General features: G+C 62.9%; 5 protein-coding genes and 1 pseudogene across 7 annotated transcripts; 2 read left to right on the plus strand and 4 right to left on the minus strand.

Annotated features, from left to right (window-relative positions):
- Nucleotides 1-10370: 10370 nt before the first annotated feature.
- Nucleotides 10371-13368, plus strand: PIM3 (Pim-3 proto-oncogene, serine/threonine kinase). Its single transcript, XM_070408037.1, has 6 exons — nucleotides 10371-10650; nucleotides 10775-10884; nucleotides 10974-11024; nucleotides 11115-11481; nucleotides 12189-12365; nucleotides 12444-13368. The coding sequence occupies exons 1-6, from the start codon at nucleotides 10566-10568 to the stop codon at nucleotides 12629-12631; spliced, it is 978 nt and encodes a 325-aa protein (XP_070264138.1). The 5' UTR covers nucleotides 10371-10565; the 3' UTR covers nucleotides 12632-13368.
- A 12736-nt stretch (nucleotides 13369-26104) lies between these two features.
- Nucleotides 26105-37658, minus strand: IL17REL (interleukin 17 receptor E like). The gene is given in 17 exon segments (XM_070408038.1): nucleotides 26105-27282; nucleotides 27540-27597; nucleotides 27788-27862; nucleotides 28067-28230; nucleotides 28346-28403; nucleotides 28705-28749; nucleotides 28926-29098; nucleotides 29304-29358; nucleotides 29435-29506; nucleotides 29793-29932; nucleotides 30133-30177; nucleotides 30372-30417; nucleotides 30419-30487; nucleotides 31158-31267; nucleotides 31407-31556; nucleotides 35159-35186; nucleotides 37557-37658. Coding segments are annotated over 17 exon segments (1473 nt in total). The 3' UTR covers nucleotides 26105-27199.
- Nucleotides 33220-33864, minus strand: LOC139005532 (cytochrome c oxidase subunit 6A1, mitochondrial pseudogene; annotated as a pseudogene).
- A 7830-nt stretch (nucleotides 37659-45488) lies between the features above and the next one.
- Nucleotides 45489-71332, minus strand: TTLL8 (tubulin tyrosine ligase like 8). 3 transcript variants are annotated; one of them, XM_070411327.1, is made up of 14 exons: nucleotides 70616-71332; nucleotides 69239-69352; nucleotides 64086-64168; nucleotides 61551-61689; nucleotides 61099-61172; nucleotides 60216-60344; nucleotides 58553-58667; nucleotides 57240-57365; nucleotides 54296-54479; nucleotides 53082-53230; nucleotides 50901-51141; nucleotides 49399-49834; nucleotides 48733-48951; nucleotides 45489-45777 (listed from the first exon to the last, which is right to left on the minus strand). In XM_070411327.1, the coding sequence occupies exons 2-14, from the start codon at nucleotides 69306-69308 to the stop codon at nucleotides 45772-45774; spliced, it is 1971 nt and encodes a 656-aa protein (XP_070267428.1). In that variant the 5' UTR covers nucleotides 69309-69352; nucleotides 70616-71332; the 3' UTR covers nucleotides 45489-45771. The 3 variants fall into 3 exon arrangements, with proteins under 3 accessions (XP_070267428.1, XP_070267429.1, XP_070267430.1); XM_070411328.1 differs by lacking the exon at nucleotides 70616-71332 and adding an exon at nucleotides 69708-69738; XM_070411329.1 differs by lacking the exon at nucleotides 69239-69352.
- Nucleotides 71333-72716: 1384 nt separating this feature from the next.
- Nucleotides 72717-86515, minus strand: MLC1 (modulator of VRAC current 1). The gene is made up of 12 exons (XM_070408039.1): nucleotides 86409-86515; nucleotides 85844-86024; nucleotides 84832-84921; nucleotides 83653-83706; nucleotides 83240-83341; nucleotides 81213-81308; nucleotides 80757-80828; nucleotides 79526-79642; nucleotides 79312-79368; nucleotides 78863-78985; nucleotides 74234-74359; nucleotides 72717-72879 (listed from the first exon to the last, which is right to left on the minus strand). Exons 1-12 carry the CDS (start codon nucleotides 86459-86461, stop codon nucleotides 72805-72807), a joined length of 1146 nt encoding a protein of 381 aa, XP_070264140.1. The 5' UTR covers nucleotides 86462-86515; the 3' UTR covers nucleotides 72717-72804.
- Nucleotides 86516-88498: 1983 nt separating this feature from the next.
- MOV10L1 (Mov10 like RNA helicase 1) lies at nucleotides 88499-121452 on the plus strand. The gene is made up of 26 exons (XM_070408041.1): nucleotides 88499-88595; nucleotides 89397-89581; nucleotides 92160-92322; nucleotides 94109-94221; nucleotides 94507-94694; nucleotides 96603-96743; nucleotides 96970-97175; nucleotides 97460-97592; nucleotides 98376-98570; nucleotides 99331-99445; nucleotides 101504-101681; nucleotides 101876-101946; nucleotides 103845-103936; nucleotides 108695-108753; nucleotides 109405-109502; nucleotides 110911-111019; nucleotides 111362-111540; nucleotides 111987-112133; nucleotides 112526-112647; nucleotides 113695-113794; nucleotides 114219-114383; nucleotides 115029-115202; nucleotides 117548-117697; nucleotides 120154-120261; nucleotides 121041-121178; nucleotides 121282-121452. Exons 1-26 carry the CDS (start codon nucleotides 88499-88501, stop codon nucleotides 121375-121377), a joined length of 3522 nt encoding a protein of 1173 aa, XP_070264142.1. The 3' UTR covers nucleotides 121378-121452.
- The last annotated feature ends 1999 nt before the right edge of the window (nucleotides 121453-123451 follow it).

The raw sequence follows: 123451 nt of genomic DNA on the forward strand, positions 1-123451 counted from the left end.
CCACCTGGGCTTCCTGCTCCATTTGCCGGAGCAGATGTCCCTCCAGGGAGGACAAGAGGGGTCTGGAGAGAAGAGCCCCCTGGCCACAGGGGCAGGCTTCCCATGGGAGGGGAGCTGGGAGGCGCCCCGAATGGTGTGAGTGGGTCGAGCGTCCTGGGGGCAGGTGCAGGCCCTGGGCACTGCTCACTGCGCGGCTCTGCTGTCCAGTGGGGGTGGCCTAGCCACACTGACCAGGGGACCAGGCCTGCGGGGGAGGTCGGTCACAGGCCCTGGGAGCAGCCACTGGCTGGGTGTCCTGGCTCCTGGACTTCCCAGCGGAGACCTGGGCACGGGCTGGCCGCACGCATCCTGCTGGGAGCCCGGCGCGCAGGCTTGCTGGTCAAGCAGGACAGGCCACTGGCCAAGGTCCACGGCCCTCCATGGGCCTCCCATCATGACTCAGCACCCTGGTGCCCACAGGGCCCTCACTCACCATCCTCACCGGGCACACGTGGGCACACCCGTCCCGTGTCACACAGATGCCTACAGCGTCCAGCCTGGAGCACAGGGCCCGCCCGGTGCCCTGGGACAGGGACAGCCCAACGGGCGGGTGTCCCCATCCACCAGAGGGACGCGGGGAGCAGGGCGAAACGCGGGCGCTGGGCTGGGCTGGGCTGTTGGTGGGTGAGTCATCGGACCAGCTAAGTTACCGAGGCATCGGTTCTGCCTGCACCTGGCTGTGTGGGTACCTGGCTGCCAGGGTCTTCGGAAGCCCCTTTGGGGACCTTTGGGCTGAGGGACAAGGATGAAGGGCCCACGTGCAGGGGAGGGAGGCGGCGGCTGCATTTGAGGGTGTCTAGTCCAGTGGTTCTCAACCTTCCTCATGCCACGACCCTTTAATACAGCTCCTCATGTGGTGGTGACCCCCAATTTCATGGTTACAAATTGAACATCATGAAAGCATAGTGATTCATCACAAAAACAATATGTAGTGATATATGTGTTTTCCGATGGTCTTAGGCGACCCCTGTGAAAGGGTCGTTCGACCCCCAAAGGGGCCGCGACCCACAGGTTGAGAACCGCTGTTCTAGGCTCTTCCTGCTCCTCCCCCCACAGCTCTGAGGCTCCCCCGGGCCCAGCCCCGAAAGGGCCTCAGGTGGGGAGACTGAGGCTGGGCCCTGGGGAGGGGCCGTACACAGGCCTGGAGCCTGCGGAGTAGAACCGGTCCAACCAGGTTCGTGTGTGCGTGTGTGTGCGTGTGTGTGTGTGTGTGTGTGCGTGTGTGTGTGTACACGTGTGCATGTGGCCTGGGACCTCGCCAGGAGGCAGGCGCGTCAGAGGTCACAGTCTGCGTCATGGGCAGCACCCTGGGGCGCCGGCCCGGAGCGGGTGGCAGAGCAGGAACTGTGGCCAAGCCCGGGAGGCTGGGTCACGGGGTGGGGGCTGGCAGACCTGCGGGCCTCACGGTCCTCTTCCCAGGCCGAGGCCCAGCTCCGAGGTCCTGCCCGGCTCTGCCCACCTACCCTCAGCCCAGGCAGCAGGGTGGGCCCTGCTGCTCCCACCTCCCAGGGCCACACACACTAAGGCTCCAGGCCAGGCAGACAGCTGTCACCTCTGCTGAGAGCCCCGGGGTCCCGGCAGCTGGGGCTCCAGGAGGCAGACCCCTCGCCCTGTGCAGCCCCTGCTCCCGCCCCCTCAGCGGGCTCCTTCCTGCCCACTCGGTGCCGCCCCAGCAGGCCCACCTCTGCCGAGACCACCTGCTCCAGGCACCCTTGGCCTGGCCGGCCGGCCATCTAGCCCAGCCTTCACTCCCCACTCTCCTGACCCCCAATCCTCCCAAGGAGACACCCCTACTTCCGTCCTGATGGTGCCTTACTGGGGAACGGGCACAGGGCCGGTTCATGGGGGCGCCCCAGCCTTCCTGCCCAGCTTCCTGGCCTTGGGCTCTGGGCCGCCCCCCGCCCCCCATCTCCGCCTCAGCCCCCGTTAGCAAACCCCAGCCCCGGTTCCTGCCTGTGTGCTGGCAGCACTGCCCAAGCTGGGCCGGCAGCTGGGGCCTGGCGGCCACTGTGCGTTCCTAAGCCTCAGTTTCCCCATCTCTGCCCTCAGAACCCCGCGTGGGAGCAGGGGTGGTGGGCAGGGCCTTAGCGTGACCGGCAGATGCCTTAGGAGGGGTGCCAGTGGCTAGGACCCAGGACGGGGAAGGGTACCCCCAGGCCTGACCCCGAGGCCAGTCCAGGCCACTCCACACCCCGCGCCTGCCCAGCCAGCCCTGCCCCGGCCCCGGCCCCGTGTGTGTGAGCATCTGGAGGCGAAGAGGCTGGCAGAGGGCTTCTGGCGCTGGGATGGGGCGGGAGAGGCAGGAGCAGGTCCCCTCAGGTGCCCACCACCTGCCCAGCACGCAGGCACCTCCCCGCCACCCACACCTTCCCCCAGAAGTCCTAGTGCTCCCCGAGGTCCTAGTGCTCCCCGAAGTCCTAGTGCTCCCCGAGGTCCGAGTGCTCCCCGAGGTCCTAGTGCTCCCCGAGGTCCTAGTGCTCCCCGAGGACCTAGTGCTCCCCGAGGTCCTAGTGCTCCCCAAGGTCCTAGTGCTCCCCGAGGACCCATTTTGCAATTGAGAAAACTGAGGCCCACAGCGCTATCTTTCCTCCCCAGGTGAGAGGGACCCAGGGCGGGTTCTGAGCAGGGGCTGTTCAGAGCTGCTCCAGACTCTAGAGGAGGGAACAGAGGACGAGGGTGGGGGTGGGGGGCTGGAAGTGCCTGAGGCTGGGGGCTGGGGCTGAGGCTGGGGCTGGGGGACGGATTCCAGGGTCAGTGTGATGGGCGGGTGGCAACCTCAGTCCCAGGTCACAGAGGAGCTGACTCCGGGCCAGGGAGGGAGGGACTCCAGGGCCAGGTCGAAACCCCGACGCTGCGTCCCAGAAACCACGAGTCAGCGCTCCCTCCTGCCCAGGCCGCCAGCCCGGGAGCCTCTGGGAACCCAGGCCGGGTGGGGCCAGACCCAGCGACGGTGGGGGGGGGGGGGGGGGGTGCGGGCAGAGGGCCTGCGTGCGCATCGCCGCCAGCGGTGCTGGGAGTGACTGCAGACAGACCTGGCGTAATGGGAGGACGCTCAGCGCTCCGCGTGGATCCCAAGGCCCCGCACTGCTCTGCGGCTGATCCGGGGACACAGGGGCATCGGAGCCCTGACGTCCCAGCACGGCTCCCCGGGGCCCCTGCCCTGAGCCGGCCAGGCCCCAGAGAGGGCCGCTCTGCACCAGGTTGTCCCAGCAGCTGGGCACCCCCGCCCAGGCTGTGGGGCCAGTGCCGGGGCTGTGGGGACGCTGCCCCTGGGGACCGGGGCTCAGTGGACAGGAGGGTGGCCTCCAGCACAGGGCCTGGCCTGCAGGACCCTGACACTCTCCACCTCCAGGCAGGCTCCTCCCGGGGCAGGAAGCAGGGGGGTCTGGGCAGGGAAGGTGCTGGGGGTGGGGAGCCTTGAGATGCCAGAGGCAAAATTCTGAAAATTCTGAGTTCCTGCCATAGTTCCCATTCCTCCCGTGACTCAGCGGCTCTGCCCCAGCGGCAGCACCACCCACAGTCCCACCAGGAATGCACGGCCGTGTGCGTGTGCGTGTGCGTGTGCGTGTGCGTGTGCGTGTGCGCGTGCGCGTGCGCGTGCGTGTGCGTGTGTGTGTGTGTGTGCGTGTGTGCGTGTGCGTGTGTGTGCGTGTGTGCGTGTGCGTGTGTGTGCGTGTGTGTGCGTGTGTGCGTGTGTGTGTGTGTGTGTGTGTGTGTGTGTCGCAGGTGTGGCCCACACCAGCCCAGCCTGCTCTCCCAGCTCCTCTGGGGAGCTGGCCCCGGCTGCCCTGAAGGGGTCTGTCCCTGGGTCCTGGGTGCCCCTTGGACCTGCCCCCAACCCCACTGGGGGCCGGGCCTCAGCTCCCCATCTGGACGGTGGGCAGGTTGGCCAGGCCCCATCTCCTGCCCTTGGCCACACCCAGGGGCAGCCACTGGTCCCCTTCTCCCAGAGGGGCTGGGAGGACGTCCCCCTTGCCCTTGGGGGAGGGGGAGCCAGGGCTGCGAGCCAGGAGGCCTGACCTGGCGGGAGGAGCGGGCAGGAGGGACCAGAGAGGGCTGGTGCCCACTGTGTGAGCGCACCACCTGCCAGTCCTCGTGGGTCAGCTGGCTGCCTCTGTGCACCTGAGTGCTCACCTGCTCCAAGGTGAGTGCGCAGGTGCCGCTGCCTGGGCCCTGGCCGGCCAGCCCCCGGGGGGTTCTGGGATGCCCTCCCAGCTCCTGGCACCCGGAACACCCACACCACTGCCACCTGCTGCCGGAAGCCCTCAGCATCAGGGTCCTGCTTGTGGGGACGGGGCGCGAGCAGGGAGCACTTGGCCATGAGCTGGGGTACCTCCTGGTTAGAGGTCCATGTGGCCTCTGGACTGGCCGGGGACCGCCCCTCCCTGCTCAGGATGGGAGTAGCCCCGAGGCTGGGAACTAGCCCGGCCACTTCTGGGCAGGTGCTCTTTCCTGGTCACCTCACACCTGGGTCAGGGCACCTGAGGAAAGCCAGCAGGCACAGCGAGAGGGCAGAGCCGTCCCAGGTCTCAGGGGGCCCTCGAGACTGCCCGGTCCCTGTTCAAGCCTAAACCCCGGGTGGTGGGGGCTGGCCAGCACCCCCAGCTTCTCCCCCTTCAGAGGCTCCCCTATGACAATGGGCTGAGGCGGGAAAGGCCTGCAGCCGGGCTGTGGTCGGGGTCCCCAGCCTCCCCCTCTCCCACACAGGCCGGGCCAGTAGCCGAGGAACACGGGCATCCCGGTGGTCACTGCTGCCTGGGCTGGCGGCCCCCAGCCGGCTCTGCCCTGCTGCATCCTGGGATCTCAATGCCCACGTGGGCGCTGGGGACCCTCCCAGGAGCCGGATCTGTTCCTTCTGCCCAAAGCCGCAGCGAGGGGCGTGGAAGGTGGAGCAACTGGGGGCAGCTCGGCCTCCCAGGGCTGGGCGGGGGGGACTTGCCCCCACCCTGGCTGGGCTCCACGTCCAGGCCTGGCTGCCAGGATCTGTCGCTGCCCCCAGGCTGCTGGCTCCCAGGAGACAGGGCAGGGCCCAGGGAGCCTCAGGTGCCAGTGCTGCCTCCAGGCTGCTGGGTGCCTCACTCCCTTGCCCGGGAGTGAGTGGGCCTCTCCCCGGCCGGTTTCTGAACCATCAAAGGAGGGACCCTCGAGGGCTTGTGGGCTCTGAGCTCTGTGGGTGCTGCCTGGGGCTGTGGGGCGGGGACAGATGGAGCCTGACCTGAAGCCGGCTTCCATCTGCCCCGCTTCTCTCCTCCGCGGCCAGTCCTGAGTGGGGCTCACGCCTGGCCATGACCCTCTCCTGTCCACCTGGCTGGGCCAGGGGCCACCACAGCTGGTCCTTTCCCCAAGGCTGTGCCCCCGGCACCCCACCGCTCCCCTAAGGAATGGGCAGGGCGCCCAGGGAGCAGAGCACCGGCCCGGATGCAGTGCTCACTGAATGCGCCTCTTGCCTCCCGAGGCCATCGGTGCGTCTTCTGGGGGCCCGTCCGTAAGGGGGGGCTCCTCCATGGCCGTGTGTCCTGGGCGCGGCGAGGTGCCCCGTGCCAGGTGCCGCGCGCCGGCTGGCGGTACAGAGCGGCCCTTCCTGCTATTTTTTTAATTTTAAAAAATATATTTGTATTGATTTCAGAGAGGAAGGGGGAGGGAGAGAGAAACATCGATGATGTTTCTGTTCGTGGCGGAGGAGCAGGCCCGGCACGGGCCCAGGCATGTGCCCTGACCAGAACCGAACCCGGGACCCTTCAGTCCATAGGCTGATGCTGTATCCACTGAGACAAACCAACTGGGGCTTTCAAATATTTTTTTATTAACTTCAGAGAGGGAGGGAGAGGGAGATAGAAGCATCAATGATGAGAGAGAATCATGATTGGCTGCCTCCTGCGCGCCCCCCACTGGGGATGGAGCCCACAACCCGGGCCTGTGCCCTGACCGGGAATCGAACCGTGACCTCCTGGTTCATAGGTCAAAGCTCAACCACGAGCCACACGGCCGGGCCAGAGCGGCCCTAACCCCTTCGGAGAGGAGACCTCCTGGCTCCGGCTGCACAGCTCGGACCCCACACCCTGCCCCTGGCAGCCCAGGTGCCGAGTGCCCCCATGGCCTCCAGGTTCTGCTGAGCTGGACCCACTGCCCCCCCATGCAAGTCAGAGGCAAACACAGGCCCTGCCCGGCTCCCAGCTCCGCAGGGTCCCTTCCACGGCCCCCGTGTCCTCACTGCACGTGGGGAGCCAGAGCAGAGGGGCGGGCACAGCCTGGCACCTCGTCCTCCCTGCCAGGGTCCGAGAGGCATCCCCACTCCCGGGTGCAGTGTGTGCGGCTCCTGCAAGGCCAGCGGTCACCCCAGCCCCGTGGGCCGGGCCCCAAGTCCACAGGAGGGCACCGTGGGCATCCTTCCCCCAGGCCACCCGAGGGGGGCGCTCCTCCACCTTGAGGGCCTCATCCTCACCCCTCACCCCTGGACCCTGTGCCCGAAACAGCCAGAGCCCCCATGGCTGCATCTGATAGGCGCCTACTGTGTGCTGGGAGAAGCACCTCAGACGCCTCACTGGCCCCTCCTCCGGGCCCTGCACAGGGGTGACCAGAGGGTCCCCACGGACGGGGAGACCCAGGCCGGGAGTAGCCGATGTGCCACGGCTCTGGCACGGGTCAGTCAGTTCGAGGGGGGTCGGGGGGACCAGGCTGGTACCGAGGCTGGGTCGGGGTGGTCCCGGGGAGGGATGGGGAGGGAGAGACCCAGGTCTGAGGCCCCAGCAACGTTGCCGAGGAGCAGGCCGGGGCAGACGCGGTGCCCCGGTGTGGCCTGGCCGCGTCCCAGGGCAGAGTTCACGCAGACTCTGTCCACCAGCTCCCACGGACTCACCCCCACCCAGCCCAGGCCCTGCCCGGTCGCCTGTGGGGAACATTGCAAAACCCTGGCCTGGCCCTGCTGGCTCCCCTCCCGGTGGGCGAGAGGCTGCGATGCGGGTGCGGAGGCCAGTGGAGGCCCGGGGGGCGGCCCCAGGCGGACCAGGGCTTCCTGCAATGGGAGTGGAGGCCAGAGGGGGTGCAGGGCGGCACCCACGTGTACACACTCACACCCGCGCGCACACACACACACACACACACACACAGCATCGCACACACTCACACACACACACAGAGCATCGCACACACACACACACAGAGCATCACACACACACACACAGAGCATCGCACACACTCACACCCGCGCACACACACACACACAGAGCATCACACACACTCACACACTCACATGCGGCAGATGTACACACAGACCATCACACGCATGCACACACACAGCATCACACACACACAACCCTGCATGCACACACAGGCCAACACACACAGACGCGTGCCTGGAGCTGGGCGTTGTGACCTGGGAGTGGGGGAGTACATACTGGGGTCCTGCTCCCCAGGCCCCTCGGTTTCCTGGGGTCCTGCCTGCCCCGCGCGGCCCTCCTCAGGCCTGTCCTATGCCGGTCCCCGTGCCTCCACCGGCCTCTTCCCCGCTGTGCCTGACGTCCCAAAGGTACCCACTCTGCCCTGGCCAGATGCCCCTCAACCCAGGCCAGGCCTGGGGGACCCCCAGCTGCCCCATCATGGCCACGGCCTATGGCTGGAGAGCCGCCCATCGTCCCCAGGCACCCCTCCCTGCTCCCCCCTCTCAGCCCTCTCTGCTCCCTCAGCCACCGTGTGTGTGTGTGTGTGTGTGTGTGTGTGTGTGTGACTGTGGGAGACGGCGTGAGTGGCCTGGCTCTTTTGTCCACTCTCCTCTTCCTCCCTAATCCAGGGAGGCCAGCCCAGCCCGTCACCATGGGGACAGTGCTGCTTCCCCCCCCCCACAGGACAGGGTGACCTGGGGGGCTGGCTGTGCAGGGTAGAGGCAGGCCGTTTCTGGGGTCCCCTTCCACGGCCTCTCCACGGCCCCTCCTCACCCGCACGGGCGATGGGGTGCAGCTTCCGGTGGGATCCAGCCTCCCCCCTCCTTGGGAAGCATCTCCGTCGAGAGGAGGGGAACCTGAAGAGGTCCACCCCCGGTCAGGACTGCGACCCTGGGGTGGGTAGGTCCTGGGGCGCTGCCACTGTGGGGGCACCTGGGGGGGTGGAGGCCAAGGGACGGAGCCCAGCCCTCTGGTCAGTGGGGCAGCAGGGTTGGGACTGCTGCCAGGGAGGTGCTGCCGGTGCCAGGCCTTCCGGAGCTATTTTTAAGGCCCACCGGACGGGCCTTCCAGGAACCAGGAAAAAACAGATGACAGGCGTCCTGTGTGTGTGGCTCAGGCCTGCAGGGCAGGGGTGGCCGCTGGTCACTCCCCAAGGGCCATGCCCAGGGCAGAGGAGCAAGAGGCTCTTGGGTCTCAGAGTTGGCTTCGCCCCCAGCTGGGCTCCGCAGCGGGGTGAACCCCTCCGGGCCTCAGTCATGGCCCCTGCAAGGTAGGGGTAGGGTTGTCTGGGGCACCAGGGCCCCCGATATCATGGACATGAGGCCCCTGTGGCTGCGCGAGCAGAGATGCCAGGCCCCCTGCCCACTCCTTGGGCCAGAGGAGCCTCAAGGGAGAGCCCCTGGAGGGCACAGGCCGGCTCTGACCCGTCATGGAACTCACAGCTGGTGCAGGATGCTCATGCTCACACACGCTCACACACGCACACACGCGCGCACACACACGTGCACAGCCTCAGACAACAGCGCGTCTACAGCACACACCTGTGTCTGGGAGGGAGGAAGGCTCTACGGAAATTCACCCCAGGAGAGAGGCTGCTCCTGCTGTCCTGCACCCCAGGCCAGGCCAGGGCCCTTCCCACTCAGAAGCCACCCCCCCCCCCCTCGCCGAGCTGGGGGGGGGGGAGGGCAGAGGAGCAGGGCACACCTTCTGCCCCTCCCAGCAGCTGTGTGTACCCACGGCTGAGCTGCGGGAGACTCGAGGTCTTCAGACCAAGCTGGTGGGGTTCATGGGGGTGCTGGCTTCCAAAGGTGGACTCCACGGCCAGGGGCCAGTTGGGCTGGGGCCACTGGGGAGGCGGCGGGGCCCTCAGCCCCTCCAGCTAGCCACACTCTGCAGCGCTCCCTTAGGCCTGGGCACCCCCAGGGCAGGCGGCTGCTGGACAGGCGTTGCTCCAGGAAGACAAGCACCTCAGAGCTGGGCCGGCGGAGGGTGCACACGGGGAGGCTGGAGTGCGGGGGAGCCTGCAGGCCGGCCCTGTGCATACTGGGGGTTCTCCCAGGGGCCGCCGGGAGCACTGCGAGGCCAAAAGGACCGTCCCTTGGCTCCCCCAACCCTCAGGCCTCTGGGACCGGCGGGGAGGCCGTGGTCGTGCGGCCCGACACCAGGGTTGGCACTGGGCTGCCCACACCCGAGTCCTGAGCTGCTCAGGACAGCGACCTGGGCGGGCACCGTGGGGTGAGGTCGCACCACTGCCCAGGCGAGTCTGTGTCCTGCAGGAAGGTGAGCGTGGACCTGGCTGGCTCGGGCGCTGACCGCAGTGGTCAGGGTGGGAGCCATGGCCAGCAAAGCCCCTGGGCCTGGGGGGCAGCAGGGCTGAGGTCCCCGGAAGACGAGGGAAGGGCCTCCGGGCTTGAGGTCTGTCCGGGGTCAGAATGCGCCCCCGGGGTGGGCAGGGTCCTGGGGCGCTGCCACGGAGCCGGGTGCCCGCGGGCGCGACGCCGCCTCCCCGCGCGGACTGCGGGCGACGCGCACGCACGGGCCTGGGGCAGCGCGGGCGGCGCCTCCCGGACCCGAGTCCGTCTCGGGACCCCCGTCCGCGGGAAGCAACGGACGACCCTGCCTCCCGGGCGGGAAGGCGCGCGTGTCGCCGGTGACCTTCCCGGCGCCGCCTGGGCGGACCCACGCGAGGGCCCGCCCCTCCCGCGCGCCACTATTGGCCGGGGCCGCGGTGCCCTTTGAAAACACAGGCTCCCATTGGCTCCCGCGGCCCCTCCCTACGCGCTGGGCACCGCCCGCGCGGCAGCTGCGCGTGCGCGGATCCTGTGTGTGAGCGCGAGGCCGGGAGCGCCACGCCGTGCGCCTCCGCGACTCCACTACGGCGAGTTAGTCCCGGGGCTCGCCGCCCCCCCCCCCCCCCCGCGCCGCGCCGGCCCCGGGAGGTGTCGCCCGGCCTCGGCCCGCCGGCCCCGCAGCGGCTCCCGCGGGCTCTCGGGGGCGGCCCGCCGCGCGGTCCCCGGCGGAGGAGGGCGGTGTCTCGCTCGCCCCGCCCCCGCGGAGGGATACGCGCGTCCGCGGCCCAAAAGCCCGGGGCGAGGCGGCCGGGGCGTGTGAGCCGCTGGGTCTGCTGCGCGCCCACGAGGTCCACGCAGCTCGCCGAGCCGGTGCGCCGCGTGACGGCCTCGCCCGCGAGCGTCTCGGCCGCTGCTCCAAGGACCGGTGCTCCCGCGACGCCCGCCCACCCGCGCCCGCCCGCCGCCTGGGGCTCGGGGTCCGCGCGGCCGGGGGAGGCCGCCCTCCCGCGTCCGTAGCCGCGCGGGGAGCCGAGCCCAGCGGGAGGCGGCGCAGAGCCCGCGCCCCCCGCCGCCCGCGATGCTGCTCTCCAAGTTCGGGTCGCTGGCGCACCTCTGCGGGCCGGGCGGCGCGGACCACCTCCCGGCGAAGATCCTGCAGCCGGGTACGCCGGGGCCGGGGCCGGGGGGCCCGATCGGGGCGCTGGCGGCCGGAGGGGCCGGGGGCTGGGGGCCCGGGGCTCGGGGGCGCGTCGGGTCGCACCAACCCCGCCCTCGCGGTCCCCACAGCCAAGGCGGACAAGGAGAGTTTCGAGAAAGTGTACCAGGTGGGCGCCGTGCTGGGCAGCGGCGGATTCGGCACGGTCTACGCGGGCACCCGCATCGCCGACGGGCTCCCGGTGAGTCGGGCCGCCGGGCGGGCCCGGGTTCTCGGCGCAGCGCGCGCGGCGTCGCCGCTGGCCCGGCCTGACCCTCTGCCTCCCCCCAGGTGGCCGTGAAGCACGTGGTGAAGGAGCGGGTGACCGAGTGGGGCAGCATCGTGAGTATGGGGCCCGGGCGGGCCGTCGGCGGGGTCGGGGCCGCGGGCGGGGCGCGCCGACCAACGTGTCCCCCCTTCCCCCCCAAACAGGGCGGCGTGCCCGTGCCCCTCGAGGTGGTTTTGCTTCGCAAGGTGGGCGCGGCGGGCGCGCGCGGGGTCATCCGCCTGCTGGACTGGTGCGAGCGGCCCGACGGCTTCCTGCTGGTGCTGGAGCGGCCCGAGCCGGCGCAGGACCTGTTCGACTTCATCACGGAGCGCGGCGCCCTGGACGAGCCGCTGGCGCGCCGCTTCTTCGCGCAGGTGCTGGCGGCCGTGCGCCACTGCCACGCGTGCGGGGTGGTGCACCGCGACATCAAGGACGAGAACCTGCTGGTGGACCTGCGCTCCGGGGAGCTCAAGCTCATCGACTTCGGCTCGGGCGCGCTGCTCAAGGACACGGTCTACACGGACTTCGACGGTGAGCGGAGCTCGCGGGGCGGCGCGGGCGTTCCAACGGCTGGTAACGTCCGCGGGGAGGTGGGGGCGGGTGAACGCTGGGCCCGCGCCGCCGCCTCGGACTCATTTAGACTAGAGACGCAGGCACCCGGCAGGGATCCCGAGCCGGTTTGGTTCGGTTTGGTTCGGTTCGTGGGGGGCGGGGGGTGAGAGGTGGGCTCTAGACCGCTCCCTCTGGCCGGGTTGGGGCGCACGGGTGGGGGCTGTGGGGGTCGTGCTGTCTGCGTGTGTGTCTGCGTGGGGAGAGCCGGGCCCCGAGGCGATTGCAGCCGGCGCTGCGTGGGCTCCCCCTTCCTGCGTGCGTGCGTGCGTGCCCGGGGAGGGGGGTGCCGGCAGAAATCCCCGCATTGCGGTGCGCGGGGAAGCCGGGGCTCCCCGCCCGCCCACGCTTCCTCCCTCCTCCCGTCGCCGCTCCCGCAGTCCCCAGCCCTGCCTCCCTCCTCCCTCCTCCCCTCACATCTGTTTGTTGTGAAACCCGAGCCGGCGCCCATGTGACCGGCTCCTCCCCCACCGCCAGCCCGGGCGCCCCGCCTGCCTGCGGGGTTTTTCCAGGGCGAGGACTGACTCCAGGATCTGGGCGCCGGCTCCCTCTCCCGGCGCAGAGCGGAGCGCGGGAGCCTGGTGCCTGCGGCGCCTGGGGTGGGCGCCCTAACCCCGCGTGTTCCCCAGGCACCCGCGTGTACAGCCCTCCGGAGTGGATCCGCTACCACCGCTACCACGGGCGCTCGGCCACCGTCTGGTCCCTGGGCGTGCTGCTCTACGACATGGTGTGCGGGGACATCCCCTTCGAGCAGGACGAGGAGATCCTGCGGGGCCGCCTCTTCTTCCGCAGGAGGGTCTCCCCAGGTGTGTGGGGGGCCTTGGGGGGGCGGCGGGGGCGACAGACCGGAGCTGGCCCCTGGCTGACCCCCCTCCTCCCCACAGAGTGCCAGCAGCTCATCCAGTGGTGCCTGTCCCTGCGGCCCTCGGAGCGGCCCTCGCTGGACCAGATCTCCGCGCACCCCTGGATGCTGATGGCCGACGGGGGCGCCCCCGAGAGCTGTGACCTCCGGCTCTGTGCCCTGGACCCGGACGACGCAGCCAGCACCACCTCCAGCAGCGAGAGCTTGTGAGGAGGGACTGCGCCCGGCCTGTGGGGGCAAAGGGACCACCGCCCCGCCCCGCCCTGTAGGGCTTGTCCTCCTCGGGCTGTCTGCTGGAGACAGCAGTGACCTCTGACCCCTGGTGACCTTGACCTTTGGCACTGGGCTGTTTCCTTTGCTTTGAGTGCCTTTTCGAACGCTGCTCTCCCGGGGCTGGTTTCTGAGCTGTCTGTCCAAAGACTCTGGTGGAGGCGGCCGTCTCCCTGCCCTGTGCTTCCGGGAGGGCCCGCCCCGCACCTCCCACTGGACCACCTGACCACCTGGGCCGGGAGCGCTCGTGTCCGTGGCTTCGTCTCACCCGGCACAGGGTCCTCGTGCCCACCTCCCGCCCCCGCCCCCGCCCCCGCCCCCTCGGTGTTCCTGCGGGCACGTCTGTGCACAAGCAATGCAATGTGCAGGCCTCTGCCGCCCACACGGCGCCCCCTGTCTGTGGCTGGCAAGCCTGCGAACGTCTATTTATGGTGACCCCGGGAGGGCTATTTATTGTTTAACTTATTTGTTGGGGTCCTCCTCAGCCCCCCCACTCTGCTGGGCCCCTGGGGCGCGGTGGCTGTGTGTGGACCCAGCCGGACCCACCTGCCTCTGTCGAGGATGGGCTTGTACAGCGGCTATTTAAGGGGAGGGGTGGCCCGCCACTTGGGGCTCTGCACCCCTGGGAGTGGGTTTTAAATTATTGACCTTGTACAGTCTGCTTGTTGGCTCTGGAAGCTGGGGGGGGGGGGGGGGGGGGGGGAGACAGAGTCTCAAGCCTTTAATTTATTTTAGTAGCCGTTTCTGTGGTCCTGGTGCACCTGCATCAGGACGGGGTTCTTTCAGTTGAAAAGCAAGATGTCTGGAAATGATATTTTTTATACAAGCGTTTCAATTACATCGTTTTGTATATGACGGTGTCCTGTGTTTGCTGGGAAAGTAGCCCCCTCCCAGACCAGGAGACCCCATTCCTGCCCCGGGGGCACCTGAGCGGGGGGCATTGCTAGGCGGAGCTGTCAGGCCTGTGGGAGGGCAGGGGGCCAGGCAGGCCGGGGCGGGGGGTGACGTAACCACTGGTCAGAGGCCATGGTAGGGGTTGGCCCGAGAACCTCTGGGCCCTCTGCAGGAGGTCCAGTCTGGTGGGAAGAGGGAAGGCCCTCGCCCAGGCCACGTAGGCAGAGCGTGGGAAGGGGATCATCCTGCCCCCGGGCCACTGGAAGGGCTCTGAAGGACGAACAGAAGTCTGCCAGGTGGATGGGCGGCAAGGCCTAAGTGCAGAGAGCCGGTGAGCGGTCCGAGTGATGGTGGGTTGGGCCCTGGCTCGCAGGTGTAGGTGTGGGAGCCACGCCGGGTCCAGGAGTGGAAGCGGCCAGGCCTAGCGTGAAGAGCTGGCTGGGTAGAGGGTCTGGGTGTGCCCTGCCCCCCGCCGCCCCCAGGAGATCCCCATGCCAGGGCTGCCCCTGTGTTTGCTCCCGAAGTCGGACTGGACGGAGGAGTGTCCGGAGGCTGCACGCGAGAGCAGGGCAGGGAGTTTGGAGAAGTAAATCAGGCAGGCAAGGCCGGGGTGTGGCTCCTGGCATGGTCTTGGGGAGCCTGGTGCGCCCCCGTGAGGAGCCACTGCTGGGCCCAGGAATTCCCGGCAGATGCTGGGGAGCTGAGTGGATGGAGGGGAGACTGTGCGCCTGTTCCCACGGCCCAGCCTGGCCAGTCTGCTGCTGGGTGTGCACCCAGGACGCTGGGCTCCTCTCCTGTTTCACCCGCTGCTCCCAGGAGTGGGGGTGCAGCCTGTGGGCCCCACCACATGGTGACAGCCACCCACACGTCACCAGGATCCTGGTTCCCCACTTGCCAGCCGAGGGTGCTGGGCTGGTCCCGGGCACCCACCATGCACCCACCTCCCTGTCCTCCACAGTCCACGATCCATCTGTCCATCCATCCGTCCGCCCACTGCACATCCAATAACCAACCACTCGCTGAGCTCGACTTGGGGGGGATCCTGAGTCAGGCCCTGGGACGGCCAAGCACCCCCCTCTTAGTCATCAAGAGCCTGGTGGGAGGCTGGCCTGGCATCCCGGAGGTGCTCAGGCGGGCACAGCCCAGTGCAAAGCCCTGAGCCCTGGCTGGCCGAGGGCTCTGTCCTGAGTGTTTCCCGCATCTGTCAGGGGAAGCCCACCCAAGAGCCGCCCCTCACACGGGCACGGAGGCCGAGCGGCTTGCCCGAGGCCAGCAGCTCTCACCACAGGCCTCAGGGGCCGGAGGTCAGCATGTGCCTGTCTGACCCAAAGCAGGGGGCTCTGCCAGGGAGCTTGGGAGTCACTGGCCCCTGGGCTCTGCCAGGCTGCCCCAGGCTCCTTGGCCCGGGGACCCCGCAGTGCACCTGTGAGGGGGGCCGGCACTGGCTGCTCTGGCTGTGGATGGACAGGCCTGGGGTGACCACTGACGGGTCTGAGAGATGCAGAAGCTGAGGCCATGGCTGACACCTCCTCTCCGGCCTGGGGTTGCAAGCCCCCTGGTTCTGATGGGAGTGACAGGTGAGCAGGGAGGGGGTTCGCTGGAGGTGGGAGGAGGCCAGGCCTGGGTGTGTCAGAGCCGGAGGGTGGGCCCAGGTCCAGCAGGGGCTCTGGGAGGCCAGTACCTACTCCCCGTGGGGATTCTGCTGGACAGAGCCAGCCCCCCCACCCCCCAGGCAGAGGGAGGAGATGGAGGGGGGACGCTGGGGGAGTAGCTTTCTCCACCGGGCCCGCACCCGCCTCCACTGACTGCCCCAGCCTGGGCCCCACTGCACCGCCGCCCCCCCCCCGGCCCCCGGGCACTGCTGCCGGCCTGGCCCCAGCTCCTGCCCAGGATGCCCTTGGGGAAACTGCGGCCAGGGAGGCAGAGAACGACTCGGTCCCCATGGCTGTGCCCACATATTGGGAAGTGGGAGGGCCAGGCTGCGGACTCGGGGGGCTGAGGCCTACGGGGTGTGGCCGGCTGCATCCAGGACCGCGGGTGCGGGCGCAGGTCGCAGGTCACAGGCCACAGGCCACAGGTCACAGGCCACAGACAGGCCACAGGCCACAGACAGCCGGGGATGCCGTGCACTGAGGGAGCCATCCCTGCCCCTCTGGTGAGCTTTCACAGGGTCTCGTGGGCACAGTCCCGGGTCCCAGAGGCAGGCTGACTGCCTGGCACCGCGGGGCCACTCGGCTCGGGGTTCTGAGGGGACGAGGGAGGCAGGGCTCCCCCACCTCTTGCCTTGGGACACAGACCTGGAGCCCTGTCAGGGTCTGAGTGATGGACCTGCCTCCCAAGGCCCCTTCCCCTGGACCCCAAAATCCCCCCATCCCCGGGGCAGGAAGGCTGCCCACTTCAGCTCCGGAGGCCCTGGGTCCCTCCAGGGGCCTCTCGGGCTTCTGGGCGGCATTCAGCCCCACCCCCACCCACCTGGCCCCTCTGGGCACCTGCAGGACTGCATACCTCCTCCTCGGGCAGGCGGGGCTGTGGGCCGGGGTGGGCGGCCTCCAATCGCCCGGCTGCCCCCTCTCAGTGCCCAAGCTCTGCAGGGGTGAGGGGCTGGGAGCTGCCTTGGGCCCCTCACCCCCAAGCCGTGGCGGCACCAAGGGCTGTGCCCCTCGTGCTGAGCGTTGGGGTCCCCAGAACCCCCTCAGCTGGATCCGTTCTTGCCAGAACCAGCCCCGTCTGCCAAGCCTGGGGTCTGGGGCTGCGAGAGGGGCACCTCTACCAGGGACTCGGGCCAGGATGGGGCTGTGCCCGTGGGCAGGAGCCCCGCGGCCCGTGGGCTGCGCTGCTGGTGGACAGCGTGGGGCTGCAGCACCGGGGACAGGCCGCCTGGACACTGCGTGAGGGCATGACCCCAAGAGCCTGGCCTGCCCTCGGCCAGGCTGCTCCGGGACAGGCGGCACCGCCCCCTCCCCTCTGCCCACGCCCTGGGCTGGCCCCATCTCCACTCGTCTTTCTGTATCTCAGGCGGTTTCTTATCAAAGCTGCTTTATTTATTTTAAAAAATATTTTTATTGATTTTAGAGAGGAAGGGAGAGGGAGAGAGAGAGAAACATCAGTGATGAGAGAGAATCATAGATTGGCCGCCTCCTGCATGCCCCCTGCTGGCGATCGAGCCCACCACCCAGGCATGTGCCCTTGACCGAAATCGAACCCGGGACCCTTCAGTCCCCAGGCTGACGCTCTATCCACTGAGCCACACCAGCCAGGGCTCAAGGCTCCTTTAGAACCACTGGCTCGGGTTCTGCACAGCATCTGTGGCTGCGGGACTTTCCCGGGGGCTGCACAGAACCCCGAAACCATGGCGGAGAGAACCGAATTCTGCGTGGCCCACAGCCTCGGCTCTAAGGCCCAGCGGCCTGCCAGCTTGCGTCTCCTTGGCTCCGGCTCCTGCCCTGCCGGCAGCGTCGCGGCATCACCTGCGGGGCCTGACCTCCGAGTGGCTGGCTCCCAGCTGGCCCCCTCCCGCCTCCTCACCCAGAGGCCAGGGGCCGCCAGCTTCCAGGAAGAGAGAGGCCGGGCCGGATCGGAATCTGACCGGCAGTCGGCCCGCTCACCTCCTTCGCTCCGACGCAGGCCCTGAAACGAAACCTTGGCAACTTTTGGGGCCAAAGCTTCTCGGAAAGGGGAGGTGACCCTGCGGGAACCTGGGCGCCCCACCCCCGCCTCCAGGCACGCAGACCCCAGAGGGCCCGGCACCCAAAGGAGACAGAGCGGCAGGCTGGGCCCCGAGGGGGCAGTGGAGGCAGGACAGCAGGGGCTGAGGGTCATCGCCTGCCCTTGTGAGCCGAAGCCACGGGCATGTGGCGGGAAGATGGCAGCCAAGCCGGGCACCTGCCCACAGAGCCCTGTCCATCCCCCACCCCGGCTGGGGCTGGGGGTGAGGCTCAGCAGGTGCTGGCTCCGGGTACCTCGTGGGCCTCTGACGGGGCGCCTGCCTGAGCCCCAGCACGTGACTTGCAGCCGTGGCTTTCCAGGCAGACTTGGCCAAGCCTGAGCGTCCAGCTGAGATGACACAACTGACCCCTCTCAGGGCAGGGCCTGCCTCTCAGCACTGACCACTGCCCTCCTTCCGGCCGGGTCCCCGTAGGAGCCGTTCCTGGGGACCAGGCCCAGGTGCTGGCCAGGCGGGTGGGTGGGAGGGGATCTGTGCTGGGGAAGGAGTGAGGGCCTCGTTGTGTGTGTGTGTGGGGGGGGGGGGCCTGTCCCCAGCACAGACTGAGCCTGGTGGGTGTGGGAACGGAGGCTCAGGGGGATCGGTGCCCACCGGGGGGGCCAGGTCATCAGTAGCCGAGGGGCCACCCACCCGGGGGGGATCCCATCTCCCTGACGTGAGGCTCAAGGGGTAAGCTGCCTGCCCTGACCCCAAATGCAGACCCTCAGTGGGCAGGGCACCCCACTGTCACTGGCCCCGCCCACTCATAGGGGAGGCTGGCACCTGCCCCGCCCCCACGCTCCATGGCCCCCGCCCCCAGGCTTCCTGGCCCCGCCCCCAGGTGCTGCTGCTGAGCAGGTGCCTGGGGCTCCTCAGCCAGGACCCTGTGCTTAGTGACCCACTGGTCCCTCCAGCCTGGGGGTTGGGGGTGGAGAGGAGAGGCGCAGCCCATTCCTGGTACCCAGGGGAGGCCCCAGCTAGGCCTGTGGGGGGGGGGGGGGGCTGGACCGGGAGGCCGAGAAGGCGCCGCCATGTCCCTCCGCGAGGCCCTGTGGTGCAGATGCCCTGGGGCGGGGAGGTCAGGGAGCCTGGGTCACGGAGCTGCCCGAGGCCGTGTGATCCTGGAAACACCCCTCCACCCTTCCCCTCTCGCGGGTGGGGGGCAGTGTGGGGGGCCGTGTGGGGGGCAGTGTGGGGGGCTGTGTGGGGGGCCAGGACTTGGAGATACCTCCCTGGGTGGGGCTCCTACCACAGCAGACCTGCCGACAGGTCCCCACAGAGGCCCTCCCTGGGGGGGGGGCCACCCGGCGGAGCACCCCAGGGGCCACCTCAGGCTCGGTCCCTCCCCAGGTCCGTCCAAAGGTCAGAGAGCCCCCTGGGCCAGCCCTGCCACTGGGCAGTGACCAGACACATCGGCCGACGGGACCCCGACTGCCCGTGGCCCGTGGGTGGGAACCTCCTGCAGCTCCGAGGGGCTGAGGGGCTTCGCTGGGTCTCACGGGGCCAAGGTCAGGGGTCAGGAAGCCACAGGAGGGCTCTCGTCACGGAAGGGGGGGGCTCCCAGAGGGCTGAGATCTGAGGGGTCAGAGGCCACGGGCGGGCGCAGGGGAGGTGGGCGTGTCTGGAGTGAGGAGGGTCCTGGGGGCCGTGGACGGGCCAGAGGCCGCCCCAGAAAGGGGGAGGGAGATGGGGGGCCAGAGACAGGCCAACCTGGGCCAGTGGCTGGCAGGGGGGCCAGGGCCCAGGAGGGGGTCTGGGTGGTTTGGGAGGTCAAAGGTCATTAGGATGCAGGGGGCTGGAGAGGAGGGGTGCACGTGTACAGAAAGCCCCAGCGGGCATAGTGAGCCCCCCAAGATGAGAACGTGAGAGCAGGCCCGGCATGCGGACCCCCTGGGCCTGAGGAGCCTCCTGCCGGTGGCGAGTGGGGAGCCCGGGGCCTGGGCCGCCTGAGGACTCTGCGCTGAGCCCACGGCCTCCCTGCCCCACACCCGGCCCAGCTTCTGGGACGTCCTGTCCTTGTCCGCACACACACGAGTGACCAGCCACCCAGACTGCTCGGCTCCGACTCCCATGCCTGGGGACTGCCCACCGGTGGCCGCTGTGCCCTACGGTCAGACTAGCTGTGGGCGCCCTGAGCCAGCCCGCAGGGCACTGGCCCCAGGCCCACAGGTCCCAGATCCCATGCCCACAGCACAACCAATCTTGGGGGGCCCCTGGACAACCACAGAGCTGACCAGCTCTCCAGCTCCCTGACCCTGGGGAGCCCAGGCTGGGCTTTCTATCTCGGGGCCTCCATTCCCTCACTGGACTCCCTCCCGGGCAAAAGGAGCTGAGATGGGTGGTCCCAGGGCCAGGGGTGGGGGCTGTCCGGTGGTAGGAAGGCAAGGGCTGAGCGGGGCCTGGCGCGCAGTAGGTGCGCCCTACTGGACGAGTGCCCCTTGCACCCGTGGCCTCTCCTATGAGCCATGGGAGCGCCATGGAGGAGCAGAGCCTGGGCCGGGGGGGCGGGGGGGTGCCTTGGGGGAGCCGGCCCCTCAGTGCCCAGACGCATCTCCGCTGGGCTGCCCACCGCACCTCCCTGCAGTCCTCCCGTCCTGCCTGCTAGGCAGGGGGCACCCACCTCCTGGTCCTGCTCACCCTCCCCTCAGGCCCTCAGCTCTGCACCCCACACCCCCGCCAGGTGCTCCCGTCCAGGTGGGCATCCACAGAGCCTGGTGCAGATGCCAGGCCTTTCTCTGTGTGGCCACCAGCAAGACCCAGTCAAATGCCCCCATCTCCACGCCCCCCTGAGCGCCTGTGCCCGGCCTGGGACCCCACCCCCATCTCCCCGGGCCAGCCCCAGCCTCCCTCTGGCCCTTTCTGGTCCCTAAGGGTGCTCCTGGCACCTCCACATCTTGAGGGGCCTCGCTGTCCAGGACTGTGTGGCCTGATGGTGACAGGGTACAGCCTCGGGGCAGGGGTGGCGGTGGAGGCAGGGGGGGCTGCCGGGGTCTTTCTCAGCATCTGCTAGGGTTCAAGAAACCTGGAAAAGGGGCTGTGCGTAAATTAATAAAGAGGCTAGAGGAGAAATATGAGTTGGGAAGGCATTCTGGGGGAGCCAGAGGAGGCTCAGTTCTAGTAACCAAGTTCCCTGAATCGGGCCCAAGGCTTTCATGCCGGTATTTTGCCCTACAGCAAAGCAGATATACACATCAAAGGTGCGGCTTGGTGAACAGTAAGATTACCAGGACATGGTGCAACTCCCTCAGCCGTCTGGCACAGGCAGTAACGTGCAGATCTTCAGCCCTGCTGACGCCCACCAACCTTCTGATGAGCTGCTGGCATGTGTGTCCTGCGGGAATTAGCCTGCAGCAGCGGGGAGGCCCGCCCTGTCAGAACTCGCTTAAACTAATCCCTCCAGCCGCTTTAAACATCTCAGAGAGTGAAATGGAGGTCTAATGGGGTTCATGAAAAGTGTTTTTAAAAAATACTTAAAAAAAAAATTTCAGAGAGGAAGGGAGAGGGAGAGAGAGATACAAACATCAATGATGAGAATCAATGATGAGAATCACTGATCGGCTGCCTCCTGCACGCCCCACACTGGGGATCGAGCCCGCCACCCGGGCCTGTGCCCTTGACCTGAATCAAACCGTGACCTCCTGTTTCATAGGTCAACGCTCAACCACGGAGCCACGCAGGCCGGGCATGAAAAGTATTTTTAAAACAGCTTTATGGAGACGCAATTTATAAACCATAAAATTCGCCCACTTTCAACGATTTCAATGAACCGCCCACAATTCAATGATTGAGTAAAGCTTCCGGGTTGGGCAGCCGCCCCCACAGTCTAACTTTAGAACGTTTCCGAGGCTCAGAGCCCTGGTGTTCCCATTAGCGGCTCCCCCCGCCCACCCAGCCCCAGGCTGCTCCCACCCTCCGGCCGGCCGTCCTCACAGACTTGCCTTTGTGGGCGTTTCATGGACACGGCCTCAGGGCACGTGGAGTCCGGTGTTGGGGTCGGGCTGCTTTCACTGGGATTCATTTTGGGGTTCGTCCATGTGGCAACACGTGTCGGCCGTTGGCTCCCATAAAGTTCACTGTGAGGATACTCTCGCTTACCCATCACGCGCATGGCGGCCACTGTGGATAAGGCTGCCGTGGACACGCGTGAACATCCTGTGTGTATGCGTGTTACCGTTCTCTTGGGTGGATGCTAGGAAGGGAATTGCGGTCGTTGGTAAATTTATGTTTAATTTTTGAAGAAATGGGCTCTCCGTTTCGCATGCCCACCCGTCACGGGTGAGGCCCAGTGGCTACACGTCCGTGCCCACTTGTCGTGTCTGTCTCTGTGACCACAGTCGCCGGGGGGGGGGGGGGGTGTGAGGGGCTGCGTGTGGTTGCTATTGGAATTTTCCTGGTAACTAAGGGGCTGAGATCTTCTCAAATTTGATTAGACATTTCACCCAAGAAGATACCAGCTCCCTCTCCTCCTTTGGTTAAATGTCTAATAAAATGTTTTGCCTACTTTTCTTTACTTGGATTGTTTGTAGTGTTATTGTTATTTTAAAATTCATATTTATTATTCTTTGCCCGGCCAGTGTGGCCCAGTGGCTGAGCGTCGACCTATGAACCAGGAGGTCACGGTTCAATTCCCGTCAAGGGCACATGCCCGGGTGGCGGGCTCGATCCCCAGTGTGGAGCGTGTGGGAGGCAGCCGATCCATGGTTCTCTCTCATCATTGATGTTTCTATCTCTCTCTCCCCGTCTCCCTTCCTTTCTGAAATTAATAAAAATATATTTTAAAGAAATACAAAAATAAAATAAAATATGCACAACAATTTTAAGTGGCTGTTTTTCTTACTTTTGGGTTTCAAATGTGCTTCACATAGTCTAGATACAACCCTCCCTCACGTACATGATTTGCGAATATTTACCACAATTTCACTTTCTTGCTGTTGTTCCAAGCACAAGACTTCTCCTTCTGCTCAAGTGCCGTCTCCCTGTGTGTCCTTCCCCTGGGTCCTGCACTGAGAACACTGCCTACCTCCGGGTCACAAAGGTTGTCTTGTATGTGTCCTTTTCAAAGTCCTGTGGTCTCGGCTCTTACATTTAGGCTGAGTTTTGGTGGGTGGTGGGTGGTGGGAGGCAAGGGCCCGGCTCCTCTCTGCACATGCGGGAGCCACTGGCCACACTGGAGCCGTGGCACCTCTGTCAACAACCCCAGCGGCCCCGAGTCCGCCGTTCACTTTGGACCCTGAGTTCAGCCCCACGGCTACGAGTCAGCTCTTCTGTCAGCACGTGTCTTCACTGCGCAGCTTCACAGGAAGACTTTACCTTCCAAACTGGAAATTCTCCAACGTCCTTCCTTTCCAAATTGTCGTGGCTCTTCTGTGTCCTTTGCATTTCCGGACACATTTTGTGGCCGGATAGATCGCTAATGCCTCCTGCACGCCCCCTACGGGGGATCCAGCCCTTGACGGGAGTCGAACCTGGGACCCTTCAGTCCGCAGGCTGAAGCTCTATCCACTGAGCCACGCCGGCCACAGGCCGAAGCTCTATCCACTGAGCCACGCTGGCCAGGGCTGTTCACATGTTGATAGGGATTGCATCCAATCTACTATTGAACTTGGTGAGTGTCTGAGAATTGCCACCTTAACAATATTGACTTCCAGTCCCCGGACATCGAGTGTCTCTCCATTTACTCAGGTCCCTTTAGTAGCGTCCAGAAGTGCCACGCAGCCCGAGTGTACGGTCCTGCGCCCTCGCGTGACGCGTGTTGAGGTGGTCTGTTCTTTCCACGCTGTGGGTGGCACTTGCTCAGTGTCACGTGTGGGTGGTTCCTCGCTAACACACAGACGTGCAGTTACTTTTTGCACATCGATCGTGGATCCTGGAACCCTGCTGAGCTCGCTCATTAGCAGCCCTTGTTCCTTCACGGTCTCCTGCCCTTTGGCCCCGAATACGTCACAAATGCAGACGTGGATGGTTTCTGGTGGAGAAGAAGGGAAACCGAGGCACCTGGAAAGTTCCAGGATATGACGGAGAGGAAGGCGCTCAGAGAACGACCCCAGAAGATGTAAAGTTTTGGATTTCCGGGCTCCCCCCCACCCCTACCCCCCACCCCCTGTGGGTATTGTGTGGCTCTGATCCTAGTCAGGATGTCAAATATTTGGAAAAATAGCCCTGGCTGGTTTGGCTCAGTGGATAGAGCATTAGCCTGTGGACTGAAGGGTCCCGGGTTCGATCCCGGTCAAGGGCATGTACCTCGGTTGCAGGCTCCTCCCAGGCCCCCTGGTCTGGGCACATGCAGGAGAGGCAACCAATCGATGTGTCTCTCTCACATTGATTTTTCTCTCTGTCTTTCCCTTTCCCACTCTCTCCAAATCAATGGAAAAATATCCTTCGGTGAGGAAAGAAGAAGGAGGAGGAGGGGAAAGACATAAAGGAGAACCCAATGGAAATGTTGGAATTGGAAAAATACAATAACTAAAGACCCCACAGAGACCCTAACCAATGGATTCAATCGCAGAATGGGGATGACAGAGGGAAAAACCGATGAGCTTGAAGCTGTATCCACAGAAGTTAATGTGAGCAATAGAGTAAGAAGAGCCTCCCCCTGCGGGAGGACGGAAGGGCTGGCGCTGGTCACTGGAGGCCGGAGGGGAGGAGAAACACGGGGAACACTCGCTGGAAACTCCCCACCAAGACCTCCAGAGTCAAACTGCTGAAAACAAGGGGGGCAGGGGCGAAATCTTAAAGAAAATCCAGGAAAAAAGATGCATTACCTGTAGGAATACCTGGACATCTCATCAGAAACCTAGAGCCGGAAGGAAGTACGTCGTCCAACAAAAAATTTTTAAAATATATTTTTATTGATTTCAGAGAGGAAGAGAGAGGTAGAAACGTCAGTGATGAGAGGGAACCAGTGATCGGCCTCCTGCACGTTGGACGGAGCCCGCAACCCAGACATGTGCCCTTGACCGGAATCGAACCCGGGACCCTCCCGGCCGCAGGCCGACGCTCTACCCACTGAGCCACACCGGCCGGGGCTCACCAAAGTGCTGTGTGTGTTTGTTTGTTAATCCTCGCCAGAGGGTGTTGTTGATTTTCCATTAAATTTTTTAGAGAGAATGGGAGGGAGGGGAGCGACCGAAAGAGAGAAACACGGAGGGGGAGACGGACCAGCGGCCTCCACACGCCCCGCCGGGGAGGAGCCTGAGCCGAGCCCGTGCCCGGGGGGCCTCGAACCCACGGCGCTTCCGGGGCGTCGCCCGCGCGTGGAAAAGTCAACGTCCATGTTTATGTCCGCAAACCTCCCAAACCGGGAAAAGGCATCCGTTAACCGGGATTCGCCGGGGGCCGCGCGGACCAAGCTCCGGGAGGCAGGGCGGGTGCCGGGCCGCGCCGAGGGGGGCGCCTCCCAGACCTTCGGGCAGCGGCCAGGCCGAGCCCCGCCCCCCGGACACTTGTCAGTCCTTCTGCAAACTGGGTCCCCCCAAACCCCCCGCCCCCCCGCCCCCCCCGGACACTTGTCAGTCCTTCTGCAAACTGGGTCCCCCCAAACCCCCCGCCCCCCGCCCCCCCAGGCCTCTCCGTCGCCCGGCCTTTGTCCTTCGCCGCTGAACTCAGGCGTCCGCGCCCCCCGCCCTCCCGCCGCCCTCGGTCCGGCCGCCCCAGAGCGCGGCTGGGGAGGGGGTGCCGCCTCCTCCTCCCGCCCGGGGCTCCCGGCACCTGCCGATCAGCGCCCGCCTCCTGCACACTCGCCGCTCCTCCTCCCTGAGCCCCGCCCCCTCCCCCTCCCTCCCTCCCGCCACTCCCCACCCCCTCCCCCTCCCTCCCCCTCCCCCGTCCTCCCTGAGCCCCGCCCCGCCCCCTCCCCGTCCTCCCTCCCCCCCCCCCCCCCCCCTCTCCAGCCTCTGCTGGTGCCCGCGGTGCCCAGCGGGGTCTCACGCCGCAGGCAGCTCGGCGGCCTCTCCGTTCGGTGTTGGGTTCGGTTCGGTGTTGGGTTCGGTTCGGTGTCGGAGGAAAAGGCCGCAGCCCGGCGCCGCCCTCGGTCCCTCCCCCCTCCCCCTTCTCCGCGGCGCAGGCCCGGCTCCCAGGTGCTCGGATCGCACGGCGCAGCCGCCCGGCTCCTCCCCCCGCCCCCCCCCCCCAATCCTGTTCTCTCTCTCTCTCTCTCTCTCTCTCTCTCTCCCCCCTCTCTCCCCCCCCCCCTATTGTAGCGCCTTCCCCGTGCTCTGCTCTCCCTGTGCACCGTGCACCCTCCACCTGCACCCTAGTCTCACCCGCTGGGGGTCATGTGACTCCTCCAAGCAGCCTGCTGCGCTGGCGGTTGAAGCCCCTTGTTTTCGTGTATTTTGACGTCAGAGAGGGAGGGAGAGGGAGAGAGAAACATCAAGGATGAGAGAGTCATGGATTGGCCGCCTCCTGCACGCCCACTGGTTATGTGCCCTTGACCAGAATCGAACCCGGGACCCTTCAGCCCGCAGGCCAGTGCTCTACCCACTGAGCCACACGGGCGAGGGCTCTCCGCTCATCTCCCGATGGACACCAGCATCAGGGCCCAGCGTCATTCTTCCGCCCGTGGCTGCGCCGTTTGTTGAAGCGACCGCCCTTTCTTCATAGAACGGCCTTTCCTCCGCGTGGAATCAATGGGCCATGCAGACGAGGGTTATTTCTGCCTCTCACCCTCTCCCAGGCCTCCGGGTCTGTCCTCACGCCGGGCCACCTCCGTCCATCACTGTAGCTTGGTAGTGAGTTTTGAACTCAGGTGTGAGTCCAACTTGGTTCTTTCATTTTTTTTTTAAAATATATTTTATTGATTTTTTACAGAGGAAGGGAGAGAGATAGAGAGTTAGAAACATCGATGAGAGAGAAACATCGATCAGCTGCCTCCTGCACATCTCCTACTGGGGATGTGCCCGCAACCAAGGTACATGCCCTTGACCGGAATCGAACCTGGGACCCTTCAGTCCACAGGCCGACGCTCTATCCACTGAGCCAAACCGGTTATGGCGGTTCTTTCATTTTTAAAAGTATTTGTATTGATGTCAGAGAGGAAGGGAGAGGGAGAGAGAGCCATCGATGATGAGAGTCACGGACCGGCCGCCTCCCACCCCACCCACCCGGGGACCGAGCCCGCAGCCCCCGCATGTGCCCTGATGGGAATGGAGCTGTGACCTCCTGCTTCGTAGGTCGAAGCTCAACCCGCTGGGGGTCACGCCAGCCGGGCCCAACTTTGCTCTTTTCCGGGATTATTTTGTCTCTTCAGGTCCTTGCGATTCCCTCTGAACCTCAGGAGGGGATTCTCTGTTCCTGGATTTCTGATGGATGTGGGGATAAACTGTCTTCCAATCCCTGCGCACGAACCCTCGTCCTTCCTTGCGATGGTCCTCCACGCCCGCCAGCCGAGCGCCTCGTGTTCCGTGTACGCGCCCCCCGCCTCCCGGGGTAAGTCTATTTCTAAGCACCTTGTCCTCTCTGGTGCTTCTGCAAACGACAGTTTCCTCCGCTGCCCCAGGCACTGCTCACTGTGGACAGAGACGCCCCGACTGGCTGGCTTTGCAGCCACCCGGCAGCTGAGCTTGCCTGTGGGCTGAGGCTTTTGTGGGATTCTTTAACGTTTCCTACACATAAGGTCACGGCGTCTACAAATACAGGCACTTCAGTTCTTGTCCGGTTTTGGTGAAGGGCGGGCAGAGGCCTCCAGGGGACGCGTGGTGAGTGTGAGCTGCAGCCCCCGGGGGGGGGGGGGGGCGCCTGGGGCCCCACATGCCACCTCCACCTCCCACCCCTCCAGCCCTGGCCCCTTGACAGGGACGTGGGGTGTAGGGCCTCCAGAGGGGGCCAGGGGCCACTCTCCCTCCCCCACACGGGGGGGGGGGGGCGGGCGGTGGAGGCTGAGGGAGTGTTGGCATCCCCAGCCTGTCGCGTCCTCAGGCATAGCTTGGGGTCTCATAGGAGGTGGGGGGCCGGCCCGAGGTCCTGGGAGTCTGGGCCTGAGGGACACCCTCAGCTCCTGGACAGGAGGAAGCAGAGCCGGGTCAGGTGCTGGACACTCGGAAGAGGAGGCAGGGACACTCCCTTCTGAGCTCAGAGCCTAGCCTGACGGGGTGGGAGACCCCTGGGTGGGTGACCCGCTGCCCCCTCTCCTGTGTGGTGCACCCCACACCCATCCCAACTGGGAGACAGGGGCCAGGCTCCCACAGAGGCCGGTGCAGCCCTCGGCCTCCTGTGCCCCCAGGGCTCCCCCTCCCTCCCGCCCGTACCCCTCACCGCACGGGAGGCCACACAGCTGCTGGGGGGCTGAGAAGTGCACGTCGGCTCTCCAGCCCTGCAGACGAGGGTAGGGGGGGTGGACAGCTGGGTCAGTGTGGCCCGCAGCCCTGCTCTGCCCCCCCCCCCCCCCCCCCCCCCCCCCGTGCCCGAGGGGCGGCCTGGAGAGGCTGCTGGGCTGAAGGGGCCCTGGGGCAGCCAGGGGGAAACTGGGGCCTGGAGTGGGGGGTTGGGCAGGGCACCCCCACCTGGATGCAAGTGTCCGGCCCACAGGCCTCGTCCCTGGGAATGTCCACGAAGGCAGGGTCCACTGTGCCGTCAGCCTGGGGGGGAGGGGGGCGGTCACAGGCAGTGGGGACAGTCCAGGTGCTCCCTGTCCCTGTCCCGCACGCACACGTGTGTGTGTGTGTGTGTGTGTGTGTGTGTGTGTGTGTGGAGCATGCATCGCCCCTGCTCTCCCCGCAGGCGGCCCCTGGCCTGGAGGGCGTGGGGGGTAGAAGGGACTGTGAGGTCAGGGCTCAGCTCACCGAGGCTGCGGAGCCGGTGGTGGCCTGCAGGGCGCGGTGGCAGGCGGGGGGCCAGGTCCTCCTCCCGCGGCTCAGGCACACCTGGAAGCGGGCGGGGCTGGGCGAGGAGAAGGCGACCCGGAGGTGGGTGCCCGATGGCGCTGGCCCGACGGTCATCTTCCAGGCTGTGGGTGGAGGGGTGAGGCCCAGCCCCCACCGTCCCTCCCTCCCCCGGCCAGTCAGGCCCGCCTGCCTCCCCCTGGACGTGCAGGGCAGAGGCCACGGCTGGAGACCGCTCACCTGGGAAGCTCGGCTGCAGGAAAGGGCACCTCACGTGGAAGCCCAGGCTGGTGGAGAACTGCGGAGAGGCGGGCGCTGGGGGTGCCGCTGGGGGAGGGCGGGCTGGGGGTGCTGCTGGGGGAGGGCGGGCTGGGGGTGTCGCTGGGGCGAGGGCGGGCTGGGGGGGGGGGGCGGGCCTGGCGGTGTGCTGCTGGGGGTCTGTCCGCACAGCCCTGGGGCCTGGCTCCCCAGCCCTGAGCTCCACCACCGTCCGACGGGAGGGGGCAGAGGGGTTGGGGGGAGTGGCCAGGCTGAGCCAGGCTCTCGGGTTGTAGGGCTGCCGCCCTCCCTGCGCTGGACCCTGCGGCCCAACCACTCACCTTGAGGCAGAGCTGGGGCTGCGTGTCCACCAGAGAGAACTGCACCTGCGGGGCGCAGTCAGGGGTCCGTGGGCACTCCCCCCCTCCCCCCCGTGGGCACTGCCCCTCCCCCCGCCCCCTCCCCCCCGTGGGCACTCCCCCTCCCCCACCCCCCGTGGGCACCCCCCCCCTCCCCCCCGTGGGCACTGCCCCTCCCCTGCCCCCCTCCCCCCCCCACTCACCCTGCCGTGGGCAGGCCGCCGGGAGTGCTGCAGCTCGCGGCAGGGGTGCCCTGGCTCCGGGCACCAGCACAGGCTCACGAGGCCGCTCAGGGGACAGGCGGGCTCCCAGCTCAGCGCCTGGCTGGCCGGGTGGTAGCGGACGGCCTCCCACAGCGCCTCCGCCGCCGCCGCGTCTGCAGGGCCCGCCGCCCAGGTCAGCGGCGGCGGCCACGGGACCTACCCCGGCGGACAGGGCCCCGGGGCCGGACCTGCAGGCGCGGGTCTCCCGTGGGTCCGCCCGGCGGTGCCTGGACGGGCGGCCCCCCCGCTGGACACTCCCGCCCGCCCCTCTCCCGCCACCTCCCGCCCATCTGCCCCCCGCCCCCCCAGGGCACTCGCCATCTTCGAAGGGGCAGGCCTGGGTCCGCACGGCATCGGGGGTCGCGGCCCAGCTCTGTGGGAGAGGCGGAGTCAGCGCAGGGCCGGCCGGTCCCTGGTCCCCCCCGGCAGCCCAGGCCGCCCGCACTGACCTCCAGGCACAGGCACGGCAGCTCCCGGCTGTAGGGCAGGGAGACCGTCCCGGGGACGCTGTTGGCCGCCACCTGCAGGGGACCCCGCCCAGCCCAGCGCTGAGCAGCCGGGCCGGTGGGCGGGGCCTGGGTGGGCGGGGCCTGGGTGGGCGGACCTCTATGGGCGGGGCCTCCGTGGGCGGGGCCTGGGTGGGGCGGGGCTGTGGGCGGGACAGCGACTGGGCGTGGGGCGGGGTCTGGGGTGGGCGGGGTCTACCGTGGGCGGCCCAGGGGGCTGTGAGCAGGATAAGGGGCGGGGCTTGGGCTGAGTGGGCGTGGTCCGGGCTGGGCTGTGTGCGAGGCTTGGGCCTGGGCTCACCTGCACCAGGGCGCCCACGTCCTCGCAGGTGAACCACTTGCGGCAGAGCCGCACGTAGGAGTCGGTGCCCCCAGGGGCCTCGGGCAGCTGCACCTGAACGACCTTGCGACTGCGATCCACCCAGTAGGACAGCTTCCCGGCTGCGGGGGTGAAGGGGGGTCACGCTGGGACCAGAGCACCAGACACAGGCTTCCTCCTGTCCTGGGAGCTCGGGGTGGGGCCCCCCCAGGACCCATCTTGATTTCGGAAGTGGGAGGAAGAAGGCCCCGGCGGAGGGTGGTGGCGCGGCCACCTGAGGGGCTCCTCACGGGGCTGTGGTCCCCCCGAGGAGGGGGCTCACCAAGGCAGCCGGGCAGGTTGCTCCCCACGTCCTCGTCTCCACAGCCTGCAGGTGACAGAGGCAAAGGGGGCTCAGCCTGCTCTGCCCAGGCCACCCCGCCCCCCCCCCCCCCCCCCCCGGGCCTCTCCAGACAGGCCGTGCCCCAAATCAGCCAGATGACCGGGCCGGATGGGCCTGCCCGCCCTGGGTGAGTCTCCCCCTCCATCGGTCCCCAGAGGCCCGGCCCCCTGGGCTCCCACCTTCCACGTGGTACTGCTGTTCCAGCTGCACCCCACAGAAGTGGGGGGACAGTCCTCAGGGTGACGTGGACGCTCTGGGCTGCGCTGACCTCGAAGCAGCCGAAGTGCACCTGGAACTGGGCAGATAGAGGTGTGACCTGGGCCTCTGCCCTCCCCCCCCCCCCGGCCTCTGCCCACACCCCCCCCAGCCTCTGCCCACCCCCCTGGCCTCTGCCCTCCCACCCCGGCCTCTGCCCACCCCCCCCCTGGCCTCTGCCCTCCCACCCCGGCCTCTGCCCACCCCCCCCTGGCCTCTGCCCTCCCCCCCCGGCCTCTGCCCACCCCCCTGGCCTCTGCCCTCCCTCCCTGGCCTCTGCCCTCCCCCCCTGGCCTCTGCCCTCCCTCCCTGGCCTCTGCCCTCCTTCCCTGGCCTCTGCCCTCCCCCCCTGGCCTCTGCCCTCCCTCCCTGGCCTCTGCCCTCCCCCCCCTGGCCTCTGCCCTCCCTCCCTGGCCTCTGCCCTCCCCCCCCTGGCCTCTTCCCTCCCCCCCCCCCGCCTCTGCCCTCCCCCCCTGGCCTCTGCCCTCCCCCCCTGGCCAGGCCAGCTCCACTGGACACAGCCGGAAGCAGGATCTGGAAGCAGAGCGGGAGCGGTGCTTGTCCCTGGGCGTCGGTGGCAGGGCCCTGGGACAGGCCGTGGCCAGGAGGCCGGGAGGGGCGGGCAGCCAGGAGCAGGCAGAGGACAGGGACTGTTACTTGGCAAAGGCTTGGGGCTGGGCGGGCAGGCCCAGGAAAGACCCCGGCCTCACCTGCTGCCCCACGTGCAGCCGGCGCGAGGCCCTGGCGACGCGCACGCTCTGACAGTGTGTCTCCTGCGTGTCCATGCTCAGGGCGCAGGCCTCCAGGCCCCGCAGGCTCTCTGTGCAGGGAGGGCCCGGCGGTGTCAGCCCTCCTCCCTCCTCTCCGGGGTGTGCAGTTATGGGGCTTCCTGCCAGCTCCCAGGGCTGTGGGGTTAGAGGAGCCCTGCGCCCCCCCTCCCCCCCCGTGTCCCCTCTCACCGTGCAGCCTGAGAGAAGTGTTCACGCGCAGCAGCAGGGAGCAGCCGTCGTGGGGGTCACACTTCATGGCGGTGGAGAGGGTCAGGGCCCCCAGGACTGACCGGGGCAGGGACGCGGAGGGCTGGTGGCAGAAGCTGTTCAGGATGTTCCCTGGGGAGGGAGAAGGGGGTGCGTGCCACAGGCTCCCTGGCGCCCAGGGAAGCTTCTGGGTCAGGCTGTGGGGGAGGCTCTGGGGTGCACAGCCAGGAGGGGCCTCAGGACCTTGCCCAGGGCAGCCAGGGCCCGTCCCCTGTCCCCTGGGGAGTGAGGCTCAGGAGTGGGGACAGGCCAGTGGAGCCGGCTGACCCTGAGCTGAGGAAACGGACAGACAGTCTACTCTACTGTGCGTTGTAGCTTCGCTGCCCCTTAGTTCTTTCTCTTTCTTTTTTTGTTAATCTTCATTGGAGGATATACTTTTTTCCATTGATTTTTAGAGAGAGTGGGATGGAGGGAGGGAGGGAGAGAGAAACCATCGATGTGAGAGAGACATCAGTTGGTTGCCTTCTGCACGGACGGGGGTCGATCTGACTACACAGGTACGTGCCGTGACCGGGAACCTCTGGTCTGCGGGCGGATGCTCTAACCACTGAGCCCGGCCAGGGCTGCTGTCCCTTTTTTCAAGCATCAAATGTCGCTGTTGGCAAGTCTGACACAATATGCTTCTCTGTCCACTTGTGAGCTGTAGACCCTTTGCCTCGATGCCCCAAAGACCTTTCTCTCTTTCAAACCCAGTGACTTCACCAGAATAGGTTTTGGTGTTGGGTGTTTGGGACGGATATTCTTGGGGGTGTGGTTCGTCCTCTCGATATCTAGTTTAAAGAAAACATTTTAAATCTTGGACAGTGGCTGCCAGCGTTTGTGGCGGAGGTTTCTCCCTAAGAGAGCATCGTTTTGGAACGTCTTTGCCTATTGGTAACCTTTACCCTTTTTTCACTTGTCATGCATGTCATTTTATGTATTTATTTATTTTAATGTATGAATTGTTTATTTCTGTTTTTTTTCCATTTATTATTTTAAAAAAGATTTTTATTGATATCAGAGAGGAAGAGGGAGAGAGAGAAACATCAATGATGAGAGAGAATCATGGGTCAGCTGCCTCCTGCACGCCCCCCACTGGGGATCGAGCCCGCCACCCAGGCACGTGCCCTGACGCTCTGTCCACTGAGCCACACCAGTGGGGGCATGACCTCTGTTCTTCCTGCCTCTGTTGCCCTTATTCTGCTCAGCCTCGAGGTCGTTCCAGGCTCCGCTGCCTCTGGAGCAGCTGGGACCGTGGAAGGTGGTGGCCTCTGCCCTCCGTCGGGGGGTCCAGGCGCAGAGCCACCCGCGGGTGCTGGCTCCCACTGACCGGCCGTTTGTTTATTTTTTCACTGTTTCCCTCGTCCGAAGTGACACTCAGGAAAAGCATAGCTCCCAGAAACGGCCGAGATCTTACCGCCCGATTTCTTCCAGGGTTTTTACAGTTTCGATCTTACACCGAAGTCTGATCCGGTGTGAGTTGCTCTTGGGTGCGGTGGAGGAAGGTGGTCCAGTTTCTCTTTTTTGGCATGTGGTTTGTCCAATTTTCCCAGCACCACTGATCGAATAGACTGTTTTTACCCCACTGTGTGTTCTTGCCTCCTTGGTCCGATATTAATTGACCATAAAGGTGCGGGTTTATTTCTGGGCTCTCTATTCCGTTCCATCGATCTGCGTGTCTGTTTTTATGTCAGCCCCATGCTGTTTGTTTGTTTTCTGTTTGTTTGTTTTTTCATGACCAACCTAAGTTATTTATTTAAGCCATTTCCTGCCATAAGCAAAGAGACGGAAGATCAGTGTACTCTATAGTCATCATTTTACATTAGGAAAGAAGTCAGCTTAAGGTCCCGTACACTTTTCCGGTCCATGTGCAGAGTATGGGCCAAACTAGTGCTGTGGTCCCACTGGGCAGTGGTCCAGGTTCTGTTTATTCATCTTCATAGCCGGTTGGCAGCGGGTTCAGATGAGGATTATGGAATAGGGTACGGTCACCATCTCCCCAGGGGAAGGGCTTGGTCCTGATGCGGAGGTGGGGGCAGGCGACAAACTCGCTCCCGGTGGTGCGACTTGAGGACGTTCAGCGTGCTCACGCCCGCCCCGGGGAGCGCCACAAAGTAGGCGAAGTAGGCGAGGGCCTTCCGCAGGCGAGCGGAGTCCTCCTCGCCGTGGGCGCCGCCCACTCGACAGGGGCCGTGCCAGCTGGGGCCACAACTGACCCAGCAGCCCAGAAACCCGAGACGCAGCCGCAATCGAGTCTTTTTACCAAGCAGTCCCGTGCTGTTGTGATCGCTCTGGCCTGTGGTACAGTTTGACATCAGGCAGGAGGAGTCCTCCAACTTTCTTCCTTTTTCCCCTCAGAACGGCTGTGGCCCTTCAGGGTCTTTTGTGGTTCCTTACACATTTTAGTGGTATTTGTTCCAATCCTGTGAAACACGCCGTGGTATCTCGATAGGAATTGCGTTGAATCTGTCTGCTTTGGGTAGTATGGACAGTTTAGTGACGTTAGTTCTTCCTGTCCACGGACATGGTATATGCTTCCACTTATTTGTAACTTCTTCAAATTCTTTCATTAATTTAATGTCTTATAATTTTCTGAGTACAGGTCCTTGGTTAAATTTATTCCTATGTGTCCTTTTTTTGATGAAATTATAATGGGATTGCTTTCTTAGCTTCCCTTTCTGGTAGTTTACTGTCGGAGCATAAAAATGCAGCAGATACCTGGGTATTTATTTTGCAAGTGTCGTGCCATCTGCAAATAGTGACCGTTTCACTTCCTCCTGCGTGTACTGTTAGAGAACCCTAAAGACTGCACCGCACCCTGGCCTGTTTGGCTCAGTGGATAGAGCGTCGGCCTGCAGACTGAAGGGTCCCAGGTTTGATTCCTGGTCAGGGCACATGCTTGGGTTGCGGGCTCAACCCCAGTGGGGGGGGGGCATGCAGGAGGCGGCCAATCAATGATTCTCATCATTGATATTTCTATCTCTCTTTCCCTCTCCCTTCCTCTCTGAAATCAATAATATATATAAAAGACTGCACTAGACATTTCTTTAGATTGTTTCCTATTAAATTCAAGTTAAATAAAATACTTATTTTAAATGGCATAAGGTAATTTTATTTCTATAAAACATTTTTATCTGCTTATCCTATTATATGTGCCTACAAAAATGTCTAAACAATGTTTTCCTAATGTAAATCATGTTTATTTCTATACAGGGGCTTTGTAGTAAAATGTATTTTTAAAACATTTTTAATCCTCACCTGAGGATATGTTTTTATTGATTTTTAGAGAGAAGAAGGGAGAGAGAGAAACATCCATGAGATTGGCTGCCTCCGGCATGCGCCCAACCGGGAATCGAACCTGCGACCTTTTGGTGGACGGGACCAACTGAGCCACCCACCGGCCGGGGCTGGAGTGACATTTATTTTGACTTTCTTCCTAATATAATAGTCGACACCATCTATGTCCCTTTAGCAAATAGAGGCAGTGTTTACAGAGAGTGAGGCTCTCCTAAGTGGGCTGAGGACGTGGGGTTTCTATTCGTCGCTGGCCGAGGTGGGGGGTGTGACCTCACACTCAGGGAGCCCATGTGCCCCAGGCAGGGATGGGGGAGATCCCGGCTGACCTGGCCCCAGGGGGACAAGGTGACCCCGGTAGCTGGGAGGGCAGCCCGTCCCCCTCACCCAGAGGTACTCACGGGTCACATGACTCCTGCAGACGAAGCCCTGGAGACAAAACAGAGAGAGGGTGAGAGGTCAGCTCCACCCCTCTTGTCCCACCTCCTGAACCCGCCTGGGGGGGTGGGGCAGGGGAGGCCCTGGGCCCCGCAGTCCCGGGAGGTAGGAGGTGCCCCAGTCCCTGGTTCCTCCTCCAAGATATCTGGGGACACTGCCCCGTGAAGCCCAGCCCGAGGGCCCGCGTGCAGTGGCCACTCAGTCAACGGTGTGGCCTGGGCCCCGTGACCTTCAGGCCCCCCTGCCCAGGCTTCCTGCCCACGCAGCAGGGTGGGGCTGCCCTGGGCACCAGGGGGCAAGACCCGTGACCCACAGGGACACCAGGGGCAGCCAGAGCGACAGCAGTGGGGGCCTCTGCCCCTTCCCCAGAAAGAACTGGCCGTGACCCCAGGAAGCTGGGACGGGGGCGGGGGGTCCAGATGAAGACCTGGGCTCCCTGCTGGTGGCACCCGTGGGGCACGAGAGTGAAAGTGGGAGCCCCGCCCGCCTGGCGCCCTGAGCAGGTGCGACTGAGCAGGGCGGGGAGGGCAGGAGACCACACAGACGGGGGGCGGGGGGGCAGGTGGATGTGGCCTAACAGTAGGCCCTTCCGTGCCCTCAGGGACACAGGACATGGGACCCGAGGGTAAAGGCCGAGGCAGCGTGCCTGTGGCCTGTGCCTCCCTGACCCTGTGTCCCTGGCGTCTGGCCGTGGGGAGGGCGGCTGGGATGGAGGGTGGGAAGCTGCTGGGGTTTTCCACTGGGCTTCCCGGGGCTTCCCGGCCCACGGCCGATGGGGGGGGTGGGGGGTGTCTGTGGGGAGGGACCCCTGTGCTGCCCCCACAGCCCGAGCCCGTCAGCCAGAGGAAGGGGCCCAGCGTCCTGGGCTCACCTGTAGGACAGCACCAGCCAGTGGGGTGGGGCCCTGAGGCCCATGCACCCCAAGGCCTCCCTCCCTTCTCCCCGTGGGAGCACTTGCCCTGCCGTCTGTCCTGGTCCTCCCAGTCCTGACTTCAGGTCAGCAAGGAGCGTGGCCCAGGCCAGGAGCAGCCGCCCAGGGACCTGAGAGGGACAGAGGCCTCCGCTGTCCCCTCCCCCCTCCTTCCCTCCCTCCCTCCTTCTCTCCCTCCCTCCTGCACCTCTGCTTGCACCTCTGCCTGCCCCCAGGACCCTCCTGCCCCCGGGACCTCCTGCCCCCAGGACCCTCCTGCCCCCGGGACCTCCTGCCCCCGGGACCCTCCTGCCCCCGGGACCTCCTGCCCCCGGGACCCTCCTGCCCCCGGGACCTCCTGCCCCCGGGACCCTCCTGCCCCCGGGACCTCCTGCCCCCGGGACCCTCCTGCCCCCAGAACCCTCCTGCCCCCCGGGACCTCCTGCCCCCAGGACACTCCTGCCCCCGGGACCCTCCTGCCCCCGGGACCCTCCTGCCCCCCCGGACCTCCTGCCCCCGGGACCCTCCTGCCCCCGGGACCCTCCTGCCCCCAGGACCTCCTGCCCCCAGCCCTCCCCCCTGCATGGGGCACACAGCACCCTCCTGCTCTGCATCTTCTTTCCACCTGAACCTGCCTGTTTCCTCACAGCCCGAGGCACCACCCCAGCCCCAGGGTCCCTGCCCCTCTGAGGCCCAGCCTGGCCCTTGCCCGCCCTCCAGCCCCTCAGCCCCCCTCGTCCCCTCCCCAGGGTCCCGGCTTCTGCTGGACACAGTCCCAGGCTTCTCGGAGCCGCCTCTCCTCCTGACGGAGGCCTGGGCATCCCCAGTGACCCCCCGGGCCCAGCCCGGCAGAGAGGCACCCAGAGCCTCGCCCGGCCGCCCCACTGGGCTGTCTCCTTCCCTCCACAGCAGTCGCCCCCCCCCGCCCCCCCCCCCTCCTTTCTCCGTGGGCTTTACAGCTGCGCCCGCACCTGGACGGCACACGGTGCCTGGTCAGGCCCCCAGCCCCGCAACCCTCCCGGGCTGGCCCTGCTGAGCTGTGGCCTTGGCGGGGGGCACCTCCCGGGATGCGGGCGCCCTCCCCAGGCAGATGTGCCCGACCCCCCCCCCCCCCCAGGCTGAGTCACCTGCTCTGCCTGAAAAGTCCCGGGACAGCACCGCCCAGGACGAGCGAGTCCCCGAGGCACTTCCTCCTCAGCATCTGCTGCTGGCCCCGCAGCCAGGCCAGGAAGAGGTGGGGGCTGGGCGCCCCTAACCATCCCTGGGAGAGGCAGGTCTCAGGGCAGCTCACCTGCCCCTCGGGCGCTCAGCCAGTCTCCCAGCGCCATCCCCGGGCCCCAGCAGTTTCCGGTCACCACCACGCGGCCCCTGCACCCCACTGTGCCCCCCGTGTGCCCCGGTTCCCGGCCAGTGCCCCCCCCACGGAGCCAGGGCTGAGGGGGGGCGCTCACCTGAGAGCAGGACAGGCCGCAGTCTGTGACCCGGGGCACCGCCAGGCTCGGGCAGGTGCTCCAGCTCAGGGCCAGGAGCGCGAGGGCTCTCCCCGCCAGCATGGCCCGTGCAGCGGCCGCGTGCGTGTGCGTGCAGCTCTCCTGCCTCCCGGACACTCCCGCTCCCTTCGCTGGCTCCTGGTGGAATAGAGCCCAAGGGGGGCCGGCCGCAGCCCCAGCCCCAGCCCAGCCCCAGCCCCAGCCCAGCCCGCCTGTCCGGGCTCGCCCTGCAGCCTGCGGCCAGATGCCCTGGGGTTTCAAGGCTGCCAGACGCCTGAAGCTTGAGTCACCGGGCTCCCAGGTAACCGGGTTCTCCAGGAGTGAACCGCGGGCTGTGGGATCGGGGACACCCCCCACCCGATGGCTCCTGGGTACCCCGTCTCCCAGGCACCCCTGAGGGCAGGGGTGGATGGTGGCCGAGGAGGGGCTCTGCTGTGTTGGCTGTGGGAGCGATCGGGGTGCCTCGCCAGCCCCCATCCCCCCCTCTGCGGGTCAGCTCTCCCTGGAGCGGGACCTGGGCTCCTCTCTCAGTCCTGGGGGCCCCACCGCCCCTCTGGGCTGGAAAGGCGGCGCCCCTTTGCTGAGCTCTCTGGGTGCTCTCCCCGGAACGCCGGGGCCTGGCTCGGGATCACTCTGAGGCTGGAAGCTCCAGGCTCCAGACCTCCCCAGTGTCCACGAAGGCCTGTCCCTGACCCCTCCTCCAGCCCCTCATCCTGTGTGGGCTGACGGGGCTGGAACACCCCAGCCTGAGCGAGAGAGTCCCAGGGCCCCCCACCCCTGGTCACATGGCCTCAGCCCCTGACAGCAGAGGGCCCTGAAGGCCAGCTGCAGGGGCAGGTGAGGGGTGGCCTCGCTCAGCGCCAGGGGTGGGAGCGCGGAGCAGAGCCTGGGCCAGCAGAGCGAGCCTGTGCGGGATAAGAGCGAGTCAACAGCTGCCTTCTCTGCACCTGTAGCTGGGGCTCCAGGGGAGCACTCATTCCAACCTGCCCGTGGGCGGGGGGGCCCTCCGGGCTGGGTCTCGGCAGGTGAGGGGCGTGGGTTGTGGGGTGCAGGCACCTGGATGGGGTGGGGGCTCCATAAGAAATAGCACAGCCCTGGCCGGTGTGGCTCAGTGGCTAGAGCATCGGCCCGTGGGATAAAGGGTCCCGTGTTCGATTCCGGTCACGGCCCCGGTCGGCGCGTGCAGGGGGGCAACCAATCAATGTGTCCCTCTCACATCCATGTGTCTCTCTCTGTCTCTCTCCTTCCCTTCCACTCTCTCTAAAACAAAAACAAACAGAAAGAAAAATATCCTTGGGTGAGGATTAACAAAAAAAAAGAAAAAGAAAGAAATAGCATGGTTAAAATGGCACGAATTTGCTAAAATAGCTCTGTATGCAGGTTCCTCATCAGGGGGAAGGTGTCCAAAGACATGAGCCGCATCCGGAGGCCCCGGGGCCTGGGCGGTGCGTCCGAGTCCTGGTCCTTGGCATTGGGTGCAGGGCGAGCAGGAAGGGGGCGCCGTCGGACGGACGGGGCTCAACGGGCGCGGCGAGCGGAGGTGCACTAGACGTGGCGCGGCCAGGTCCCTCTGCAGCCCTGGGGAGAGCGAGGCCTGAGACCCCGCCCACCTGAGACCCCCACCTCCCACCTCACACACCTCACACCTCACACACCTCCCCACCTCACACACCTCACACCTCACACCTCACACAACTCACACACCTCCCCCCTCCCACACCTCACACCTCACACACCTCCCCCCTCCCACACCTCCCCCCTCCCACACCTCCCACCTCACACACCTCCCCCCTCCCACAACTCACACCTCACACACCTCACACCTCACACCTCACACAACTCACACACCTCCCCCCTCCCACACCTCCCACCTCACACACCTCCCACCTCACACACCTCCCCCCTCCCACACCTCCCACCTCACACACCCTCCCCCCTCCCACACCTCACACCTCACACACCTCACACCTCACACCTCACACAACTCACACACCTCCCCCCCTCCCCACACCTCCCACCTCACACACCTCCCCCCTCCCACACCTCACACACCTCCCCCCTCCCACACCTCCCCACCTCACACACCCACACCTCACACACCTCCCACCTCACACACCTCCCCCCTCCAACACCTCCCACCTCACACACCTCCCCCCTCACACCTCCCCACCTCACACACCTCCCCCCTCCCACACCTCCCACCTCACACACCTCCCCCATCACACCTCACACCTCACAACACCTCCCCCCTCCCACACCTCACACCTCACACAACTCACACACCTCCCCCCTCCCACACCTCCCACCTCACACACCTCCCCCCTCCCACACCTCACACCTCACACACACCTCCCCCCTCCCACACCTCCCACCTCACACACCTCACACCTCACACACCTCCCACCTCACACACCCTCCCACCTCACACCTCACACACCTCACACACCTCCCACCTCACACACCTCACACCTCACTACAGCTCACACGACCCACCCCCCCCTCCACCTCCCACACCTCACACCCTCACACACCTCCCCCCTCCCACACCCACCCACACCTCACACCTCACACCTCACACACCTCCCACCTCACACACCTCACACACCTCCCCCCCTCCCACACCTCACACCTCACACACCTCCCACCTCACACACCTCCCACCTCACACACCTCCCCCCTCCCACCTCACACACCTCCCCCCTCCCACACCTCCCACCTCACACACCTCCCCCCTCACACACCTCCCACCTCACACACCTCACACCTCACACCTCACACACCTCCCCCCTCCCACACCTCACACACCTCCCACCTCACACACCTCCCCCCTCCCACACCTCACACACCCCCACCTCACACCTCACACACCTCCCCCCCCCCACACCTCCACACCCCCACCTCACACCCCACCACCCCCCCCCCCACACCCACCCCCACCCCCCACACCCCCCACCCACACACCCCCCACCACCCACACCTCACACACCTCCCACCCACACCCCACACACCTCCCCCACCCCCACACCCACACACCCCCACCTCACACCCACACACCTCCCCCACCCCACCCCACCACCCACCCCCCTCACCACCCCCACCCCCCACCCCACCCCCCACACCCCCACCCCCACCTCCCCCCCTCCCCACACCCCCCACCCCACACACCTCACACACCCCCCACCTCCCACACCCCCCACCCCACACACCCTCCCCCCACCCACACCCCCACCCCACACCCCCACCTCCCACACCCCCACCCACACACCCCCACCCCCACACCTCCCACCTCACCACACCACTCCCCCTCCCCACACCCCCACCCACCACCTCCCCCTCCCACCCCACCCCTCCACACCCACACCTCCACACCTCACACACCCTCACCACCCCCACCCCCACCTCACACACCTCCCACCTCACACACCTCCCCCTCCCACACCTCACACACCTCACACACCTCCCACCTCACACCTCACACACCTCCCACCTCACACACCTCACACCTCCCACACCTCACACACCTCCCACCTCCCCCCTCCCACACCTCACACACCTCCCCCCTCCCACACCTCACACACCTCCCACCTCCCCCCTCCCACACCTCCCACCTCACACACCTCACACCTCCCACACCTCACACACCTCACACACCTCCCACCTCACACCTCACACACCTCCCACCTCACACACCTCCCCCCTCCCACACCTCACACACCTCACACACCTCCCACCTCACACCTCACACACCTCCCACCTCACACACCTCACACCTCCCACACCTCACACACCTCCCACCTCCCCCCTCCCACACCTCACACACCTCCCCCCTCCCACACCTCCCACACCTCCCACCTCCCACACCTCACACACCTCCCACCTCCCCCCTCCCACACCTCACACACCTCCCCCCTCCCACACCTCCCACCTCCCACCTCACACCTCACACACCTCCCCCCTCCCACACCTCCCACCTCCCACCTCACACACCTCCCCCCTCCCACACCTCCCACCTCCCACCCCTCACACACCTCCCACCTCCCACACCTCCCACCTCACACACCTCACACACCTCCCACCTCCCACACCTCCCACCTCACACACCTCACACACCTCCCACCTCCCACACCTCACACCTCCCACCTCACACCTCACACACCTCCCCCCTCCCACACCTCACACCTCACACACCTCCCACCTCCCACACCTCCCACCTCACACACCTCACACACCTCCCCCCTCCCACACCTCCCACCTCCCACACCTCCCACACCTCCCACCTCCCACACCTCACACACCTCCCACCTCCCCCCTCCCACACCTCACACACCTCCCCCCTCCCACACCTCCCACCTCACACCTCACACACCTCCCCCCTCCCACACCTCCCCCCCTCCCACACCTCCCACCTCACACACCTCACACACCTCCCACCTCCCACACCTCCCACCTCCCACACCTCGCCCATTACACAGACCACACACCTGAGGCCCAGCACCAGCCCCCGGACTTCATCCAGGTCATCAGTCCTAGAAACCACACCCCCGTCCCGACCAGCCCACTGGCCCCAGAGAGGACCCCTGTTCCCCCCCGGGGCCGCCCTCACTGCAGGGCCAGGACCCACGGCTCCCACCACCCGCTGCTCCCGCTCAGAGAACCTCGGCCCCACTCCGGGCCTCGCGGGCGGCCCGGGCCGTGTCTCTGGGCGAAGCGGGGGTTTGGGAGGCGCCCGGCCGCTCACCTGCCCCCCCCGCCCCTGCTGCCCCCCTGAGGCTGAGGCGGGGGCACCGCGGGGCCGGCAGGGGGCTCCCTGGGGGGAACGACGGACCGTTCCCCGCGTCCGGAGCCCACAGCCCCGTCACCACCGGAGCCACCCGGACCTCCGTCCCCGCAGCCGGCCCGGCCACGCCCCGTGTCTCTGCCTGTCCCTCAGGGCGGAGCCGCCGGCAGCCCCGCCCGGGCCCCCCACGGCCGGAAAGGGCGCCCCCCAGCCCTCCCTCCGGCCCCGCCCCGCCCGGGCCCCCCACGGCCGGAAAGGGCGCCCCCCCCAGCCCTCCCTCCGGCCCCCGCCCCGCCCGGGCCCCCCCACGGCCGGAAAGGGCGCCCCCCCAGCCCTCCCTCCGGCCCCGCCCCGCCCGGGCCCCCCACGGCCGGAAAGGGCGCCCCCCCAGCCCTCCCTCCGGCCCCGCCCCGCCCGGGCCCCCCCACGGCCGGAAAGGGCGCCCCCCAGCCCTCCCTCCGGCCCCGCCCCGCCCGGGCCCCCCCACGGCCGGAAAGGGCGCCCCCCCAGCCCTCCCTCCGGCCCCCGCCCCGCCCGGGCCTCCTGCCGGCCCCGGTGAGCCGCTCCTCCCGCCCGGTGCCCGGTGCCCGGTGCCCGGTGCCCGGCGTGCTGAGCGCAGGCCCTGGAGCGGTCCGTCCCCTGGGCCGGCCAGCGTGGCTGTGGGCACAGGCTGGCTGCCAGGCCCCGGGCCGGCGGGCGGCTGCCCCTCCCCCCTGCCCCTCCCCCTGCCCGCGTGCTGGGTCAGCGGCCGGAGGGCCCCTAAGGGAGACGGGGTGCCAAGGCCCGAGGTTCGGCACCGGCTGAGGGCTGGCCCCGCCCCGGCCCCCGCAAGACGCCGTGTTGCCCGCTGGCCGCCTGGGGTGCCCTGGCCGCCGGGGCAGCCGTCCGCCTGGTGGGCAGGCTCAGCTCTTCACGGGCACAGCCCCCTGGGACCCGCTGGGTGAGGGTGGGGCAGCCCCGTGAGGCCCCCCTGCCCCCGGCCCCCCGCCCCCCGCCCAGGGCCAGACCCTGCCGCTTCCCAAGGATTTTCAGTTTCTCAGACACCCGGGGGGAGGCCAGCAGGCAGGGGGCACTGGGCGCCTCCAGGACCCGGGCCTCTGCTCATCCGCGGGCCGGCCCTGGCTCCGGGCCCCAGGCCTCTGGCCCCTCCTCGGGGAGTGGGTGGACCTGGGCCGAGCCCCCTCCTCTCAGGCCCCGTGGGGAGAAGGGGGGCGGGGGAGGGGCTCCCGGGCTCCTGGCCTTGGGGCCAGGGCAGTCCCCAGCCAGCAGTGGTTCCCCAGGAACACGTGCGCGCTGCCCTCTGCCAGCAGCCTGGCTGAGTCACTCCTCCCGGTTCGGGTCTGAGAGGAGGGGGCCCGGTGCCCATGCAAAGCAGCCTCAGCTTCCAGGAGGGAAGCGGAGCCGGAGCAGACACCGAGCCGGAAAGGGGCCCCCAGGACAGGCCGGGGCCTGCGCATGAGGCAGGGGCTGGGGCTGGGCGGGCGCAGGGCTGGGTGAGCTGGCACGGCACCCCAGGGGCAGCTCTGCCGGGCGGTTCTTTAAAAAAAAAAATCTCACCCAAGGGTATGTTTTTATAGATTTTTAGAAAGAGAGGGAGAGAGAAACATCCACGGTACACGCCCGACCGGGGATCGAACCCCAATCTAGGTATGTTCCCTGAAAGAAATTGAAGCCACAGACTTGCTGGTGAACAGGACGATGCTCCAACCAGCGGAGCCCCCGGCGGCACAGGTGCCCAGGAACTGGTGTTCTGGGATCCAGACCAACCTTCCTGGGGAAACCACCACACCCGGGTGTTGAGTATGAAAAGCATCTTCTTAAAAGCAGCAGAGCGTTGGCCGGGAGCCAGGGCTGCCGGCCCCACCGAGGGAGCCCCAGGCACTTCCTCCTGAGGCTCTGCCAACCGGGCGCTGGAGCCGGCGGGCGGGGCGAGGGCTGAAGACTATCCCAAGGGGTGAGAAACACCCCCCCCCCAACCTTGAAAGGCTGCCCCTGCCTGCCCAGGGCCTGCGGGAGGCTCCCCGTGCTGAGCAATGCCGGGATCCCGAAGCCAGCCACGCCCCCAGGTCTCTCCACAGGCTGTGCTTCCTGCGCTGGGGGTGGGGGGCAGTGTCTGCTGCAGGTCTCAGCCCCTCCCCTGGGCCTGGAGGGAGGAGGCCTGCCTTCCGGAAGGGAGTGGAGAATCCCCCAATTCAGTGTTTGAAGAAAACGAGCCATTTATGAGAAAACGAGAGCCGGCAGACGGACACGCGCATGACCGAGACCCCAGCGAGGATGGTCCTGACATTATCAGAGGCCGACCGCTCCTCACCACGTGACTGCAATGCCATTTAGAACGTCCAGGCAACAGAAAGAAGCCAGAGGAATGACCACGTGGCTTCATTACACAGAACTTCTAAAGAAGGACACTGTCGAGTGTTGACCTATGAACCAGGAAGACACGTTCGATTCCCCGTCAGGGCACGTGCCCGGGTTTCAGGCTCCATCCCGGCCCTGGTTGGGGCACATTCAGGAGGCAACCAACCAACGTGAGTCACATCGATGTCTCTCTCTCTCTCTCTCTCTCTCTCCTTCCCTCCCTCCCTCCCTCCCTCCCTCCCTCTCTCTCTCTCTAAAAATCAATGGAAAAAATATCCTCGGGTGAGGATTCACAACAACGACAAAAATAGTGCAAAGGACTAAAGGTGGTGATGACCTCACAGGCAAAAGTAAGTTCTTGAGAAACGTCACTGCACACGCAAGGTGACATCCCGGCCGAGATGGGAAGAAAGCCCTTGGGCGTGCAGCGTGCCTCACAGTCCCACCTGCGTCTGTGTCACGTCTGTGTCTTTATGAAGACCTGGACCCCTGCCCCATACACGAGGCGATGCTGGAGCCGTCCCTCTAAAATCCAGGATCCAACAAGGGCGCCCACAGCCCCAGCGGCACAGGGAGGGGCAGCGGCGTGGGCTGGAGCGTGTGACGCTATCTGCACGCGATGCGGTTACTTACGGAGAAACGAACAGACCACACACGTCTTCAGAAGTAACGAGCCTTGAGGACTGTGGTGGCGTAGAAAATTAACAGGCAGGGTGTCCCCCAAATGTATACACACTTTGAATGCTTATAAAGTCAGCGTTTATTAACATACAGCTCATTTTCAAAATTTAAAAGCATCTCCAGAAATGAATAATTTTGGGGGTCAACACCTGTTTTCAAACTGATGACCCTCTGGCCCAGGCGCTGCTGGTAACGCGAAGCAGTGGAATCAAAACATCAAGAATAATTTCGCTTGGAATTTGTGCGCCCTCCACGCGTCAGCTGTTGCCCGTTTTGTATCATAAACTTTATCTTTTATGTGTCCCCATAAAAAAGTTAGTGGGTAAATTTTCTTTGGCTTCACCCATTATTTCAAATCAGTTAAACCTGAAAAGGAGTGAAAATTAAGTGAGTTACCAGCTGTTAACAGTGTGTGTACCACCCTGGCCAGTTGCTCAGTGGTTAGAGCGTCAGCCTGTGGACTGAAGGGTTTGGGTTTGATTCTTGGTCAAGGGCGTCTACCTGAGTTGCAGGCCTGATTCCCGCCCAGGTTGGGGCACGTGCAGGAGGCAGCCGATCGATGTGTCCCTCTCACATCGATGTTTCTCTCTCTCCTCCCTCCCTTCCACTCAGAGGAATCAATGGAAAAAATATTGGGTGAGGATTAACAACAACAACAAAAAGTGTGTATACATCTTTTGTCCCCCAAAACACACACTTTGAATAATTATATAGGCAGCGTTTGTACTTCAACTGTGTTTTCAAATCTCCAGTAGTATTTTAGGATGAATTTCCTTTGTTCAAAGCTTAGCTGGGCTAGAAAGAAAGAAACGTCAGTTGAGCTGCTACAGGGTGTGTACATCAAGCATGTCAAACTCGCGGCCCGTGGGCCACATGTGGCCCACAACGAATATTTTTGCGACCCAGACAATATAATGGCTTGTGAGAAATGTTTTAATAAAAATTTCGTAACTTAATTTTTACAATATCCTGTTATACATAATCGTTAATAACAAAGTACAACGTTCGCTAATCACTGACGACTATAATCGTGTTGCATTCATTTCCCTTATGCGCCTTACGCGCAGGCGCACCATTTCTCTCCACTAACACTAGCAGCGAATATTTTAGCAGCTGATGGCCACGTCATTAGTCTTGTACTGACTTGTTTGGTGTGTGCAACAGGAAATATTTCGCTTTCGGAGAACAAGAAAAATAGGTCAGTGTCTGGCAAGTTAATGTTTAAGAAAAAATATTAATGTTTATTAAAATGTCCTAGCCCTAACTGGTTTGGCTCAGTGGATAGAGCATCGGCCTGCGGACTCATGGGTTCCAGGTTCGATTCCAGTCAAGGGCATGTACTTTGGTTGCGGGCACATCCCCAGTAGGGGGTGTGCTGGAGGCAGCTGATTGATGTTTCTCTCTCATCAATGTTTCTAACTCTCTATCCCTCGCCCTTTCTCTCTGTAAAAATCAATAAAATATCTTTAAAAAATAAATTAATTTAAAAAATAAAATGTCCTATTATTTTATGTTAACAATGACTCATTTATTTCAGTCCTTTGTATTCAGCATGTCTCTATCAAAATAAACCTATGTTTCTATGAAAATTGAAGCTTTTGTCTTTTTGCAGCCCACATAAACTTAAACCTTGTTTATTTGGCCCGTGTTAGCCTTCGGGTTTGACATGCTTGGTGTACATGTTTTGGGACAGGCTGCATATGAGTCAGTTGCATTTAACTACCAACAGCAGCAGCGAGGGAATTTAGAGAAGTGACAACACGTGCAATAGTTCAGCGCATCAAGCAACCAAGAACAGATCTAACAAGAGACGTCTACTCCATTGGGAAAGTGACACAATTTGAAGGCCTAAGTAAATGGAGACATATATCATGTTCTGGGAAGGGAAACACAATTTCATTAGTTAATGTCCCCATGGCGAATCGATGGATTCAGTGCGAATCCAAACAAGTCTCAGTAGGGTTTTTGTGAAACTTGATTAAAACTGATTGTGACATTTACACAGAGGGAAGGAGGCCAAGAAGGACAGGGTCCTTACACGGATGAACAGGGGGGCGGCTCGGGCACTGAGGTGCCTAACAGACAGGAGACGAGAGTTCCCCAGTGGAGTGGGAGGGACCCTCCAGAACAGACCTGCACATGGACAAAAGTGGGGTGGGTGGGGGTGGGTTTCAATAAATAACTGGGGAAAAATCTTGTCGTTCTGGACGAAGGTAAAATGGGATCCCTACCTCACACCGTACAGGGCTGGACAGAAGTAGGTTTACAGTGTGAGTACGTGAAACAGAGCTAAACAGCTGCTGTAAGATCATGACGCGCCCACCTTGCTCCACACGAACAACTGTCCACCTCCTCTTGCCCACCCCTGTATACAAAAATCGACTCCAGACCCATGAGGGCTCATGTCAAGAGCAGAATTTGAAAGTATTAGTAAAATTTAGACCTTTGGGTCACACACATTCTCTGGGCCGCTGCTGTGTGCTGGGCACCATGGGGAGCAGTGGGGTGCCCACATGGCCTGGCCACCCCGAATGCCAGCTGCCTTGGGCTCTGAGCCCAGCTCCAGCACGGGCCCCAGGCCACGTGGGGTTGGCTCCTTCAGAAAACTGAACCCAAGCCCTGGCCGGTGTGGCTCAGTGGACAGAATGTCAGCCTGCGGACCAAAGGGTCCTGGGTTTGATTCCTGTCAAGGGCATGTACCTCGGTTGGGGCATGTGCACGAGGCAACCAATTGATGTGTTTCTCTCACACGGATGTTTCTGTCTCTCCCCCTCCCTTCCACTCTCTCTGAAAATCAATGGAAAAATATCCTCAGGTGAAGATTAACCAAAAAAAAAAGAAAGAAAAAGAAAAGGGAGCCTGAGAGCCCAGTGATGGTTCAGATCTCGACCCCAGTCCCCACTCACACTACACCCCTGAGACGGTTCGTCACCCCCCGCATCCTGTGCAGGAGACCCCACGCTCGGCCGCCCCTGAAACTTATGTGACAGAACCCCCACTTCCTGACAACCCGGCCAGGCCCGGGACGGGGCCAGGACACCCCAACCCCGGCTGGGAGCTCAGGCCAGCGGCAGCATCACAGAGGCTCCCTGCTCCAACCGCGGCCGCTGCCAGGCCCCGAGCAGCTGCGAGCCGACACCAGTGTGGGTGCCCACGGCCGGGCAGCTCCCACAGAGCGCCCCCCGCCTTCCCTGTGCCAGGCGCCCCGGTGGCAGGGGGTGCATCCCCGAGACTGCCGACTGGACGGGTGTTCGGGCCTCACTGTCTCCGTGTTGAGCCTTAGAAGCAGAAGACGCCCTCGGGAGGGGCTCCGGCACCCACCTTTCCGTATTTCAGCTTCAGGTGCTGCGGGAGGGCCCGGGGCCCGGGCGCCAGGTCGGGCATGGCCGTGGGGCCCCTCGCCTTCAGCGGCTGCGCGTCCCGGAGTGAGGGGGAGAATCTGAAGTGGGGGATGGGCGGCATTTGCTTCTTGCCTTTCCGCAGGCTGACGCCCTCCACGCAGAGGTCAGACCCGTAGACCGGCGGCAGGTCCACAGCAGACTGGGGGGGGCGAGGGGGCGAGGTCAGGAGCGCTGGCTGCCCTCCCCAGGGACCAGCGCCCCCTTTTCCCGGGCGGCCCATCAGGCATCAGGCCACAAGGGGAAGCACTAGTGACACTGCCCGATGCTGGCCGCCCGCCCTCCGGAGAGGCCTCGGTGCAGGGTCCACCCACAGAGCCAGCAGCCGGCACAGAGCCCCCTGCCCCCCATGGCCTGCGGAGGCCCCTGAGGGGGGGTGCGATTTCCCCGAAGAGAAGAGGGGGGCCCAGCAAGAGCCGGTAGGGGAGGACCCAGCGGCCATGGGTGCCCCACAAGCCCAGTGACCCCTTTGCTCGGCTGGCATGAGGGGCCAGCCAGCGGGGGCAGGGCCAGGCCCTGGGAGCACCCCGAGTTCGGAACCTGGGTCCCCTGCCCCCGCTGGCTGGGCAGCCGTGCCCGGGGCCCGCACCTGCTTCCACAGCAGCTCGAAGTTGCCGACGTCGCAGTTGCGGTCGCCCTTGCGGTCCAGCACCACCTTGATGGTGTCCTCCTGCACCTGTGCGCACAGCTGGGCCGTGACGGGCGTGGACGCGTGCATGGTGGGGCTGGAGTTGATCTCGATCAGCCAGGGCTTGAAGTCGTGCCCCAGGATGAAGTCGGCGCCGTAGAGCTCGAAGCTGCTCTTGCGCGGCTCCACGTGGTCCTGGGCCACCTTCATGGTGTTGGCGATGGCCTGCTTCATGGCGGGGTAGATGACGCTGCCCCACACCGAGCCGCGGCCGCGCTTCTGCAGGTACTCCTGAAAGCGCGCGCTGGTCCACATGTTGTGGTAGGGCAGCAGCGGGCTGCGGCCCTTGTCAATCTTCAGGTGCTTCTGGATGGAGTTGTTGCAGAGGTGGATGGCCCTGCAAGGCCAGGCCACGGTCAGGGCCGCCCCCCGAGGCCCAACCCAGCCCCCGCCCCCAAACCCACACCCAGCTCCACCCGGGGCCCCGCCCCCTGGCACCAGGTGGCTGCAGGAGGGACACCAACAGCTCCCCGTCCTGCCTGGGGGACCACAGACTGCACCAGGGCCAGGTCAGAAGCCCATGCCGGGCCGGCGTGGCTCAGGGGCTGACCTAGGAACCAGGAGGTCAAGGTTCGATTCCCGGTCAGGGCACAGGCCCGGGGTGCAGGCTTGAACCCCAGTGTGGGGCGTGCAGGAGGCAGCCAATCTGTGATTCTCTCTCATCCTTGATGTTTCTATCTCTCTCTCCCATCCCCTTCCTCTCTGACATCAATAAAAATATATATATATTTTAAAAATCCCACCAGCCCGGGCCACCAACGAGGAACCTCCCGAGCCTCAGTTTCCCCACTGTCCACGGCAATAAGATGGGCCTTGAGGAGCTGGTCTGGGGAGAAAGATTCACCAACCTTTCGGGTTCGTTCACTTAGACTCGGGCCTTGTTCTAAACAGAGTAACGTCTCTGGGAACCCTGAACCCCAGGGGTGCTCTCGAGGTCACGTCCATGCATGTGTGTCTGGGATTCCCACCTGGTGCTGGCACCGGGCCCGCCCCCGCCCTCGCCCCCATGGCCGTGGGTAAGTTTTACTCCGTGAGACACAAGAGGGAGAAGAAAGAGACTCAGGCACACGGAAGAGTCTGGAAGCTGCCCTACCGCAGGTGTTAGGGTGACGGACCCTCGGGGCTCACCCCGTCTGGCAGGGCCACGCCTGCGCAGAAATGATTTCAGGGACCCCCTTGCAGCCTGGGGTCCCAGATGGAGAAGCGGGGCGCAGGGACGGGGGTGGTGCTTCCGGGATTTTCTGAAGATTCACACTTCGTGGGCGTGCGGAGCGCTGGCTTTGGGGGGCAGGGGCCTGGGCCTCCCCTCTGTGCCTCACGTGGTGGGTGGTGGGCAACAGCGGACACAGCCTGGGCGCCCTGCCCGGGCCCCCCCTGACGGCGCGGAGCCGACGCCCACTGACCCGTCCAGGTCGTCCAGGGAGAAGCGCCGCGTGGAAAACCGCAGGTAGCTCTCCTTGTAGAACCAGATGGTCAGGGGGTTCCAGTCGGTGACCAGGAACCACTGCCGGATGTCGAACTTGGTGTCGTAGATGAGCAGCGGCGTCTCAATGTACTTCTGCACCACCCACTTGTCCTTGGCCAAGAGGCTGTCCGAGGCCACCAGCTCCAGAATCTCCTCCACGCGGTTCATGCACACGATGTCTGCAAGAGGCAGCGTGGCGGGGGTTGGGGGAGGGGAGGGAGCGCGAGGGCCAGGGGGAGGGGGTGGGGCGGGCTCTGACCTCAGGTCCAGCCTGCAGCCGGTGCAGCCCCAGGGCTGCAGGGAGGACGTGAGGTGGGGAGGGAGAGGTGGACAGAGGCCCTCTGGGAAGGCGGCCAGGGAGTGGCGGGTATGGCTGGACAGGGGAGCAGGGCCGGCTCTGGGAAGCCAGCAGGCAGGGGCGTGGGCTGCTCCGCCAACTGGGAGGGTCCAGGGAGGCCTCACGCCCACGGGTGACTAGACAAGGGGGGGCGGGCTGGGTGCACTGGTGCTCACCCCCACCTGGCCCTCCTCCACCCTGCAGGAGGGCTAGGGTTTCTCACTCTCACCCCCCAAAGTTAGGCCACGTGACTAGTCGTGAGCAGTGACATCTGAGCAGAAGTGACGTCACCGCTCCGGCTGCAGCATTTGCTGTCACCCACAGACCCTGTGCCCGCTTTCCCTGGCAACCCTGACGCCTGCAGCGAGTGGTGTCACACCGTAGAGGGCGGGGGACTTTGGTGGGCAGAGCCCCCCACACCACCCTCCCATGCCAAGCTGCATGGGCAACGGGCATGAGGAGGGATGAACTTGGTGAGGCTCATTCATGGCCTTGTTGAGAGCCACTGAGGTTTGGGGACTGTTTGTTACGCGGCACAACCTGGCCCATCCTGACTGATATGAGGGTGGAGGGGAGCTTTCCTCACAAGAACACGAGGCTGGTCTCCAGCTGCAGTAAGATGGGACCTTGCTGTCCTGAAGGAAAGGCTGGGACAAAGCCACCAGCAGTGGCGTGATGCTGAGCTGAGGGCAGGGAGGACTCAGAGGCGGGGACACAGCCAGTGACCAGGAGGAAAGTGGTGCTCTGGGGTCCTGACCAGTGAGTCTGTGGGTGTCCTGGGGGTGCAGCGGGAGAAGGTCTGGCCTGAGGGACGGGAGCAGGGAGCCACCAGCAGACAGCGCTGCCATCCAGAACTGTGGGCTTAGGACAGAGCCCATGCCTAGCACTGCTCCGGCCGGGAGAGAGAATGTTCCAGGACAGATGATGTTTAGGACAGAGTGCAGTAACATCAAATTAATTGATCTTTAAAAGTCACATAAAAATTAACCACTTGTGAATTTAAAACAATGACAACAAAAAAATAATTCAAGGGGCCAACAGAATCTCCAAATGAAAAGAAAAATATATTTAGAGGCTCAGGAAAATGAGAACATTATATAACAAATAAGAGGGTGCAGCTAAAGCCATATCCAGAGGAGATTTCATAGCCTTGTAGTTTCTTGTTGCACAAGAAATATTGAAAATAAATAATAAGCTTAGTGTTTAAGTCAGAGCCAAAAGGGGAAATGTCCCTTAAGGAACACTGAGGAAAAATGTAACCAAAAGTTGTTCTTTGGAAGCACAAATCTACCTTGAAATCTTATTTTTAAAAAAGAGAGAAAGAAGCACACAGCGCTGACCATTGGGAATAAGAAGGACATGGTCATGGCTGCGATGCGAGAAGATGAGGCATAAAACGGACACACAGTCACCGCGGACGAGGCTGACAAGATGCGCAGGGCCGCCCGAGCGCCTGGGCTTGAGGAGGGTTTTGAAGAGACCCGAGGAGTGGGCCCTGCTGCCCGAGGGCGGCCCTTCGTCCACTCAGCAGCGAGCAGGAGCCTGTTGCCAGGATCGTCCCATCAACAAGAAAACGGCAGACCCGTTGGACTTGGGAAGAGGAAGGAGCCTCCCAGTGAACGAGCAGAGCCCAGGGCAGAAGCCGGGAGGACGGTCCTGTTAGATGCCTGTTCCCGGGACCAGGGCTGCTGGGAGCCTGGGAGTCTGAGCCCATGGACCTGGTGCCCAGCCCACTCCTCACCCATGGAGGGCTGTCCCCGCAGCCATCCTCCCGGCACTCACCCCGGCCCCGGGACTTGGCCGCGGGCTTGACAATCCAGATGTTCCGAAGCCCGTCGATCTCCGTCTGCGGGCTCGCCGAGGCGATCCTGTTCAGCAGGGTCTGGCACTGCGAAAAGTGGTTTCTTGGATTGGAGATGAAGGCCTTGCCACTGCAAAAGGCAGAGAGCGTGGAGGGCCTCAGGGCGGCGCTGGGGCTCTGCGGCAGCGAGGCTGCTCCTGGCCGGGGGGCGTGGACACTGGGGCCCCGAATGTAGACCTGGCCCGGTAAAGGCTGCAGGGAGACTAAGGCGGGGCTCCTCTATGGGGCCCCAAGTCAGTGTGGCCCTTGCAGGCCCGTGTGTCCGGCGGGAGGGGGTGTCTGGGATGGCATTCCCCCCAGGGGGACCTCCTGGTGAAACGCCAACCTGGCCCGGCCGGGCAGCTCAGTGAGTGAGCCTTGACCTAGGAACCAGGAGGTCACGGTTCGATTCCCCGTCAGGGCACAGGCCCAGGTTGCGGGCTCGATCCCCAGTAGGGGGCGTGCAGGAGGCAGCCCATCCATGATTCTCTCTCATCATTGATGTTTCTCTCTCTCTCTTCCTCTCCCTTCTTCTCTGAAATAAATAAGAAATGTTTTTTTTAAATCAATAAAAACATTTTAAAAAATCAATATGTTTTGTAATTTTTGGGAGGTGAATCCTAAAAGTAAAAAATAAAAATGTGTAACTAAAAACCCAATGTAGGAGACGCAGTAAGATGACGGAGAGTACTCGATTAGGAGACCTCATTTAAGTAGCACGCAGTGAGCGGTGGCCGGCCGTTACACCCACTGCAACAAGTAGAAGAAAGAAGATTAGCCCCGGCCGGTGGCTCAGTGGTTAGAGCGTTGGCCACACAGAAGGGTCACAGATTCAATTCCTGGTCAAGGGCACGTGCCTGGGGTATAAGTTCAATCCCTGCCCCTGGTCGGGGCACATGTGGGAGGCAACTAATCCACCTGTTTCTGCCAATCGATGTCTCTCCCTCCCTCCCTGTCTCCCTCCTGCCACTCTCTCTAAAAATCAATGGAAAAAATATCCTCACTCCTCGGTGAGGATTACAATAAATAAATAAATAAATAAGTAACCCTCACTCCCGGACGGTGACCCTCACGCCCGGACGGTGACCCTCAATCCTGGACGGTGACCCCCAGGCGTCCCCGCGTCCCCACGCCCCTGCGCCCCGCGCGCTCTCACTGAATGAGGGCGTAGTACTGCTGGGTCAGCTCCTTCCACTGCTCCTCGGTCAGGTCCGTGGCGGCGTCCTTGGCAACGTCGATGTCCTCATGCTCCAGCTGCCCCAGGTAGGCCTGGCACACCTGGCACGCCATGTCCACCAGCTGCCCCGAGAGGCCCACCAGCTTCGAGTCGTTCTCGGGAGCTGAAACCAAGCGCAGGCACGTGGAGTGGCCCCGCCGCCCCGGTGCCACAGGCCGCGCTGGGGCCGCTTCTCAGGCGGCCACCTGGTGCCACACGGGTCTGGGCAGGTGCCCGCCCCCCCTCGGTCCTCCCACTGCTGGGCGCCCACACTGCGCGCCTGTGATGCCCGCGAGCCCACGGGGCAGCGAGGGCCCCAGAGCCTCGGCAGGTGGGCTCAGCACCTCACACGCATCTGGGCTCCTCCTCAGCCTCTTACTGTCCCTGGACCCCGGGGTCGAGATTGCCGCGGGGTCTCAGGAGGCCTGACCACAGGAGGGCTCCCCCCCCCCCCCCCCCCCGCAGGGGCCCGGCTGCCACCAACGCCGCAGGCCCAGGCAGGAGGTGGGGACTGTCCGCAAGGTGTGGGCAGGCCCTGAAACAGCTGCCCAACCCAGGGTTGGGCCCTGGGGAGGCATCGCGCCCGGAGGCAGCCTGGGGCGAAGAGCAGGCCCAGTGACTCAGGCCCAGCCCAGGCGCCGCCCCGCGGAGCCATCGTGTGCTTGGCGCAGAGGCTACAGCCGGCATCGAAAGCCCGTGCTGAGGTGAAAATTACAGCAAATGACTATTTTTTAAAGTGAAAAATGGCGCCTCAGGCTTCGGTCTGACACGAGGGGCTCAGAAGTCCCTGCTCCATGTCAACCACAAGCAAAGCCGAGAAACTGGGGGCCCACGTGGTTAGATCCTCAGAGCAGGGGGCCAGCGCAGCCGTCTCTGGAGCTGCAGCGCCCGGAGACCCGACGGCAGGACCAGCTGCTGGAGCTGGAGGCTCCGCGTGGGAACCCCTCACCTTTTCCACTTGTACCTCCAGGAGCTTGAATAGCAGAGCCCCCCCCCCCCCCCCCCCCCGTGCTGCTGGCCGGGGAGGGGACACAGCTGTGGTGAAACAGCCGCAGCTCCTGCCGGGGTCACCGAGCCCAGCAGCCTGGGTGGGGAGGACATGTTCCACGCCAGCCCTGAGGCCGCCCTGGGAGGCAGGCGGGTCCTCGTCCCGGGCCCAGGGCACTTGCCCCACAACCCGCGCCCTCACAACAGCCTGTCCCTGCTCCCCCTTCTGCCCAGGACACCGGGTCTGGCTTTTAACAGAAAACGACCAGACAGCCCTGGCCAGTGTGGCTCAGTGGATAGAGCATCGCTCTGCGGATTGAAGGGTTCCTGGTTCGATTCCTGGTCAGGGCACAGGCCCGGGTTGTGGGCTCGATCCCCAGTAGGGGGCGTGCAGGAGGCGGCTGATCCATGATTCCCTCTCATGTTTCTCTCTCTCTCCCTCTCCCTTCTTCTCTGAAATCAATAAAAATGTATTTTTTAAAAAGAATCTTAAGAAAATAATTTAACACTCCGGTGTGGGGTGAATTTCCCGCCAAAATATAAGATGGCGCGGGCAATTATTTAGGTTTCCCGCGCAAAATCAGGGATTTTTATGATACCTATTACCCCAATGGGTATGAAACGGTTCGCATACGCAGGTACCTATCTTTGTGAACGGCAAACAAACAAATATTTGGTAATACGCAGTTACAATCGGCCCGAGTTTACACGTTTCCCGCACTCCACCGCAAATCTATATGAACCGAGTTAAGACGGCTCCCGCGGAGTACGCGCAATTCACGCGAGCCGACTTAACTCGTTTCCCCCACTCCAAGTGTTAAAAAGCACACAGAGAAAACGACCATGTAGGCCAAAGGCAAGAGCACAGACTGAGGAGCCGGGAGCCAGAGTGGCAGCTGCAGGTGCCGTGAGGACGGGGCGAGCGCGGCAGGAGTCCGCCCCCTGCTGGCCGGAGCCGCCAATTCCTCACAGACGACCCGCGCCCTCGCCAGGCGCTCGGCCCTGCGCCTGGATTTATGTAAAAGAGGTGAAAACGCATCTTCACAAAAGCTGGCACCTGCGGTCATAACGGTCACAACTCGGGAGGCACCGAGACATGGTCCACAGGTGAGGGGTGCGCACACCGCGCCCCAAGCCCACGGGGGGGCGGGGGGGTGTGATCCAGAGACAGGAGACGAGCTCGAAGCCACAGACGGCGTGGAGGAGCCTCCGGTGCAGGTACCAGGGCAGAAGCCGCCGAGCCGTCTGCACCGTGTGACTCCGACTCCGGGGCGCGTGGAAAGGCGCCGCTGTGGAAACCGTGGTTGGCGGGGGGCGGGGACGGGGGGGCAGGCAGAGCCAGAGCAGTTGCGGCCGTGAAACCACCGTGTGCACCGTGGAGATGGACCGGGGGTGACCCCAACGCAAACTATGGACTTGGGGTGACAATGACGTGTCCGTACGGGTTCAGCGATCGCACCCGACACCCCTCACGGATGGTGGGGGCCCCGGCAGGGTCGGGGGGAGTATGAGACGCTGCCCTTCCCCTCAGTGCTGCTGGGAACCTAAACCTGCTTCACTGCCCGGCCAGCGCGGCTCAGGGTCGAGCGTCGGCCTCGGAACCAGGAGGTCCCGGTTGATTCCCGGTCGGGGCACAGGCCCAGGTTGCGGCTCGAGCCCGTGTGGGGCGTGCGGGGCGGGGGCAGCTGTCGATGATTCTCTCATCGTTGATGTTTCTCTCTCTCTCCCCCTCTCCCTTCCTCTCTGAAATCAATAAAAATGTATTTTTAAAAACTGCTTCATTCACATGAACCAGCACCAAACCCTCACTTGGGTCTTTAGGCCCCGCTGGCACCCGGAGCACACGCCTCCCGGGAGTGTGGGAACAGAGTGGGGTCAGGGGTCAGGGGTCACTCACCTTTCTGGCTGCCGGGGTCCGCGTCCTGGGCCTCCTTGGGTCTGCTCTGGGTGTGGCTCTTGGGGCAGTGCTGGTGGCTGACCACCCACTTGAGGATGCTGGAGGCCGCCGTGCGCCGGAAGTCATCTGCAAAGGCACCGAGGCCTCGCCCCCTCTGCCCACGCTGGGCCCGGGGACCTGGGCCCGTGCCAGCTGCCCCAGCCCAGGGGTCCCACAGCCCCCCGGGGGCAGGCACATGCCCCCACCTCACAGCCCCCCGCCCCCGCTCTGCAGAGGGGCTCCTAGCCCACCTGGCGAGGCCCAGAGGCAGAAGCCACGGCCCCACCTGCCCCCCAGGACCGAGGTCCAGGAGCCCCACCACCTCCCCCTGCTCCAGGCTCTCAGCCCTGCCCCCGAGGGCTCCTCCCGGACAGCCCTGCACGTGTGGCCCACCCAGCACAGCAGGCAGCTCTCCCGCTGCCCCCCCCCCCTCCCAGGCGCTACCCTGTGCCTTCCTGGGGTCCGCAGATTCCAGCACCTTCTTGCCCAAACTGCTCCTTTCACCCCTCAGTGGAGGCCGCCCCTGCCCACCTGCCACCTGCCCACCCAGCAGCTGCTGCCGCCCACGAGCTCTGAGAGCCTGAGCTCCCCTGGCTGCTCCCCCACAGCCCAGGGCCGCCAAAGCCCAGGCCTCCTCCTCCTCCAGAACAAATGCCCTGAGCCCTACACTACCCTGCTCTCTGCCTGCTCCCAGCTGGCCGGCCCCCTCGGCCCCTCTCGCCTGCCCGGCCCTCCAGGGCTCCACCAGGCCCCTCCAGGCTACCTTGCCCCGTCACACTGCCTGGGCATCTGCTCCCGGTGGGCCGGGTAGGTGAGGGCACAGGCAGGGGTGCCGGGCAGGTGCCACATCTCCATGGCCCCAGGCCGGGTGCTCAGGAAACACGGTCACTCCTCAGACCCGACCCCACCTGCCCTGACCACCTTCTCTCTCCTGTGGCCTCTCGGCAGGTCGACCAGGAGCCCCTTCATCCTGGACCAGAGCCCGTGGGCCCCAGGTGGTCCCAGCGCCGTCCCCAGACCAGGCGGCCGCTCCGAGCACACTCAGCCCCGTGGCCTCCGCCAGCCCCCTTGCCCACGCTGCCCGCGGACGTGTCTGGAGGGCCTCGCCACGTGCACAGAGCTGAGCCTCCGGTCGGGGTGGGGCAGACGCTCCGCCAACTCCTGGCCCAGACTCGGCCCTCAGCCACGGCCGTCCACGGCCCCCCCGAAGACCCGCAGCCCGAAGCAGGGAGGTCCTGTGGGTCCCGGTCCGGGCGCACAGGCCAGCTACCTACCCAGGAACTCCTGCTTCTCACTGTCGGAGCCCAGGCCGTAGCAGCGCGGGAAGAAGGCATCGGGGTTGGCCTGGGCGTACCAGGGCAGGCTCCTCATGTTCAGGCACAGCCCGATCTCCAGAGAGAGCGGAGAGTCAGGTGCCACCCTCCCCACCGCCTTCCGCCCGCCCGCCCCCTCCCCGCACCTGCAGAACGCCCCCCAACAGCCCCGCCCACCCTGGCCAGCGGGGCCCTGGGCCTCCGGCTCATCCTCCCGGCAGGGACCACCCGAGGGCACAGGCAGTGGGGCAGGTGGGAGGGCTACCACAGCCGTACGCACACTCGGCCTCGGGGACACCATCTGTGGTTCCAGGGACCTGGGGGAACCTGCACCCGGGGCCCAGCTGCCGCCCATGTGGAAGGAAGCGGAGCCCCTCATGCCACTCGGCGGGGGTCTTTGCAGGGAGCCCAGCCTGACTGGGGCGCCCACAGTATCGCCCTCACTGCACAGGAGGCCATGCCCTGAGCCTTGGGAGGACGCAGGGGGCTGGACCCCCACACAGAGCCACGGGCAGCGTGGCCTTGTCCCCCCTCCTGTGTCGTCCTTGCCTGTTGAGGGGATGGCCCCTCGTCAGGGAAGCCCTCTACCCACCTCACCCAGCGGGACCTGCAGGCCCCTCCCCTGAGCCGGAGCCCAAGGCAAGTGCGGGACAGCCCCCCTGTAGGAGGGGCCGTGGGGCTGGAGGGTGAGGGAGGACGTGATGGGCGTGCAGGCTGTGTCCCCGTCCCTTGCAGAGCCCGTCACTGTCCCTGTAGCTACAGGTCACCACGCAGGTGAGGGGGGCCACCCCTCCCGGACCAGAGCCCCTCCCGGACCCAGAGCCAGGGTCCAGCCCGCCTCAGACTCGGGCTGTGAACCCACAGGAGGCGCTTCTGTGGCCTCAGGGTCACCCAGGGACACGGAGAGGGGCACCCGGGGACACAGAGAGGGGCACCCGGGGACACAGAGAAGGTCACCCGGGGACACAGTGAGGGTCACCCGGGGACACGGAGAGGGGCACCCGGGGACACAGTGAGGGTCACCCGGGGACACGGAGAGGGGCACCCGGGGACACGGAGAGGGTCACCCAGGGACACGGAGAGGGGCACCCGGGGACACAGTGAGGGGCACCCGGGGACACAGAGAGGGGCACCCGGGGACACAGTGAGGGGCACCCGGGGACACAGTGAGGGGCACCCGGGGACACAGAGAGGGGCACCCGGGGACACAGTGAGGGGCACCCAGGGACACAGAGAGGGTCACCCGGGGACACAGTGAGGGGCACCCGGGGACACAGAGAGGGGCACGGGGGGGGGGGGGGGCGCTGGGGGTCAGGTGGTGGGTCCGGAGGTGCTTGCAACTGTGGACACTGGCACAGTGTGGTGTTTGCTGGGGTGGCGGGAGGAGCCCGAGGCGAACCCCAAGGTGACTGGTCACGTGTGCTCCCCTCCCCCCACGCCCCATGATGCCCCGCCCCCCGCGATGCCCCGCCTACCCCGGTGCCCCGCCCCTCCCCGGTGTCCCGCCCCCGCGGTGTCCCGCCCCCCGCGATGCCACGCCTACCCCGGTGCCCCGCCCCCACGGTGTCCCGCCCCCGCGATGCCCCGCCCACCCCAGTGCCCCGCCCCCGGTGCCCGCCCTCACCTTGGTGGTGAAGGACGCCGTCCTGCCGAAGTGGTTCAGCATCTGGTCGCCGCTCAGGCTGTGGTAGTCGATGGAGTCCCTTTTGATCGTCCAGAGGAAGTAGGGGATCTCGTTTCGCACCAACCTGGACTGGCAGGAGGCCTCCATCAGGACCCGCATCTGGCCCCGCGGCCTTGGACAAAGTCCACCCCCCCATCACACCCGCTCCGGGGCCACCGTGCGCTGCGGGGACGGGGCGCGGGGGGGGGGGGGGGGGACGGGGGGGGGGAGCGCCGTGGCCCAGGGTCCTGCTCCTCGCAGGTCTAATGTAATCAAGTGTCCGTTTCTCCCGGCGAACGCTTGTGGCCTCGTTTTAAGTCTGTCCCTCCCCCGAGTCCCGCATGAGGGCCCTGGCGTCTCCGCACCGGCTACCAGGACCCGCACTGCGGGCTGAGCTGCCCCCCAACCCCCGGCCCAATCTAGGTCACCAGCTGGGCTGTCTGGGGTTCAGCTCTGCTCAGTGGTCAGTGTGCAGCCAGCAGAGTGAGGGCACCTTCTCCTGCCCGCTCCTCGCGGCATTTCCAGTCACAGACACAGCCTGTCGGCTCACACATGGGCACACAGGACACACATGCTTACGCACACCAGGTGCACATACTTACACATGCATGTGCTCACACACGTACACATGCACACGCATATGCTCTCATACGTGCACACATATGCGTGAGCTCAGGCACATGGGTGTACACACATGCACACATGGGTATCCTGCAGCGTGTCACCCGGCTGTGGGCTGTCTGACCCCCCCGGCTCTGCAGCGGCTGTGTCGTCCCCCCCCCCCGCCCGCCCCCAATGCCATGGCTGCGGCCGGGTCCCCCAGGGCCTCGCGCAGGGGACCTACCATCACGTCGTGGATGTCGTCCGCTTCCTCGAGGGCCGCTTCCTGGCTTTCTTTGCTTTCAGGACGTTTACTTTCTGCAAATACAACATGGGGGCATCCACGCGTCACTCGCTTCAGGCTGCCACGGCGGCCAGACGGCCCCTGACCGCCCAGCAGCCTCGTCTGCAGGGTCCTGGCTGGAGCAGGGGCAGGGCCCGAGCGGGGGGGCGGGGAGGGGGCAGGTGGTGGTGTGGGTCTCGAGGCCCCTCTGTGAGCTGAGGCGGAGGAGAGATGGTCAGGGCGATGCGCTGAGATGTGGCCAGACCCGGGCTTGGGAGCGCTCGCCGGCGGGTGCCTGTGCGGGAGGCCGCACGGGGAGGCGGGGCCTCTGCCTTCGAGGGAGGCCCAAGTCCCAGGACCCGGGGCCTCGAGACAGACACACGCACACGAGGGACGAGGGCTTCGATATCTACCAGCGGCCCCTTCGCCGTCGCCGTCGGCGCTGACAGAGATCCGGGGCAGGAAGTGCAGCTTCTTCTCCACCCAGCCCTTCCTGCGCAGCAGCGCCCGCACCACGGGGTAGTGCCCGTGGATGGAGAAGATCTTCTTGTCCTCGAATGAGAGCACAGAGTCAGCGACGGGAACAGCGCACGCTCGTCCCGCGGGAGCAGTTTTCTTTTAAAAATATGTTTGCACTGATTTCAGAGAGGAAGGGAGGAGAGAGCGAGACATCAGTGATGAGAACCGCCGATCAGCTGCCTGCTGCACGCCCCCTGCTGGGGACCGAGCCCGCAACCCGGGCCTGTGCCCGTGACTGGAATTGAACCCAGGACCCTTCACTCCATATGCTGATGCTCTATCCACTGAGCAACACCAGCTAGGGCAGGAAGTGCAATTTTTAAAAGCAATCAGTCCAGCCCTGGCCGGCTTGGCTCAGTGGGTAGAGCGTCGGCCTGCGGACCGAAGGGTCCCGGGTTCGATTCCAGACAAGAGCACGTACCTCGGTTGCAGGCTCCTCCCCAGCCTGGGGCCTGGTTGGGGCACGTGCACGAGGCAACCCATCAATGTGTCTCTCTCACATCAATATTTCTCTGTCTTCCCCTCTCCCTTCCACTCTCTCTAAAAATCAATGGAAAAATATCCTCAGGTGAGGATTAAAAGAGGTCACATGAACATCGCTAGAGTAAAGACAATTTTTTAATAATTGAGAGAAAAGAGTCGGCCCCGCAGAACGATGCGTCTGTGTGCACCTGTTGACAGGGCGGCACGTTATCTGCAGCGAAAATGGACAGAATGGAAGAGCAGACACATCCACAGCGTAACAGGGTGCTAACACGCTTCTCCCCGTGGCTGATGGGACACAGACAGAAGCTCAGTGTGGCCGCAGGACTGAACAAACAGGAGACTCCGCCCGAGGGTGTGAAGCCAGCAGTCACACCACCTTCTGCCCACATTCACCAGACACAGGCACAGAGCATCTCAGGATTCACGCAGACCACATGCTCAGCCACAACGCACCCTGCTGAGGAGTCAGTGACAGACCGACTGGGAAGAGTGCAGACACTCGCACGCGGCTTGTCAGCTGCCCGTGACCAGGGAGGAAGGAATCACCCTAATATATAAAGAGCCAGGGTCCGCCATGACCTAAACACCCAGACGGACGACCGAACACCAGCTTAGGGTCCCGGCCGGCGCGGCGGGAGTCAGTCCTGGGTCCCGGCTGCCCGCGGCACAGCCACGGGAGGGAACTGTGGGAACGGAGCCCTGCTGCGATTGGACTGGCCTCTGGGTCCCTCTCCCCCGGCCCACAGGCTCTGGGGAACCAGAGCGATGGGACTGCACCCTCCCCGAGGGGTCCCGGATTGTGAGAGGGTGCAGGCTGGGCTGAGAGACCGCCCCTGAGTGCACAAATTTTCGTGCACCAGGCCTCTAGTTTGGATTATAAAATACTTTCTACGGACTCGCAACAAAAATACTAGAAATGAGAGCTCGTGAAATGCAGCCAACGCGGTGCTCTGAGGGCGCCTGTAGTCTGGGGTGTTCACGTGTTTGCGGGCTGCAGGGGGAAACTGAGTCATGAGCTGCTCTGGTTCTGTTTCTATGAAATCCCTGAAAGGCAGTGACGGTGGTTCCAGAAGGCACGGCTGCGGTGGCAAGGATTTGAGGGGGGGCAGCTTCCAAGGGTGACGGACGGCTCCTCATCTCAGGTCTGTGGGGGCTGCTGCCTGGCCACACGTGTCATGTGTGTCCTGGTTCCCTCCCCAGGTGCATGGCGAGCCGTGCAGCTGGGTGACTAGGTGTGTGCTGTGCTTCAGGAGAAACAGCTGAGCACAGGCTCACGTAGCCACGTGCCGGGTCCCTCGGGCTCCCGGGCTCCACCTTCGGCGCAAGGACAGAAACGGTGGCGTCTGTCCTCACCGTGTCCCCGAGAGGGGCCTGGGGAGCAGGGGCCGGCACACGGGGCTCCGGGTCATCACGAGCCTGTCCCTGACACAGAACCCTGGCCCGGAAGTGTGCCCAGGGCCTGAGGCCGCGTGGCGGGACCTGGGACAGGCTTCCACGCCTCATATGTCTGCACGTCCACAATCTTGAGAGTATTTCCAGCGTCCAGCTGAAATAAAAGGTAACTCTAGCCCTGGCTGGTGTTGCTCAGTGGATAGAGCATTGGCCTGCGGACTGAAGGGCCCCAGGTTCTATTCCTGGTCAAGGGCACCTGCCTGGGTTGCGGGCTCGAGTCTCAGTAGGGGGCGTGCAGGAGGCAGTCCATCAATGATTCTCTCTCACCATTGATGTTTCTCTCTCTCTCTCCCTGTCCCTTCCTCTCTGAAATAAATTTAAAATTTTTTTAAAGTAACTCTAACGCAAGCTTCCACGTGGGGACCAGGCCTTGGGGGCCAGGGACCAAGGCCGGCCGGGAGGGGGTGCTGAGTGTCAGAGCTCTGGACTCACTCCCCAAATTCCGTATTTAAAAGGCGGCCCCTCCCCACCAAGTCCCCAGGAGCATTTACCTTGATTGCCTTTTCCGTCAGCTGTCTCGCCATTTTGTATCTGTCCAGTTTGGGGGAGGCAGATGAGTCTCCTCGTTTTAATTCTGCAAAAGAGAGAGCAGATATGGAGGCAAATGGGCGCCCTCACCACGGAGACACCAGGCGGGTTCACAGAGGCCCAGCTGCCCACAGCCCTGCCCCAGTCTGTCCTCGATTCAGGACGGACCCAGGAGCCCCACAGCCCTGAGCAGCAGGTGCAGCCCCACTTCTGCCCCCAGCCTCTAGCTCTCACCTCCAGCCCCCTCTCCAGGCTGCAACCCCTCCCCACGCTCCCCCACAGCTCAGCCTCGAGACACCGTCTTTCCTCACAGGGTCCCCCAGCGCTGCCCTGACCTGGGCCAGCCCTGCCTGAGACCAGCCCCCCTCGGCTCCTTCCTGTGACCCCGGCCACGAGCCACCGTGAGTTTCATAGTAAACACCTTCAACATGAAAATGAACACCTCCCCCTGCACCCTCCCCATCCTGCCCCTGCCTCTCCGCGGCCCCCTCTCCACCCGTCTGCGGGGCTCCACCAGACACGCTCACGCTAAGTCACGCATGCACAGGCTGGCCCCGCCACGCCCTGGGGCCTGGCAGCTCCTCCTCATGGCAGCCCCTTTCCCTCCCCCCTAACCAAGGGGGAGCCCAGGCCCGACCCCAGACCTCTGTGCTTGGTCCATGCCCTCGGCCACCTCTTCCTGGCGGTGGCTTTAAATCCCCCTGGACAGTGCCCAGGAGTGTACGCACCCCCTGCACCCACCGTCCCTGCTGGCCAAGGTGCACCGCAGACCCCCCACCTGCTCCTCCTGGGGCCCCCTCCACCCTGGGTCCCAGAGCCCCACGTCCACATGGCCGGCTGCCTCAGACCCCAGCCCTGAAGCCCTGCCACATGGAGCGAGGGACCCACGGCCCCGCCGGGCACCACACACAGAACTGATCTGAGGCGTCCGGGCCTCCGTGAGGGAGCTGAGCCCGAGGCCCGGGAGGAGGCACGGAGCGGCCTGCAGAGTGCGGCCATCGGAGTGAAAGCCGGAGAGTGGGGCCTTGTCAGGGCTGACGTGTTCTGCTCCGTGACGGAAGCCAAGGTCCCTCCCAGGCTGGGAAACACACCGGCAAGCTCACATCTGGGCCCACAGGGCCTCGCTCCCTGATTCCATTTGTTCGACGCCTGCGCTGGGAACACCAGTCCATGCAGACAGAGCCGGGCGGGAGGGGGCGGGAGGAGGCGGGAGGGGAGCCGGCCGGTGCACACACCCAGCAGCTCGGTCCGCACACAGCCGGAGCTGCTGCGTCTTCAGTGACAGACAGACACGCCAGCGAAGGCGGGTGAGGACCGAGATCTGAACACGACGTCGACTTCGCCTCCAGCTCCACAGCCCCGGGCACGGTGACTCCGGGACACAGGACAGTGACCAACATTGTCCCTAGAGAAGATGACGCCCCCTGGTCCCAGCTCCGTTAGGTCAGGGATCGATAACAGAACCAAGTATCGGGCAGAAAGCCACCCCGTTAGCAAGCACGCGCCCCACAGCCCGCGGCCGAGGAAGCCATCGCGACAGAAAGCGGTGCGCGTGCTGACGAAATGGGACCCGAACGCCAACATCAGCTCTCGAGCCGCGAGGCTGCGTTCACCAAGGGAGTTTCCGCTGTGGGTGCGTCTATGGGGAAACAGTAAAGGCTGAGACCCAGAGAGGTGATGTGAGGAAGAACCAAGTAAACGCAAACCCCCCGGATAACAAGAAAATGTTTTTTAATTCGATAAAGAGAATCAACCAAGCCCAACGTTTAAGACTCATAAGATCAATAAACAATGGGAGATGCAAGTCATAAAAAAAAGGCATCAAAAAGCCATAACGACAGGAAACCCCTTACTCAGATGCTTACAAACTGAGAGGCTATTATGAACTTCAGGGCAATAAACTAGGAATTTAGAAAAAATGGGCTGTTGTTAGAATCAAGGGCAAATGGAGGCCGGCCTTGGAAATACCTGAGCAGACCAAACCGGGTTAGTCATCCCAGCAGAAGCCAACGCACGACGGGTTCAGGGCAGCTGCCCACAATGTGCCCTGCGATGTGCTGATTATTATGAGTTAAATTACTTAGGAATCAGCGGACTCATCGAGTCCACTCCTGGGAACAGATCCGAAAGCCCCCAGCATACTAATTCGAAAGAACACATGCATCTCTATGTTCACAGCAGCTTCATTTACAAAAGCCAAGGTCTAGAGGCAGCCCAAGTGCCCATCAGCAGACGGAGACGAGTGGGTAAAGAGCCGTGTACATCCACACGGCGGAACACTAAGCAGCCGTAAGAAAGAAGGGACTCTTACCTCTAGCGACAGCACGGACGGACCTGGAGAATGCTGTGCTGAGTGAAATAAGCCAGTCAGAGAAAAAGAGACACCCAATGGTGTCACTTACATGTGGAATCTAATGAACAAAGTAAACAAACAAAATAGAAGCAGACTCACAGATGCAGAGAGCAGACCGACAGCAGTCAGAGGGGAGGTGGGTTTCGGGCTGGGTGAAAAGGGTGAAGGGATTAAGGGGGGAAATTCATAGCCAGACAACAGTGTGGTGGTTACCAGAGGGAGAGGGGGTGGAGGAAGGAGGAGGGGGTGAAGAGGGGTCCATGGTGAGGGCAGGAGACTCGGCCTGGGGTAGTGAACACACAACACAATATACACAGGACGAATCACAGAACTGTGCCCCTGGAACCTGTGTAACTTTATTAACCAATGTCACCCCAATTTCAAAAAGAAACAGCCGGTGTCAGAGGGACCCCGACCCCTTTGATGCCCCCCCACAAGCAGGTAATAAATCTCCCGCATGCCAGGTGCCCCCCCCAGACACGGGGGGTTCGGGGCTGAGAATCAAACTAGAAATTAACAACAAAAAAGGCAACTAGAAATTGCTAAACGTTCAAGAAGTAAGCGGCCCGCTTTTATTTTATTTAAGAAGCGCATGTTACATATGTATTTGTTGTTGTGGTTGTTAATCCTCCCCCGAGGATGTTTTCCCATTGATTTCCAGGGAGAGGGGGAGAGAGGGAAAGACAGAGAGAAACATCGATGTGAGAGAAACACATTGATTGGTTGACTCCTGCACGAGCCCTGGGCCTGCAACCCAGGCACGTGCCCTTGACCGGAATCGAACCCGGGACCCTTTGGTCTGCAGGTCGACGCTCTATCCACTGAGCCAAACCGGCCAGGGCAGCAGCCCTCTTTTAAAATAAAACATGAATCAAAGCCAATTTCAAAATGATCTGACTTAAATGAGAACGAGAATGTGACCTGTCAGAGCACTGCAATGCAGCCGCGTGGTGACTGGGGGAAGGGTCCCGATTTCAGTGCGTGAGTTAGAAAAGAAAACAAACTGAACATTGTCTAAGCTGCCATCTCCAGAGGCTTGAAAGAGGCCGATTAAACAAGAAGAAGGTGGCAGCTCAGCAACAATAGAAAGAAGGTAAGGCTTCCATGAAATGGAAAGCAGGTGCACTCTAGAGAAAACAGGCAAAACCCAAAGTGGGATCTTTGAAGCGTTTTTTAACGGATCAACCTCTCCACGGGCTGGTCAAGAAGAAGGGGACCCGGATTACCAGCAGCAAGAGTGGGAAGGGGCGGCAGGACTGACGCACGAGATTAAAACGATGATACGACCCTACGAGCATCCGCACGCCAGGAACTTGACAGCTCACGCCAAACGGGCATTTTCCTTGAAAGACACGGCTCCACCAAACTGACATAATAGGAATCTGGACGGGCCTATTTCTGTTAAAGAAATTCCCAAGTGAAACAAGGTCTAGGTGGCATCACAGGTCAATTTTCCCAAATACTTAAGGGAAAAAATATATATAAGGAAGAAAAAAGCAGCCAAAAAAAGAAAAACAATTAAAAATTTTAAGAAATCTTATATAAAGCCTTTCATTGAATGGGAAAACCAGGCTCTTTTCAACTCTTTTCATGAAGCCATAAGTTTAACACCCAAACCTGTCAGGAATGTTACAAGAAAGGAACAGTAAAGGCCGATCTCACTCAGAAGAAGAGGCTCGAGTCCTGCCTGAGTGGCTCAGTTGGTTGAGCATCGTCCGGGGCTCAGGGCTGGATCCTCAGTAGGGGGCGTGCAGGAGGCAGCCGATGTATGTTTCGCACATCAATGTTTCTTTCTCTCTCTCCCTCCCCCTTCCTCTCTCTCTCAAAAAAAAAATAATAATAATAATAAACGTAAACAAAAAAAAATTTTAGTCAAATCCAGCGACATATGAAACAAAACAGCAGGACCGTGTGGAGTTTAGTCCGAGTACAAAGTTGATTTAATATTTGACAATCCCTCCACGTAACCCACCACACTCACAGCCGAAGGACAAATCTATGTATTGCCATCTCAATGGATGCAGCGGACAGTGTGTGGTAAAATGCCAGAGCTGTTCGTTTGAAATCTCAGTAAACCAGGTACAAAAGGGAACCGCCTTTAACGTGTGCAGCCATGTCACCCTTCGTGGTGAAACTCAGCACTTTCCTTCTGCGCTTGGGAAAAAACAGCAACAAAAAGATGTCCACTCTCCCACCTGCATTCAACATTATACGGAAAGAGCTGGCCAAAGCAATAATGCAAGAAAAGGAAATAAAGTGATAAAGATGAGTGTGCACAAGTCTAAAGGAATCTATTCACTATTGTAACTCGTAGGTGTGTTTAGGAACGTCACCAAATTCCAAGTCAGTAAAATGAAATCAGTTGTTTTTCTAAACACACCAGAACCGCTTAGAGAGTGAAACGTTAACACGTCACCGACAACAGCGTTAGAAAGGGTCTTGCGTCCTGCACCTGAAACCACCAGGCTGAATGGTCCTGGGCGGGAAGAGCCCCTGTTGGGATGTGAATTCTCGCCCAGACGGACCCATAGAGTCTGTGCGTGTGCAAACCAACCATCGACACCAGCATTTGCAGGGCAGAGCCACAGCCCACGGAGCCCAACAGGCCTCCAAGAACAGCCAGGAGACCGGGATGGGACGGACTGACCGCCAAGCCCTGGGAGGACCACAGGGCAGGCCCACGGAGCAGATGGAGAAACACCAGCGGGTCTGATTTCCACAGAAACACGGGGCACAGGGGCGGCGGCGGGCGGCAATACTGACTGTTTTCTTCTCTCCAGTCTCCTTCCGAGGAGGAGGCCGACAGGAGCCGCTTCCTCTCCCCGGGCTCCATCCCAGCCTCCGGCAGCTCTTCCTTCCTCCCTTCTGCTCTGGGCCCTGCAAGGAGGGGGGTGTCGGGGATGGATGGATGGATCCAAGCCCGAAGCAGGGGCAGGTGAGGCGGGGGGCAGGTCTGAAGTCGGGCAAACTGAAGGTTGGGAGCAGGTCTGGAGTAGGAGCAGGTCTGGGGCAGGTGTGGGCTGGGGAGGTGGGGGGTTGGGCAGGGTGGGGAGGGCAGGTGTGGGGAGGTGTGGGGAGGGCAGGTCTGGGCCGGGCAGGCCATTTCCAAGGGAGGCTTAGAATGCCCGGCGGGCGGGGCTGGAATTCTACCGGGAGGGCGGGGCGGGGGTCCGCGCGTGGGGCGGGGCGTGGAGTCCTGTGTGGGATCCGCGCGGCCGTGAGGGGCGCTCACCCGGGAGTGGTCCCGAGGCCCGAGCCGGGCCTCCACCCTCCGCACCGCCCAGCGCCCCGCGGTCGCCCGGGGAGACTGGCCGCTCGGCGCCTTGTGCAGAGGGGGGGCGCGGGGGGGCGGCGGGGGGCGCGGGCGCGGGCGGCGGAGGGCGGCGCGGGGCGTGGGGGCGCGCGGGCGGCGGAGCGCGGCGCGGGGCGTGGGGGGTGCGCGGGCGCGCGGGCGGCGTGGAGCGCGGGGCGCGGCTGCTGCGGGGGCGGCGGCGGGGCGGGCGGCGCGCGGGGCCGCCGGTGGGGGTGCCCCGGCGGGGCGTGGGGCTGGGCTCGGGGCTGCGATCCGCGGGGCTGCGGGGGCTGGCGGGGGAGCGGAGGCCGGGGCCGCGGGCGGCGCGCGCCATGGAGGCTCAGGGAGGAGGGTCCGCGTGTGACCTCGCCGCCCAGCCCGGATCCCGCGGTCCCGCCAGAGCGCGCGGTTGGGGTCACACAGGCGCACCCGTGGTCAGAGCCCCCCAAGTCACAAAGACCCGAGGGTCACAAGCGGTCCCGCCCCCCAAGGGCCAGCGGCGCTGGACGGGCTCCGCCCTGCCACCCGCGGCCCCACCCAGGCCGGTCTGGGCCTGCGCTCCAGGTCCCCCGGCAGGAGCCCGGTCCCCGCGGCCGGGCTTGGGGGCGCGGCGTCCCCCTCGTGGGGATGGGGGGGTGGCGGGGTGGCAGGGCAGCCCCGTCCCGCAGCGGCACCGAGCGGCTTGGGGGCCTAACCCCCCCTACCCCCCCCCTACCCCGTCACCCGAGGGGCGGCTGCGCCGGGAGTCCCTGCTCCCGAGTCCCGCCACCGCTCTGCTCCCGCATCTGCGCGGAGGGACAGACCCCCCCCCCCCCCCCCAGTGCCCACGTCGCGGTAACTTTCCGAACCTGGATGTCACTGTTCTCCGCTTTAACATCGTCTTTATTTCCTAGGTGGCTTCCTGAGACGCCTGCAAACCGAGGGTCCGCCTCCACTGGGTGGTGGGTCCGTGGGGGGACCCTGGCCTCTGCCCTGGGCTCTCGCCGCCTCCCTCCTGGCCTCGGGGTCACAGAATCAGGAATAAATCGAAGGCGGCGCCCCTCCATCGCGTCCTGGGTTTACTCTCGGCCTTTCAGGACCCGCAGGGATGTACCACAGGCACCTGCACCTGCTAACGGTCACTCCTCGGGCAGCATTAACTACAGCAAAGAAAATGAAACTGACCGAGAATTATAACCTTTTCAAACCCCACGCGGCCGGATTTCTCAAGTTCTCTCTCAACTAAAGTACGAGCCGCATGAAGCCCCCAGGCTCCCAGTTACGGCTCTAAGACTCTCTGGACCCCCACGAAGACCGGGCATCCCCTGGGCTGTCCCTGAGGCCCTGTCCCCACTCAGGGGCGTCCCCACCTGCCACCCCCTGGGAGCAGCAGGGAGGGGGTGGCTGGGTGGGGCCTGCGTGTGAGCAGGGAGAACCGCCTGGCCCCTCGCCCACCGGCCCGAGCCTCTGGAGCTCGCGGATAGCAGGGGGTGCCAGGGCAGCGGCTTTGATGACCCCTTGGCTGGCACGCTCCACCCGTCAGGTCTGACCTGCACCCTCCCCTCTGACCGTGATCTTGGCAGCTTGTCACCTGTGCTCAGACATGAGCAAGCAGGGCAGACCCTGAGCCCCCACCAGGCCCGCCCCTGTCCCGCCCCAGCCAGCCCTCGTCGCCCGGGCAACTGGTTCCTTCGTTCCCTGGCCCGGGCCTCTCCGCCAGCCCCTGGGACGCGGTGCATGGCCCTGAACTGAGACAGCGGGAGCCGAGCCTCCCAGCACGGCCTGCCCTTTCCCCCCTGGCACTGACGGACACGTAGCCTGAGAGCGACGTGCCGGCCTGGGCACAGCTCCGAACCTGAGCTGTGTCCCCCACGTGCTCCCGCCGTGGCATCTCCTGGTGCCACATCAGTTATTCTGATGACCCCAGGTGCCCTGGGGACAGACGCACACAGACTGCTTCTGGGCCATGATTTTAATCAAAGCAAATGTTATTCTCACAACCAAACTGCCTGCAGCCCAGCAGGTGGATGGCGACAGACCTCAGGTGAGTGAGGACTGAGAGGAACTACTTGTTAGGAGCTGTGAGGACTCCAGGGCAGCTGAGGGCAGCGGCCTGGCCTGGGGGGAGCAGGGCCAACAGGTCAGGAGGGAGGGGCTCGGCCTGGCCCAGGTCACCGAGGCTACTGAGGCTGGGAGACGTGACCCAGTCCGTTTTCAAACCCTTCAATGCACCCCCCCCCAACAGTCACTGAGCCGCACAGTGGACAGTCCATCTCCATGTGGGAGCGGGACAGGAGGGGTGACAAGTGCCGACAAGCGCCCCTGTGGACCAGTGCCCTGAGCAGGCAGGCGCTGCTGCAGTGGCAGGTGGACAGCGTGGAAGAAGCGTGGAGGAGGCTGCCCTGTGCCCGCGCTCTGGGCGCCCAGTTGTGTGAGGTCTGAGCACAGGACAGAGCCTCACGTCTGCTCTCATCAAGGAAACAGCAGGGGCGGGGGCTCGGTCAGAAGAGAAAGGCCGCGAGGGCGGATCCAGTGGCCTGCGGTCTGCACACAGTAGGTGCTCAACAAAGACGGGCAGGAGCCCAGCCGGGTGGCTCAGTGGTTGAGCATCGACCTATGAACCCGGAGTCACGGTTTGGTCAGGGCACAGGCCCGGGTTGTGGGCTCGATCCCCAGTGTGGGGCGTGCAGGAGGCAGCTGATCAATGATTCTCATCATGGATGTTTCTATCTCTCCCTCTCTTCCTCTCTGAAATCAATAAAAATATATTTTCAAAAAGCGGGGTAGGAGCCAGGTGAGGTCCGGGAGGAGCGAACCAGGCAGCAGGCACAGTGGCCAGGAAACTGCGCAGCCAGCGCCAGAGTCCAGCCCCAGACGAGCCCCCCACCCCCGGCACCGAGCTGACCCGCCAATCAGATAGAACAGTCAGCCTGTGCCCATTGGGAGTAGACACTCGGCAGCCCGACCGCCCCCAGCGGGAAGGGGTTAGAGGGTAGTAGCTCGAGGTGACTAGTGCCTGTGCAGGTCTCCGGGCGCGGCCGGCGCCTCCTCTCCGGCCTCACTGGGCCATCTGCACCACCACGGCCCTCCAGGCTCGCTCCTTGTCGAACTCCCTCGGGAGGCTCCGGGCCACCTGCGGCAAGACAGGCACAGTCCTCACCGGGCAGCCCAGCCGTGCGCGGGCAGGCGGTGCGGGGCCTGGCAGCCCTCGGCCTGGGAGAGTCCGCCCCGCCTCCACAGGAACGGAGCCTGGGCTGGGGGGAGCTCTCCCCGTGGCCACATGCTGGCTCTGGAGGTGGGCCGTGGCCTGGTGTCCAGGAGGCCGGGCTCCTGGGGACCCACATCTGCTCATGAGGCCTCTCTTCCTGCCGGTTCTCGGAGGGGCCGGCCCCTGGCAGAGCCAGCACCTGTATACAGTAGGTGCTCGATAAGTCCTGGCTGATGGGGGGACAATACACCATAGCACAGGAATAAGTGGGACCCCCAGGCCCTTCCTGGGGGCAGGGGATGCCACCCCCTCAGAGAGGGGTCTGGACCTGGCCTGGGACACTGATGCCATTGGCCGGGGCCTGACCCCAGGGAAGGAGGATGCTCTGGGCAGCAGTACCCCAAGACCTGCAGAAATGGAGGCAGCTGTGGGCGGCTCCCAAGTCCTTCCCCCAACTCTGTACCCTGGTGTCAGACACAGAAACAGACCCATCGCTTGTAAAGCAGGGGCCAGAGCCGTCCCCACAGAAGACGACCACAACCAGGTCACGAGGAAACAGTGGGTCTGAGACTCTGCGGCGTGTGGTGGAGGGAACAGCCGGGCAGGATGGAGGGCAGTCACTGAGGACGGGGCCCCAGGCAGGAGCCGGTCCCAGGAGGACCAGGAGCAGCCTGGTGGGGACACAGCGCCAGGGTGTGCGGAGCACAGGGCGTGAGGCTGAGGGGCCTGGGTGGCCGGGTGGGAGGAACGCCCAGTGCACTCAGGGGCCTGCAGGACCCTGCACAGGGCATCGTGCACCTGAAGGGCGGTGGGCCGGGGTCCCATGAAGCGGGACTGGGTGGGCTGCCCACAGGGAGGGAGGGGGCCTCAGCCGTCCAGGTGTGGGGACAGAGGTGGGATCTGGGCGAGTCCAGGTGGCCTGAGCCTGAGCCTGACCCTCCAGAGCAGCGGTCACCAGCCGGTGGTCCTTGAGGTCCAAAAGGTTGGCGACGGCTGCTCTAGAGTCTGCCAGCCAGCGGTTGTGATGCCACCACGTCTGCCAGGAGCGGGGGCCCCTCCCACAGAGCCCTGTCCAGAGGCCCGGGGGGCCCTGGGGGACCGCGTGAATCCTGGCACGTCCGCTGGAGGAAAACAAGGCATTCGGTTTGGGGCATGTCTTCAGGATGGCCTTGCGTCTGCCTGGCTTTAAAAAACCACACATTCCTCTCCTTGCAAACGCTTCCTGGGTCCTGAAAGAAGGCGGCGAGGGTGGGTGCCACCTCCGGGGCCTGGGACTCACCTCCGCGGGGCGCTCCTGGGGGCGGGCCACCGTGAAGCGGGCGCACTGGACCACGGTGCCCGTGTGCAGACTCGCCTGCACCGCCAGCTCCAGCAGCAGCAGCAGCAGCAGCACGTCGTAGGATTGCTGGTGGGAAACAGGTGTGAGCAGCCGGCCACGGCCCCCGCCGGCCTCAGTCCCCTGTGACCCCCGGCCCCCGACCCACCGGCCCAGAAGACCACGTGGGAACCTAATCAGAGGACGCTGGGCGCTCAAGGCCATTGCCACACGCAGGCGCAAAGGCAAGGACCCGCGATCGCACTGCACACCCCGCGCAGGCGCCTTCCCGCCGCCCAGGCGCCGCGTCACTGCTGGGCAAGGAGCCTTTGTCTCTGGATGAAGATGGTGGTTGGCAGGCGGGCCGGCTGCTGTCGGTGCGGCCGCTCTGAAGAGCTGTTTGTCTGATGGCTCCTTGATAGCCATGGCTCCTGGGTCTGCAATAAGGTCTCTCATACAGTGATGGCGAACCTATGACACGCGTGTCAGAGGTGACACGAAAACTCATTTTTTTGGTTGATTTTTCTTTGTTCAATGGCATTTAAATATATAATATAAATATAAAAAATATAAGTCTTTGTTTTACTATGGTTGCAAATATCAAAAAATGTCTATATGTGACACGGCACCAGAGTTAAGTTAGGGTTTTTCAAAATGCTGACACGCCGAGGTTCGCCATCACTGGCCTATGACCACTCATGTCTTCTCCATCTAACGCCAGCGTCCAAGGACCTGTGCCCCCACAACTGGGCAGTGAGGAGGGTCCAGGAGGACCTGCACCCCCACAGCAGCCAGCGAGGAGGGTCCAGGAGGAGGTACCCCACAACCCCGCCGCCAGCTTCCTGGGAGCGCAGAAACCGGCCCAGGGGCCGCACCCCGTGCTGGAACCTCAGTGCCGGGAGCAGGAATCCTTCCGCCCAAAGCGGCGGAGGACTCAGCTCTGCTCCGGGTTTAACGGGCACAAAAGGGCCCTGAGCGGCCGGTCAGTCTCCCGTGTCCCCCCCCCCACCGCCCGGCCACGCCGCAGGGCTCCTCAGTGCATGTGGAGAAGCCGGGCCTGCGAGGCCCCACAGCTGTCCTCGGGGTGGGGTGGGCGGCCCCACCTGTGGCAGCTCCATGTCTGGGGCAGGACCGAGCGGCCACAGACTGAGGACGGAGACAGGCGGGAGGGGAGCCACCCACACACAGGCCTCTCAGAGGCGGGGCGCTGCCCCCACACGCTCGCCCAGGTAAAGCAGGGCATGACGCTCGCCTTTCTATGGCAGCTGAGACCCCGAGCAGGACAGGCACATGGGTAAGTTCATCACACACAACACACACGGCTCTCGGAGCTGAGGCCACTGTTCGTGATGTCAGAGCCCCCAGAGACGCAGAAGGTCAGAGGTCACGGGGAGGAGGGGCGGGTGCAGGTGGACAGAGGTCACGGGGAGGAGGGCCGGTGCAGGTGGACAGAGGTCACGGGGAGGAGGGGCGGGTGCAGGTGGACAGAGGTCACGGGGAGGAGGGACGGGTGCAGGTAGACAGAGGTCACGGGGAGGAGGAACAGGTGCAGGTGGACAGAGGTCACGGGGAGGAGGGGCGGGTGCAGGTGGACAGAGGTCACGGGGAGGAGGGACGGGTGCAGGTGGACAGAGGTCACGGGGAGGAGGGGCGGGTGCAGGTGGACAGAGGTCACGGGGAGGAGGGACGGGTGCAGGTAGACAGAGGTCACGGGGAGGAGGAACAGGTGCAGGTGGACAGAGGTCACGGGGAGGAGGGGCGGGTGCAGGTGGACAGAGGTCACGGGGAGGAGGGGCGGGTGCAGGTGGACAGAGGTCACGGGGAGGAGGGACGGGTGCAGGTGGACAGAGGTCACGGGGAGGAGGGGCGGGTGCAGGTGGACAGAGGTCACGGGGAGGAGGGACGGGTGCAGGTAGACAGAGGTCACGGGGAGGAGGAACAGGTGCAGGTGGACAGAGGTCACGGGGAGGAGGGGCGGGTGCAGGTGGACAGAGGTCACGGGGAGGAGGGGCGGGGGCAGGTGGACAGAGGTCACGGGGAGGAGGAACAGGTGCAGGTGGACAGAGGTCACGGGGAGGAGGGGCGGGTGCAGGTGGACAGAGGTCACGGGAGGAGGGGCGGGGGCAGGTGGACAGAGGTCACGGGGAGGAGGGGCGGGTGCAGGTGGACAGAGGTCACGGGGAGGAGGGCCGGTGCAGGTGGACAGAGGTCACGGGGAGGAGGGGCGGGTGCAGGTGGACAGAGGTCACGGGGAGGAGGGACGGGTGCAGGTAGACAGAGGTCACGGGGAGGAGGAACAGGTGCAGGTGGACAGAGGTCACGGGGAGGAGGGGCGGGTGCAGGTGGACAGAGGTCACGGGAGGAGGGGCGGGTGCAGGTGGACAGAGGTCACGGGGAGGAGGGGCGGGTGCAGGTGGACAGAGGTCACGGGGAGGAGGGGCGGGGGCAGGTGGACAGAGGTCACGGGGAGGAGGAACAGGTGCAGGTGGACAGAGGTCACGGGGAGGAGGGGCGGGTGCAGGTGGACAGAGGTCACGGGGAGGAGGGACGGGTGCAGGTGGACAGAGGTCACGGGGAGGAGGGGTGGGTGCAGGTGGACAGAGGTCACGGGGAGGAGGGACGGGTGCAGGTAGACAGAGGTCACGGGGAGGAGGAACAGGTGCAGGTGGACAGAGGTCACGGGGAGGAGGGGCGGGTGCAGGTGGACAGAGGTCACGGGGAGGAGGGGCGGGGGCAGGTGGACAGAGGTCACGGGGAGGAGGAACAGGTGCAGGTGGACAGAGGTCACGGGGAGGAGGGGCGGGTGCAGGTGGACAGAGGTCACGGGAGGAGGGGCGGGGGCAGGTGGACAGAGGTCACGGGGAGGAGGGGCGGGTGCAGGTGGACAGAGTTCACGGGGAGGAGGAACAGGTGCAGGTGGACAGAGGTCACGGGGAGGAGGGGCGGGTGCAGGTGGACAGAGGTCACGGGAGGAGGGGCGGGGGCAGGTGGACAGAGGTCACGGGGAGGAGGGGCGGGTGCAGGTGGACAGAGGTCACGGGAGGAGGGGCGGGTGCAGGTGGACAGAGGTCACGGGAGGAGGGGCGGGTGCAGGTGGACAGAGGTCACGGGGAGGAGGGGCGGGTGCAGGTGGACAGAGGTCACGGGGAGGAGGAACAGGTGCAGGTGGACAGAGGTCACGGGGAGGAGGGGCGGGTGCAGGTGGACAGAGGTCACGGGAGGAGGGGCGGGGGCAGGTGGACAGAGGTCACGGGGAGGAGGGGCGGGTGCAGGTGGACAGAGGTCACGGGAGGAGGGGCGGGTGCAGGTGGACAGAGGTCACAGGAGGAGGGGCGGGTACAGGTGGACAGAGGTCACGGGGAGGAGGGATGGGTGCAGGTGGACAGAGGTCACGGAGAGGAGGGGCGGGTGCAGGTGGACAGAGGTCACAGGGAGGAGGGGCGGGTGCAGGTGGACAGAGGTCACGGGAGGAAGGACAGGTGCAGGTGGACAGAGGTCACGGGGAGGGGCGGGTGCAGGTGGACAGAGGTCACGGGGAGGAGGGGCGGGTGCAGGTGGACAGAGGTCACGGGGAGGAGGGACGGGTGCAGTGGACAGAGGTCACGGGGAGGAGGGACGGGTGCAGGTGGACAGAGGTCACGGGGAGGAGGGGCGGGTGCAGGTGGACAGAGGTCACGGGGAGGAGGGGCGGGTGCAGGTGGACAGAGGTCACGGGGAGGAGGGGCGGGTGCAGGTGGACAGAGGTCACGGGAGGAGGGGCGGGTGCAGGTGGACAGAGGTCACGGGAGGAGGGGCGGGTGCAGGTGGACAGAGGTCACGGGGAGGGGCGGGTGCAGGTGGACAGAGGTCACGGGAGGAGGGGTGGGTGCAGGTGGACAGAGGTCACGGGGAGGGGCGGGTGCAGGTGGACAGAGGTCACGGGAGGAGGTGCGGGTGCAGGTGGACAGAGGTCATGGGAGGAGGGGCGGGTGCAGGTGGACAGAGGTCACGGGGAGGAGGGACAGGTGCAGGTGGACAGAGGTCACGGGAGGAGGGGTGGGTGCTGCCAGCCTTCACCTGCTTCAGAACAGAACCGGGGACAGCTGTTCCCGCCACCGCTGGCCGGGACCAGGGCCCTCACCGGGGGTCTAACAGCACAGCTGCCCTCGGGCTGCCTGTGCCAGGTGCGCCCTGCGGAGTGTCTGCAGTGTCAGGACCCAGAGCAGCCCGGCCCCTCCCAGGGGAGCAGCTGGTGCCCTGGTCAGGGGACTGCACGTGTGTAATGAGAGTCGGAGGAAACGCCAGGAGAAATCGTTCAGTTTACAGAAAAAGGAGCCGGTGTACGGACGTGACAGGGCGCGTGACCTGCCTCCGGGTCTGACTTCTGAGCCGTGAACACGTTTCATGGACTCAAAGCCACGGCGAAGGGGAAAAGCACCAAATCTTACGGTGGAACAGAAACGGGAGCGTCAGCGCGGTGGCACCACAGCACGGGGGGGCACTTCCCTCCCAGGGCCTGAGCGGAGGGCAGGGGTGGGAGGGACACGGAGGGCGCCAGACACCGACCGCCCCGGGGACACGCCCGCACGCGGCCTGTTGTAGAGGAACTCGCACCTTGAGGGCTGGCGGGTAATCGGCAAACACCTCCAGGACGCGCCTCACGCTGAAGGTCAGGTAGCCCGCGGCCGTGAAGAGCAGCGGCGCCGTGAGGCTGCAGATGGCGATCAGCACCTCCACCTGGGGGGCAGGCGGCCGTGGGGGCCGGTCAGCTCGAGCCGCGCCGGCTCCACGCAGCTCCTGCTCACGGGCGGGCGGTCTGCCCGCTGATCCTCAGCGCACCGCGGGCCAGGAGTCTCCACGTGGGCCCGCCGACTGTTCACACGGTGAAACCGCTCCTCCTGCTGCCGAGACCTGCCCTGCACCCGTCCCACAGCCACAGCAAGGCTGCAGGTCGCTACCCGACAGACACAGGACGAGCCGAAGCTGGGCTCCTCCCTCAGGACAGGCGCCCCCTGCACACACACACACACACACACACCCCCCGCAGCCTGGGTCCCACCTACCAGGCACCTGCTGGGACACTCCGCTGCCACGTGACTGGCAATGGCGCCGGGGAAACACTGAGAGAGGAGAGACAAGGAAGACATTGAAGGTGACAGGCCCAGGAGGGGGCTCCCAGCCGTGCCCTCCTGCCCCACATCCGATGGGAGCGGCAGTGTGGCCAGGAGAGGGCCGTGTGGCGCTCGGACGGACGAGGGCCGCGCTGGAGGGACTCACGGCCACGAGGATCCAGAAGAACGTCACCGCGAGGTGCGGGCTCGACACGGCCTCGTGCACGTTCAGAGTGATGACCCCGCCCAGCACGGCGGAGACGCCAGCGATCACCTCGATGACCTGCGGGGGACAGTGGAGGCAGCGTCTCCATGGAGGTGGCCCCAGAACACGAGCGCCCTGACAAGGCCGGCAGGGCGAGGGGCGCGAAGAGCTGGGGCGAAGGAGCGACACCGTCGGAGCCTGAGGACGACCTTCCCCGACACGGGACACGCACCCTCCCACCGGATCAGCGGGAGGAAGGCGCTGCCGCCTTCACGGGGGGGGGCAGGACACGGCCGACAGCACGTGCCACGGGCGCCTCGAGGGCGTGGGCTCCACTCAAAAGGCCCGAGAAGGACAGACACAGTGACATCTGGTCACTGTTCACAGACAGAGTGAGGAGGGAGCCAGGCCGACAGCAGCCAGACAGGACGCGCTTGTGGCTCTTACAGCAGAACCACCCCCAGGCAGGCTGCTGTCCTGACGGGAGAGGGGCCACCAGGAGCGATTCTAAGCTCGACGTAGATAACCCCAAACACCTCCCGCCCAAACCTACAGGCTACAGAGAAGCCCAGACGCCAACTCCCGTGGGAGGCGAGCAGCTTGGTTACGGGACCAGCAGACGCAGAGAGAGGCTCAAAGTGAAAGGAGAGGGTGGCCACCTGACGCATCCTCCAACCAGGGCCTGAGAGCCACGGCCGCTCCAGGGCGCCCAGGGACAGCAGGTGTCAGCCAGGACTGTGTGCCTCACCCACCCCAATCTGCACCCCCACCCGCACCCGCACCCCACCCCACCCGCACCCCACCCCACCCCACCCCACATCTGCACCCACATCCCACCCGCACCCCCACCCCACATCTGCACCCACATCCCACCCGCACCCCCACCCCACATCTGCACCCCCACCCGCACCCGCACCCCACCCCACCCGCACCCCCACCCCCACCCGCACCCCCACCCCCACCTGCACCCCCACCCCCACCTGCACCCCCACCCGCACCTGCACCCCCACCCGCACCTGCACCCCACCCACACCCCACCCCACCCCACCCACACCGACATCAGTCATCCACACCTGGCAGCTCCTACGATGAGGTGCTTTGGCACCAGCCGCACTGCAGGAGCCGCGATCCCCACAGACAGCGCCCTGCCCCTCCCCCAATAAATCAGAAGGAGCAGGAAGGACGCCCTTACGGAGTAGGCCTTCAGGACCCGCGCAGGGAACGCCACGCCGGGCAGCGTGCTGGCGCCGTCGGAGCTGGAGCCCTGGAGAGAGACAGGTGACCTGCCTGCGCCCTATGCTGGGGCTGCCCCCTTCCCCTCCCCCACCTCCTCCCCGTCCCTCCCCCTCCCCTCCCCCACCTCCTTCCCCTCCCCCCCACTCCCCTCCCCCCACCTCCCCCCTCCTCCCCCCACCTCCTTCCCCTCCCCCCACCTCCTCCCCCTCCCTCCCCCTCCCCCCTCCCCCACCTCCTTCCCCCTCCCCCACCTCTTTCCCCTCCCCCCCACCTCCTTCCCCTCCCCCGGCGGCATTTTCCACAGACAGACCGGTCTCTCCACGTGACACTGGGGAGGTCAGCACAACACCCCCTGCCCCCCATCCCCCCCGCCCCGCACAAGGCCCCGCACATCGGCACACCGGCCGCCCACCTTCCGGCGGGATGCCTCGCTGGCCCGCGCGGAGACGATGACGGTGGCCGCCATGAGCAGCTCCAGCAGCAGCAGCAGGATCAGGTTGAAGTTGATCTGCAGGCCGAGGGGGGAGCCGGGCTGAGCGCCTGCCTCCTCTGACCTGGGACCTGGACCCCGGGCACAGGGCTGGGCACCACCCGCGGCTGAGCCAAGCCTGGCCCCTGGTCCGCCCTCCCTGCCGCCGACCCTCCAGGGCCCCTGCTCTAAAGAGAGGAGCACCCCTGGCTGGTGGCTCAGTGGTCACAGCCTCGGCCCCTGGACCAAAGGGTCTCGGGTTTGATTCCCGGTCAAGGGCTGGTGCCTGGGAACAGGTTCCCTCTGGGGGAGGCAGCCAGTGGGTGTGTCTCTCACATAGATGTCTCCCTCTCTCTTCTTCTCTCCCTCCCTCCCTCCCTTCTACCCTCTCTGAAAGCAACAGGGAAATAAATCCTCAGGTGAGGATTTGAAAGTGGTAACAGTTAGAGAGGGAACCTACATTCACCCCGAAACCTGTGAACGTTGCCAAAGACCGAGGCCACCGGGGGCTTTGGGGCGCTTCCCGCTTCCCAACCTGCTGGCAGGTACGTGCCCACCTCTGTACTAATATCCATAGTCACGTCCCAGAAACACCAACGTCACGTCCATTAGTACCCACAGAGCCATCCGCTAAAAAACGTCAATTTGTGTACAAGTGGGCCAGTCCAGGGCCTGCCGCCCCTACTCGGGGGGCTCCCCCCAGCGGCCCTCATCATCCGGGGCCAGATCCCCAACAGCCAGGGGCAGCCCTGTCCCGGAGCCCAGACACTTCACACAGCCCGTCCTCAGCTGCTCCCTGCCCGTTCCTCCCTGAGACCACAGCGAGGGCTCCCGCGCCCCTGCCCCCCGCCCTGCTCCCCTGCCCCCCGCCCTGCTCCCCTGCACCCCTGTCCTGCTCCCCTGCCCCCGCCCTGCTCCCCTGCCCCCCGCCCTGCTCCCCTGCCCCCGTGTGGCCTCGTGGCCCCTCCTCCTGAGGACTGTGAGCACAAACTGTCACCTTGGTGGCCGGTGTCCCCGGACCTGACCTCCCCACACCTGAACGATGGTAAACCTACATCTCAAACCCAATGCAATTAATACACTTGCTCTACAGAACCTGCATCGAAACACAGCGTGGACTGCCCACGCCTTCAGGGCATCTGGGAACTGACCACCTGTTAGGCCACAAAACGGCCCACAAGTCCCAGGAAATCGGCACAGACCCGACGGTGCTTTCTGACCACAACATGCAACGTGAGAGCGCGGTGCTAAGTGGGTGACTCGTAAAAATAACCACCGGGCGACGCTCACGCAGCACCCTTGGTGCGAGCCGTCAGCAGCCCTGTGACCACCCAGGTAGCCAGCATCTCCCCTGCGGACCACGCGGCCGGGCGACCCGCGGGCCCGCGTGCGTCCGTCCATTTTTGGTGGCTTGGTAGCCGCTCAGCCTTCCTCGGGGCCGCCCACGGCTTCCCGGGTCCCAGAGCAGGCGGCTTTCGGGGAGGACCCTGGGGGTCCCCGTGTCTGTGAGTCGCCTCTGGCTCTGGAACGAGAATGACGGCTCTTCCGTTTTTCTCAGAGGCGCCCCTCACCACCAGCGCGTCGCAGACTCGATGAAACACAAGGTGTCCCCCAAAACGCAGACCCACTGAATAATTATTAACTCCAGGGGTTACACTCAACAAGGGAAACATCGGTTGAGCTGTCGGCTGTTAAAGTGGGTGCACGTTGTGGGGGGCACCTGTGTGTCACCATGTCCGTTAATGTCTAAGAACTTGTGAAGGCACTGAAATGGCATCAATAAATCCATCCGCTGAGTCAAGAAAACGTGAAAGACAATTCCCTCCTCAGGATGAACAAACTCCCCGCTGGGCCGGACGCGAGCCGTGACACAGGTACGTGGGCAGCAGCCACGCGCCCCACACGGACTCGGCGGCAGGAGGCCGGGAGGAGGCGGAAGCGTTGGGATGCCCGTGGCCCCGGCGACTCACGTCGATTGCTGACGGGTTCAGGACCAGTTTGCATCCAAACCAGATCAGACACGTCGTGGTGAGCGCGAACGTGGAGACAAACAGCAGCTGGAAGCTGGGGATCTGGAAGAGAAGCCGGCGTGTGCTCCTCCGCGCCACACTGACCCCACCTCCCGGCCACCCCTGGGGAGGCCCACGGACTCCTCCCAGTGAGAGGGTGGGGGCTCGGGCTGCCGTGGGCAGAGGTGCATCCACCCAGGCACACATGCACGCACATAAGTGTACGCACATGCACACGAGTACACGCACACAAGTATGCGTGTACACAGGTGAGCACACGCATGTGCCTGTCAGCCCCGCAGGGCCTGGTCCCATCCGCAGCCACGAGCCGTGCGGCTGCCCAGGGCCCAGCGACTGGACCGAGCTGGACTCACCACGTCGGCGTTCCTCCGGGAAACAGCGAGGCTCACGACAGCCGCAGGGATGCACTGGAAGAGAGAGAGCCGTGAGCGGGCCAGGCCCCTGCCTGAGCGCTGAGCCTCCCAGGCCCGAGACGTCGCAAAACCAGGGTGGCGGCCACGGTCCAGCCCGGAGAGGCCCCGTCTGCGGAGTGGCTGTTCGGGAAGAAGCGGCAGCTTCCTGGCGGGACGGGAAGGGCCCCTGTGTGACCCGTGTCCAGGTGGACACTCAGAACTGGAGGCAGTCCCTGCGCAGGAAATTACCCACAGGGCAGGCGCTGCAGGGCGGGAACTCAGGAACAGCCCCAGGGCGTTCTTGTCGGGGCCACTGTGACCCTCACCGGAGCAAAGACAAGGGAAGAGGGCAAGTGTGGGGCTTTGGGTGGGGAGGTGGACAGAGGGGGCCTCAGGGGCCTCAGGGGCCACACCACGTGTGGCTCTTGGGGGTGACGCACCTGCAGACGCTGCCGTGGGCGCAGCACAAGCTGAGGGGAGGGGCCTGCGGGGCCAGAGCAGTGGTTGGATGGGGAGGGGGAGCCCTTGGGACCCCACGACCCCTGTCACTTGAGGGGGAAGGGCATTGCCAAGATCTACGCCGGGACCCCCAGCCCAGGCTGGCGCTGCCCTGAAGCCATCAGGGTCAGAGGTCAGGTCACTGTGGCCCCAACAAGGGCTGCTCCAGAGGTGAGGACAGTGGTCACCTGGAAGGTTCTCCGAGAGGCAGGGCGGGCGTCAGAGCTTTGTCCTGAGGCAGCAGAGGCCGCCCAGGGCGGGGGGAGGGAAGCTGTGTCAGTGGCTTCAGGTGTTGGAGGACCGGGCAGGGCTGCAGCAGGCGGGCGGGCAGGCGGGCGGCCCCGCGAGCCCAGGGCGTGCCCGGCCGGCCAGTGGCCCGCAGCGGGGCACAGCGGGGAGGCGGGCGGCCCGAGTCCCGGGCCCGGCCCCACGAAGCCAGAGACCAGGGAGCCATTTCCAGCCCAGGAGACCGCCGCGGGGCTCAGACTCGCTCACCGGTCGTTTTCAAATGTCGTGAGCCCCTGAAGCCGAGGCCCCGGAGGAGGTGCTGGCTGAGCCGAGGGCCAGCCACGGGGCGTCTCGGAGCACAAACCCAGCGCACCCCAAGCTTCGGTCCAGGACCCGCCCGAGGGCACTGCTTACCGCGCCCGCAGCGCAGCGCAGGTAATCCATCTCGGAGGGAAACACGTTCCCCAGGTACAGCGAGCACCCCGAGGTCACCAGCAGGCAGCCCTGCAACACAGCACGGCTCAGCGCAGTGCCTGCCGCACCACACGGCACCCGGCCCCCCGGCCCCACCCCCGCCCGGGGCAGTTTTGGGGCCTCAGGACCCCCGTCCAGCTCAGGGCCCGGAGACGGGAACTCACTGCAGAGGGTGAGGCTGCGGGGCGGGCAGGGCCTTGTCTGTCGCACTGTGATGGCAGTGCTGGGGCCCGGGGCCTGGGGCCGGGGCCGAGGAGACACGGCCCACACCTACATGAGGTCGGGCAGCGGAGCAGGGGCTGGGGCGCGGCTCCGAGTCCGGGGCTCCGGGAGCAGGAGCAGGGGGCTTCCTCAGTGCCCCACGGGGGGGGGGGATCCAGTCTCAGTGGGATGGGGTCCCGGCTGTGGGGAGGGCGAGCAGGACTATCGGGGGTGCTGCCCAGGGGGCTGGAGGCCTGGGGTTCCCAAGTCACCAAGCTTGTCTGAAGGTGAACGTCCCAGGAAAGTCCCCTCCAGTTTTTGGTCCCCCTGGCCTAACTCCCAGCTCCCTGCTGGCCGTTCCTTGGCCCCTGGGCCTGCTCTGACACCATGGCCCTGCCTCCCACCAGGGGACACCGTCCCCCGGTCACTCTGCCGGAGGCTCCTCCCACCCCTGCAGGGTGACTCGACTCCCTCCAGGAAGCCACCCCAGCTCCATGCGTGACCCTGCGGACAGTCAGGTGGGCCCTGGGCTGTCCCAACTGTGGCAGGACCCAGGGCAGCCGGAGCCCAGCAGCCAGTGGGGCTGGGGCCACAGATGCAGGTAAACGGAGGACAGATTCAGAGAGCACAGCCCCACGGGGCTCTCCGGAGCCGGCTAAGGGAGCGGCTCTGTCCCACGAGGCCTGGGAGCGACATCGGCAGGGCACACCTCACGGGACGATGCCTCCATGGCCCTGGCGCGGCGACTCACCCCCATCAACACGGAGAAGACCCACGTCTTGTGGCTGAAGCAGGGGGGCAGCCTCGACGACAGCTGCAGGTCGCCGGCCTTGGCGTCCGCGTAGCCCTCTGCGTCCGGCCTCCCGCGCTCCAGGGTGGCCATCCGGTCGTAGCTGAGCTCCTCCCGGCAGGACTCCTCCCGAGTCATGGCGCTGGGGACAGACTGGCCTCGTTAGCGCCGCACGGAGCTGTGCCCGGCGCGCTGCCCACTCTGCTACTCGTGGTCGCTCTGGAAACGCTCCGGTTAAAACAAGTCCCCAGTGAGGGAGGACCGTTCACAGCAAGTCCGTGAACTGAACAAGAGACTCGCTTGCTTCCTCCCTTAGCCCCTTTCCCAGCAAAGCCAACCCGCCTCTGGGTTGGGGCGGGTGCTGGGCTGTGGGTGCGCGGACCGGCCCTGCGTCCTTCAACCCCCACGTCCCAGGAAGCGCTGGCTCCTCCACGCCCTTCAGTTGCTCAAGGTGGTAACTGAACCGTCACCGCCCCCCTCCTCACACACGCAGGTCCCGGCCGTCTGTCCTTCCGTCCGTGCTCACCCTGGGCTGCTGGCGCTGGTCTCCGGGTGGGGGGCTCGCTGCTGCCCAGTCATCCTGCCGGGCCTTCCAGCAGCGACTCCTCAGGGGAACAAAAGCCCAGCAGATCTGCGCGGGGCCAGGAGCAGGAGGGCCTCGTCCTGAATGTCAATGAGGGGAAGCCGTGACCCTGGGAAGTTCGCGGTGGTTGTGTAACCGCCGGCCTTGCCAGGGCCTGGATTCGCTCCGGGAAATGGAGGGGCCGCCTCGGTCCCACTCAGCACAGGGAGGGCGTGGGCGCCGGGGGCGTCTCAGAAGAAGTGCCCCCGAGGGGATCCCCCCCCAACCGAGCCCCGAAGGCGGAGGCCGCGGCTTTGTCTTGGAGGCTTTTTATTCCAAGCGCCCTTTTCCCATCCCCTGCGATCATACGAGGAAACCCCCGGCACAACAGCACGCACACGCAAACACACACACACACACACACACACACACGCCTGCGCGCAGCCCGGCCGGGTGGCCCTGGCCTGCTTGGGACGCTGGCCGTCCCGCCCCGCAGGCAGCCCCAGAGTCCCCGTGGCGCCCTCTCCTTCTGCTCACTGAGCAGAGAGAAAGGCCAGGACATGCCTCCCCCGGAGACGCTGGCACGGGTGTCACAGCTGCAGGGTCTGTGTGTGCACGGCGAGCTCAGGCGCCCGGAACACCGGCTCCGCACACACAGACCCACGGGAGGTGAGAGCGAAGCATCAGGTCCCCATCGTGGGATGTTCTGCTGTCTCCGTGGGGTTTTGGGTTTTTTAAATATATTTTTATTGATTTCAGAGAGGAAGGAAGTGGGAGAGAGAGAGAAACATCCATGATGAGAGAGCATCATGGACGGGCTGCCTCCGGCACGCCCCCCACTGGGGATGGAGCCCGCAACCCGGGAATCCAACGGTGACCTCCTGGTTGGCAGGCGGCCGGGTGAGGAGTGCGCTTTGATGACGAGGCTGAGACGTCTGTTGGGTGGCCGAGCGCATGAGCTGAGAAGTGCAGAATCCGGGGATATTTTCCATTGAATTTTAGAAGGAGAGACAGAAGCATCCACGTGGGAGACACATCGATTGGTTGCTCCCCCCGCCACACACGCGGGACAGGGCCCGGCTCAGACCTGCAACCCAGGGGCCTGGCGTGCCCTTGACCGGGAGTCGAACCGCGACCCTTCCCTCCGGGCCGACCTCTCACCACTGAGCCCGGCCGGGCGATGCCATATTTGACACCTTGTTTGAAATGGACAAACCCTGAGCAGAGGAGCCGGCGCAGCTGCCTCGCGTTGCACGGCACGTGGAGGAGCCTAGGCTGGTGCAGAAGTTGGTGCAACTCGAAATGAGCCCACGAAGAGGCCTGCAGCCCCGCCGAGCTCACGTGAAGGCCCCCTCTGTGCGAGGCCGCGTTCCGCCGCTGCGGCCTCGGGGCAGGCGGCTCACTCCCCGAGGCATGCCGAGGGGCCGGGACTCGCGGGAGGGGACAGTCCCGACCAGTGTCCCCGGAGCAAAGACGCGGCCACGACCCGGCGCGTTCTCCCGGGAGAGCAGCGTGTTTGACGCGGAAAACCTGCCCGTGTGACTCACTCTCAAGAACCAGGGCCGCCCGTGGCAGGTGCGGAAGAGCATCCCCAACCCGCACCGGAGGAGGGGCGTGGCCGGAACCAAAGCGACGCCTGACAGCAGCCAATGGGAAGGAGGCCCGGAGGCCCACCTGCGTGAAGCCCCGCCCTCCAGCACGAGCCAAGGGCAGGACATCACTCCCACACTGCACCGCGCCTAGGCACACTAACGGTCGCCAACGGCCCACAAACACTGCCAGCGGAGACCCCATTGGCCAATAGCGATGGGACATGGGCGCAGGCGCGGTCGCAGTCCCGGAGGGCGGCAACCCCATTGGCCAAAGTCAAAGGGGCTCCGGCGCAGGCTCCAGTGCGGCAACCCCATTGGCCAAGCTCCGGGAACAAACAAGGCGAAGGCGCAGGCGCAGACGCGGTCACCCCATTGGCTGAGGGCGGTGGGAGCGACGTGGCCACGTGCAGGGGCCGCGGGCAGCTGGACGCTGCGCTGACGCTGACGAGGCTGCGGCCGGCCATGTTGCGCCTCGCGGCCAAGGTGGTGGCCTTCTTCTGGAGGAGGGCGGACAGCCCTGAGGAGGAGACCGGGCTGCGGAGGCTCGAGCCCGCGGAAGGTGCCTCGCGGGCCGTGGGCCGGGGCCGGGGCCGGGGCTGCGGGCGGCGGCGGTCCCCAGGGCGAGGCCTCCCGGGGGGAGAGCAGTCAGGCCGGGCGCCTAGTCAACCTCCCACCTCCCCCGCAGGCGCGTCCCGGCTCTGGCCTGTGGCGTGGCCTCTCCCTCCGGGCTGTCTGCACCCCGTGGGCTTGGAGGGGCAGCTGGAGCCCAGACTTCCCTCCAGGGGCCGCGGGGCGGACCTGCTCCCAGGTGTCTCCCGTGTCGGGGAAGCCGCAGAGCAGGTGCAGGGAGGGCCCAGGACACGGGCAGCAGCAGCCTTGTCGTCAGCAATGGGGGGGGGGGGGTGCCCTGGACCCCGACACGACCCGCCCCCCGGGCCAGGCCTGGGATCTCTCGGTCGCCTCGTTTTGTGAGATAATTTCCTGGCGCTGCTGCCGAGGTTGTGGATTACGAAAGAGGAAAAAGCGATAGTAGGGATCACAAGTCCCCGGATGCGGCATCACTCGCAGTCACCCCCACTGCGCCCCAGCCTCCCGGGCACTGGCATCGGTGGGAGCTGTCCCCGCGCCCCCTTCGCCGGGGAGCAGGCACGCGGCGGTCGGGACCCGGCCTGGGGTTCCACGTGGCCGTGGAAGAGCTGGGGGTCGAGCACCAGGCAGCCTGCCTCACGCACCCGACTTCCCGGACGCTCCCCGGGGGGGCCCCGCACCCCACCTCCCGCCAGCAGGGCCGAGGCGTCGGGCGGGCCCGCGCCGGCCGTCAGCGGAGCCGCTTTGTCCGTCCGTCCGTCCGTCCGTCCAGGTGACGCCAAGCTGAAAACCGTGCAGGGCGTGGTGACGAGGTACTGCAGCGACTACGGCATGATCGACGACCTCATCTACTTCTCCAACGACGTGGTGACGAGCAAAGTGCTGCTGAGCGTGGGGCAGGAGGTCATCGCGGTGGTGGAGGAAGATAAAGTGTCCAGCGGGCTGAAGGCCGTCAGGGTGAGGCCCGCCGGGGCGCGGAGCTTCCTTCCGGGTTCCCGGGCCGCCCGCCCGCCCGGTGGCCAAGCGGGGAGACGGGGTACCCGCCCGGGCGCATTTGTTCTCGCGGTGGTTTCTGTTGTAAAAAGTCAGTGGTGGTCATTGTAAATCGAACCCCATAGACACTTCCCCTTCGTAAGTTTGCCTGTAACTTTATGCTGTGGAGATGCCCACGGTTAACATTTCTCTATCCTTCCGCTCTCCAAAAAGGATTGTTAAAAGTGGTAGTTACTGGACCCTGCGTTATCCCGTTAGCGGATCCTATTATTCAGCAACTTTTTTATTTGCAAATAGTCCTTTTGTAATTTCTTGGAAGTAGGGTTGTCAGGCAGAGGGTGTGCACACTTCACGTTTCAGTGGTTGTCGTCTGATTGCTTCCCAGTCATGTTGTACTAAGTTGAACTCTTGGGAGCAGGTGGAAGGCTGTCTGTTCCCAAGGTTGACAAGGGCGTGGATGTCTCACTCTTGCGAATCTTTGCCAATCTAATCAGTGAACAGTTATCTCGTAATTTTATTTTTCACTTAAGTTTTAAAATAATATTTCACTTTTTTTCTATGAAATATTTTTGTGTCCTTTGTCCATATTTTTTGTGGGGCTCAACTTTTTAAAGAAAATTCTATTTTTAAGGAAATTAGATCTTTTCAAGGAAAATTGGTATATGAAAGTGTTGCAGATATTTTCCCCAAGATTATCTTTTGGCTTTGATTTGTAGTTTTTTGTAGTTAAATGTGTCTGTCTTTTCATTGTAGCTTTTGAGTTCTGTAAGAAACCTCAGCCTGGCCAGGGATCACGGTTCGATTCCTGGTCAAGGCACATGCCTGGGTTTCAGGTTCAATCCCCAGTGGGGGATGTACAGGAAACAGTTGATCCATAATTCTCTCTCGTCATTGTTGTTTCTACCTCCTCTCCCTCCCTTCCTCTCTGAAATCAATAAAAATAATATATTTTTTAAAATTATTCATTAATCCAAAAGCATGACCATTTTTGCCTATTCTTTCTAAGAGTTTTATAGTTTTAGCTCTTAAATGTAAGTCTTTGATCCATTTTGAGCTAATCTCTGAGTATGGTGTTGGGTAAGGGTTTGACTTCTTTCTTTTGCATGTTGGTATCCAGTTTTCCCACCATCATGTTTTAGAAGCCTTCACTGTGGGGAAACCCTTTCTACACTGAATGGTCTTGGGACCTGGTCAGGTAGCTCAGTTGGTTAGAGTGTTGTCCCACCAAGGTTGTGGGTTAAATACCCAGACAGGACACACACAAGAATCAGTCAGTGAATGCAGAGGTCAAACAACAGATCCATGTTTCTCTCCCTCCTTCCCTCACACTCCCTCCCTCCATCTATCCATTCATCCGTCCCTCCCTGCCCCTCTTTCTCTGTAAAATAAATACATTTTAAAAGAAAATCTATTGACCATATATGCCGTTTATTTCTGGAATCTGTTCCTGTGCCTGTCCTCGTGCCAGTGCCACAGTGTTTGATGACTATAACTCTGTGGCAAGTTTTGAAATCAAATGTGGAACTTGCAGCTTTGTTCTTCCTTTTCAAGATAGTTTTGCTACTCAAGGCCCCTGAGAGATGGTATGAATTTTAGGAGGGTTTTCTATTTCTACAAGGTCACTGGGATTTGGATGGGGATTGTGGTGAATTTCTAGATTGCTTAGAATAATATTGACATTTTAATATAAGTCTTCCAATTCATGAACAGTGTCTTTCCATTTGTTTGTGTCTTTAACTTCTTCCAGCCACTTTTTATAATTTTCGGTGTATAAGTCTTCCATCTCCTTGGTTAAATTTATTCCTAAGTTTCTTTTTCTTTTTGATGTGTCTGTATGTAGCAAATTGGTTTTTTAATTTCACTTTTTGGAATATTCATCGCAAGTAATTTTTGTTGATTTGTATCTTGAACTTTGCTGAATTCATTTATTAGCTATAACAGTTTTTTGATGGAATATTTAGTGAATTTTTACATATAAGATCATGCCATCTGTAAGCAGAGATAAATTTACTTCTTCCTTTCCAGGTTAGATTCCTTTTCTTTCTTTTCTTTTTTTTTTTTTTTTTTTTTGCCTGTTGCTCTGGCTAGACCGTCCAGTGCTGTTTTGGCAGAAGTGGCAAAAGGAGGCACCTCATCTTGTTCCTGATCTTAGAGGAAAAGCTTTCAGTGAGTGTCGCTGCTGACCATGACGTTGGCAGGACACTGCACACGTGGCCGTGATGGTGTCTGTGCCTCGTGTGCGGAGCGTTGCATCACGAGAGCAGGTTGGGTTTTGTCAGGTGCCTTCTCTGCACCCCGAGATGACGGTTGTTTTCCCGGCTCCTCCAGTGTGTGTGTCACGTGGGTGGAGTTTCTTTGTTGACCCGCCTTGCCTTCTGGGATAAGCCCTCCTCGCTTGTGCATAATCCTTTTAATAGTTTGCTGCATTCAGTCTGCTAGTCTTTTATTGAGGGTTTTTGCATCGCTCTTCATAGGAGGTACTAGTCTTCAGTCTGCTTTCCTGTGGGCCTCTTATGCTTCAACAGAGGTTGGTTTGTCTCAGGTGGAAGCTGTTTCTGATAAATGGGAAGAGGACAGCAAAAACCAGGGCCGAGGACTGTCCGACTCCAGCCCCCGGGTGCTGATTGGCTGTGTGACGTCGCTGATGAAGGGCGCTGGCTACATCAACCAGACCACATACTTCTCTCTGAAGAGCGTTTGTGAAGGTCAGCGGGGTGGCTTTCTCCTTCACATGAAAAAGCAGGTTTTCTGTTTGTTATGTCATAGATTCGCAGTGGTTAGTGCGTCCCTGAGGCTCAGATGGGGGCGCGTTTTGTATGTTGAGAGTCTTGGCCTGGACATGCTATCGTTTGTGCTCATTTGTGGAATGCGGCCATCGTCTCTGAGCAACTGCTCCTTTCACATGGTCAGTGTTGCCTCGGACACGGGCACTGCTATTTCTCAGGCACTTCGCACGCTTTAAGGGGGTGTGGGGAACCTGCACCTCCCAGGAGCACGTGTCCGTGTGTGATCGCACTTGTTTGAGCTGATCTCAGATTTTGTTTTCATGCCTAAAGAAATAAGTTGGTGCCCTCAGTTGAGTGTGACTCGCAGCGTCTGGGGAGCCTGCTGGGCACAGTGGTAGGAGGGCAGCAACAGGGGGCCCGAGACAGTGGCTCTTCCTCCTGCGCAGACCATCCCATTGGGAACCCAGCAGGAACTGGCAGAGCTGGGGAGGGGGGCGGTGGGAAGGACGGTGGGGGGGTGGGGGTGGGCGGGGAGGTGCTTTCTGAGCTGAACTCCAGCCCCAGGCCCTGCAGAGTGCCTGCTGAGAGGTAGGCGTGGGACTCCCCACCTGGGCTGTGGACATCAGCTCATCCTGCTGGGAGCCGGCTGTGTCCCCTTGACGGCCATGAAAGCTGGGAGCAGCCTTGACTGCTAACCTTGGGAGCCCCCAAGTGCAGTTGACAGGTGGCTGGTGGCTGGGACAGGGTGCTCATCACCAGCTCCCACAGGAACAGCTCGGGGTCCAGTTCCGTGCTCTGTCCTTTGGGCCTATTGCTGTCGGAAGTGCTTATTGCAAAAGAACCAAAAGGCTGTATCTGGTGGTGGCTTTACACCAGGCACCACAGCCATCCTGCCCAGACTGCTCTCTCCCTGCCTTGTGTCAAGACTGCATCCTATGCCACTGAGCTTCCCAGCCTGCCAGAGGGGGCAGGCACCTTGCACCCTGCAGGCCGTGGCACCGGCCACCGCACGGCTACCTGGCATGCCACAAGGCTGGCGGGGCACTGCCTGCTCCCCACCTGAGCTGGCAGAGACCTAGCTGCCAGCCCTCACTTCCCCTCGTCCCCAGCACCCTGGGTCCCTAAGTGGGAGGGGCACTCCGTGCATCTGGGCAGAGGTGGTAGGGACAGGGTGTCGTGAAACTGTCCACCACACATGCGCCCACACCTTCTAGAACAGTGGTTCTCAACCTGTGGGCCTCGACCCCTTTGGCGGTTGAACGACCCTTTCACAGGGGTCGCCTAAATACATCCTGCATATCAGATATTTACATTACGGTTCATAACAGAAGCAACATTACAGCTATGAAGTAGCAACGAAAATAATTTTATGGTTGGGGGTCAGCACAACATGAGGAACTGTATTAAAGGGTCGTGGCATTAGGAAGGTTGAGAACCACTGTTCTAGAAGGTGGAGGTGATGACAGGTCTGCTACTGAGCTGATTGTGTTGCTGCTAATACCTGGGGTTTTTAATGAAAAGTATGGGGAATCTCTGAAACCAGATGGGCTTCCGAGACTGCGCACCAGCTTCGTGGCTGCCTGACCGTGGGCCTGTCTGGCAGGGAGAGTCGGGCTGAGGGGAGGAGGCCCTGCAGCCAGGTGGGTCTGCAGGAGACTCAGGGTCACAGTGTCCCTGTGGGCAGAGCACCAGTGCCTTGTCCCTTCCGAGGGGCTGGACACTGCGGGGGGACGGCCCTGGGTGACGCTGCCCTCCTGCCTCGGAGGTTTCGAGCCCTGCAAGGGAGACTGGGTGGAGGCCACCTACTGGATCCGGCCGGGCACGTGGAGCAGCGAGGCCCTGTCGGTGAAGCCGCTGCGGTACAAGCGTGTGGACAAGGTAGGTGCTGGCCCTCGCTGGTCCCGGTTCCCCGGGGGACACTGGGTGAGTTGCCCGTCGGGTTCAGTGTTGGCCAGAGAAGACCACCCAGTGTGCTGTCCTGGTTTAGTCCTAAGTGCCCTGCCCTGCTTGTGGGCAGTGGGGTACAGGACTTGGGCGTGTGGGGGTGGCTCCGAGGCCCCCACACTGCGTTATCTTCAGGGCATTGCTCCGAGAACAGGGTCCTCACTCCCCCCGAGGCCCCCAGGCGAGGTTGGTGAGGCCGTCTGCACGCTGTGCCCGCAGGTCTGCATTTCCAGCCTCTGTGGCAGAAACGGGGTGATCGACGACTGTGTCTTCTTCACCCTGGACTCCCTGAAGCTCCCCGAGGGCTACGTGCCGCGAAGGCACGACATGGTCAGCACCGTGGTGGTGGAGAGCAGCCAGTCCTGCTACATGTGGAGGGCCCTGTGCGTGACGCCCGTGAGGAGACGGTGAGGCCCGCTGGCTGGGGGTGGGAGTGCCCTGCGCTAGCCCAGCGGCCGTCTGCGTCCCCGTCCGGGTGGGTGGTGGTGGGCGGGAGGCGTCTCCCACAGGAGTCGATGGTGCTCGATCGGAGGTCGAGTGGAAGGCTCCCTCCTGCCCTGGGTCTGGCCTGGGTGATTCTTCAGCACGTTGGCCTTTTGTGGGCACATGACATGGCCGACTCCTACGTGACTGACTCGTGTCTGTGTCCTCCTGCGTCGCCAATGGCCTCCCTCCCCAGGCAGTGGGCTCCGCTGTGAAGCACCGCCTCTCCCTGCCTTTCCTCCTCAGCACCCACTTCCAGGGATCTCACCACACAGGCCCCCGTCATGCTGCTGTCACCCCATCTCACTAAACGCACGCTCATCCTGGGAAGGACGGCGGGCGGGACAGACTGAGTGTGCTTGGGCTGTGGGCGTGGTTGGTGCGGCCTGTCACTCCAGCCTGGCCCCTCCTGTCCAGCTCAGGGTCATGGTCTTGTCCGGATCCATGTGTTCTAGCGCCGACCTCAGCACGCGGTGATTTACTAACTGCGCTCTCGGAGGGGTGGTGGCCGTGTGCAGTGGTGGGTGCGAGCCAGGCCCCTGGCAATGGTCGGTCCCTCCTGCTCCGCCTCCTTGGGCAGCCGTCCAGGGGTTGCTGGTCCTCCCTGGCCAGTGACTGACCCCAGGCCTGCTCCACGAGGCTCCTCCCTCGTCTGCCTCAGGGAGCCGTCTTCCCGGGGATGGGGAGGCCCCGCCCGCAGTGCTGGGCTGGCTGCGAGCTGGCCCCATCCTTGGTCTCGGTGTCCTCACCGCCCCTCAGAGAGGGGCTGGGGGCTGGGGGGGACGGAACTGGCTGGACCCCTGTCTGGGCAGCACAGGGTCAGGGCCCGCTGCCTGTGTGCCAGCACTGTCCCAGCCACAGGAGCGGGCCTGGCACCGAGAGGGCCATGCTCTGCCTGCCAGGATGTGCTGTCCCCCACCCCCTACCCCCACCCCGGCTCCCTGTCTGAGCTGTTTTCTCTGACGTGCATCCAGATGCCACAATGGCAGCCACTCAGACCACCATCCGGCCACCAATCTGAGTGCCCACTGTGTGTGCCCAGCGAGTGTCGGCCCTGCTGCATACCCTGCGCTTCCCACTGTCTTGCACATCTGCACGGGGGCGGGGAGGGGGGGAGCCCTGCGACTCACTCCTGACCTCAGCTGTCCATCACAGAGGTCAACTGAGCAGCCCAGAGACCCAGCGGCTCCAGTGCTGCCCCCGCGGCCACGGTCCTGTTGGCACCTGTGCAGGAGAGGAGGCGGGGGCTGTGTAGATGGGGAATTGGAGGGGCAGCAGCCAGCAGAGGGGGTCACTGGTGTGGTGAGAATGCCACTGCATCTGCATGTGGGTTGGTAATGCCCAGGTGTACATGACTGAAGGCCTGCACTCTGAGTGCCCCCGCAGGTGGGCGGGCAGGCGGGCGTGTGCCTAATGGGCCTCCTGGAGGCAGTGCTCAGGTGAGCAGTGTCTGGAATAAAGGGAAAGGGGTCTGGGTAGGGGAGAGAACCCTCTCACTTATAAAAAAAAGAAAGAAAGAAAGCCTGCTGTCCCTAATAATCAACAGCCGCCCTCCCCCCACCCCCCCAAGGCTCAGGACCGCCTTCGCGGTGTCACCGCTGCCTCGCCTCCTCTCTGGAGCTTGTAGGACTGTCACTCACTCTCGGGGTGGCTGTGTCCTTGCGGGTCCTTGGCACCAGGACCAGCCCGGTGTCCGTCCCTCTGGGCGCATGCCCCTCACCCAGCAGCTGGCCCTGCACCTGGTGTTGGGGGCCTGGGAGGAGAGGCAGTGGGCAGGGGCAGAGCCTGGGACGGCAGCCTGCAGGTGACTGACACTCTGTGGGGTTCTCCAGAGACCACGCCCCCGCCGAGGCCTCCGAGGAGACCTGCGAGGCCCTCCTGCTGCAGAACAAGGGCGGCCTGGAAGTCACGAGGGCCACCAGCTTCGGCACGCTGCGGGAAGGGGCCAGCAGGAGCCTGGTGGTCTGCATCGAGTGAGTCCCACCCTCCCCGCCGTGCTTCCAGCTGGGGGTTAAGATCCTACAGAACAACCTTCACTCTCCTGCCCCGTTGGTTTTTCCTTTACGAAAGTGTTCGCCACAAAACTTAGTTATGCTCGTGAAGGTATTTGCAGCCACCACGTACCAGTTCCTTTGAACTATTTCACAGTAGCAGCAGCTTCGGAAGTCCTGTCTGCTGACGGCAGCTCCCTTTGTGCAGGAATAAAGGAGACGTCCCGCAGAAGCTGGTCAGCTGCAAGCTGGCCGGCTGGGACAGAACCAGACAGTTCCGGTTCCACTTGCTGCGGGGGACCCAGCACGGCCCCCCAGCGCCTGCTCCCGACCCTGAGACGCGGGAGAGCTGCCCAGACAAAACCTATCAGATGGCAGAGGGCAGCGTGGCCCACAACAGAGCGGTCTCTCCAGGTGGACGGGGCCCCGGGCGGTCGGGGGACCCAGGGGCCTCGATGCCGTGGCCTCTGGTTCGAGTTCTCTGATGATTCGGGGCTGAGGACAGGGACCAAGGTCGTTGGCGACCCCAGAAGTGCATTGGACATGCTGCTTCCTGCAGACACTTCCAAACAGGGGAGGCTGCCTGCTGTCGGCTTTCTGTCCCCTGTTGGGTGATAGGCTGTGCGTGTGCGCTGGAGTCCACAGGCCGCCACCACGGCCACCAGCAGCTGACCGCTGGGTCTCCTGTCCCCTCTCAGATGACTGTGCCTGCAAAGGAGAAGAGGGAGGCAGCGGACAGGGCAGCTGGAGGAGGCAGGTCACGGAGCCTGAGCCCAGCGGGCTCATCCCTCCCGGAGGAAGAGCCCTGATTGTGGTCACGTGTGAGGCCAAGTACGTGCTGCTGGGTTTTCAGGGGTTTGACTGGGACGTTGGCACATGCATCTCTCAGGTCCCGTGTGTGGCCCTTATAAACAGTATCTGTAACTCTTTCGATGGGACAGACTCAAAAGAAAACGCGTTGGTGGAGACGGTGGCTTGAGTGAGTTCCGCTGTGAGGCAATGACCCCCTTCCCTGACTTGTGAGTGAGAGGACAGCTGGGCGCCTTCAGCCTGGGCCGCCGCTGCCTCTTCTGCTTCCACACGTCCTGAGCCCCTTCCACTGCCTGCTGGGCGCCTGTCAGCTGGGCATTGTGGCCGCAGTCTGCCATCTCCATTTGCTAATTAATCGTCAATCTTTTGTGAACGTGGATGTGAGTGAGTGCGTCCCTGCCTCGCTGTAAGCCCAGCAGTGTCCAACCATGGGGACCTCAGGGCTCCTTCAGCCCGGCCAGCGCGTGTGCCGCAGCCCCTCTCCGTGACCCCTGGGATCCTGTGAGGATGTGGGGCGGGGACCGCACTGGGGGCCAGGGCCACAGCAGGAGTTCGGGCAGGAAGCAGTGATGACCCGTGTCTGGTCGTGTCAGACGGTTCCGATGGAAATTTAGGAAAACTGTTCTGAGGTTTGACGGTTACAGAGGTGGCTGTTTGGGGTGCTTGACTGTCTGGGGATGTGTTGCGTCGTCACTGTGGAAAGTCCCTTTCCCTGTGAGAGAATTGTTAAAAACAAAGGATCCTGTTCTGGGAGCCTGGCTGCCTCTGCACGGGGGCCCACGCTGGCCATGTCTTGTCTGGCAGGACTGCTGGCCGCTGCAAGGAGCTCCTCCTGCTCTGCTTCTCCAGCTGCCTCATCGGGCGCGTCCTGGACGTGGGCGTGGTGAGCGCGGAGGAGGCCCTGGTTGCCGTGCGCGAGCCCTTCCTGTGGAAGAAGTCCAAGAGCCCCCCGGCACCGGCGCCAGCGAAAACGACGGTTGTCGTGACCACGCAGAAAAGGTACCGTGACAGGAGGGACAGTGGGTGGCCTGGCGTGCACTCGCGGGGTGACCGCTGGCTGAGGGGAGGCGGTGGGGGGGCTCTTTCCACCCTTTATTGGGGGACGGTGTGTTCATACAAAACTGTCAGGGCGGCCGGGGTGCAGCCCACCGTGCGTGTGAGGACGGGGAAGTGGACCTGCTACGCCCCGGCCGCCTCTTCACCCCCTCAGGTCCCCGCCACCTCTGTATTCCCCACACCCAGCCTGTCTCCCAAGAAGGGGGCAGTGCTGGCGCCACCCTCACCCACGTCAGGTGCACCTGTGATCTGACGGCAGCCGCACCGTGTGGCGCTGTGACATCCGCTCTTCCCTGGCCTCCTCTCCGAGTGCCCCTCCGGCCATCGTGCTGCTGCGTCAGGTTTGCCCACAGCAGTGGTGGCGACTCCCAGTGGCAGCCCCTGCCAGGGAGGCAGAGCTGGAGGGTGACCGGCGAGAGCGGAGTCAGGCCTGGGCGGAGCAGCCGTCAGCAGCGCGCTCTGCGGCCGGCCGTGGCTGCGGTTCCCATAGTCACGCCCTGTCAGGCACAGCAGTCAAGGTGCGGACCCCCTGGTTCCCAGGGTCTTGTGCACCGGCCGCCCTGCTGCAGCGGGGAGGATGCCCCCAGTAAATGCTGGCGCCCGCTGACGGGGCCGCGGCTGCTGCGTTGTTCCTGTGGTGACCGAGGAACTTGTGCCAGATGTTGTGACGAAGAATCATTTCCAACTGAATTTCTTCCTTAAGGAACTCAAGACGCCAGCTTCCAAGTTTCCTTCCCCAGTACCCCATCCCCGACCGGCTGAAGAAGTGTGTGGAGCAGAAGATTGACATCCTGACTTTCCAGCCGCTGCTCGCCGAGGTAGGAGCTGGTAGGAGCTGGTGCAGGCTGCCTTGGTCGTGGGCATCGTGGCCTCGGGCCTTCTGCCGGAGAAGGGGTGTCGGCCTGAGGCGGGCCCCCGGTGTGGCGGCTTCCCTGAGGAGCTGGGTCGTTAATGCTCTTTAGCTGTCACTGGATTTGGGGTGAATAGTCTCAGGTTAGGGCCTGAGCCCCAGCCCCTCAGCTGCCAGGCGGGAGCCCCACGGGCGCCCTCCACTTCTCCGTGGCGTTTTTGCTGACGTTGTCGGAAGTCTGACTTCTGCGTCTGCTTTGAGCTCCGTGAGGCGTCTTGGCGTTTTTACGCTCCGTAACCAGTGCTCGGTAAGGCGTTCAGAAAGGCTCCACGCTGACCTTTCCTGGTGCTGTCGGCCTCTGGGTGCCCCTGGGTGCTCATTGGCTTTGTGTCTGGAAAAGTCTGAGGAGGCTGCACCCCCGAGCCATTTCTGACGGCTCAGCTGCTCTGCTGCCTCTGCCCTTCACACACAGGCTGGGCCTTCCTGCTGCGTCTGCGATGGCTCTGTCGCCGGGTCTACGACACTTAACGGACCACGTGCCTTGGTGCCGTTCCCTCCTGTTCCTGGGTTCTTTGCGCTGCTCGGCTGTGTGGCTGATGGTTTCCCTCCCGCCCCGTCCCTGGCGCTCTGCTCCTTTTTCTCTCGCCACTTCCCCTCTGCGCTGGGTTTCGACAGGTTCAAGTCCACTCATTTTCTTCTGTCTTCTCTGTCTGTGCTTGACACGCTCAGTCTTCCTCGCCTTTTTGAACATAAACGACGCTTATTGCCACGGCTCTCACGTCCTGTCTCCTGAGTGGGGCTGGGTGTTTCCTCCTCGGGCTCAAGTGCCGCCTTCCAGCCGGAGGTCTCATGTGGCTGCCCGACATCCTGGAGTTTACCTTCTTGAGCTCAGTTCTGGGACCCAGTTGAGTTACTTGGAAAAGCAGGATACTTTTCTGCATTAAAGCTTTGCTCGGTGGAAACAGAGGTGCACTTGGGGGCTGGTGCCCTCTGACCCTGCCCAGGGCAGTACAGTGCATGGGCTGCATTGGGCTGGCGGCCACCGTCCTGGCCCTGTGGGAGCTCTGGGAATTGTTCCCTTCAACCGGCAGTTCTCCACAGGTGACAGTTAGCCCCCTGGAGTGTTTTTGGTGTCACAACTAGGGTGCTGTAGAGGCCAGGAGCGCTGCCAGATATCCTACAATGCACAGGAGGGTCCCTCTCCGACCGCAGTGCACCCGATGCCCAGGCCGCCGAGGCTGGGAGCCCTGTCCTCTGAGGTTGCTCCCACACCCTGAGCAGTGCCGGGCATCTCTCTGCACTGCCCCCTAGGCCCGTGGTCGCCAAACTGCGGCTCGCAAGCCACATGCGGCTCTTTGGCCCCTTGAGTGTGGCTCTTCCTAAGCCTTAGGAGTCCCCTAATTAAGTTAATGAGAATGTACCTACCTATATAGTTTAAGTTTAAAAAATTTGGCTCTCGCCAAAACCGGTTTGGCTCAGTGGATAGAGCGTCGGCCTGCGGACTGAAAGGTCCCAGGTTCGATTCCGGTCAAGGGCATGTACCTGGGTTGCGGGCACATCCCCAGTGGGAGATGTGCAGGAGGCAGCTGATCGATGTTTCTCTCTCGTCGATGTTTCTAACTCTCTATCTCTCTCCCTTCCTCTCTGTAAAAAATCAATAAAATATATTAAAAAAAAAAATTTGGCTCTGAAAAGAAATTTCAAATCGTTGTAGTGTTGATATTTGGCTCTGCTGACTAATGAGTTTGTCGACCACTGGCCTAGGCCTCCTTGAACAATCAGCTCCACCTCCTCACCACCCAGGCCACACAGCTCCGGGTGCTGTCCCTGTGCCAGGCTCTGCAAACTGCCCAGGTCGCCGTGGGGCGGTGGTGGGGCTCACTGAGACGCCCCGCCTCAGGACCGCTGTCCTGCACGGCCTGTGGTCACTGCAGCCCTCACTTCCCGTCTGGCATGTCAGCTGCTGTCTCCGGGGCATGGGGTGCTCCCCGTGCTCTGCGCTCACTGGCTGGCTCGTCGCTTTCAGCTTCTGAACATGTCAAACTACAAGGAGAAGCTGTCCACTCTGCTCTGGCTCGAGGAGATCCACGCCGAGATAGAGCTGAAAGAGTATAACATGAGCGGGGTCGTCTTGAAGAGGAACGGGGACTTGCTGGTGCTGGAGGTCCCGGGGCTGGCTGAGAGCCGGCCTTCCCTGTACGCAGGTGGGTGTGGACCCGCCCGGAGGAGCGGTTTAAACGGGCGCCACGTGGTCCCGTTAGCTCAGTTTCTTGGTTTGGGTTAGAATGTCACTTAAAACGGGTCAGGGACTCGGCACCTGTCTCCTGTCCCTGACATCACGTGAAGTGGTGTGTCCTCTGATGTGCTGCCGTGGTCACGTGGTCCTGTGCTTCTCTAGGTGACAAGCTGGTTCTGAAAACGCAGGAGTACAATGGGCACGTCGTTGAGTACATCGGCTACGTGGTGAAGGTGAGGCTGCCGGGCGGGAGGGTTCCCAGGACAGAGCAGGTGCGTCTCAGAGTCAGGGAGTGGCCTCGCCTTTCCTCCCTTTGCTCGCGTTCTTCTCCAGGTTTCTGAATGGCCTGTTGGCTTTAGGAAAGCTGCCCTGTCATTTCGGTAGGGTCTTGGGCTCCCTTGTTTTTGTCTTCCCGCTCTTTAACTTCATACCTCGTCTTTGTGTTTCTGTAAGTGACAGTGTCTGTGGTGTCCTCCAGGCCTGAATCCGATGCGGCTGTGCTGACCTCACTCCGGGGAACATGCTCACCATGTCTTGGCCGTCTCTGATCATGACCTGTTTTCCTCCTCAGTCTGGGGAACCTGGGCCTTCGCTGGGCGGCCTGCTTCCCCAGAGGGCCACTGGGCTCCTGCGGTGATCCCCGCCCTGCCTCCTGACCCCGCCACACTGCGCCCAGCACCCCCAGGCTACGAGGTGTACCAGTTAATGATGCAGATTTTCCCAATAGATGAAAATTTATCACATATCCTCCTACATGATAAAGAGCTAATATGCAAATGGTCATCACGCCCTCACACTGTAACGGCTCAGACACTCAACACTGGGGAGAGAGGAATGGGGACCAGCCAGGCTGCGGCCCGGGAGGGGGACAAGTTGCCCGCCCCGCAATCCCAGGTGCCTGTGGCTGTGGCCCAAGCGAAGCTGCCCACCCACGGTCCCTTGCGACTGCGGCCAGCCCAGGCGAAGCCAGCCCAGGTCCTGGGTGCCTGCGGCCAGCCAGAGAAAGGGAAGCATGGGTCCCGGGTGTGGGGCGAGGCAGAGGTGGTTAGGGGCGATCAAGGGAGCAGTTAGGGGTGATCAGGCAGGCGAGCAGTTAGGAGCCAGTGGTCCCGGATTGTGAGAGGCAGTCGGACATCCCCTGAGGGGTCCCGGATTGGAGAGAGTGCAGGCCGGGCTGAGGGACCCCTCCCCCGTGCATGAATTTCTTGAACCGGGCCTCTAGTGTTGATATATAGGTGATTTTATATGTATGCTATTTTGTCGTATTGACAAGCTTCAAAACTTCATATGTCAAATTTTCTGAAGGTGTTAACATCATAGATATTTTTATGCCTAAAAATGTCAAATTTCATGCCAAAAAAGCATTTGTGGTAAGTTTTAATTCATTATTTTGAACAAAAGTGCTGCTGAAAGTTATCGTATACTTTGGGAAGCTTATGGTGAACATGCTCTATCTCAAGATACTTGTGAACGCTAGTTTAAATGCTTTAAAAGTGATAATTTTGATGTGAAAGACAAAGAACGCCCAGGTCAACTGAAAAAGTTTGAAGACCAACAATTATAAGCATTACTGGATGAAGATGCGTGTCAAACTCAAAAACAACTTGCAGAAATATTAAGCGTAAAAATATCTATGATACTAACACCTTCAGAAAATTTGACATATGAAGTTTTGAAGCTTGTCAATACGACAAAAGAGCATACGTATCAAATCGCATATATATCAACATGAGTGTAACTCCATCTAGTGACAAAAATCCGGATTATTAACCGGTCCACCTAGTAGAGCCCGGCCAGTGGAGTCCTCGCACCTCTCCCTGGGCCTCCTCAGAAACGCCTTTCCTCCCGCTGGTCCAGGATCACTCTCTGCAGGATCTGTTTGGCTGGAGGGTCCACTGGGAGGGGTGGTCCCAGGACAGCCTGGCCCCGTGGCTGTGTTCCTGGTGTGCAGACCCTCGGAGCCAGGGAGGGGAATCGGGACGCGTGTGTGGGGTGGGCGCCGTGATGGTTGTTACACCCGGTGGCCCCTCAGATCTGTGGGGTGTGTCACCATGTGCCGCAGAGACAGACGAGACCGTCACAAGGAATCGGGTACGAAGGATGGAAGTTACGCTGTTTGTTTCTCCTTTAGATCCACGAAGAAGATGTGACCCTTAAGCTGAATCCGGAATTTGAACAAGCGTATAACTTTGAGCCTATGGACGTGGAATTTACATACAACAGGTAATGCTTTTGGCGCCTCCCCACACCTGTCTCCCTTCTTGATGGTGGCGCCTCCTGCCTTGGCCCCTGAGCATCGGTGTTGCAGGAGGAGACGTGGCCGAGGCTGGTGCTGAGGGGTCGCTTCTGCTCCCCCGTGTCCCAGCTGCCTGCTCTCAGGGCCCCTGCCAGTGCGTCTGGGTGCCCTGTGTGTGTGTGTGTGTGTGTGTGCGCGTGTCTGTGTGCGTGCGCATCTCGGTGTCCTGTGTGTGCGTGCGCATCTCGGTGCCCTGTGTGTGCGTGTGCATCTCGGTGTCCTGTGTGTGCGTGTGCATCTCGGTGCCCTGTGTGTGCGTGTGCATCTCGGTGTCCTGTGTGTGCGTGTGCATCTCGGTGTCCTGTGTGTGCGTGCGCATCTCGGTGTCCTGTGTGTGCGTGTGCATCTCGGTGCCCTGTGTGTGCGTGTGCATCTCGGTGTCCTGTGTGAGTTCTCATCACCATGCACTACGGCCGGTACCTGAGCAGTTGGTGGAGCACACGTTCTTAAGCTGGCCCTTTATCAGGTATGTTTTTTGCAAATATTGTCTTAGATTGTGGCTTGGGTTTTTATTGTTTTTAATGTCTTTCGAGGAGCAGAAATTTTTAATTTTAAGGAAGTTGATCAGTTTTTTCTTTCATGACTTTGGTGACACACTTCAGAAATCTGCCTCATGCAAGATCACAAACACTCTCTCCTGTGTTTTCTTCTAAAATGCTGCAGCTTTCAGTTTTACATTGAGGGCCATGGTCTAGTTTGAGTTCATTTTTACCAATGATGCCAGGTTGGGGACGTGCCTACCCCTCGTTCCAGCACCAGTGTGGTGAGCCCTGCCCTCTCTCCGTGCGTCTCCTGACACCGTCATGAAACGCACTGCCCTGACGTGTGGGGTCTGTCCGCCCCGACGTTGTGTCTGGAGTCGGGTAGGCAAGGCTCCCACTAGGTCCCGTCTTTGCCGAGAGCTCGGGTGTCTGTGTGGATCTTGGAACCGCCTGGGCTTGAGACGGACGCTGTTGAGGTTTGTCTGGGGCAGCGTTGATTCTTCAGTGCTGTCTCTCTCCATCTACTTAGGTCTTTTTTCATTTTTTACATAATGTTTTGTACTTTTCACTGTGCATGTTTTACATATTTTTTGTCAAACATGTCCCTGACTCTCTAAGAAACTTTTAATGCAGTTGTAAACAGTAATTTCAATTTCTAGTTGCTTGGCCCTAGCCAGTGTGGCTCAGTGGATAGAGCATCGGCCTGTGGACTGAAGGGTCCCAGGTTTGATTCTGGTCAAGGGCCCCTGCCTGGGTTGAAGCTCGATCCCCAGTGGGGGGTGTGCAGGAGGCAGGCAGTCAATGATTCTCTCTCAGCATTGATGTTTCTGGCTTTCTCTTCCTCTCCCTTCCTCTCTGAAATCAATAAATAAAATAAAAACAAATGAAAAATACGTTTCTAGTTGCTTGTAGCTAGGATTTATTATGCAGTTGGTTTTTGTATATTAATCTTGTGTCCTGTGAGCTTGTTAAACTCAGTGTTTCCAGTGTTTTTTATGGGTTAGATGGGGTTTTCTATGCCTGCAATCCCCGTCTAACCCATAAAAAGTTCAAGTAGAGATAGTTTTCCTCCTTTGTTCTCTGGGTGTATTTTGGTGCTTTTGTTTGCTTTTGCCTCATGGCGGGGCTGGAGCTTGGAGACAGTGGGGAAGAGGTGGTGAGTGGGTTGTGTGTGCCCAGCGGGGCCCCTCTGTCTGGCTGAGGCGCTAGGTCCCTAGTTTGCAGAGCTTGAGGCCACAGTGGATGAGGGATTCTGCTGGGCTTTCATGTCTCCGTTGGGTGGACGTGTGGTTTTCCTGTCTGTCTGTCGAGATGGCCAGTTAGGTGATGAGCACCACCCCTGCTGTGGCGGTGTTGCCTGTCACCTGCTGCGAGGCCGACTTGCTGAGACTTTATTCACTGTCGCTTCTTGTTCCTAAGGTGCGTCGGCCTGTGGTTTCTCGAAGTGTCTTTTTCTGATTTGGGCATCGAGGTAACGCTGGCCTCACATACGCTGGGAAGTGGCACCTCCCGTCCGTCTCCGGGGCAGGGATGTGGGCCTGGCGGGTGGGCCATGGAGGCTTCTGGGCCTGGCGCTCTCTCTGTGGGAAGCTCCCCGACTACAGATTCCGTCTCTTCTGTGGATAAAGCGCCCAGTCCTCAGCCTCGCGTAGAGGGAGCTCTGGCCTTACCTGCCTTCTGCGGACTCTGCGTTCCATCACGTTGTCTATTTGCACAAAATCATTTTCTTTTTGTATCTGTAGGACCTGACCCGGTGCCCCTCTCGTCTCGGATCCTGGGTGTTTGTGTCTTCTCGTCCCCGTTAGTGTGGCTGGAGGGTTGTGCATGTGACCTCATCTGGGACGGATCTGGCTCTCGGTCTCCAGCTCGTTTCCGTCTCTGCGTTGGCTCTGATCTCTGCCGTGTCCTGTCTTCTGCTCGCTCGGGACTCCATCTGCTGCTCTGCTTCTCGGGTGGACGTGGGTCCTTGAATCGAGGCCTTTCTTCCTCTGTCTTCTAGGCCTTGCTCTCGGAGGGACTCGGCCACTCCTCTATTACTGGACACTTGGTGCCCAGGTTTCTGCTGTCACGGTGAAGCAGTGGACACACCCATGTCTGCGTGTGACAGTGGGCCAAGGGGAGGGCAGCCTCTCCTCTGAGCCCGGAGACAGCCCCGTTCTCCTCTCCCTGTTCCTGCGACGTGCTGCCTCCCACCCCGCTGCTCATCTGGCCTCGTGCTTCCCTCCTCTGTGCAGACACCTCTAGGTTTTACCCCTGGGCTCTCGCTGTCCTGGACCTGCCATGTAGGGAATTGGTCGGTCTCTGTCCAGCTCCACAATCACTGTCTTCCTGGCAGGTGTTATTTTTTACTCAGCCTCAGTAACTCGAAGCATTTCAACTGGGTGACTTCGTATCAACCCTTTTTCGTGTGCCCAGAATGAACAACGAGATGTTTTTATTTTGGTGAATTCTTCCTTCAGTTTAGTGTTTTTCAGGCTGTTGGGGTAAAGGGCTGAACTGCAGGTTGATGGGTTACCTCCTTGCTGGGCACTGTCTTGGGTCTCTCCGCTTGGTCTCTGAAGAGGCAGGCGCGGGATCACCCTGCACGCGCGTGTGGGCAGCTCTCACTGGGGGCACAAGCCAGGCCCTCTCTCAGCCCCTCCTCTGTAATCCATCTGCTTTATGGTTTTTGTCCTTCTTAGGGTCAAGTTCCTAAGTCCTAGGATGGTTCTTTTCTGGTGGCTCTCATCTTGGAGTTGATTGTATCCCAGGCAACTTGGTCAAGATTTTGTTGAAGGGACAGCGTGGAGCTGCTAGGACCTCATACCAGGACCCTCAGGTGCCATTTTTCCTGCTTCACACATCCCCTCCCAGGATTTCGTGCTGTGATGGGTCCTGAAGATTTCTTCTGCCCTTGGAGCACCCCCCTTGCACCCTGCTGTCCCCCATCAGTTGGTTCTCCAGGTGCCCAGGTGTGAACTTGGCAGAGTGTGGGTGTGGCCCAGGCTCTGTGAGGCTGTGGCTCAGCTCCTGGGCCATTGCTGGTTTGAGGCCAGATGTGCTTTGTTGAATATCCTTCATCATCTGTGCTGGAGCTCTGATCATCTTGTTTCCTTGAAGGTAGACTTTTTATTTCTCATTTTTTACTCGTTCTTTTGTGTTAAAAAATAAGACACCAGGCCCCCAGTGGAGTCGCTGTGCTGAGCCCCACGTCACCAAACCAAGACCTGGCTGATTCGCAGCGTCTGCGCCTCCAGGGGTGGAGTGCCTGGGTCCGTCAGGGTCAGCTCTAGCGAGGGGTCTGCCCGGTGGGCCATGCATGTCATGTCCCCTAAAGGAAGTGACCTTTCTGTACCGAGCACTGTATTGCCCAGCACAGCGTCCCTGTTCCCGCCAGCGCTGCCTGTAACGGTCCCAGCGGTGCCAATCCTCCGAGCCCCTCTCTCTGCAAGATTGGGTGCTGCCCGGTGCCAGTCAATTGTTGTAAAACTCTTAAAATTGTAGCTCAGTTTCCTTTAACAGTTGTTTTCAGTGAATTTCAAGGGGGTAATTTTTTATAATCAGAACTAGAGGCCGATGCACGAAATTTGTGCACTTGGGGGGAGGGGTGTCCCTCAACCCTGCCTGCGCCCTCTTGTAGTCAGGGACCCCGGCTCCTTACCGCCAGCCTGCTCGCTGCTCCTTAGCGCTGCCGCCACAGCCTCTGCACTTGCCAGCGGTGAGCCCGGCTTTTGGCTGAGTGGTGCTCCCCCTGTGGGAGCGCACTGACCACCAGGGGGCAGCTCCTGCATTGAGTGTCTGCCCCCTGGTGGTCAGTGCGCATTGTAGTGACCGGTTCCACTGTTGGGTCGATTTGCATATTAGGCTTTTATTATATAGGGTTACTTCCTGGTTGATACAGTAATATTAACATTTCCCTAGCACTTCACACTGTGTTTTTATTTTTTCCTCTTTGTCCACCTCATGCATTAAACGTTCCTGGAAAGAAAGGAGTCTATGCTATCCTGTTGGTGCGACATTTGGATTTTCCTATGAAACTGACCCTGGTGCCCCCCTCAGTCCTCCAGCCTCCCGGCCTCTGGTGCCGTGAGAACCGGGGAGCCAGCGGTCCCTCCACATGCTTTGTAGAGAGTGCATAGCGTTGGACTCGGTCGCGGTCAGGCCCAGCCCCGCGCTGGCCCGTGTGCAGCCGCGACAGCGGGTTGTGCTGTCTTCTCCCCGCAGGACCACGAGCAGACGGTGTCACTTTGCACTTGAGCACGTCAGCCACTTGGGAGTGAAAGGTACTGTTGCTGTGGAGCGAGCCGTGACGCCCCGGGTTCTCTCAGCCTCGAGTGCACGTGGCGTGGAGCAGTCCCCTCCCTCACGTGTTGGAAGGAAAGCTGGGCTGGCGGGTGGCTCAGCGGTTAGAGCGCCGGCCTGTGCACTGCAGGGCCACGGGTTCCCTTCCAGTCAAGAGCACGTACCTGGGTGGCAGGTTCCCTGCACCATTCCGGGCGTGTGCGGGAGGCGACCGGTGGATGTCTCTCACATCAGTATTTCTCTCTCTCCCCCTCTCTCTTCCGTCCACTCTCTCTAAAGTCAATGGGAAAAATATCCTCAAGTGAGGAGTAACCAAAAAAAAAAGTGAAACTGATTTCCAGTGTTGTTTTTCCTATTGGGAAGTTTCCGTGTTGTCTTATTTCAACTTTGTAAAAGTAACCCTTAGATTATTGAAAATAAAGCCACTGCCCTCTGTTCTCCCCTCTTAATAGGATTCCTTTTGGACCTACAAGTAGACAAACCACGGCTTCTGTTCCCAAGCACGCGCTGGGCTGGCGTAGCTGTGGCTGCGTCCACGGGGACTCGGGGCTGCTGCAGCCTTTTGTCTCCTTGTGCATCTTTCTGACGCTTCTCGGTCACACCTGCCTTGTTGCCCTTTCTTGTTTTAAAAGTGTTGTTTCCAGAAGAAGTCATCTTACAGTCTCCCCAAGTGACAGGCAGTTGGAACTGTGCAGGAGACGGCAAGAGCGACGGGCAGCCCACCCCCGAGGTACCTGCCGCGACTCGGCCTGCGGGAGCGCTCGGCGTGGCGGGCGTGGGGGTGGGTCACGGGTGGCCCGAGGCACGGTTAGGACCGCGCTGGGGACCCGAGACTGCGAGGTGGTTTAGTGAGCAGCGGGGGCTGCGTACGTCAGGCAGCCGTCGTGTGGCGACTCTTGCTTGGAAGTGTCTGACGGGTCGCCCTGCAGATGGCCGGCGTTCTGGTCTTTGTGAACGTCAGGAAGGCAGTTGGGTCTTGGCTTAAACAGTCCAGTCTCTGAACGGTGAGGTGGTGTCCGTCGGAGCCAGGCACCGTCTGCAGCTCTGCACGTGTCTTCCGGGTGAACGCAAAGGGGTTGTTCTTGGTCGTGTGTCCACTGACAGAGACCCTCCTGTCACGGTGGGCGTGTCTCCGAGGGCCCTGCGCTGGGGTGATTTAGTTTTGTGAGCACGTTTTAAGCTTATACTAAGCACAGGTTTTTAAATTGTACCCAATGTTGAGGAATCCTCTCACCATGCTCAGCCCCTCCAGAAAGGCCGTCGTTACGGGGTTAGTGCCTCGCGGCCACAGGAGCCCCGAAGGAGGGAGCAGAGGTTCCACCGGGTCCCTGCTGGGTGTCGTGTGGATCCGTGTTGTCCTTCGTCCACAGACCAGAGGCCTCACCCTGTCCCGCCCGGCCTGCTGGTCTCGAGGCTGCGATGCTGCACCATTTAGGTGGCTCGCCTTCCGCATGGGCTAAGCCTTATACTTTCAAGTGCAGAGCGTTGTCTTTCATGGGCTGGCTGGTGGCAGGTAAACTGGAGGGCATTGCACACCTGAGCAAGGTGGACTCAGGGATGGATTGGCCTTCCAGACAGAATACGTGAAGCCAGAGCCTCAGACGCTGCCATCGGCACCACAGGGCAGGCGTCCTGCACGGAGCAAGCGCGGCAGGCCCTGTGCCTGCAGCTCCCAGCCCGGGAGGGGGGTCACAGGCAGAGAGGCTCCGAGGGCAGGACCCTGCGCTCCGTGGACAGAGCAGCACTGGCTCACCTCGGGGGCCAAGACTCAGCGTCGTCACCTGCCCTGCACGCTCGGCGCCCCCGGCAGAGGAGGCTGGCCTCCGGCTCGCCCTCGCCGAGCTGGGCAGGAGGCGCCCTCGCTGAGCTGAAGGGAAGGCTGTTGTTTTGGAGCCGTCTTCACAAACTTAGCAACTTAGTTTCTTGGGAAAGGTAACTCAGAAGAGAAACATAAACGGTGTCGCAGCGTTTTATCGGCTGTTGTGTGTGTTTGTCACGCTTAAAAGGAGGTGTGACCTGTGGTCCGTGCCAGGACACCAAGCCAGTGTTGCGTGGGGTGACGGCTACGTTTTCTCTTTAAACTGAGACCCTGCAAACACAAATTTTTTTTGGGGGGGGGGGGTGGTGATTATTTCTAGAACAGGGAAGCTGACAAGGATCAGCCTGAGCCTGCCACCAAGACGAGCCAGGCGGGTGCCCAGGACACACGGCGACCGGAGGCCTTGGCTACAGAGACGAGTCACCTGGGTGCGTATTGGGGGCGGTGACCGCACTGGGACTAGGCCCCTGAGCGGCTCGCTGTTGGGGTCGGGGGTGGTCGAGACAGTTGTGTGACGGGAAGATGAGCCCACACTCTGGTCACGACAGAGACTTCCGACTGTGGCCTTTCCTGTCGCTGCTGCCGTGAAGGGGAGACGGGAAGGCCCCACTTGCTCTCAGACGCTGACTCCCGAGCTGCGCAGGCCCTGGCACTGCGGGAGCGCCCCGCCGACTGGTTGCCCGGGGCCTCCCAGGGCCGGTGCTGGTGTCTCTGTGCCCAGCTGCTCGGGTTGTTGGGTGTTGCCTGACCCTGTGCCTCCTTGGACCCAGGCGATGAGCTGCAGACCCCGGGGGCCCGAGAGAAGGAGTTCTTCAACCCCCTGCTCAACGAGAACCAGCAGCTGGCCGTGCGCAGGATCCTGAGTGGCGACTGCCGCCCCCTCCCGTACGTCCTCTTCGGGCCTCCTGGCACTGGGAAGACGGTGACCATCATCGAGGCTGTGTTACAGGTGACGGAGGCCGCGCGGTCCCCGTGAGCTTGGCGGGGGGGGGGCGGGAGGTGCGTGGCGGAAATTCTGTGTCTGTTTACATGTGAATCAGAGCTTGCAAGGTCCAGCTGCTTCTGTTTAGCTAAGTCTGTCTGGTGTTGTTTGCGGGCTGTGCAGGGTGTGAAAGCTTATTTCACGGGTTTAGAAGGGAGCCTCCCGTTCTCAGGAGAGTAAGCCGCTCGCCCGTCACAGGATGGTCTGCAGGTGCCTGCAGGCCCGCCTGTGTTGCAGCGAGTGTGGGCGTGTGTGCCTGTAGCGCTGCCCCCCTGGGGCTGCGGATGAACACGTAGGCAGAGCGCCCAGCTGCCCTCCTGCAGGCGGGTGGGCCCCACCACCTGCTCCCATGGCGAGGGCGTCACTGCTGGGACTGGCCCCAGGCTGACTGCCGCCTCCTGTGCCTGGTGAAGGTGTACCATGCCCTGCCCGACAGCCGGATTCTGGTCTGTGCGCCCTCCAACAGCGCCGCCGACCTCGTGTGCTTGCGGCTGCATGAGAGCTGCCTGCTGCGACCGGGCACCATGGTGCGCGTGAACGCCACCTGCAGGTTCGAGGAGGTGAGCCTGCCTCTGTCCTGCTCCTGCTGCCGCCCCTCCCTCACAGCTGCAGTCCCTCCTGGGTCTGGGGGCAGCTCAGCTGGTTTGCTTGTAGGTGAAGGGCTAATTAGCCGGAGACCAAAGCTAGGAAATGGGTGACGTTAGAAGTAATGTTTCGGGGAAGGATCTGCAGGGTTATATGTTACATTCATGGCTCCAGAGTCGATAAAATGGGGACTAAATTGATAAGAAAATACAAGTATTTTTATTTAAGAAGACAATCTTACGTCGTTACTTAGTCGTAACTGAGAAGTGGAGCAGGACAGTGAGCTTGTAGGAGTCCTTCCGACTTTGTGATCATGTCAATTAAAGACACTTAGTAACTTGAAAACAAACTGCCCCCCACCCCCCAGACGATCGCCGAGGCCATCAAGGCGTACTGCAAAGACGGGGAGGACATCTGGAAGGCCTCGCGCTTCCGCATCATCATCAGCACCTGCAGCAGCGCCGGCCTCTTCTACCAGATCGGAGTGCGGTGAGCGTGGCGGGCGGGGCAGCGGGAGAGGCCTCTGTCCTGACAGCAGGTCAGGGGGCTCCTCCAAGGAAGGGGGGTTTGTGCTGAGACCCCAGGGTGACAGGGCCCCAAGGTTTCCAGGAGGGCGATCCCAGAGGGTGGGGAAGGAGGGAGCGTGCAGGTGGCACCCAGACCAGAGGCAGGAAGCACCTTTTTTCACTGGAGGGACAGGAGGGGCCGAGGGGACCGTGGCAGGACCACCACTCAGTGGGCGGGGCGGGGCGGGGGCCTCGGGAGGCTGAGGAGGTGTGAGCAGAAACGGCCCAGTCTCATGGAAGAAACTAAGGAACCGTAGGCCGTTCGGGATCCAGAGTTTAAGTGCTTATGTTCCAAGGAAGGTACCTACTGTTAAGCTTTCCAGCAGAGACGGGGCGTGAGGTAGAAAACGAGTGTGCTGCCCATCCTGGGGCGGGGCAGGCGGGGGGGCCTTCATTTGAGATGCACAGACTCAGGCCTGTGCCTGAGCGAGCTGACGGCCAGTCAGGGCAATGCGGGCCCAACACTGCTGGCGGCTCCACGTGAGCAGGGGCCCCGCGCTGGGGTCTCCGTCCATGGCTGGGGGCTCAAGGCCTGGCTCCGCCCAAGGCTGTCCTGGCGGCAGCAGCTCCAGCCGAGAGCATGACTCGGGCAGTCTCCCCACGTGGGAATGTCGCCCAGTGCCCACCTGACCAGCTTACCCTGTCGCACTCCGCCCGGAACCTTGGGGAAACCAAGACACAGAGAGGAGCAGGACCTGCCCAAGGTCGCCCAGCTTCTGCCTGAGGGAGCGGGGCTCCAGCCCAGGCCCCTGCGGTGGGCGGCAGTCCCCAGCCTGGACCACGGCCGCCCAGCAGCTCCCCACCGTGCAGCCTCTCACCTGTCCCCTCTCAGTCTTTTGAAACAGGCGTGTGGGGTAGGGTCCAGTGGGGACGGGAACTCAGTCTCCTGATGAGCTGTGGGTGCCTCCCGGGCTGGCCACCAAGCCCCAGGGACGCTGACCGAGGCGACCACGTATGTCTTTGGCTCCAGAGTCGGACACTTCACTCATGTGTTTGTGGATGAAGCCGGACAGGCCAGTGAGCCGGAGTGCCTCATTCCTCTGGGGCTGGTCTCCGACATCAGCGGCCAGGTGAGGCCTTGCTGTGCTGTCTGCCTGTCGGCACCATCCTGGTCCCCGGGCATACGGGGGGAAGGGCTGTCGCTGGCACCCATGGTTGGGTGCAGAGACTAGCGGCCCTGGAGGACCCCTCTGCCCCCACCTGTCCCTCTGTCCTGGGCTGAGCACTGGCCTGTGGTAGTGACTGGGGTCAGCCCAAGGCCCGTCACCCCTCCCCCACACTCACCCTGGCTGACGGAAAGGAATTCGAGTCCCACCTCCTCCCTCAGTCCCCAGGGGTCAGGCTGGGTCCAGCAGGGGCGGAACTCGCCAGTGGCTGTGTCCAGGCCTGGGGCTGCGCTCCTGCCTCCGCCGCCTTCCCCCCACGCACGCTGTGGCTGACGCTCTGCGTGGGCTGCAGCCGCTGTTCCTGCAGCGGTTCCCGTCTGTGTGGCAGATCGTCCTTGCCGGGGACCCCATGCAGCTCGGGCCCGTGATCAAGTCCCGGCTCGCCATGGCCTACGGACTGAACGTGTCCATGCTGGAGAGGCTGATGGCCCGGCCCGTGTACCTGCGAGACGAGGACGCTTTCGGTGCTTGTGGCGCCTACAACCCCCTGCTGGTGAGTCAGGCCCCACGGGTGCTGGGCCCCTGAGGGACAGCACAGGGTGCCCATGGGGTGGCCCAGTGCAGACGGGGCCACAGGAATCTGCACTGCAGGGCCCAGTGCTGGAGCCGGCTGGGGTCGTGGGCCCCTCCCCGTGTGCTGCCCTCTGAACCCAGTGCTGGCGCCTCGGAGCTTGCCCCCGGGACAGAGGAGCGTGGCTGTGGACGGGCAGGTCATCTGGGGAGTGGGGAGGACACGGAGGCGGGGTCCACTCCTTGAGAGGGGTCGTTGGGAGCCATGAAACTGCCCCACAAGGAGGGCTGCCTGTGGCCTGGTGCCTCCTGCCTGGGAGAGGGCATCTGCCCGCCCTGTGCCGGGGCCTGGGGCTGGGCTCTGCTGGGTGGCAGGACGGGCCCTGCAGGCAGAACACCCTTCCAGGTGCCCACAGGCTGGGCAGCAAGGCCTGGCCTCCTGCTCTTGTTTTCCCAAAGGTCACTTTGCTGTTAAAATGGACCTTCTGAGGGGCCAAGGTCACTTTCTGCTCAGGCGGCAACGAGAGGCCGGGAGGTCTGGGGGCGGGGTGGGGGAGGGAGGCATCACTTCCCTTCAGCAGGACGAGGCGCGTGCTGACGGGCTGCCCCTGCCGCGCTCTCCCTGCAGGTGACTAAGCTGGTGAAGAACTACAGGTCCCACGCGGCCCTGCTGGCCCTGCCCTCCCGGCTCTTCTACCACAAGGAGCTCGAGGTCTGTGCCGACCCCAAGGTGGTGACCTCCTTGCTGGGCTGGGAGAAGCTCCCCAAGAAAGGCTTCCCCCTCATCTTCCACGGCGTGCGGGTGAGTGTGCGGCCCCGATGCGAGGAGGAAGGGGCTCCGCTCGGCGAGCACGGACTGCGTGACCCTCAGTGCTGGGGGCACAGCGTGTCGGGTGCAGCAGCTCACCCCGAACCAGCTCCCACAGGTGCTCCGGCTGCATGGCCTGTGTGGCCCGTCGGAGCCCAGGCTGTGCCGACCGCTGGTCTGTGCGGAAACCAGCTTTGGACTCGCTGTTTCCTCCTGGTGGTTTTCTGCTTCGTTCACTTCAGCTTTCGGTCCATCCTGCCCCTGAACTTCAGCTCCATGGCCCGCCCTGCCCCTCACTGGCCCCATGGGGGGACCGAGTCCTCTCCTCGTCTGTACAGGGAGGCAGGGCCTGGGCGCAGCTCTGCTCCACGCGGCTCCTGCGCCCCCTGGGCCTGGTGACTCCCCATTTTCTTTTCGATCGAGGCTCACAGAGACATGTTTTCCCTGACTTCCAAGGGGCTCGGAGTGCCGTGGTCGCCTCTTTTTATGCCCAGTTGCGTTGGTTCTGATGAGGCCAGGCCTGTAGCCCCGGCTTTTACAGATCTGTGGCCCCATGGGACTGTTTTAGTAGATGTTCTAAGGACACACAAAAAGCTCACCTTCTCTGTTGAGAACGTAAGTTTCACGTAGATTTTTAAAATTTACTTGTGGAGCCTGTCCGTCAGCTCCTCTGTGTCCTGACCTGGATCCTGTCTGCTCGGCCTCCCCCTGGCGGGGCTGTGACTGCTGCCGGAGGCTTCCACCCCAGATCCCCACTGGCGCCTGAGGCCTTGCCGCCTGTGCTCCCGCTGCACCGCGCCTGCAGTTTAGGTCGTGCCCTGTCCTGGTTTCCTTTCCGTCCCACCTGGTGAGACATCGACGCCCCTTCCCGGGTTCGTCCCTCCTTCCTCACTTCAGGGCCGCTTCTGAGCAGCTGCGGGCTTCGCATGGCACCCGTGTAAGAGCCTGTTAGTGCGGACTCTGCCCCTCGCCTCCCTCATCTCTGCTGCGAGGCTGGTGCCCGTTGACTGGTGTTCCCTCCGAGGACAGCCCGCTCCTCTCGCTGCTGGTTACCGACCTCTCCTCGTAGATCCGGGGACCAGTCAAGTCCCTCAGCGAAAACTCCTGGAAGTCAGTGCATTCTTCTTCTTCTTCTTTTTTTTAATATATTTTTATTGATTTCAGAGAGGAAGGAAGAGGGAGAGAGAGATAAATATCAATGATGAGAGAATCATTGATTGGCTGCCTCCTGCACATCCCCTACTGGGGATCAAGCCCGAAACCCAGGCATGTGCCCTTGACCAGAATCGAACCTGGGACCCTTCAGTCTGCAGGCCGACGCTCTATCCACTGAGCCACACCAGCCAGGGCGAGTTAGTGCGTTCTCACTGCTCTGTGTGCGCTGTTTCCGTTGTGGCGAAACACCGTGTCCAGTCGGCTGCATTCGCCAGCAGGGCCCAGTCCGGGGGGTAGCACGGGCCCCTTTGTGTCACAGTCAGAGCTCTCCATCTTCCCGGACGGACACTGTCCCACTGACCCTCCCCCCCCCACCCCGGTGCCCCCATCACCCCTGTGTCTGCTCCGAGCCCTCGGGCCGCGTGCATGCGCCGCACGGGGGTCTCCCATCGTGTGCTCGGGCCGCGTGTGCTTCCCACGTTGCACGGGCGCTCAGGCTGCTCCCACGTCTACTTGCCTGGGTCCCGGCGTTAATTCTGTTCTTGTGGGTGAAGGCCCGGAGGTGAACGCCTGAGCCAGAGGGGAACTGTGCTCTCAGGCTCTGAGGGCCTGCACACGTTCTCCACAGCGGCTGCACCGCCTCACGCTGGGCGCCAGGCACCGTGTCTGCCTTTAGTTGTGGCCGTCCTGGTGGGCCTGGGCGGGCCCTGAGGTTTGGGTTTGCATTTCCTTGATCTGTAGTGATGGCCTGTGCGCGCTGGTCATCCTCCTGTCTTCCCTGCAGGCCGGAGAGAGAAGGGCACACCTTCCATAGGAGGGGGGGCAGCCAGAGCGAGGGGTTGGGCCAGGCCTGGCCTGGCCCGAGGGGCTCCCGCACTGACCACACTGGTCACTGGTCACTGCCACCGCAGCCATCCTGGCTCCCGGGCTCTGTTCCCCACTGGCATGTGCAACCCCCCCCCCCGCCCCGTCTCCATCCTCACGTGACACTGCCCTCCTCACACCCCCCCCACCCCCCCATCCTTGGGCCTCACTGCAGCTGAGCCGGTTCCGGTTCTGTAGCCAGGCCCCTCACCTCTGCCTGTCCCAGCGCCTGCTCGGCTCCCCGTTCACGGCCCTTAACGAGTGTAGCTGGTAAACGAGGCCTCGTGACTCCCTGTCTCTCTTGTCTCCCAACCTGACAGGGCAGCGAAGCGCGGGAAGGGAGGAGCCCGTCCTGGTTCAACCCGGCCGAGGCCGTGCAGGTCATGCGCTACAGCTGCCTCCTGGCCCGGACCCTCTGCAGCCAGGTGTCCGCGCAGGACATCGGCGTGATCACGCCCTACCGCAAGCAGGTGGGCCCCGCTCCCGCCGCTCCGGTGCTTCCTGTCTGCGGAGGCCACGCGAGGAACAGGACACGAGCTCGTCACGTGGCACCCGCGGGGCTCCCCTGGCCTTCCACACCCGGGTCCTGGGGCTGGGTGTGCAGGCACCTGGGTGAGCCCGCCTCCATGCTCACCTGTCCTGGTGTGAAGTTGTCACCCCTGTACTCGCTGTGCACGCCTCCATCTGCCCTGGGCCCACCCTGGTCTCCCATCTCCCGTGTCTGTAAATCCCACGGTGCCCACACCTGCAGCTGCCTGAGTGGGGAAGAGGGGTTCTCCTGGGGTTGTCAGGGACTTGAGAATCTGTATTATAAAAGGCCTGTGGCCGGCGCGGGTGGGCGGGGCTGTGAGCGTGGTGAGGCGTGCACCGGTAGGTGAGGTGCGCACGGGTAGGCGGGGCCGCGCGATTTCTCGCACTGTGCTTCTAGTCTTTTCATTTACTGGCCATAATGTTTCGTCAAAATTCCTGTTTAGCCTGGTCAGGTGGCTCAGTCAGACAAGGTCCCTTCACCACAAGGTCATAGGGTTGATTCCCAGTCAGGCGCATACCTAGGTTGCGGGTTCACTCCCTGGTTTGGGCACATACAGGAGGCAACTGATGCTTCTCCCTCTCCCTCTCTCCCCCTCCCTGCCTTTCCCCCCTCTCCTCTCCACCTTCTCTCTCTAAAATCAATAAAACAGCCCGGCCGGTGTGGCTCAGTGGTTGAGCATCTATCTATGAACAAGGAGGTCACAGTTCTATTCTGATCAGGGCACAGGCCTGGGTGTGGGCTCGAGCCCCAGTGTGGGGCGTGCAGGAGGCAGCCGATCTATTGTTTTCTCTCATCATTGATGTTTCTATCCCTCTCGTTCTCTGAAATCAATAAAAAAATATATATTTATTTAAAAATAAATAGAACATACCCTCAGGTGAGGGTTTTTAAAACCCTGTTTGAATCCAGTGCCCCCTCTGTTGCTCTGAGGTGGTGTCTGCAGGTTGTGCTGAGTCAGCATCATTTCTGCACCCAGGCCCTTGGTGGGCGAGTGTTCCAGACACCGTCTCAGCCAGGCCTTGTCCCTGGTTCCCTCCGTGTGTGGGTGTGTGTGTTCTTTCCATGTAGTCACATGCACATGGGACGTGTAAACCGTTCCCTTCGTGGTCTCTGCTGTTCGCTTTTTGTCTAAGAAACCCTTCCCTGTCGTGATGTGAGGTGTGTTTCCCACTTTGTTCTGGAGGCTCAGCCCTCTGGGTTGTGTTGGGTGGTCATGGCAAGGATCTGTCTGACTTTAGTCTGTGTGGTGTGTGTCCCTGCTGTACACACGGCTCCCATGTGCACACCTGGGCTCCACCTCCCTCGTGGTCCCCCCGCCCCGCCCCCCGGGACTGCCAGCCTGGCTGCTGGGGCTCGGGCTGAGATGACATCTGGGCTGAGTCCCTCACGGTGAGCTTTCAGACCTGCCCCACCCCCAGTTCTTCCCTTGGTGCTCTTTCTGGTGAGTTTTAGAAATCCCACCTTTTATCAAAACACGTGTTTCTTCTTGGAACAATTGGTCACCATGCCGATTGCTTTGGAGTTGGGTCGCTTACCTGTGCCGCCTGCACCACTGGTCTCTGCGCTTCTGTCTCCTGAGGTTTGTCTTCCCGTCGTTTCAGCAGAGGCCGGTGCGTGGCAGACGCGGCACTGACCGCCTCAGCCTGACCTTAGTCCCCTGCCGGCAGGTGTGGGAAGGGTTGGCCTTTGTCCTGCAGCAGGTGAGCTGCCAGGACACCTGCTCGCTGCCTGTGTTGTTTTCAGGAGCATCCTTTCCGCCCGGGGAACACTCCCCTTATTCTCAATGGGGACAGTCTCACCACAGTGTCTGCGTGGCTCCTCCCCTGGGGACCCTCATGCCTGGCCCTCGGATGTCCCCTCCTGCTCTCTGACCCTCCCGGGCCTGCACCCTCAGCACTGTCCCCAGGGTACTGGGGAGGAGTCGCCTACCATTGAGTTTTCTTTCAAATACTCGTTCTTCCAAGATTTCAAATTGGGCCTTTTTTTCCAACACCCATTGGAGACCTCCAAACATCTGGAACCCACTTCATCCCGAGTCTCACTGCTTGACTCGGCCATTCCCGCTCCTGAGGGCGAGCCTGCCTTCTGGCTCCGTGGCCACTCGTCACAGCGTTTGGCCTCCTGGCTGCCTGTGACGCTGCCACAGAGGAGGGCACGCCGCCTGTCTCCCAGCCACAGGTGTGGTGAAGGCTCAGGCCCGGGGAGGGCCCCACAGGGCGGTGCTGCCCTCACCTCCATAGAAATGGGTGCTGAGCCAGCCCTGGAGTCGGGTTACATGCGATTGGGATTGAGAAGCAGCACTGCACGTTGTCGGTATTGACTTTTGCTGCAATGTGGGAGGAAATGGTCAGCTTTGTAAAATTTTATCTTTAATCTTTCTTATCTGCTTCAAAGGTGGAGAAAATAAAAATTCTTTTGAGAAACGTGGATCTGATGGACATAAAGGTCGGATCAGTAGAGGAGTTCCAAGGGCAAGAGCATTTGGTGATCATCATCTCAACCGTAGGTGCCCTGTTCCTGGGGGACCCTAGAGAATCGGGAAGAGAACCACCATCACCCCGACTCCCTGGTCACCCCGACTCCCTGAGTCACCCCAACACTCTGCTGAGCCCATAGGGTTGGGCCCATGTTGTGCAGATAGAGGGCAGTGAGGCTCCTCCCCCACCCCTGCTGCTTTTTCCCTTTTTTTTTTTTACCCTCATCCAAGGAGTGAGGATATTGGGATTTTTTAAAATATATATTTTATTGATTTTTTACAGAGAGGAAGGGAGAGGGATAGAGAGTTGGATACATCAATGAGTAAGAAACATTGATCAGCTGACTCCTGCACACTCCCTACTGGGGATGTGCCCGCAACCAAGGTACATGCCCTTGACCGGAATCGAACCCAGGACTCTTCAGTCCGCAGGCCAACGCTCTATCCACTGAGCCACACCAGTTAGGGCTTGGATTTTTTTTTTTCCACTGGTTTTTTTTAGAGAATGAAAGGGAAGGGCGGTGGGGGGGGAGGACATTGATGTGACAGACACATCGATAGGTTGCCTCCCACATGCACCCTGACCGGGGGTGGGGATCGGACCTGCAGCCCAAGTACGTGCCCTTGACCAGAATCGAACCCGAGACCCTCCAGTGTGTAGGCCAGTGCTCTAACCACTGAGCAATGTCAGCCAGGGCTGCTGTCCTACTGACGATGTTTCGTATTTTTAATGTTTTCATATGTCAAGAGTTCCTTCCACGCCAGAAAACTTGAAACACTTTTTTCTCCGCCTTTGTGCTTCCAGGTGCGGTCGAACGAAGACCGGTTTGAAGATGATAGGTATTTCCTGGGTTTCTTGTCCAACTCAAAACGGTTCAATGTGGCCGTCACCAGGCCCAAAGCCTTGCTGATTGTGCTGGGAAACCCCTACGTCCTGGTCAGGGTGAGCTGCCGCCCTCAGGCAGGACTCCCCTGAGGAGGGGCCTGGGGAGCGGTGGGGGCTGTCCGCTCTGCCCACTCTAAGGCCCGCTCCTGTGTCCCCCCAGGACCCCTGCTTTGGCGCATTGCTGGAATACAGTATCACCAATGGCGCGTACACCGGGTGTGATCTGCCCCCCGAGCTGCGGCACCTGCAGGGGTGAGCCCCCACCTCGCCCCTGCTCCTGCGCCTGCTCCAGGGCTGCGGCGGCGCTCTGTCTAGCAACGGACAGTTGGCATCACCCCTCCCTGCACAGCCTCCATAGACACGTGCTTCTCATAAAACCACACCATGAAGAGGCACCTGCCCAGCTCACCTCGGGGTCCTGAACCTGAGCCCTGCGGGGAGCCCGGCGCACTGGCTGCCGCCTCCCACAGCTGAACTGGGGCCGAGGTGTGCAGCCTCCCTGCTTAGAGGAGCCAGGAGCCCACGAACAAGGGACCCGGGACCTTGCCCAGAGCCCCTACTGGTAGGGAGGGCAGGAGCCCTGTCTGCTGTGGTCACTGGGCCGCCTCCTGCTGTCTTGGCCACAAGCATGGGGGCCGCTGGGCAGGGCGATGCCTGCCCAGCCCCTTCTGGCACTGTAGTCACCACACCACGGCCCATCACCAAAATAAACACTCGAGTGAGACCCCAGCGTGGCTTTCCACTCAGAGTGCACCAGGTGGGGGGACAGAGCCACGCCTTCCTCCCGGGTCCTCGAGCCAGTGCTCATGTCACCCACTGCCATGCGAAGCCGTGGGCACTGGGGGGCTCTGCCTGTGGCGGCCCCAGAGGTGGTGGTGGCCTGTGTGGCCCCTGCTTGCCCCTTGGCCAGGAGCTGCCCTCGGGTGCAGACGCTCGGGGACCGTTTCCAAGAGAGGCTGGGAGCGTTCACACGTTGGGGGTGTCCCCTGTGAGCGGCACCAGGCCTGGGGACCAGCACTCCGGGCCCAGGAAGGGTGTCAGACCCAGGTCTGGCCGTGCGTCCAGGGAGCAGCGCAGAGGCTGGAGCTTGGGCCTGGCCTCAGGGCCGCCTGTCAGGGCAGAATCCCTGGGCTGGGGGACCACCCGATGGCACCTCGACAGCCATGCGATGGGACAATGAGGCCTGGCACCCTCTGCCCGTCACAGCCACGGTGTCCCGAGGTCTGACCTGGGGTGGGAGTGTACCCCAGGGGGTCTGCACCCACCATCCCTGGGGTGGGACAGGCACTGATGGGCAGACATGGCCCACTCGGCTTCTTCCCAGGCTCAGGCTCCTCACCACGCAGCTGCATGCTGCCCACCTGGGGGCAGAGGTCACTGCTGTCTGAACCGTGAGACCAGAGCACAGTGACCCCTCAGACCTGCAGCTCCCTCCCTCCCGTGGAGGGCTGTGGCCCCACCTCCAGGAAGGCAGCTGGGACAGGAGCGGGAGGCCCAGGCATAGGGAGTGGGATGGGGTGCGGGGAGACAGCTTTTCAGAGGCTGCAGAGCCCACGGGACCTTCCTGAGGGTCCCACAAAGGATCCGGGCATAGAGGGCGTGGCGGGGCCAAAGCAGTGTCCACACCGGGTCCCGAGGCTGCCCAGGCCCCTAGTGCTCCCTGGGCACCCGGGAGGCCCAGGGCAGTGGCTGTGAACACGGACACCATCTTCCTGGCTGACAGGTAGGGAACTGAGGTTCTGGTGGCCCAGCCAGGCCCACGCTGGCCTGAGCCTGAGGACCAGGCTCTGAAGACGCCCCACAAACGGCTGCCGTGGGTGAGGAGGTTCTGGCCCCAGAAACGGTCCTGCTTGGCCACCTGTGTGCCATCCCGGTCCCCCGTTCGCCTGGTTACCAGGTCACCTTGTGCCCTGACCACAGCCTCCTGCGACTGGGCCTGCGGGGTGAAGGGGGACCCCCAGGGCTGCCCAATGACGGGGCGACCCGCCCCCCACAGGTGCACAGGAAGGAGCTGTTTGGCGGGGAATGGGGCCCTGGACACTGTCTGAGGCCAGGGGCCGGGGGGGGGGGGGGGGTGTACCTGCCATGTCCACCCAGGCCGGGCCGTGGGGCAGCACCACTTGGGCTTCTCAGTGGCTGTAAGGGTGGGGGGTCTGGCCGTGGGGTATCTGGTCCAACCAGGTTGGACATTGGAAGCAGCCCACTGCCTTAGTGACTATGGGGGAGGGGGGTGGAGAAACGTACATTTAGACCCATTGCACTGGGTATAGAAATGGACTCCTAGTGGTCCTATTGGCCAATGTCACCCCAATTTTTTAAACATAACGGCC

The sequence above is a fragment of the Myotis yumanensis genome, unplaced genomic scaffold (assembly GCF_028538775.1).
Source record: "Myotis yumanensis isolate MYYU_CA2020_CCGP unplaced genomic scaffold, mMyoYum1.0.hap1 SCAF_3, whole genome shotgun sequence".
Lineage (NCBI taxonomy): Eukaryota > Metazoa > Chordata > Mammalia > Chiroptera > Vespertilionidae > Myotis > Myotis yumanensis.

What these genes read in the sequence shown, in the direction of transcription:
- MLC1 (XM_070408039.1), bottom strand. Translation starts at nt 86,461, where the DNA reads ATGACTGGGCAGCAGCGAGCCCCCCACCCGGAGACCAGCGCCAGCAGC. An exon ending in ACCAGCGCCAGCAGCCCAGG is followed by an intron (nt 86,025 to 86,408) that starts GTGAGCACGGAC and finishes GTCTGTCCCCAG; the next exon opens with CGCCATGACTCGGGAGGAGT. An exon ending in TGCGCTGCGCTGCGGGCGCG is followed by an intron (nt 83,707 to 84,831) that starts GTAAGCAGTGCC and finishes TCTCTCTTCCAG; the next exon opens with TGCATCCCTGCGGCTGTCGT.
- PIM3 (XM_070408037.1), top strand. Translation starts at nt 10,566, where the DNA reads ATGCTGCTCTCCAAGTTCGGGTCGCTGGCGCACCTCTGCGGGCCGGGC. An exon ending in GGTCTACACGGACTTCGACG is followed by an intron (nt 11,482 to 12,188) that starts GTGAGCGGAGCT and finishes CGTGTTCCCCAG; the next exon opens with GCACCCGCGTGTACAGCCCT. An exon ending in CCGCAGGAGGGTCTCCCCAG is followed by an intron (nt 12,366 to 12,443) that starts GTGTGTGGGGGG and finishes TCCTCCCCACAG; the next exon opens with AGTGCCAGCAGCTCATCCAG.
- TTLL8 (XM_070411327.1), bottom strand. Translation starts at nt 69,308, where the DNA reads ATGGAGCCCGGGGAGAGGAAGCGGCTCCTGTCGGCCTCCTCCTCGGAA. An exon ending in TGACGGAAAAGGCAATCAAG is followed by an intron (nt 61,690 to 64,085) that starts GTAAATGCTCCT and finishes CTCTCATTCGAG; the next exon opens with GACAAGAAGATCTTCTCCAT. An exon ending in TCCCTGGACGACCTGGACGG is followed by an intron (nt 49,835 to 50,900) that starts GTCAGTGGGCGT and finishes CTGGCCTTGCAG; the next exon opens with GGCCATCCACCTCTGCAACA.
- MOV10L1 (XM_070408041.1), top strand. Translation starts at nt 88,499, where the DNA reads ATGTTGCGCCTCGCGGCCAAGGTGGTGGCCTTCTTCTGGAGGAGGGCG. An exon ending in TCTCCGACATCAGCGGCCAG is followed by an intron (nt 113,795 to 114,218) that starts GTGAGGCCTTGC and finishes TCTGTGTGGCAG; the next exon opens with ATCGTCCTTGCCGGGGACCC. An exon ending in TGGTGATCATCATCTCAACC is followed by an intron (nt 120,262 to 121,040) that starts GTAGGTGCCCTG and finishes TTGTGCTTCCAG; the next exon opens with GTGCGGTCGAACGAAGACCG.